Source organism: Passer domesticus, chromosome 25, assembly GCF_036417665.1.
Source record: "Passer domesticus isolate bPasDom1 chromosome 25, bPasDom1.hap1, whole genome shotgun sequence".
Classification (NCBI taxonomy): domain Eukaryota; kingdom Metazoa; phylum Chordata; class Aves; order Passeriformes; family Passeridae; genus Passer; species Passer domesticus.
The window spans coordinates 6,112,318-6,252,817 of record NC_087498.1 but is presented as its reverse complement, the minus strand read 5'-3'; the positions used below and the strand labels follow the sequence as shown (position 1 = coordinate 6,252,817).

At 52.8% G+C, this 140,500-nt stretch overlaps 3 protein-coding genes across 7 annotated transcripts in view; 2 read left to right on the top strand and 1 right to left on the bottom strand.

The window, feature by feature from the left end:
• The first annotated feature begins 23,586 nt into the window (after window positions 1-23,586).
• On the top strand, window positions 23,587-121,703 carry KCND3 (potassium voltage-gated channel subfamily D member 3). 4 transcript variants are annotated; one of them, XR_010350662.1, is made up of 9 exons: window positions 23,587-23,841; window positions 28,726-29,910; window positions 94,741-94,903; window positions 107,034-107,135; window positions 110,327-110,419; window positions 113,051-113,107; window positions 113,956-114,203; window positions 116,313-116,850; window positions 116,956-121,703. XR_010350662.1 is itself a non-coding variant. In XM_064399226.1 (8 exons), the coding sequence occupies exons 2-8, from the start codon at window positions 28,802-28,804 to the stop codon at window positions 116,500-116,502; spliced, it is 1,962 nt and encodes a 653-aa protein (XP_064255296.1). In that variant the 5' UTR covers window positions 23,587-23,841; window positions 28,726-28,801; the 3' UTR covers window positions 116,503-121,703. The 4 variants fall into 4 exon arrangements, 3 of the variants coding, with proteins under 3 accessions (XP_064255296.1, XP_064255298.1, XP_064255297.1); XM_064399226.1 differs by having other exon boundaries at window positions 116,313-121,703; XM_064399227.1 differs by lacking the exon at window positions 23,587-23,841 and adding an exon at window positions 24,172-25,147 and having other exon boundaries at window positions 116,313-121,703.
• A 1,058-nt stretch (window positions 121,704-122,761) lies between these two features.
• On the bottom strand, window positions 122,762-129,428 carry DDX20 (DEAD-box helicase 20). Of its 2 annotated transcripts, none has more exons than XM_064399224.1 (11): window positions 129,206-129,428; window positions 129,005-129,099; window positions 128,564-128,732; window positions 128,294-128,408; window positions 128,070-128,212; window positions 126,711-126,849; window positions 126,216-126,463; window positions 125,714-125,796; window positions 125,023-125,128; window positions 124,474-124,575; window positions 122,762-124,023 (listed from the first exon to the last, which is right to left on the bottom strand). In XM_064399224.1, the coding sequence occupies exons 1-11, from the start codon at window positions 129,387-129,389 to the stop codon at window positions 122,954-122,956; spliced, it is 2,454 nt and encodes an 817-aa protein (XP_064255294.1). In that variant the 5' UTR covers window positions 129,390-129,428; the 3' UTR covers window positions 122,762-122,953. The 2 variants fall into 2 exon arrangements, with proteins under 2 accessions (XP_064255294.1, XP_064255295.1); XM_064399225.1 differs by having other exon boundaries at window positions 126,405-126,463; window positions 129,206-129,427.
• A 6,338-nt stretch (window positions 129,429-135,766) lies between these two features.
• Window positions 135,767-140,500, top strand: part of INKA2 (inka box actin regulator 2) — an 11,625-nt gene continuing 6,891 nt past the window's right edge. Inside the window, exon 1 of the mRNA XM_064399043.1 lies at window positions 135,767-136,549. Within this exon, the coding sequence (XP_064255113.1) occupies window positions 136,514-136,549 (36 nt within the window). The 5' untranslated portion in view covers window positions 135,767-136,513. The remainder of the gene's footprint in view (window positions 136,550-140,500) is intronic.

Here is a 140,500-nt window from a genome sequence, read left to right as displayed (position 1 = left end):
TATTCTCCCTGCTGCAGGGGGATGTGGACCCAAAAGCAAGCACTCTGCTCAGTGTTTTCCCAAACTTTATGCATAACCATCAGAGCAGACACCGAGGGCCACAAATAATTCCGGTGCTCCCAAAGAAAATCAATGTCCTTATCAACAGCAAATGGTAGCTGCAGTTATGAATATTTAACATGGAGTGTTGCCATGAGTTTAGAAATGCCTTGTATGCCCCCAGCACAGCCCTGTAATAAATGCCATGGTCTTGTGGGATACTTTTTAATAAAAAGAAATCAGAAGCATTAGAGCTAAGCCATTAAGTGCTGGAGGTAGCCCTGAATGCCAAATGCAATCTGTGCAACCCATCACTATCCCAGCCCTGGGTCTGGGCCCTCCCCCACGGATTTCAAATTTATTCTTTTTCTATGATAAACCATAAAATGTTCTTTGTGCTGCTGAATAAACAGCAAGTGCAGGTCACTTGAGCACGACACCAGCACTTCAGTGAACAGAATAATAAATCAAGGCCAGGGCTCCCAGACAAGTGCAGGAACCAAACCAGTCCAGCAGCAGCACACCCAGCCTCTCCCTCCCCAGGCTCAGGGAACACTTTCCAGCTCATCCCAATGCATTACAAAACAGGACAAATTCTGGCCTTATTTCCCAAAAATCTTTTCAAATCCTTTCAAAGTTTATAAAGTTATTAACAAAATGAATATTTGAAAATGACGGTATTCTGTAGCTACATCCATTACAGTTAAATAACAAGCCAAAAATGGATTTTTTTTCTCAGAACATTAAGTCCTGAAGTCTTCCTGAGGAGCTGCAGTGCCAAAGTGTTGGCATTTGGGGGGAACCCGGGGTCTGCTCTGCTGCAGGGGGGGATCCTGTCCATGCTGGGGTGAAAATACCTGAATTAATTATTTTTATATTTTTCACACAAGATCCCAGATGTTTTAAGTACAATTTTTTGGATTAATACTCAAACTTTTAATGGAGATCACCCAAAGCCATTTGCTGGGTGGGAAGGGATGGGAATTAGGGAAGTTGAATAAATACTTGATCCTAGAGTTTCACTTAAGTAAATGACTTGTGTGCATAAATAACATGGGAGCTGTCAATAAAATCATCCGAAATTCTGTCAGATAGAAGAGTAATTATGGCTTCTGCTTGTCACTAATAAAGTGAAACGTTCTCTGAGCTCACACAAAAACAAACACCTCCTGATTTCATTGACGATTGATGCTCATGTGCCAAATTGCCAGCCCAAACTTAATTGCTCTTTTTTATCTGCCTGAGATGATAAGAAGCAGGCACAGAAGTGCTTCTGGTGACCTTGGATTTGCATAGGCCTTCAGTGGCAGGAAATGTACAGCTCTTATTTCTGACTCAGTGACTTCCCTGGGAGCTGCAGGACCCCAGGTCCCTTCCAGGTTTCCATCCTGCTCTGCAGAGCTCAGCTTGAGGCTCACGTTTAATGGGATCCATCTGAACCCCCACCGTCCAAGGGAACGATTTTCCCCTCTGTGTGACAACCCAGACCCAACTGTTGCACTTCTTTAAAGCCAACCTGGCTCCCTTTCCTTCCCCATTTGTGTTTTGCATCAATATCTTTGCAGGACTGAAAAATATCACCCAGCTCCTTCCCATCTCCATGGCAACCCCCTGCTCGGGCTCCAATTGACAAATACTTCCCAAGCCTGTGGCTGGGGGCTGGCTGTTGCAGGAATTAGACACCATCACTCAAAAGAAGCCTGTAGTGTGCAGCAGTTCCCTGCGTGCACAGCCCAGCCTGCTTTCAGCCCTGGCACACCTGAGCACCCTTCCCTCACCCTGGTTTTCCAGCCAGGAGCTGCAGGCACACTTCAGTCCTTTCTGTGCCCAGGCTGTGGCTTGGCAGGATCAGATCTGGATCTCAGGACATCCCCCGTGGGGAGTGCATGGCCACGTTTTCCCAGCAAATGATCCTCAAAGTTCAAAATTTCTACCTTGTTAATTGGATTTTTCTGGCTTCAACTTAAATCTATTAGGTCTTTTTGTGCCTTTGTCGGAAGAAAAAAGCCTTCCAGGACCTGGAGCTCCCTCCCTGTGAAGGCACTTATCCATAGAAATTAAGTTACAAGCTTCTATTTGATAAGATAAACAGACTGAGCTCCTTAAGTCTATCACTGTAAAATATTCTCTGTAGCCCTTAATCATTCTTTATTAATCTTTTCAGCTCAGTGACATGGCAGCAGAAAGGTAAAATAAATAAATAAATCCCGACACAGGCAGGAAGCGAGAATGGAGATACAGACACATGATCTCCCAGGATTTCACAAGGGGTGTTAGAACTGTGCTACAGCTGCACTAGAAATCGATCCAGAGACCTTCCCGAGGTGCAGCCCTGCTGCCCTGGGTGGGGAGAGGCTGCTGAGATAAATGCACGTGGGCATTTTTGTAAGCCAGGCTACGTGCAGAAGCAGATGTGCATACGTGCCTTATTAAATTCCTGTAAAACTTCTGCCAATTATATTGACGCTAATTGCTTTGCACCAATGAATATCATAAATTATTGTGATGTAGGTAATGGCTTCAGATCACTCTTTGTTAAGGGCGTATCAGCTGGAGAGCACGCAGAATAAAAACTTTTTTCTTCTTGGACCCTGATCATGTGTGTGTGTGTGTGTGTGTGTGTGTGTGTGTCACATCCCACCTAACAGTGACAAGGACATTCCCAGGGCTGGGCAGGGGCTGCTCTGTGCCCAGGGACATGCCCAGGGCTGTGCCCAGAGATGTGCCCAGGCTGCTCTGTGCCCTGCAGGGTGCCAGGGACACAGAGCTGTCCCTGCCCCTGTCCTGGCAGGAGCCCTGTCCCCCCTGCCACAGCCCAGAATTCAGGCTCCCTCCTGCTCTTTGGGCAGACGCAGGATGGGAAACGTGGCCAGAGTAATTCCCATCTCCTAAGGATCCTTGCCCCTGATTTTTGACAGCCAGCCCCAGCTAATGCTTGAAATTCTCATTTCATTTTTAAGAGCTGCTTCACTTACACATGACAGTGACAGTGACAGTGCCATTTGTCATGTGGCTGACCCTTTCCCTTGATTCATTTATAATTTAATTGTCAGTTCAGTTTGATCAAATATGCCTGAATTGAAACCGTTTGCATTAAAAATAACACATCCTTCTCCTTTCATTCCCTGCATTGTGGCAGGTATTGCTTGAAAATTCAATTGGTGCCAGCCAAAAGCTGCTGTTTAATTAATAAGAAAATGGCTAATAAGGGAAGAAAGCATGGTCTGGATGAAAATCCCTGATGAAAAATGGATCTTGATAAGGACCATGAAACTCAGACATTCCCATTTTCACTCCTGCTGCAGAGACCTTCACGGGATGGTGGCAGGGGCACAGCCATGGGTGGGATTCCCATTGCCAGCCTCAAGGGATGCACACATTTATAACACAGATCTATGAGTGAGGAACAGGACTTTTCCCTCACTAATATATTGCAATTAATTCTCAGAAGAATCCTTGCTTAGGAACTTTATTAAATCCCATTAAGACTAATGAATTGTTGTTGTTTCCTAATTATATAGTTGTTTCTAGTTTAATGAACTGTATATTAATTGGCTTATAGAACAGATATTTTACTTTCAGGATGGAAATACGTTAAATAAGAGATATATATTCTTGCTAATGGATCAGTTGTCAGTTACAATCTCTTTTAATGAATCTGTTGGAAAACCCTGTCCTTTTGAATACAGATTTTGCTTGTTTTGTTAGCTAAAGAGGCAACAAAAGGCTCAAAATTAATTGTGTTCCTATGTTTTATGTATAGCTGGTATTTTTCCTCCTAATAATTCAATTTCTCATTGCAAAACAAGATCTCCAGGCCTCTGCAAGCAGCTGAGTGCTTCTGACAGGAGTGATGCCACGAAGGAAAAGCAGAACAGTGCAGGTGGGAGCCCCATGAGAGGTCTGATCTTCACAGGATAAACCAGGGCTGCTTTCCCAGCTGAAACCCCTTGGAAGGAAACTCCTGAGCTGCCAGGCCTGCCAAGATCTCCTAAGCTTGTCCTGAGGATGTTTTGCAGGGTGAAACAGATACACTCCTAAAATAGGAGCTGCTTGAAAAGTAGGAACTGCTGCTGCTTAGAAAAAGCCACCATCCTGAATGCTAATGCACATAATCTTCAGCTGACTGCAGCCACACCACAGATTAATTTCAGTGCAGAGATTATGTTAATACACAAAAAAGAAGTCGTGATGTTGAGTTAGATCAAAGATTTTTCATTTTAGTCCGTGCCTTTGGCAGCAGGCAGCAGTGCCTGTTTCAAAGGAAAGTCAGAGGCCTCTCGGAAGCTCTGAGCAGAACAGTAATTATTACAGGGAGAGGCATGAAGCTGAGGGCAGGCTGCTGCTTGATCTTGATCTGACATTAGTTTCTAAATGATGGGTGTTTGATGAGGAATGGCAAACTCAGAGAAGTGCTGAGGAGTGCCAGCCCCTGGTGCTCCCAGGAGAGGCTCTGTGCCCCGAGGGGTCCCAAGGCGCTGCCAGGCCATGTGCTTCCCTGCCTTTGGAAAAATCCTCTCCGTCCCCTCAGGCTGCACGCACAGACACCCAGCACAGACACCCAGCACCCCAGAGTGAGAACTGAGAACTTGAATCTGCCACAGGGGAAGCCCTGAGCGGCTCCCAGCCCCAGGAGAATGCCATGAACAGAGCCAGGATGGAACTGCATCATCACACCACATCCAGGGCTGTGCCAGCTCCAGCAGAGAATGCCATGAACAGAGCCAGGATGGAGCTGCTGTAGTACCCCCCATCCAGGGCTGTGCCCAGCTCCATCCCCAGGAGGAGAATGCCATGAACAGAGCCAGGATGGAGCTGTTTTAGTGCCCCCCAGCCAGGGCTGTGCCCAGCTCCATCCCCAGGAGGAGAATGCCATGAACAGAGCCAGGATGGAGCTGCATCATCACACCTGAGCCAGAGCTGTGCCAGCTCTAGCAGAGAAGGAGAATGCCATGAACAGAGAGATGCGGCTGCTTTAGTGCCCCCATCCAGGGCTGTGCCCAGCTCCATCCCCAGGAGGAGAATGCCATGAACAGAGAGATGAGGCTGTTTTAGTGCCCCCACCCAGGGCTGTGCCAGCCCAGCAGAGCAGCAGGTCCAGCAGGGCTGCAGCAGCAGCTCTGCCCTCCTGTCACCAGGAAAGCTCTGAGTGACCCAGCAGCAGGAGCAGAGGCCTCTTCCCCCGGGCAGTGCTGGGAGCTCCTGGACTCAGGGATTTAAAGAGTTCCCCTCTGTGGTTTCCAGCCAAGCTGCAGCCAGGCACGGGGTCACAGGCAGGCTCCCGGCAGGTCTGAGGAGCCCTGCAGGCTGTGCAGCAGGGCTGGCATGTGCCACCCAGCTGGCACCTCGCTGTGACCCGCTGGCACTCGGGGGGCACCATGAAGAGCACATTGCTGAGAGCTTTGGAGCAGTGCAGAGCTGGAGGTGGCATGATTCATCATCCCTGGCTGGAAAGGCTGCAGAGTGCAGCGAGAGCACAAACACCATTCCAGCAGCAGCGAAACTCCGTGCCTCTGCACATTGCAGGGCACTCATGGCCATCTCCATCTATTTTATTTAATCTTTTAAGTGCACAAATGTGAAATGCTTCTGTAAGTACTGAGAGGATAAATGAGGTTAAAACATTCATGGGCAGTGGAATCAAGTGAGGCTTACGTTGGTGTTTTGTACATTCAGCCCTCTGTCATTTCTGCTGGAACCATCACTGAGCAATCAGATTTCAACATTTCAGACCTTGGTGGCAGAGCTCCTGTGCAAAACGCCTCTGCTTTTAGGGAAATCCAGCTCTTTGTTACAAAAGAGCTGCACAAAAAGACAAAATGGAATAAACACCCCTCACTTCAGGATAATTGCACTGGAATTAGGAGGAAACTGCAGGTTTTTTGAGGAGAGACTGATTTCAGCAGAGCAGATCAGCTGTGGCCTGCTGTGCCAGGATGAAGGCAGCACAGCTCAGCTCTCTGAGGAGAGGGGATGTGCAAGCAGGGCAGCTGAAAGGCAGCAGAGGCAGGGCAGCAGCAGCCCAGGCTCCAGCTCCTCTTCCTCAGCCTCAGCCGCTGCTGCTGCCAGGCCTCCACAAGGTTTTAAGCTCAGATACTTTAATTCCTTTCATTTGCCATCTTAATGTAAATGTACAGTATGAAAACTGGGAATAATTTAACACTGGGAAAGGAAAAGATGAAACAAAAGCCTGGGAAATCTTGGCAGTCTTTTTGAAAGCAAAGGAAATGTCACAACTCTCTTTTAGCAGCATCTTTGTTTTTGCAGGCAAATTACAAGTCCGGGTTCAGAAGTGTTTTTGTTCTGCCATTCTGCTGTGACAGTGTCTGCTGGCAGCCTCTAATTCATTCAGGAAAATCCACAACAGCAGTGAAGAGGAGGAAATGACAACAGCTCTGAGCAGCTCCACTTCCCTCCCTGCCAGGCAGCAGCAGGCACTGGCTTTCAGTGCTGGGAGGTTTCAGGGCTCCTTAAGCCCTTCTTGACTCTCCCCAGGCTCCTGTCTGTGCTCTGGGTTTTTCACTGCAGGTGATCCAGGGCTGCATCACCCAAAGTGCCTGCTCCACCTCGCTGCTCCTTCATCTGACCAGCTCCTGTGCCTTCTCAGACCAGGCACAAAAGGCAAATAAGATGCACAATAATTAACACAGGAGATCTGGGCTGCTCCTCCAGGCCAAGATTAATTCAGTGCATTTTCAGAGCCCTCGGGGATATAGATTCAGGGAGTCTGATCTATGGTTATTATTCTTTTAAAGGAAAATAGATTTACCTAATTTACAATCAGTTCTGATGGTGGGAGGAGGAATTTAATTCTTTTTTTCTTTTGATAAATATACTGCAACTTTCCTATAATCCCTATTAATCTGATCTCCCAGGGAAAATTTTGCTGATCCATCATCTTGTGGCAGTCTTAATTCCCTCAGTGCCTCCAGGCAGCAGAAATGGATTTGCTCAGACTAAGCCCCGGTGTCTCTGCAGCCCCGAGTGGAGCTCGGGGGAGCTCAGCCCTGCTCCGAGGGAGGGGAGGGCTGTGGGGATGACTGCAGCGATTCCCGGAGCATTCCTGCAGTCCTGGGGGCAAATCCCCATCCCTGGCTCGGGGCAGACAGACAGACAGACAGACAGACAGCAGCCCCCACCGCCGCCCCCTCAGCAGACAGAACATCTGCTGGAGAATCAACGCTCGGCTGATCGTGTGTGATTGAGGCTGCCAGAGGGCTATTTCTGGCTTTGCCTTGAAAAGATGTGATGAATGGAGGGTTTGTGCCCGGCGTTTGGAGCTGCTCTGTGCCCGGGATGATGCTGTGTGCCCAGGATGGGAGCTGCCCTGTGCCCGGGCTGTTTCTCTGTGTCCGGGGTTGTGCCCAGGAGCTGATCTGTGCCCAGGGTGCTGCTCTGTGCTCAGGATGATGCTCTGTGCCCAGGATGATGCTCTGTGCCCAGGGCTGTGCCCTGGGTGCTGCTCTGTGCCCAGGATGGGAGATGCTCTGTGCCCAGGCTGTTTCTCTGTGCCCAGGGCTGTGCCCTGGGTGCTACTCTGTGCCCTGGGTGCTGCTCTGTGCCCGGGATGGGAGCTGGTCTGTGCCCAGGGTGCTCCTCTGTGCCCAGGCTGTTTCTCTGTGCCCAGGCTGTTTCTCTGTGCCCGGGGCTGTGCCCGGGCTGTTTCTCTGTGCCCAGGCTGTTTCTCTGTGCCCAGGCTGTTTCTCTGTGCCCAGGGCTGTGCCCAGGCTGTTTCTCTGTGCCCAGGGCTGTGCCCAGGCTGTTTCTCTGTGCCCAGGCTGTTTCTCTGTGCCCAGGGCTGTGCCCTGGGTGCTGCTCTGTGCCCAGGATGGGAGATGCTCTGTGCCCAGGCTGTTTCTCTGTGCCCGGGCTGTTTCTCTGTGCCCAGGGCTGTGCCCAGGCTGTTTCTCTGTGCCCAGGGCTGTGCCCAGGCTGTTTCTCTGTGCCCAGGCTGTTTCTCTGTGCCCAGGCTGTTTTCTCTGTGCCCAGGGCTGTGCCCAGGCTGTTTCTCTGTGCCCAGGCTGTTTTCTCTGTGCCCAGGCTGTTTCTCTGTGCCCAGGCTGTTTCTCTGTGCCCGGGGCTGTGCCCAGGGTGCTGGCAGCTGCAGGAGCAGCAGGGCAGGGGCTCCTGGGGCTGGAGGAGCCCGCAGGGCACAGGCAGGGCCGGGGGCAGCGTGGGCTCCCCACGCCGCCAGGGCAGAGGGAGCTGCTCCAGGGAAGGGAGAGCCACGTGCAATCAGCAGAAAAGCTGTTTTTCACACTTACTGCCCTTGAATTGGCAGGGGGAGACATCATGTTTTATATTAACTTCATAATAATTACAGTTATTACTGAATTCATGTATACCAAGGAGGTTGCAGCTCCCTAGGAAAGCTCATAATATTATTAAGAGAGATGCCAGTCCATTGGCAGTGTCGTGTAACGAGCTAATTCCAACATCTTGATATGAGACAGCACACCTCCAAAAATGCATGGATTTGTGCCTGGTCTCTGGGATCAATGGCAGTGACACATCTGACACGCACAGAGTCGTCCTTTGGACAAAAATGCTTTATCCAGCACAAGTAGCACGGCCCAAGAACAGCAATAAGTGCTGCCTTTAAAATTTAAAGCTGGGAAAATAAATCTAAAGATTTTTAATATAGGGCAATGCTGTGAGAAATGAAGGAATTGCAGCTCACTGTGGAAAACCAATGGAAAGGAAGATTTTGTCTGCAACAGAAATTAAGGAATTTATTCACCCAGCCTCTTCCCATCCTTTCCACACGATTAATTGCAGAGATTTAATTTCTCTGGGCATGTGTTCACATCGGCAAACAAACTTTTCCATCAGATTAGAAGAGGTGACCCATCTCCAGAGCAGCTGTTGTTGTTGCTTAAAGTTCTGCAGAGTGGCTAAAGGAATCAGAAAAGGTCAACTTTGCACCAGAGCGCCGTGGGGGACAGCAGCTGCTGGCAGCATCCAGGGAAATCCCAGCACAAGGAAAACTGTTTGTGCTGGGGTGTCAGAGACTGGGGCAGCTCCACCCCATCCCATCCCATCCCATCCCATCCCATCCCATCCCATCCCATCCCATCCCATCCCATCCCATCCCATCCCATCCCATCCCATCCCATCCCATCCATCCCATCCCATTGATCCCATCCCAGATAATGGAGCAGGGTTTCACTCTCGTGTGTGGTCTCAAAGTGACACAAACTCAGCCTGAGCATTTGATTTTTGCTGTAAATCTAATTCTTGAAGCCTGCCATCAAAGGAACTGTTGCACATGAAACCCGACCAATGTCAGGAGAAGATCAGCCAGCAGCTGGATTCCAGGACTGTTGCAATTTCCTCCATAATGTCAGGCCATAGCAGCACACACATCTTTCACAAAAATTAAATTGCTATTAAACTTTCTGCCCATCTTTGTAAATTAACCTCTCTTTCATCTCAGCTTTTGATTTAGCAGGAAATAATTTTTGGAGCACTTTCCAGACTCCTTCCATTAGGCGTTTGGGCTGTGGTCAGTAAGGCTGAGTTAATTACCTGCCTAACCAGATCATGCTGCTGTGCAAACCTGGCCCTGGCTGCGCTGCAGAGCTGCATGCATTTCTCCTCACGTGCAGCCAAGCCCAGGCTGGGACCAGCACTGCAGCTCCAGCCCCAACCAGCAGCCCACAGCCCTGGGTAGCCATGATATTTTATAAAAAATCCTTTGCTGGGGTTTTTCCCTCCTGAGGAGCTGAGGAGCCTCAGGAAAGAAATGCAAACAATAACTGTGTGCTGCTGTGAATGCAACAGGTGCAGCTGGGATTGGGGCAGGTTGTTGTTTCTAATTAATGGCCAATCACAGATGCAGCTGCATCGGACTCTGAGAGTCACAAGATTTTGTTATTCATTCTATTCTTGCTCTTTCCAGCCTTCTGATGAACCTTTCTCTCTATTCTTTTAGTATAGTTTTAATGTATCATTTTAATATAATATAATCACAATATAATAAACCAGCCTGCTGAACATGGAGTCAAGATTCTCCTCTCCCCACCCATCCCAGGAGCCCCCACAAAGCCTGGACCACCCCCAGCCTGCACAGCCAGGGTGGAAGCAGCACCCAGGGCCCCTGGATGATTTCAAGCCGAGTTTTCAGGGCAGGTCCTGGCCCACAGGAGCAGCCGTGCCCAAGGCAGGGGAGCCCTCGCTCACCCAGCACCAACAAAGCCCTAATTGAGAGATCAGCTGGGAACCTGCCTCGCTTGGAGAGCTGGCAGAGGCACCTGTAGGGGCTGGAAGAGGAGTTCTGCCTCATTACGAAAGAAATTGCAGCTAAATGAAAAGCAGCACGCAAAGAGAGCTCCAGAGCCAATGCTGCCGAGCAGGCAGGGCCAGCACACGCCGTGCTGGGACAGGGCTCACCCCCGTTACTCAGAACTCGAGGACTGCGCTCGTTTCCCCACAGGCTTCAGCGGTTTTTATGGTGATCTGTAAATTCCAGGGCAGAGAATTAGCTGTCCAGCCCTTAAGAATTGCATCTCTCTGATAGATTAGAACCTAAAAAAAAATCACATGTATAGCAATGCAGGAGCACATTTTTCTGCTAGTACTTGCAAAAGTCAGGTTACCCTTCAAACCTTTTCCTCCCCTTCTGTTTGGCTGTTTTTTAAATTTTAATGGCCTAAACTGCAAAATATTTAATAAATCTGGGAAAGGCTGCGTTAGCACATCCAGCTTTATCTTGTTTAGCTGAAAAATGTGCAATTTATAATTACTTACATAATTACTCATGTATCACTCGGAGGCTGGACTTGGAGGCGATTTCCAGCATTAATGCCTCTGTGATTCTATTATTCCATCAGAAAATTTGATCCCATCTACTCTGTGTGTGATTCAGGTTTTTCTAATCATTGTTTATTATTAATTTCGGGTGGTAAAGCACCTCCCCCAGCTGTGTGCACCCAGCAGCCCTGGCCAGCCTGGATTCCTCTGGGGTTGGAGCCCTGGGTGCTGGGCAGGAGCAGGAAGGCTCTTCCCTCCTGCCGCAGTCTTTCGTAAGCCTGAGGGAATAGAGCCAACCCCGTGCCACTTTCTGGGCTGCGAGACGAAATCGGGAGAATCAAAGACATCCTGGAAGCAGACAGCAGTGGTGGGGTGGTGTTGTGACACGGGGCCAGGCGTGGCTGGTGGGAGGCAGTGGTGAAGGGGCGTGGAGGAGCTTTGTCCACCAGCTGTGAGCTCCTGCCTGCAGCCCCCAGACCCGGGGTGGAGTCCAGGGACAAATCCTCGGCTCTCTGGGTTATCTGCACACTTCTCCTTTCTTTCTTTGGGGTTACACAACCCTTTTTATTCCTTTCCCCCCTTTGAGGGCTGTTGGCTCTGCGTCCTGGCAGTGCCAAGGCCTGTGCCAGCCAGGGCAGGGGCACTGCTGGGTTTGGAGGAGCTGCAGGAGCTGGGATCAGCTCAGCCAGCATCCGTGGGACCCCTGCTGCTGCCAGGGACAGAGGTGACAGCGGGACCCCCGGTGCTGCGGGCACAGGGACACCCCTCGGGGGCTGGGGTCCCCAGCCCCTCCTGCCCTGTGCCCCCTGCCCTGTCCCCTGTCCCTTCCCAGAGCTGCACCCCCAGGGCCCCCCAGGACCCCACAGGACACCCCAGAACCCCACAGGATCCCCCAGGACCCCTGGAACACCCCAGGACCCTGCAGATGCAGCAGCCCCAGTGCTCCCCAGTGCCCCCAGCCCGGCTGCCCTGGGCACAGACCCCCCAAACTGGTGCTCAGACCCCAAAACTGCTGTATGGACCCCCAAACTGGTGCACAGACCCCCAGACTGGTCCATAGACCCCCCCAGACTGGTCCATAGCCCCCCCAAACTGGTGCACAACCCCCCCCCAGACTGGTCCATAGACCCCCCCAGACTGGTGCACAGACCCCCAGACTGGTCCATAGCCCCCCCAAACTGGTGCACAGACCCCCAGACTGGTGAACAGACCCCCGAATCGTCCACAGCCCCCCGAGTGGTGCCTGAGGAGCTTTCCTGGCCCATCTCCCCGGGATGTGCTGCTGCTGCTGCTGGCAGCCTCTCCAGCCCTCTGCAGAACAACACCTCAATGCAAGATTAATGAGCAGAGGGGGACGATTAAAAACAAAGGCAGGAGATGCTGCGGAGCGGGCAGGAGCCCCGGCAGCTGCACCAGGATCTATACTGGTTAATAATGCACATTAAACTCCTACAGACCGCTTCAAAAGCTGGCTCTGCTGTGCCCAGCGCCGACGGAAATCTATTGCCAGTGCGGGATCATCCTTCAGCACGTCTTGAAGATGGTTTTTGTTCTTCCCACACGTCTCCCTGTAGCCCAGCGCTCTCAGCAAAGGCAGTTTGGTGCCACAGCACCCCAAGACCCCAAAATTCACCTGGGGAGAGGGGGAACGAGCCCAGGCCAGCCCAGAGCAGGGAGCCCAGGGGTGATGGAGCCCTCCTGGGCTGAGCCAAACAGCAGGGAAAGGCTGGAATGGACCCACAGAGTGCTGTGCTCTCTGTCCCAGCTGAAGCCACCTAATATTTGTTCATAATTTATGCATTTTGTTGATTTTTAGCCTTAGCAAAGTACTGGTTTGTTTTTCGGGGTTTAGTATTAGTTTCAAAGTAAATCTTGTTAATATTTAAAATGAAAAGCTATTTCAGACCTTAAAATGTAGATGTTGCATTTAATAAACATCAATAGTAAATGTTTTGATTTCCTGAGAGATGTTTTATGTACTGAAACCCTTTGACAAATGCGGCAGGAATTCACAAGCATCGCAACCGATTCAAACCTGCACTTTTTTCACCAAATAAAACATTCAGCTGCAATGTTTTTTCCCAACTCTAATGTTTGTCCTGTGCCTGGGGGTGAATTTCGCTCAGTGTGAATAACAATGCGGCACAGACAAGATCAATAAATCTCATATTTCATTTGCTCCCCCGCCGGGGCTGTGGCATCACCTCGGGCACTCCCGCAGTGCCCGGGACGGGGAGCGCTGCCTCGGGAACCCGGGACTGTGCGGGGCCCGGGGCAGGGAGGGGCTGGGGGATCGCGGGGGTGGGACAGGGCTGGGGACATCACAGGGGTGGGACAGGGCTGGGGACAACACAGGGATGGGGACAGGGCTGGGGGATCAGGGGGATGGGGACAGGGCCGGGGACATCACAGGGAAGGGGACAGGGCTGGGGGATCGCGGGGATGGGGACAGGGCCGGGGACATCACAGGGAAGGGGACAGGGCTGGGGGATCACAGGGATGGGGACAGGGCTGGGGACATCACGGGGATGGGGACAGGGCTGGGGGATCAGGGGGATGGGGACAGGGCTGGGGACATCACGGGGATGGGGACAGGGCTGGGGGATCAGGGGGATGGGGACAGGGCTGGGGGATCAGGGGGATGGGGACAGGGCTGGGGACATCACGGGGATGGGGACAGGGCTGGGGGATCAGGGGGATGGGGACAGGGCTGGGGACAACACAGGGATGGGGACAGGGCTGGGGGATCAGGGGGATGGGGACAGGGCTGGGGACATCACGGGGATGGGGACAGGGCTGGGGACAACACAGGGATGGGGACAGGGCTGGGGGATCAGGGGGATGGGGACAGGGCTGGGGACATCACAGGGATGGGGACAGGGCTGGGGGATCGCGGGGATGGGGACAGGGCTGGGGGATCACAGGGATGGGGACAGGGCTGGGGGATCAGGGGGATGGGGACAGGGCTGGGGGATCAGGGGGGTGGCGACAGAGAGGGGCTGGGGACATCACAGGGAATGGGGACAGGGCTGGGACAATCCCTGGAGCTCTGCCCCCCTCAGCTCCCTGTGCTGGCAGGGCACCAACCCAGCACTGCCCTGCCCTCCCACTGAGCCTGGCAGGGTGGCACAGTGTGCCCTGCTTGTCCTTTAACCCCAGGGTGGCACAGTGTGCCCTGCTTGTCCTTTAACCCCAGGGTGGCACAGTGTGCCCTGCTTGTCCTTCATCCCAGGGTGGCACAGTGTGCCCTGCTTGTCCTTTAACCCCAGGGTGGCACAGTGTGCCCTGCTTGTCCTTTAACCCCAGGGTGGCACAGTGTGCCCTGCTTGTCCTTCATCCCAGGGTGGCACAGTGTGCCCTGCTTGTCCTTTAACCCCAGGGTGGCACAGTGTGCCCTGCTTGTCCTTTAACCCAGGGACAGCCCAGGCAGCTCCCCAGGGATGGGACTGGGCTGGGGACAGGACTGAGCTGGGGACAGCTGCCCCCACCAGGGACAGGACACTGGGCTGGGGACAGGACAGCTGGCCAGGGCCAGGTGCCCCGTGCCCTGTGCTGGGGCTGGCAGTGGCACCAGGGCACTGCAGATCCTCCTGCCCCAACGGAACCACTGAGGCTGGAAAAGATCTCCAGGATCCTCCTCCTCGCTCTGGCCAGCCCCCTGCCCGCTGAGGCCCAGCAGGAAGTGTCACCAACCCCTTTTTGAGCACCCTGCTCCCTGCCAGCCTTGCACTTCACCGCTCTGCTGCCTCGCTGCTCCCTGCCCTCGTGCCCACGCCAAGCCCAGCACTGCTTTGTCTCCCCGTGAGCTGCACAGGGATTTCATCAGTCGCTGGATCTGGCGTGTCTCATTTGGAGAACACTTCAGAGCAGACAGATGTGGAGGGGGGGCTGCCCAGAGGTGGCAGCAATAACAACACCAGGGTCACAAAGTGATTTCTGAGCCTGCCCGTGCTGCCTGAGCCCAGCAGGGCTGGTGGCACCAGGGGACCCTTCCCAGCCCTGTGACTGTGCAGTGGGAGCAGGAACGGAATCAGAAAGGCTGGGAAAGACCACAAGAACCCCACCACGCCCAATAAATCATCAGCACCGGCCTGAGGAAAAGGGAGATGCCAAACACCAATTTTTGCTCCACCACAGAAAGGTTTTAGATGATGCAATGCTGTTAGAGAGCTCTGAGGAACTCGCATTACATTGGCCACGATACAAAAGTGTTTGGGTGATGAGCTCCTGAAAGGAGAGATTAATCCTCTGGAGTGAGATAATTGTGGGTTCACTTTGGTACGTGCTCTTTCTGCAGCTGATGACTAATTATCAGCGTCTAATAAGGGAGCATTATCTCTAAATCATGCAGAGGGTAAATGCTTTTACGTGATGCTGAAGACTGCCCACATGCAAAGGCTGCACACTTCTTTTATTGCCATGTTTATCTGTTTTTATCCATGTGGAGTAGAAAATACTCTGCTTTAAAAATACACTGTGGCTTCTTTGATTTCCTAAATAGATTTATAATTATCTCCAAATTGAACACACTCAGCTTCTGCCCAAGTAATTGCCAGGCACTGTCCTTCCCAGGAAGTGCAGCCCTTGGCAGATTCTCACTGGGCTCTTTGCATGCAGGAAATGAGGGGGAGGGAGATAAATCAGGGCAGGTTGTGTGCAGCTCTGGCTGAGGGCACACACACTGTCAGGCACTCACAGCACTGGCTCAGGGGTTTTTTCCCCAGAGCTGACTCCAGGAAATTTAGGGCTGCGCTGGAAGGACTGGGGACAAACTGCAGCTCCCAGGCACTGAGGATCCTCCTGCCCTGGCTTCTCCCTCCCACATCACTGAGAGCACCTCAAGGTCCTGATCCCACAGAAAGTCTTTCCTGAGGTGTTGCTGTGCCAAGAATAATTAACAAAACCTCTTGCACTTCGCTGAATACCCTTTTCATACTTCTAACAATGTCCTTGTTCAGGCATAAGTTACCTCCTAAAAACCCTTTTTCAAAAAGACACTGAATGTTAGTGCAGACACACCAAGAAGTGGAGGAAGAAAAGGTTCATCTCATCTCCCTGCTTTTCTGAACTTCTCCAAATTATTTTTTTTTTGTGTGTGTCATCTAAGGTTCAATCCTCCAGTGCAAATGGCTCAGCCAGCTATTTCCATGTCAGGTTTAGGAATAATTTGTGTAATTTTTGTAACTTGGGAGAACGTTGTTAGCTTGGCCTCAAAAGGAATTGAGCAAGATAACTACAAGGTAGAACAAAATAACATAAGCAGGCTTTAATTCTGCAGAACCCAGGGAAATAAAGCTCCTCTGTTTAAACTGCACTCAGCGCTGTTAAATTAAACACACTGCCAAAGGAAAGGTTTTCTGAGAACAAATAAGAGAGGAATCACGTCTGAACAAATGGGCTTGGGCTCGGGGCTGCTGCAGAGCCCCAGAGCTCCAGTGACACCGGCAGCAGTGACATTTCTGGAGCCAGCAGCCAGCAGCAGAGATGGCAACAGCCAATTTGTGGCTTGCTGGAGTTTACACTTGTTTACTGCCATGGAAGTAGACCAGACACTGATCTAAGAAATTGGGAGGGAAATTGTTTGAGCCAAGTGTGTCCTTGTCAAGAAAATCATTTGACTCTGGTCTTTGTGCCTCAGACTGCAGCAATAACCTGTTGTGGGCAGGCTGGCACTGCTGGGGGGGAAATGGGAGCGTGGAGGAGTCAGCAGCTCCTGCAGCACAGCCCCACTTCAGCGCTAATTTAAAGCTCGCTCTGGACATCTAAGTGCCTTTTATCACAGAATATTTTAAAAGGAACAACATTTTCTGACATAAATGTCTCTGCTAATGACAAAGACCAGAAGTAGCTTGTGGCCAAAGAATAAATGTTTTTCTAAAGCTTAGCAACAGCTCATGCTCTGAATGTCATCATCCTCCTGGGAAGCCTGTTGCTGTATTCTCAGGATTAGGTGAAATTATCCCGAGTCCTGTTTGCAGCTTTTTGTGGCTGTGCATCTTATCCTTCTGCCTGAAGGTCAGATGAGAATTCTCCACCCCTACTTTCGTTCCTGAAGAGAAGCAATGAGTAGAAGTCAGGAAGTGGTAATCATAATTACTTATTATTAATAGCAGGTTTTGTTACTGTGGCACTTGTGAAAGCTCCTGGAATTTAGGTTGGTGCAGAGAAAAAAGCTCATTTAGCTGCCCTGCCAGGGCTGTCAGCAGCACTGACCCGTCCTGAGCCAAATTCCCTTCCCTGTGCTCTGGGGCTGCCCTGCAGGAGCTGCTGGTGCCGTGCCTGGGCTCCATGGCAGGGTCACAGCAGGGATTTTTTCTGGCTGCCCTCTGCAGTGGCTCTGGTGCTGCACCAGGAGCCAGCCTGGCATGCTCTGTGCTCCCGGAGAAAGTGCTGGAAGTGTGATCCCAGTGCCTCGAGCAGCTCGGAGAACAGATACATACCCTGCTTTAGACAACACTCCAGCACTAATTAGAACCTGAGTCCTGCTCAGTGCCTGGTTTCATTTGGTTGTTCGGGATTGCAAATGTTTGTTTTCCCTGCCAGCAGAATTTGCTGTTCAGAGCTGCTCTCCTGCAGGGTCCCTCAGGGGGAGCCAGGGGAAATGTCTCGAGGCCGTGCGAGGCTCTGGCCTCCCGTGCTCTGTGAGCCACCAGCAATGTTTGGCATGAACGTTTGGCATGGGTCTGCTTGCTCTGGATTAATTAATAACCATAAAAAATCATGCCCCCTCTCTTCCCCTCGGTGGGGTGGCCGTGCCAAGGCAGGGCTGTGGCTGGTTCCACCCTGCTGCCCCAGGAGCCCTGGCACGGAGCTCCATCTGGGTGACCTCCATCTGGGTCTAAAATCCACATTTTAGCAGGGCTGGGATCCCCCAGAGGCAGCCCCTGGCCTCAGCCCAGAGCAGCACTTGGTGCCTGTTGCTGTGGGTGCATCAGCAGCCCCTGGGCTGAGGACCCCTGGGTGCTGCAAGGAGCCAGCCCGGGCAGGGCTCAGTGCCCAGCTCAGCCCTGTGCCCGGCCAGTGCCCCAGCCTGTGCCCAAGGCAGCTCCAGGAGGGGCTCCAGGAAACCAGCAAGCACAGCCAGCAGATCTCCCCCTGCCTTGGCCTGCGTGTTTGAGAGCTTTAGATGATTTATCTGCTCAGAGAAGGATTATTTTTGAGCCTCCCTTTGCCAAAAAAGGTAAGCCTTATCAAGTGGAAATCAGAATCTATTCTTCGGATCAGCAGCCTGGATCACGGCTCAGGTGGAAAGCAGGTCACATAAAATCAGACCTCTCATGAATATTGATCTTGCTTTTCATCAAGCTTTACACCTGAGGGTGTGATCCTGAGCCCACGGAGTGCCTGCACAGAGTGCTGCCTGTTTCCAGCCCTGCTGCAGCCAGGGACGAGGTACAGCCTCATTTGGATCCCTAACATATGGACAATTGATAATAAATGAATCCCTTTCTTGCTGCTGCTGCCTGCAATAGCAATAAAGGAGTTGTCAGCTCCAAATTCCTAATTACCTGTGTCATCCCTGCAGCATGATTTAACCCTGTTCCTCAGCTTCCTCATGCAGATGAAGGTCGTATCCCAGGCAATGAGCCTTTGCAACAAATAAACTGTGGGGAAAGGTTCTTACACACGTTGAAAACTGAGGAAAAGAGGGATTTTATCTGCCTCCCTTTCTGCCATCAATAGAAATAAAGAGCTTCAGCTTCTCTCGCTCTGAGAAACTGAACAATGTCTGCAAACTCCGAGATCTCCAAACAAGAAGTGGTATGAATTGAGCCATTTCACCAAGAGCAAAGCCATCATTTGGAACTCCATTCAGACGCTATTACATGGACTTATTGCTGGCCATTTCAGCCTGTGCTGTGCTCCTGTTCAGGCTGGTGGCATTGTCCTGCTCTGTCCCCCCAGACTGGGCTGGGCTCTGCACGCTCTCCCTCGCTCACAGGGTAGGAAATGCATAAATAAATCTGAGCACTCAGCCACAGCAGTAAAGGCTATCTCATCTAACTGAAAAAAGGAGTGCTGTAACTCTCTCCTGGGTGAGCAATAGCAGGTTTCATTACAGAGGATTTCCTGGTCAGGAACATGAGCACAGTGATTTGGAAAAATCCCATTTTTTTGATTTGCCAGCTTCTCCCCTCATGCAAACGCAGAGTTACCAATCATTCTGGCCCTGAATCTGCTGGGGGCAAAGCCAGCTGTATTTACCAGGACGTGCCAGACTGTCTTGATTAGCCTGCAATGAAGGTAGCATCACTCAGCACCAGGAAATCTTGCATTTTGGGTGATGGGACACATTCTCCTAACGAGCCTGACAGTTGTGTCTCTTACATGAAGAGCAAGAGCACCTCCTGCTCACATAGATGTTTGCATAAATATCGCTTTTGAGCTCCTGGAGAGGCTCAGATGAGAGATTTTCCATTCATGAAGAGCTTCCTTTAGCTCTGGACTAGCCAAAAATACTAACTGAATTTGCTTTCAAGCTATCAGCCACTGGTGCTGCTGTGAGCAAGTTTAAATTAATGCATTAACAAAAGCTCCCTTTCTCTCTCAGAGGTCTGTACTGAGGATTAAGATCTGAATTCCAGGTTAGCCCTTAATGACACACAGATGCACCTTCCCTCTAGCTGGGAGACTACATCCTGCTAGAGCAAGGCAGAAATAATGATCTTACTGGATTCAATATTTAAAAAAAATCAGATTAAGCTTGAATTCTAGTTATAGAATTGTCTGCAGGTGAAGTTATTTTTAATCTGTTCCAAGATAAAGGAATAAATTTATGTCTGCCTGTTAGAATTCTCATATAGAGAGGAGTTTGGTATGATAAATTGGTTTGGGGCTAAATTCACCTCTTGGGGTATTTTCCTCAGCAATGAGTGGGGCCCATCCACTCCTGACCACCAGGAAATATTGGGAAAAACCTGTGTCTGGAGGTCCAGGCTCACCTGGTGGATGAACATGGACAATCTCTCTCCCAAATTTCTTCTCCCGTCCCCGCAGTGTAATGATAATAAAAAGGAGTGATGATGGTACAGGGCTCATTCCCCAGACAATAGCTAGGCAGGCTGTATATTGCTTTATGGCTGTTGACTTGATTTAAAATGCACTCTTAAAAAGGAAAGAACAACTCCTTAAATTTGCAGTGAATGTATAGTTCCCCAGACCTGATTTACTGGTTATGAGCCACCAAAAAACTGCAATTCCAATTTACTGTGTTGTTGGCTGTGGCAGCAAAACCCTCGGCACCACTGGAGCTCTGGTGATGACTCCAAAGCTGGAATTCCACATTGATCATTTATTTGGGGTTGGTTGGGGTTTGCTGCTCTTTAATTGGGCTCTGCCCTTCAGCAGAGGGTGACTGCTTTGATGGTGCCGGGTTAACCCAGGCTGTGAGATCAAAGCACAGCCCCTGCCTTGTGCTCTGCTCTCTTCGGGGCTTTTTAGCCTGGGCTGGCTCATAATTACAAGAATTCCCAAGTGGCTGGAAGCAGCTCTTGCAAAAGGAACTCTCTGCAGAGCAGCTGGATGGAGAGCAGTGTGTAAATCTGCCCGGGCTGCCAGACACCAAAAAACTCCTCAGGAAGGGGGCCCTGGGAGGGACAGAGGACAGGGGACAATCAATCCCAGCCCTGAGCTGGTGCCTCTCCTGCCCTCCAGGGCTCTGTCCCCCTCCTGTGTACCCTGTCCTGAGTCAGGAGCAGCTGAGCAGAACACGCTGCAGCTGCTGCTGGACCCCGGCCACGGCTCCTTCCTCCCTCCTTTTGGGAACAGGGGCAGAGTGCAGCTGCCTGAGAGGCTTTATCTGGGCTGGGAAACCTCCAGAGCCACAGGGGGAAACCACCGAGCCTGCTGTAAACCAGAGCTGGCCCCAAAGCCGAGCCCAGGGGCAGGGCAAGGCTGCAGAGCCCGGCTGGGATGGAAGCAGCACCTTGGGGGGGGGACAGCTCTGGGATGGGCTGTGGGATCCAGCAGCTTGGGGTGAGGGACAGCTCTAGGAACCCCACAGGGACACAAAGAGCACCCCTGGGCATCCTGCACCACTCCCCAGGGACCCCAAACATCCCCCCCACCCTTCAGGCTCCCTGTCTGGATCCTCCATCAGAAGGGGCTGCACAAGAAGTCACCCTTCCCTTCCAGGGCTTTTGGAGCCAACAAGGTCCCCTTGAAAACCCCTGAGGGATGCTGAGAGAATTTGGGATTTAATTGTTCACACACCTCTATGAAATATTCCCGGTATTGGTCTTGCCAGAAACCCAAAGCAGAACCTTGTTATGAAAGACCATTTCTTAAGGACACTTTCACAATTCAATATTCTGGTTTTCCTTATAAGAAAGCCAAGAAAATTTTGATCCAAATCCAACTTTTGGCAGTTTTTTCTGTCTCAAAGGAAATTCAGATTTGCCCTAGTGGAGCCCATTTCCACCCCTAAAGCAGAGCCTGCATTCTCTGCACAGGACACACACGAGGAAGAGCCTTGAGCTCCTGATTTTGCCAGACCCGTGGCACAAATTTAATGTTAAGGTTACATATTTAATGTTAAGGTTACAAAGACCTTCTCCTAATCACATTAATGACCTTTCTTTAATCTGTGCAGGTGTTTTCAGCAGGCTGGAGCCAAAGCAAGGGAGCTGTTGGCACAATCTTCAGGACATAACCAGATTACAAAGCTCGGTGTTGTGGCAAGCTGGAATTTGAGGCTGTGTCCCTGCAACTGTCACTGCAGAACTTCTGCAGCACAGCCACGCAGTGAAAGGGAATTTAGATGCAGAATTTATGCAGAATAGCACCCAGTGTAGAGAACAAACACAATAAATAAAATCAAATGCACTGCAGAGGCATAGGATGTAAACACAGAAGAAAATGTAAGGGGAAAAATGAAATGAACTATATTTAATATGGATATTTAACCATGATAGCTCATTCCATAATTTCTCTGGTGTTTTGACACCAGCAGGTTCTACTTCTCAGTAGTAGAATGAGAAAAAAAGTTCAAAAAGTTTTAATAGAAGCTCTAAGTGGGGCGGTAGAACCTAAGGAGTTTTTCCTAGAAAAGAGAGAGAAGGGAAACAGCAGAATGAGAGAGCAAAAAGAAAAGAGGGAAAGAAGAGAGAGTTAAAGAGAGAAGAGAGTGAAAGAAACAGAGAAAATATATCGATGAAAAAAATCAAGACAGAAGAAGGAATATTTTCACTCCAGACTATCTGCAGCAGGCTTGCTTTTGACTTTCATATTCTATTTAAAAATACAAAATTGGGAGCATTGAAAAAGAGTTCCCAAATTAGCTTTTTAATAGAGATGGGAAGTTAAAAGGGGCCGAGTCATGGGGGAAAAGCGATTCAGAATCACAGCCAGGGCAGCACCAGCAGAGAGTGAGGCCAGAGCACGCCCCAGAGAGAGAGGAGTCAGGAAGTTTTATGAAGTGGTGACACTGTAAATCACAGAAAAATCTCTTATACCAGCAAAAGCCAAATGACATTTCTGGTTCTGCTTTCTTCTCAGCATCTGCAGAGGGAAAGAGCAAGTGGAGATATAGGGAGGGTTTAAAAGTGGAAAGCAGCTCTGGAGACATCTAATAAAGATGGATTCAGGATGCTTTGATATATTCAAATTCTTACAGCCACTGAAAGTTTCTCACAGAAGTTTTAGGATTCACTTTGCACACAACTCTTAATATCCAAAACCTAAAGATTATGATACACTGCATGTGCCTGAACTTGTTAGCTGCTCTGCCACATTAATGCAGATTACAAATGTTATCAGGGGAGGCTGGGCTTGGGGAGGGTTACCCAGGATCTATCACTCAGAAATTAGTGTTATTTTTTAATAATTACATTGAATTATCAGAAATGAGACCCTGGATTGGACGGATCAGGTTGGGGTTCAGTTGTATCTTGGGGAAATGCCACCACTGCAAGTGTGGTTAAGCTGCTCAGGGAAGTGAGGAGTCAGCAGCCCTGGAAGGGCTCACACAGGAGTGGACGTGGCACTTTGTGGTATGGTTCAGGATTCAGTCACAGGCTGGACTCATGATCTCGGAGGTCTTTTCCAAGCTCAGTAATTCCATGATCAGGGTCCTGGTTTCAGAGCTTCTAGAGCCAGACCATTGATTTGTTGAAATGTTGAGGATTTGGAGGTCTTTCCCTGTTTTTATTTGGCTTTTTTCTTTAAGAAGGTCTTGGGTTTAGAGCTCTGGGTAGAAAGGCACCTGGAAAACGTCCCCTGGTCATTGCTGGCTGCACCAAACCCTGTTTCCCTGATTTCAAGGCACCAGAGGCTCATCAGACCCCCCAGCACACATGCCTGGCTCACAGCGATGCATGGAGGCGCAGCTCCTGCCCCTGACAACGCAACCCCTGCAGCCCCCGGACCCTCCTTGGAGACCCCGGAACACACACAGGGCTGGGGGAGCGGCTGCGGGACCCCCGGGAGGGAGAGGGACCCCCGGGAGAGTGCAGGACCCCCGGGAAGGAGCGGATGCGGGACCCCCGAGAGGGACCCCCGGGGACGGAGAGGGCAATGGGCACGGAGAGAGGGTGCGGGACCCCCGGGCAGAGGGCAGCGCACGGTGGGGGTGGCCGGTGGTCACAGCATCCCCGCAGTGGGTCCCGCACCCTCTCCCCGTGCCCGGTGCCCGCTCCCTCCCGGGGTCCCGCAGCCGCTCCCCGCTCCCGGCGCTCGCTCTCCCGCGGGCAGCCGCGCCCGGCGCCGCTCGCTCCGGGTGACACCTGCCGGCGGCAGCGCGGGCGGGCGGCGGGCGGGGACCGAGCGCGGGGAGCCCCCGCCGCCCCCCGCCCCTCCGCGGGGCTGTGCCCGGCCCCGCCGATCGCCGCTCTGCGCCGCGCGGGGCCGGCCGCTGCCACCGCTGCCACCGCTCCCCATCGCAGCCACCGCTCCCCATCGCAGCCACCGCTCCCCATCGCTCCGCCGCTCCCCGCCGCTCTCCGCCGCCGCCCCGCGCCCGCGCACTCCGCGCAGCCCCGCGCTCCGCTCCCGGCAGCCGCATGGCCGCGGAGGCACCGGGCGGGCGGCCGCGGCCGGGAGCGCCCTGCGGAGGTGAGGGGGTCTGCCGGGAGGGACGGAGGGCGGCGGGAAGGGAGGGAGCGGCCCCGGGGTGCGGGGACACCGGCCCGGGGTGCGGGGACACCGGCCCGGGGTGCGGGGACACCGGGGTTCACCTGCGAGCGGGGAGGAGGCAGCCCCGGGGTGCGGGGACACCGGCTCGGGATGCGGGTTCACACCGGGCTTCACCGGCCGCTCCCACCCCGAGCCCCGCTCCCCTCCCGCCCCTCGCCGCTGCCGATGCCAGCCCGGCACGGCCCCGCACGGCCCCGCACGGCCCCGCACGGCCCGGTAAGCGCGCTGCCGAGCCGCCGAGGAGGCGATGCCGAGGCGGCCGAGCCCCGCTCGCTGCCGTCCCTGCCGCTGTGACTTTATGGAAGTCATCAACTGTGGCTGCGGCGCGGCAGTCACCGCCCGGAGCTGCCCGGCGGAGCAGGGCAGGGCTGGCCCGCTCTGATTTGGGCTTGTGGTCATTTGCTTGATGGAGGTTCGACAGCAGATGGAGAAATGAGCGAGGCTGCCGGGTCTCGGAGCGTGCCGAGCCCAACTTCTGAGCGGGGATGGATGAAAGGGATGCTGAGGCGGTGTGCAGACACGAGCGGTGAGAGCTGCCAAGGAGCAGAGCCAGAACAGCAGGACGAGCGGAAAGAGAAAGGTGCTGGGAAGGAAGAAGGGAGAAGAAGATAGGGAAAGATGGGTTTAAATGCAAATGATTTCTTTTTCTTCCCGAACGCAGCCTCCCGCCCGGGCCGAGGCGGTGGGTGTGGGTTCCGGCTGCTGGAGGAATAGCTGCTTTTCTTGTCCAGAAGGAATCGCTCCTGCCCTGTCCCCGCCTGACCGGGAGCCAGGAGGGACACGGGGAGCTCCGCGACAGAGCCCTGGAGTTCAGCCCTGCTTTCCCCCCTGCTCTCTCTCGGCACATTAGCGTGCAGGGTAGCTCTGGTATTTAACGGCTCCGTTTGCCCGGGGAGCTCGCACCGCCCTTGCCCAGCCCGCGGGGTGCGAGCGGGGCCGTGCCCGGCTGGGCTGGGCAGCCGGGGCAGAGCAGGGCGCTGCAAGGGGAGGGGGCAGCTCCGGAGACAGGCAGGGAGAGCCTCCGTGTCGGCAGCGATGAGGGAGAAGCTGTTTAGTCATCTCTCTATATATACTTTCCCGATGATGATCGCATTCACTGATTGCTCCTGACTGCGTGGAGAGAGGGAGGCGAGAGGCAGGCGGCAGAGCTCGCTCCCATCCCGAGAGCCCGCTCCCCTTCCCTCCCGTTCCCCCATCCAGCCCACTTCTGGGCTTTCCCTTCCAGGTAAGCGAGCCGGCAGGATGGGGCTCTCGGGGCTCGCTGGGAGGGAGGGAGGGGAGAACTTCGCATGCATTTCTCCTAAGCCTGTTGCTTTTGCTCCTAAATCTCCCCGACAGACCGAGGGAGTGAGTGTTTTGCAGAAAGTTTCATTTTCTGGTGTTGCTGCGGAGGGGAAGGAATGTGTGGCTGACAGAAGACGCCGAGTTGGGCTGACATATTTTGCTTTAAAGCAAAGGTCTCTTTGCTGCCTGAGCCTGACCCAACAAGGACAGGAGAGGGAAGGGATGATCTCCAGGCTCTTCGCTCCCTTTAGCAGTGTCTCACCAAGAAACTTGCAGTATGTTTATGGGTCCTTTTTCAGAGCAGCCCTGTCTGCTTCTGGAAAGGGAAGCACGGAGGTTTTGGGTTTGCCTCTGCTCTCTTGAGGTGATGGAGAGACATTGATCAGTGTGGCATTGCCGTGGGAGCTGCGGTGGTAAGAAAGCATCCTTTCTTTCCGGACCCTTTGGGTGAACAGTCATGACTGCTCCGTGCCAAGCTCTCCTGAGCTGTCCTGGCCCGGGCTGGGTCAGGATTTGGCTGTCAGGGTTTTTTTGGGGTGAGACCCCCGTGCCCCTGGAGCGGCTGCAGTGGAGCCAGTGCTGCTCGGGAGGGACCCGGAGGGATCAGGAGGGCTGGGAGGGGACAGGGGCTCCTGCTCAGCCTTCTCTCCGATTTGACTGTTTCATCATCCCCATAGTTATCTGAAGAAAACAGACTCTTTTCTCTACAGATACTTTTTTTAAATCAGGAGGCAAATGATTCTATTTTGTGTACCAGGTCTTCTAAATGTCATCAGCAGGGTGCCGGTCTGCTGTGAACCAGTTCCTTTTAGATTGCATGCAGAAATTATGGTAATTAAAATTAGAAATATGGATATAGCTAAATATATGCTTGTTAGAATTAGAGTGTGTCTGTTTTCTATGAGAGCTCCAGACACTGTCAACAGTACATTAGATTTTGAGTCCAGCCAATTGCTTTCCAGCCTAAACAGACTGCTTAGCAGTTACCAAAATCCAAGCAGGCAGAAAAGGGGGATTCTTTCTACATTCTGGAATTCTACATTCTGGATAAACTTGTTACTTCATCTTTTTTTGACCCAGCTGAGGTTGTGCAGGTCAGAATTACAAATCCAGTCCCCGCTCCCTCTCCCAATTTCCTTCCACTTCCTTCAGGGAGTGGTAGAGTTCCAAGGACTCATGGACAAGAAAAAGCAAAACCCCTGCAACACTTCTCACTCTGGTCCTTTGGATGATTTACAGCTGAAAAAGACTCCTCTTCTTGTATTTTGAGGATCAAATGGGGCAGATTCCGTGTAACTCTGAGAATGAAGCTGGGTGCACTCTGTTGTTCTAACCAGCTGCATCTCTTGGACACAGAGAAACGGGAACTAAACTTCCACAGAAGAATTCCCCTTTCTTTCTCTTTTGCTTTAATCTCCTGTCCCTTTCATAGCTGAGGTATTTATAACTTCCCCACATATACTGTCAGCATGAAAGGACCCATTTTGTCTTTTAAAAATTGATTTAAAAATGTGTAAGTCACTTATGAGTTACCAGTGCTTTATTGGAACAATTATATGTGAAGTATTTATAGTGCCTCAGCAGCTAATGTAGGTAACCTGGAATCTACAACAAAGTTATGAAAGTACAGAAGAGATTTCTAATGTGGTTCCCCTGAGAAATCAGGGGAGATGAGGATCCAGTGTGCTCAAACTGGTCAGGTCACCAGTCAGTCCTGGCAGAAGGACGCTGGTGATGCTGCTAAGTGAAATTAAAACCCAGGGAAGACAGATTGCCAGCAGGGAAAGCAGGAACAAGATGACTTTTCTTGGTTTCTCGATTATTTGCTTGTATATATTTGGTGATTAATGGATGAAATAATTCTTATTTTTGCTGCCTCCTGTTCTGAAGTGTTTCATGAGAGTTAAAAGATCCATCCGAGGTGGCAGAAGGGTGCAGCCCGAGCCCCTGGAGATGCCCTTTCAGCTGGGGGCTTTCCAAAGTCGTGCAGGGAAGGTTCCCAGTGCTGAGCTGTGCCTCAGCCCCGTCCCCAGGGCGGCCAGGCCGGCGCGATTCGCGCACTAAATTCCTCTCTGGGGGGAGAGAAAAGCGCTGGTGCTTTGTAACACTGAGCGACTCTTGAGAGAGAAATGCTGCGAGATGTTTGCTCCAGTGCTGTGCAGATGAGCACGGTGCCTCCTCGGGATAAGCATCACTGTGGGTTATTATGTGCTCCGTAATTACCAGAGCTCTTCAGCAGCAGCAAGATGCTCGCACGAGGGATTTCAATTGTCCTTTAGACAGTAAAATTGCATAGGAAGATGCTCCACATTAAGGTGATGAATGTTAATTTGCCCTGAAGAGGAAGAGCATTTCTGTGAGCACTTCAGGCATTTTCACCACAGACTCATTCCATCATTTTTTATTCAGTATTTTGATGGCCCATTGGAATCAATAATGCTGCAGCCTTACTGGCTGGAATGGCAGCTTTCATGTAAGTTAAAAACTTTAGAGTAAAACTGCCCGCAAAGATACAATTAGGCTCTGAGGGCCTGAGTCAGTGGAATCAATGGAATTTCCATTGATAAATTGACTTTTGATAGGGCTCCTAATGCATCTGATCTGATAATGGCACCTTTCTTCAGCTAATTTCATGGTAGAATTAGAAAGCACTAGGGAAGTGAAAGTAAAAGCAAGTTAAAACAAAAGTTAAAAACTGTAAGAACTCTGACCAAAGATCAAAAAGATAAAACAAATGCATGGCTAGATCAGAACACAAAAATTACTTAAATTTCTTTGGGGCCTTCCTTCATTCCGATGTTCTTGGTATTTGGTAGCTTAAGCCATCAGCCTTCACCCCTGGGATTGAAGTTTACTGGTGCTCAGGTATTCTGAGCAGTGTTTCCCCAAAAATCAGAATTTTCCTCTGGTCCAGTGGAGGGCTGCAGTACTTGCCAGGAGTAAAGCCCAGCTCTGAAAGAAAGAGAGCAGCAGAAAACTGCTGCTGAGGCCAGGCCATGCATTAAAGATGGACGAGAACTGCTGAAAACCAGAGAAAAATTTCCATTTCTTTCAACTAAAGATGTCCTTGGTGCAAGATTCAGAACATCCTGAACTTGTTTAGGACTGGAAATGCAGTTTTAAGCCCAGTCGTGGGCTTTGGTGGTGTATGATTCCACTGCAGGATGATTTCACTGGAGTTCCCAGCTCTTTCTTGACAGCTGTAGTTAAACTGATGAGCACAGGAGGCTTACACCTGGGGAATTATGGATTAGTCTTGTTTGTGAGGAAGCAAATATAAATTACTGTGTTTATGCTACTTTTAAAATGCTTTTAATGAGGAATCATTTGCTATTCAAAATTTCGATCTATAATAATGCCATAACCCCGCTGAGCTGATTGTCACGTGCCTTGTTCAACACCACTCTGCACCAGTGGCTGCAAACTCTCGTGTCTGTGCTGATCCTGGGCTCTTCCACCCAACGGGGCACGACGCCCCGCGTGACTGTGTGCTGTGTTCTCTTCTCTTCTGCCTTCTAGATGGAACTGCTCTGACTGCCAGCAGGTCCCAGCAGCACCCCCAGCCCCACCTCCAGTAACACGGCCCGGCCTCGCCATGGCAGCAGGAGTGGCAGCGTGGTTGCCCTTCGCCAGGGCGGCTGCCATAGGATGGATGCCAGTGGCCAACTGCCCCATGCCACTGGCTCCCACGGAGAAAAACAAGAGGCAGGATGAGCTGATCATCCTCAATGTGAGTGGCAGGCGCTTCCAGACCTGGAGGACTACACTGGAGAGGTACCCGGACACTCTCCTGGGCAGCACGGAGAAGGAGTTCTTCTTCAACGAAGACACCAAGGAGTACTTCTTTGACCGGGACCCCGAGGTCTTCAGGTGCATCCTCAATTTTTATAGGACTGGCAAGCTGCACTACCCCAGGTACGAGTGCATCTCTGCCTACGACGAAGAGCTCGCCTTCTACGGGATCCTCCCCGAGATCATCGGGGACTGCTGCTACGAAGAGTACAAGGACAGGAAGCGGGAGAACGCGGAGCGGCTGATGGACGACAACGACTCGGAGAACAACCAGGAGGGCTCCATGCCCTCGCTGAGCTTCCGGCAGACCATGTGGCGAGCCTTCGAGAACCCCCACACCAGCACCTTAGCCTTAGTCTTTTACTACGTCACCGGGTTCTTCATCGCCGTCTCTGTGATCACCAACGTGGTGGAGACCGTGCCCTGCGGCACCGTGCCGGGGAGCAAGGAGCTGCCCTGCGGGGAGCGCTACGCCGTGGCCTTCTTCTGCCTGGACACGGCGTGCGTGATGATCTTCACCGTCGAGTACCTGCTGAGGCTCTTCGCGGCGCCGAGCCGCTACCGCTTCATCCGCAGCGTGATGAGCATCATCGACGTGGTGGCCATCATGCCCTACTACATCGGCCTGGTGATGACCAACAACGAGGACGTCAGCGGGGCCTTCGTCACGCTAAGGGTTTTCAGGGTTTTCAGGATTTTCAAGTTCTCCCGCCATTCCCAAGGCCTGAGAATCTTGGGCTACACTTTGAAGAGCTGTGCCTCCGAGCTTGGCTTTCTCCTCTTTTCCCTCACTATGGCAATCATCATCTTTGCAACTGTGATGTTTTATGCGGAGAAAGGGTCCTCGGCGAGCAAATTCACCAGTATTCCTGCTTCCTTTTGGTACACTATTGTAACCATGACAACACTGGGGTGAGTATTACTTTTCCTTTTCCTGAGCAGCAGGCAAGCGTGTACTGGGAGCTTGACTTCAGCTCCTCCTCAGCATTTTCCTGGGTGCATGTTCGAGAAGGGGCTGGAAGTGTTCGGGGCTTGATTATTCTTTGCCTTACAACTTGTGCAATTTGCGTGCGGTTGTATAAACCAGAAAAAGCACTTACACCCACCTGACAAATGCTCGGCACCACGGTAAAGGAGTGCAGGAGGAGCAGAGTGGTGGAGTAGCAGGTTCTGATTCATTCCTGCAGGAGGGAGAAGCTGACCCGAGTGCAAGGGGCTGGAGGGGGAGCTCTGCTCGCTCGACACTGGCTCCAGCCATGCGTCTCACACAAAGCTGCTGATGTGTCTGCTTGCAATGTCAGTCCTTGTTTCTCCCCTTGACTTGCCAGCAACTACAGATTTGCTGAATCCAAGTGGATGTTGTGGGTCACTGTACTGGAACGCTCAGTGATGGCCAGGATGTGATCTGGTTTTCACTCAGTTGAGCAGGACAGGAGCTTCTTGTCTGTGTTTAGCTGTGAGCTTGAGAACCGAGCGTGCTGTGGCGGCTGCAGAGGAATTTCAAACATTGCCATGGACAGGTACAAAGATAATGAAATCAAAGCAAGGGGAATGTAGCCTGGAGGGCTCTTTCCCCCCTTATATTTCATTTCTGTCTCACAGATGTTGCCACTGAGATTATAGATTTGCGTTTCTGCTGCTCTGAACTAAAACCCCTGGGAGCAGAACGGCCAAACCCTCACCCTGGCAAGGTTGTGTGGAGGAAAGTGGGCATTGCAGGCTGCTGCTTCAGGCACACACAGAACCAGGATCGAGGGCAATCTCCTCATCCCACAGGTCACAGCAGTAGAGGAAATCTAGAGTTACTTTGCAAGGAGTTTTCCCACTGGAGAATTCACACAGTTTAATACTCAGATGTAGACAATTCTCCTCCTTGTAATGCAGGGACCACTTTTTCTCTAAACTGCTTTTGATTTTAAACACTTCTCTGTGCCTATTATACATGAACAGGCTCACAGTAGCACTTTTAAATTATTAAAATCATAATTCAGCTGTCAGAAAGGCGCCGAATCTGGGCATATGACAACTGAAAGTCTGAATTCCTTCATTAAGTGCAAGTGTAGAACCTGTTTGTCATAGTCACCTAAAGATCTCTTATTCTTCCTTTTTAATAGCTAAGTAAGTTTGCAGGTTTATGGCAAAAGCTGTTCCTTCCCCTGGGAAAGGTAAAATGTAGAAATCAAAGCTGGGCTTTGCAGCCCGGCCCTGCCCCAGGCTGCAGCTCAGCTTCCCATGTTCTGACTGGTCCGTACTGGTCAGGTCCCCCCTCCACGGGATCTGATCAGCTTCAGGGGGACACCTGCCTTGGCTGGCTCCTCACGTGTCTCTGACAAGGGGACAGGTGTGGAAATGCAGCTCCATTTCCAGATTCCCCTTAACAGTGCTCACACTGCACCCGTTCACACTCTGCTGCTACATCCTTGTGACAGGAGCCGGGGGCTCAGGGCTGGCCTGCGTGGGCTGGGAACGGCCCCAGGACGTGCAGAACGTTCTGGAGAGCAGCTGGGGCTCTGCTCCTGCCAGGGCTCTGCTCGGTTTGGGTCCCTTTCCTCCCTTTCTGAACACAGGGACAAGCCCAGGCACCTCAGGGTGCTCTCAATTTGTTGTAATCACAGAAATCACAGAGGAACCAGTGCCGGAAATGAGCTGACATGGACTGAAGAAATTAGGCATTTAAACATGGCTTTGTAAGGGTTCACTGGCAAGGGACCTATAAAATGCTGTCAAAGTCTTAAAACTGAGGCTTCTGGTGGTACAGATTTGGGACTTTCAGGTTGTTCCACCTTCCTGACTCCCCCTGTGTGGGGTGGGTTTAACCCTCCTGGGGGAGCTCACCATCCAGGGCTTACCCTCCTGCCCTTCATCTCCCAGAAATCCTCCCAGTTCTGACAAACTGGCACTTTCAGGCAATATTTCAGATCCATCTCTCTTCAGAAGTCTTTTCAATCTGTTTGGAAGGATCTTGTTGCTAATGAGAGTCCTGGCAATTCCTCCTGCAGAGGATGCAGCCAAGGTCCCCAGCGTGCTCCCAATCCATCAGCCTTGCCCTCCTCAGTGCTGGCCACTGCGCTGCTTGCATTTCAGCAGCACTCAGAGCTTTTATCGAGATCTTAAGTATTTCCTGCCTTTTGCCCTTAATAATTCAGCCAGTATTTAAAACAAGAAACTATGAAGCACGACAGTTTTTAACTCAAAATCATAGATATATAGTTTGTTTTCACCACCAATACATTCAAGCCCAGATAAGTGCAGCTTTCCCTGGGGCTGGAATCCCACCATTGCTTTGGCAGAGTGCCTTAGAGGAGCGATCTGGAAGGTGCAGGATAACTTTCTCCCTGTTACCAAGATCCATTTGTGTAAAACCAAAGTTTACTTACTGCAAACAAACAGAGCCAACAGCAGGAGACCATTAACCCTCCACTGCACTGTGCATCAGCTGCTCTCCCAGATTCCCAAGCACCTTTGGGACACAATCACATTTCCAGACTGACCATAAATAAAATGCAATAGAAATGCATTTCTTATTGAAGGTGAAGCCCAGCAGCAATAAATAACCTCTGGTTTTGGTGGGGTTACCATGCAAGTCAGCTTAGAGACATTCAGGATGATTGCAGCTCCTTAGGCAGTTAACAGCCCAGGGAGACAGGTACAGCAGCTTTTCTGGAGTGGGAAACAAAGCAAAGGAATTCAATTATACTGACCCTGCATCTCTGATCCCTCTGCTGTGCTCATCAGCCCTGGCTTAACAGAGGCTGTTTTTAATTCAACACAATTTAAATTTTGCTCAGGAGGCTTTGTAATGAAAGCATTATTCTTGGGTGCATCTTAAATCAATCTGAATTACTGAAACAACTATTCAAAATTAATTCAAACTCAGCTCTCCAATTCATGCAGAAACATTTTTCTCAAGAGGCCAACAGCTCCCATCTCCTCCCTCGTCGCTCTCCCAGCCCCAGTGCTCTGAGCTCTGCAGACCCTTGCTGTGTCCTGCACGAGGTTCTGACCCTGGCCCAGCTCAGAATGCAAATGCTGCCAGGAGCAGCAGTGCCAGCCCACCCCAGCACCCCGTCCCTGTCCTGCCTTTTAGATAATTCAACATGCAGTGGGTTTACACCTCTACAGAAATGTGTTAATTCGAGTGAATTTGGTTCCCTTGGTGCGTTGGATTTCATGGAATCACAGAACAGTTGGGGTGGGAAGGGACCTCAAACCCAGCTCATTCCAGCCCCCTGCCAGGGCAGGGGCACTCCCCAGCAGCCCAGGCTGCTCCCAGCCCCAGCCAATATTCACTTTTATTCACTTTTAGGGAGCAGTATGGATGGGGAAGCCCCAGGTTCTGCTGCTTCCCCTCATGTGCAGCACAAACACAAAACCTCCGTCCCCCCACTAAACCCCCCGCCAGCTTTGCCCAGAAAAAGTGTTTTTCTACGCTTTTTACAGCTGTTTTCATTTAATCTGACAGCAGCAGTATGTTTCAGGCTCCTAGGCAGTGTCTATGACCTGCAGCAGAGGCATCAAATTGTAGCTGTGAAAACCTGAGTGCCACAAAAACCTTCCTGCAGCCCCGAGGGCACGGAGCAGCTCCCGGGGCTGGCTGGGCAAGGCAGCCAGGCTGGGAGGGAGCGGAGGCTGGGATGGGGGGGGATGGAAGGGACCTCAAAACCCTTCCAGTGCCATGGCAGGGACACCTTCCACTGTCCCAGGTGCTCCCAGCCCTGTCCAGCCTGGCCTTGGCACTGCCAGGGATCCAGGGGCAGCCCCAGCTGCTCTGGGCACCCTGTGCCCACCCTTCCAGGGAACAATTCCTGCCCAATATCCCATCCAACCCTGCCCTCTGGCATTTCCCCTTGCCCTGTCAGTCCATGCCCATGTAAATTGCCCTACATTTAAATTTCAGCTGGTTTAAATGAGCTCTCTTGGAGCCCCTTTAGGCACTGGCAGGTGCTATAAGGAGGGAATATTCTGGAGGGAATTGCCACCGAGACCTTTGGGCCATTTTTGCCAAGAAAGCAGCAGCGCCACAGCGGGAGGAGCAGAGGAGCAGAGGCTGGTGCTGGCTTTGGTTTGGTTTGGTTTGGTTTGGTTTGGTTTGTCCTGAGGGATCCACTGGGCAGCTTTCTCTTGCCCAGAAAGGCTGAGCTCCCACAGCCTCGGGGAGCTCTCTGTGGAAGCTGTCTGGCTGCCTGTCACCCTCACAATTTGCACCACCATAATGGCTTTGAGAGCACTCTCCCCCTTTCAGGGCAGCTGCTCTGGTCAATGGGTTTGAAAGACACAGCTCAGTGCACTTGGACAACACAGCCCGTCTGGAATTCATTTCAGGAACCAGGTTAACACGGGAGAGCCGATAAAACAGCCCTGCGTATGTCAACAGCCTGATTGAGCAGGAGCTGCAGCTTCGGAGAGGGTTTGTTAGCTGGATGTGTAGAGGCAGGGGTTGGGTAGGCTCTGGTTTGGTTTGCCTTGGCTCAGCTCTGCCTCTGCCAGTGTGGATCAGAGCGAACGGGCGCCTGAGCAACCATGCTGAAAGAAACCAGGCTCTGTCCTGCTCATAACCCCCTTATTTCTTGGGTTTTCTGTCTGTACCGGTGTTCAGAGGTGGCTGGGGTGGGACAGAGCGTGAGCAGGGCCGTGGCACGCGGGGCCGCGGTGCCAGGGCGCCGGCACTGGGCTGAGCCGCGAGCACGCGGCAGCGCTGGCTGCTCGCGGCCAGACCTTCATCGTAACCTTCATTCACCCTCCTCCGCGCACACCAGGCGCAGTGTGCACAGCAAGGGAGATAATAAATCATCTCTGGAGCGCTGCCATTCCCGGCTCCTCGGGAAGGATCGCTGTTTGGGCCAGGAGTCGCGTTGTGCGTGTCAGGACTTTGGGAGCTGCCGTTACACTGAATGGGGAAAAGCTTCCCGGTAGAAACACCACTTTGCATATTTAACATCACCCGTGGGAGGACGGGTGAGATGTGGGGTGGCTCCTTTGGGAAGGAAGGTGCTGGAATTTCGCCGCTCTCACCATTTCCCACACAGCCAACAATGCCTTATGTCCGCGGGCCAAAGAGCTGCTTGAATTTAACACAGAAAGTCCAATCAAAGCATGAGCTGATGGAGCCACACAAAGAGGCCATTTCCTTGAGCTTTCATTCTCTTCACTGCAGCTTCATCTTATACAAAACTGTATCTGTTTTCTTCTCCTAATGGATTTACAGATATTGTGTGCGAAATGTCTTTGTATCAGAAACTACAGATGGAACCTTTTCCCTTCACTATCTTGATATAAATCTCAAGCAAGCATCTCATTTTTGAGCTATTTGTATTCACCAGAACCCCAGAAGTATTAAAATACCTTTATTCATTCTTAGAGCAAGTGGAATTCACTGGATTTTTTTTTCCTCTCTCAAAAAAAAATTATCCATCCTTACGCTTTTTGTGGCTTTGGATATTTGTAACAGTTGCACGTATGTGCAAACGCACCATTTTTAATGTGCAAGACAAAATAACTTGCCTTTAGGGTAACTCATTGTGTGAGAAGTGAATTATTTTGAATAAGGCTAAGAAATGGTGCTGACTAAAATGGTAACGTGACTGCTAAATTTACCAGTGGAAGCCTTGGCAGGGATGCATCTATAGCAACTGATGTACAGATTTTTTTTTTTCTGATCTCCTCTTTTTTTCCCCCCACTTTTCTTTCTAACCTGCCTCACAGTAAGTGCCTGAGAAATACAGATTAAAGATAACATTGCATTTTCATTGGAGATGAAGGGAAGTGATTGGCGTGCTGACTGGATCTGGGCTATTTTTAGTCTCATAAAACGATAATTTCATAACAGAGCTGACCCAGTAAAAGTAATCAGTTTACAGACATCAGCTGGAAAGAAGGGACAGAGTAGCCACTGCCAGTCGGAGAGCGGGGAGAGAGGGAGAGAAGGCAAAGGCCCTGAAACAAATTAGCCAGAACTAATTAGGTTCCTCAGCTGATTACAGCCCATGGGAGAGGAGCTCAGAGTCTTGGCAGCCCCTCTGCAGGAGCTTGGTGCTGCCAACAGCCATCTTCATCCTCACAGGGACATCTGGGCACCTCATCCTCACCCACCCTGCTCCCTTGGCACGGGACTGGCACGGGCCCCCAGCCTGAGACAAACCTGGGTTTAATGTCAGGGAAATAACAGGAGACGTTTCTGCTGCAGTTTCTTAAGGGATCTGTGCTTTCAAGGATGCAGTGACTGGACAAGGGGGAACGGCTTCAAAATGCAAGCGAGCAGGTTTGGACTGGACATTGGGAAGGAATTGTTCCTTGTGAGGGTGGGGAGGCCCTGGCAGCCTTGGCTGCCCCTGGAAGTGTCCCAGGCCGTGGAAGGTGTCCCTACTCATGGCAGAGGATTAAATCAAGGTGATCTTTAAAGTCTTTTCCACCCCAAAGCAATCTGTCATTCTGGGGATGGGGACAGCTGTGACCAAACCCAGCCGACTTCCAGGCACTGCAATAGAAACATGTCATTAAGGGAAAAAAAATACAAAAAAGTGTAAGAAAAGGGAGAAACTTTTCCTGAGCAGGAGCCAGCGTGGTTCCCTGGCAGCCCCCAGGGACATCCCTCCCTGAGCAGAGCTGCCCTGCAGGAGCAGAAGGAAAGAGCTGTGATCTGGTCATTTACCAGCTGCCCCCACTCTCGCTGCTTCTCCACCGAGCACGGAATTTTCTTCTGCCAAACCCCACCATCTCCATCCTGAATTTGTTAATATTCTCTCCAGCAAAGGCAGACTGGTGGATGTTTTTCCTGCTTTTCCTGAAGCCAGCGTTCAGCCGAGCTCTGCCTTCTCCTGGACACACAAGGCCCGCAGAAATGGCTGTGTCTATTTGACTATTTACCACTGCTACATTAGAACACACTCAAGGGCTGTAATTCACCTCCTAAACTTACAACTAAGTGTGGAAGAGTTATTTTAAAATCAATATCTAACAGAATGCCATTGTTCCAACATTTAAACCTGCTGGGAAATTACTGGGAGGCATGTGGCAAGTCAAATCACCGCCTGCCAGAGGAGGAAGCAATTCATTACCCCTTCCAAAGGTGCAAGAATTCCCTGCCTTTTCAGCCTGCCTCGGAAATGATGCTGGGCAGGCTTGGAGCCCTTCCTGGGTAAGCTCAGAACCGTTCCTGGGCAAGCTCAGAGCTGTTCCTAGGCAGGCTCAGAGCTGTTCCTAGGCAGGCTCAGGCTCAGAGCCATTCCTAGGCAGGCTCAGAGCCGTGCCCAGCTCCCTCCTGCCCCGCTCGAGTGCTGGGCAGCATCCTTGGGCAGCATTGCTGGGCAGAATTGCTGGGCAGCATCCTTGGGCAGCACTGCCCGGGATCTGCTGCTCTCCTCTCGGGCTGCCATCTGCAGCAGAATTCAAACACAGATCAGCCTCAGCTTTTTGCCTTCAGGACGCTGTGAAGTCTGGCTGATGTGCATGCCCAGAAAGCCCTTGGGAAGGGCTGTTTGGAGCCCTTGCCATGAGGCTGCAGCCCCTGGAACTGAGCTGGAACAGGGCCCTGAGGTCTCTGTGCTGTGGAGCCGCCTCAGAAAAAGGTCAAACAATTCAAGTTGTAAGTCCTGAACACACGGCGGGAGGCAGCTGCTGCTGCTGCTGAATGTGCCCCACCTTGGGGTTTGCTGGAGGCTCCCTGGCAGTGACACCCTGGCACCCCACAGCTCAGCCCTGGGCACTGAGCAGCTCCTGGCAGCCAAATCCCCCAGCCCCATCAGCCCTGGGCCACCCTGAGCAGCTCCTGGCAGCCAAATCCCATCCCCAGCCCTGGGACAAGCCCTGAGCTTTGAGTTTGGGCCCCCATCCTTCCCGTGCTCCTGGCTGTGTGCTCAGGGCCCTGTGACTCCCTTTGCCATCCACAAGTCACAAAGTGCTGTTGTTTTTCTCATCCTGTAGATGCAGGGCTCCACATCAGATGTGAAAACAGCATATGATAAAACCTTGAGTCATTTTCAGCCTTTAATATGCAAATGTGCAGCCTTGATAACAAGATTGCACCCCACCACCAGGCAGCCCCTTTTCCCCCTTGTTTACACCAAGGAAAAAGCTTCTTACTATTATTTGATTTTGCTTATTTTCTCATGGAATTCCAGAATGGTTTGGGTTGGAAAAATCTCATCAGTTCCCACTCCCTGCCATGGCAGGGACACCTCCCACTATCCCAGGTTTCTCAGGGCCCCATCCAACCTGGCCTTGGACAGCTCCAGGAGTGGGGCCACAATCCTCAATGCCATGTCTGTGTGCCCCACATCCACTTTTGGGGTGTGTTTTGGAGACAACACGTGCACGTTTTCCTCTGTATTTGTATGATCTGGAGCACAAGGCAGCCATCCTCCTCAAATATTAATTACAGCCACTGTGGTAGGAACAAAAATAGCACTTTATTTTTCAATGGGAAAGGATTGTGCAAGGCAGCCCTTCTCACAACCTGGGCAGAAATAAGCTGTCTTCAAAGGGAAAGCTGAAGTGAGAGGAAGCTGCTCTGAGCTGCCTTCTCCTGAGTCCACCGGCTGCGGGGCCTCAGCTGGGATCAGGAATGCTGAGTGGAAGCAAAGCCAGCCCTGTGTCCCTGCTGCAGAGTGGCTCCCAGTGCAGAGCACTGATCCCCCGTGGGTGAAATGCCCTGGCAGGGGCACTCCAGGGCACGCAGAGTGCTCCCAGTGCTGCTGGGCATTCCGGGAGCCCTGCCAGGGTGTGCAGGGGCTCCTGCTCCTCTGCTCCTCTGCTCCAGCTCCTGCTGGCCCGGCAGCGCAGGCAGAAACTGATCCTTCCCTGCCACTGAGCTCAAAACTCATTCTCAATCACAATCCTGTTTTAGTGGGGCTTTTTTGATGTTTACATCATTTCTTGGGCTTTGTCATCAATATTAATGTGAGAAAAGCTCCGCTTGCTTCTTTCTGCTTGCCTCTTGTGAGGGAAGATGGAACAGGCTCTGACAGCTCCGTTACTCCACTGCAGCAGAGCCTTTTTCTAGTAATCAGTGTCTGAAATGAGTAGAAACAGCTCCTAAATTTACCACGTTGAGCACGAATCAATGAAGCATTATTGCCAACACACATTCTTCACTGTCACACATCTCAGTTGTGCTGCTGCTTCGGGAAGATTTAAAACCCTGTCTCCCCCCCAGCTTCGCACCTGCGGTACCCTTTCTACCAGCCTCACTCTCTTATCCCTGCATAATCCACCAGAATACGAAATCCCCGGCTTGTGCCGTGGCTGTGTGAGCTCCAGACCTCCCCCCAGGAGCACAGGATTGTGTGCAGATGGGCAAGCACGGGCAGCTCGCAGGAGGCAATCACAACTTCTACGTGGTGCCTCTCTCGCTTTCCTGCCCACTTACATCTGCCCAGCCTTCTGTTCAGCAAGGCTGGAGCATCCACCGCGGCACAGGATGAGCCCCACTGAGTCACACACCCTGCTGCAGCTCCTGAAACCAGCTGGCAAGGCATCCCAGCCTTGGCACGCCCCAGACAGAAGATTTCAGCCCCCTTAGATATTTTTCTGCTAGAGAGGAATAGTGGGGCAGATTAAATAATGGGAACAGTCATTCAGCAAAGCAGCTGTTGAATGAAAACATGGGAAATGGATGAAATTTGGTCAAAGGCATCCCTCTAGCTAAGGGTCAGCACGAGCAGTAAGCTGGGCTGAAGGGATACCAGATTTTGGGCTGCAGAGGGCTGAGCAGGATGAATTCCACCACTAATGAGCTTAGTGAATAAGCTCATTACCTAATGAGCTCTATTGAACAAGCTTGAATTCCTGCCTGGGGAAAGCCCTGCCGTAGATCCAGCGTAGGTAAACAGCTCCATCAGTTTGCACACACGGGCTCCCGAGGCTCAGCAGCAGCCCAGGGTGATGGCAGAGCCTTTCCCGAAGGTGTGGATGTCAGGAAGGATCAGCAGACAGCAGAGGCTCTTTGCCAGTCCTGTCCTTTCTGCACAATTTGGGATCCAGACGAGGATGCACCGACACGACTCGTTTCCTCTCACACCTCCTGGTAACTTTCCTTCCCCATTTACATCAGACCCTTCCCCTAAGGCACTGCAGAGCAGGACCAGGAAACTCCAAAAACGCTCCTGAAATGGTTCATCCCTGTGAATCTCCATCTGAAACCCCGGCCTTGCCTTGGTGCCTGGGCAGATCTGGCAGAGCAGATGCCAATTCCGAGGCTTTGGAAGAGGCCCAAAGGAAATCTCCCATCCACAGTGCCTCGTGGGCAGTTTGTTTCCCAGAAAGGCAGAAGTGCCTGTAAGGAACGGCCCTCACCCCACCCCTGGTGCAGCTTTCACTTCTGCTGGCTTGGAAGTGGAAAGGGAAAATGAGATTTCAGAAAAGGAGAAGAGATCTACAGATGAAATCTTCATTTTGACTTGACATAGATAGCAACATTTACATTTTTTTTATCATTTCTTCTTAGATTTTCAGCACATACTGAAACATTGTCTAAAGTACTAATTTTCTATAGCTGTGCCACTCCAGAACCCTGGCACTGTCCATCATCTGTCTGTTTCCATCTGAGCAGGGCTGAAAAACATTGGAGGAAGAAAAGGGAAGGAAAACACATGAACTTTCCAGTAACATAGAATGGCTAGTTTGGTGGGAGATAAAGATTTTGTGTAGGAACTCGGTGTTCAGGCTTTAAAAACATAAATCTTTAAAGCTCTGCACGCATGCCCTGAAGTGCACAGCCCAGGGAAAACAAATGCAGGCAGCTCGTTGTACGTGTCAGGATATATTCACATGATTGCAGCAGGAAAGTCTGGCACCAAATGTACTGTCAACTGAAAATGAATTTCAGCAGCTTTTGCGGTTCACTTTTTGTCAGAAACAAAGGCTGTGGCTGGAGCTGCTGGTGTGCCGTGCCCAGGAATGGGCACAAACCCTGCAGCCAGGAGGGGCTGTGGCTGTGTGTCCTTCCAGGGGGGTCTGGCACCTTGGACCCCTTGGATGCCAGCTGGGGGCTCAGTCCTGGTGCTGCCCGGGGATCCCGAGGTGCAGGGAGCCACTGCAGGCACAGCGAGGGCTGCTGCCTCAGAACTGCCCTGCACAGGGCCGGGGGGGCCTTGGGGACACCCCGATCTCACGGGACAGCCCCGAGTCCCTCCTGGGACAGGTCCTCTCAGAGCCCCAGCCCTTCGCTCCTGCCTGCCCATCCCCAGCTCCCGGGTCTGCTGCACTGCTGCTCAGGCACGTAAGAAAACTGCTGGGCAGAGCTCCTGTGCCATTAATAACTGCTTCCCTGGCAGTACCAAAACAGAGTGGGCAGCCAGCATATCCAGCACTACAGCTCTCGAGTGCACAGCAAATTAAATCACCACAAACTGAGAGAAAGGGCATTTACCCGAGCAGCCCTGGGTGTGAGTGCTCCGTCTGCGAGGTGAAATGCTCAGGATGGAAACAGCTGGTGACTGAAAGCAGTCAGAGAAGGATCTCGGGGAATCACAGAGCATCCTGAGCTGGAAGGGACCAGGAGGAGCAGGGTCCAACTGGTGGCCCTGCACCATGGCAGGAGGGCTGGAATGGGAGGAGCTGCTGAGATCCTTCCAACCCAGAGCGTTCCATGGTTGTGGGAATTCCCAGCTCTCTGGAAGTGCTCAGGCACCCAGGCACAGCCAGCTGTCCCTCTCACCCCAAGCCCAGAGTGCTGCAGGGACCATCCTGCTGCCAGGCAGGTGCTGCCCCCAGCCCAGCTCAGAGTGGCCCCAGAGGGAAGGGACGTGGTGACCCTGTGAGCAGGACAGGAACCAGCCCAGGGCTTCCTCCCAGACCTGTGTGCAGTCTCAGTAAAATCCCCAAGAGCTCCATCTCCCCTCACAGACAGAAGAGAGAATGGTGAGGAAAACCCCAGGGTGTTTCAGAGGGCAGAAGGAAGGAGTGAGAGACGTTCCACAGGTGTGAGCTCTGCAGGAACACCATTCAGCAAACGCAAACTGGAGCCGTTCTCTCCCAGACTGATTTATTATTTAATGCTAAATACTATAAATAACAAATCTGCAGAATCACCCAGCCAGGGAAGGGAGGGGTGCATGGGAGAGCCCCACGGGGCTCAGAGCTGTGCCAGGAGGGTGGCAGGTGGCAGTGTGGCACGGGGGGTCTGTCCCACACCTGGGTGTGTGCTCCTTGTTTCTGTCACTGCTGCCCCTCCCCAGACCCTCAGCATTGCTGGGCTGACAGATTGTGGTCTGACAGATTGTGGTCTGATGGATTACGGTCTGACACATTATGGTCTGATAGATTGTGGGCTGATAGATTATGGGCTGATGGATTATGGTCTGACAGATTATGGTTTGACACATTATGGTCTGATAGATTATGGTCTGACAGATTATAGTCTGATAGATTATGGTCTGATAGATTATGGGTTGACAGATTATGGTTTGACACATTATGGTTTGACAGATTATGGTCTGACAGATTATACTCTGACAGATTACGGGCTCGGTTCTGGCCAGCAGGAGGGCACTCACTGTGCACAGGCTGTGCTTGGGCTGCAGGCAGGCTCTGCCTGGCCCAGGCACTCGGGCACCCTTCAGGATTTCACCCTTCCCACACAGGGTGGAAACTGCTAAATAACAGCAAACCCAGCTCCTTTAAGTTACAATATAATGGAAGGCTTGGGCTTTTACTATATAATCCGTTTTAGAGTACTCTTAGATATGTTTCTCTACGGTAAAATTGGATTTTTAGTGAAAATATAGCCCAAATGCTCAGCACAACAAATTGTAATCACAGCAGTCAGTTTCCTGTGTAAGATGCAATGCATCCTCTAGACCTTTTTTTTCTACTTATCTTTTAAATGCAATTTTCTGTCCCACTCTGTTGAAGACCAGGTTAAATCAATGAAGTGAGAATAGTGTTGTAATATTATATCCTATGGCAAAAGACTAACACTGCCTCTAGTCAGGAACTGTAAAGCAGACGCCCAAACCAGGTTTTATGGAACTCTGCAGGTCTGTGAGTGTTTTTCTCTCTGATTGTCAGGGGAACCAGGCACTGAACCCCTCTGACACCACCCCCAAATTCCAGTTGTCCACAGGAAAAAAAAACCCTTTATCAAAGCAGCCACATCTACAGGTAGAGAATAATGACTTTGAGGCTTTTTCATTGCGTGTGCTTCCATTTCAGAAGAGTTTCTTGGTTCTCTGAAACAGCCTGACCTCCCAGCTGCTGTCCCCACACAGGTGAGGTGCTGCAGCCCAGGGAGCAGGGAGGCCCTGGGGCTCAGGACTGGCAGCAGCTGTGAACACCAGCACAGGGAATGCATCCACAGCCCTACCTGGCGGTAAATCACATCGAGGGGGTATGAAAAGGCTTCTTGAGGATTATGTGAGAGATGTGAAAAGCAATCACACCGCCAGATATGGTAACGCATAACCATAAAATAAAGCACTGGAAGCCTGAATGATTTGGCATTGAAGCACAGGGATTTTTAAATTCTACCATTCAGATGTGGTAGAAAATTATTTCCCTCTTGCAAACAACCCTCAAGTACTGAGTGACAGGGAAAAAACACAGACCTGAGGAAAGACACAGCAGAGGGACAGGTCTCCTCTGCCCAGCCCATCTTTTCCAAATTCTTTTCCTTTCTTGGTATTCAAACTTGTACATAATTCAGGAGGAGCTCAGTCTGTGCTGCTAGAGAGGGGAAGCAACAGGACCTGTGTACATTTTATTCATCATTTGCGTCTGAAAAGCATCACCTGTGGGAACTTCACAACAAGATCATCATCAGTGCTTAGGACACAGACAGAAGCTGCTCCTGAAGTGCTGACACGCTCCAGGTTCGATGTGAGATGGTCAGGAAGCCCTCAAGGGGAATTCAGCCCCCTTGGAGGCTCCCTGCCTGGCTGGGCTGCTGTGCATGGATCCTGCCCTGGGCAGGCAGGGAGCACGTCAGACCCAGGGAGCAGAGGAAGTGAAGCCTGATTTCCAGAGGCCTGGCTGACGAAGAGGTTGCATTGAGCTGTCAGTGAAAGGCCTTTTCCCCCTCCCCACGTGCCCCCGTGCTGGCAGATCGCTCCAGCAGCGTGGCAGGAGGGCTCTGACCGAAGGGATGCTGGCTTTTTGCCCGCTGTGAGTCACAGGCTTTGTCAGAGTGATCTGTTTGAAAAGCAGGCCCTGCTCAGGGCCGTCTTTCAGGCAGACACAAGAGCTCTCGAGGCATCACTGCGGGGCTGCTCCCGGCTGTGTGTGGGACCGGGGCTGCCCTGGGCTGGTGGCCACAGCCAGGGACCCCCAGGGCCCCCCCTGCACATTGCCATTGCAGGGACACGGGACACAGTCAGAGCTTAAGGACAAATCGCTCCTTTCCTTCCCCAGGTGCTGTCACCACACGGGGAGCATCTCTGCTCGCTCCTCACCCGTCCCTAGCTCAGGAACAGGAGCTGCCAGCAGGAGCAGGGCACAGCTCAAAACCACTGTCCCACCCCGGTGCTCGTGCCAGTGCCAGCTCAGGGCCTTCATTCCTAAGGCTAAAAGACTCTTTTTGGGGAGTTAGGGAGGGAAAGAGCTGCTACAGAAAGAGATCTTCCAAGGGCTGGCCATTCCTGCTGCCTCTCCTGCTGCTGCTTTTCATGACAAGCATCCTCCCAAAGTGGCATTTCGTTCCTCCAGGCCCCTCTGTGGTTTTGTGGTGCTGTTTGGGACTGGTTTGGGGTGTGGGGCCCTGAGAAGGGAGCTGCCCCAGGAGCTGCCGGGGCTGTGTCCTGTCACAGGTGACCATGGGGACATGAGGTGACTCCTGAGACTGATGTTCTGCAGCTCACTATTGACACACGGGATGGGTAAATGAGATTTGCTTTGGCATCTCATTCCCTTCTCAATCCATCTTCTCTAGTGCTTTTCTCCCCTCCAGCCTGCACATGGAAAGGTCAATCAGTTTAATTACAGGTGTGGGACACGTCAGCACCATTTGCAGCCCAGAGTGAGCTCGTGCAGCTGGAGCTGCTGCACGCTCCCACTCACTTTTGCACTAAATACAAGAGCAACAGGTTCCTTTGCAGCCAAGAAACCTCTCCACGTATCACTGGACTGATAACAAAAGGAATAAATAACTCCAGAGAAGTGAATTTTAGTGACATTTCTGTACCAAGCCTGTCAGAGTACACTCCAACCATTTATTCAAGTTCTGCCTTCCTAGATAAACACTGACATCTCTATTTTGCAGGTGTAAAATCCAAGTCAGAGAAAGACTGAAATTCCACACAGCCCACACAATAAAGAGTTCCTGCTGCTGCTTTGGGGCAGCAGCACATCTCCCAGTGGAGCAGGGGACCTGTGCTGTCCCTCAGGCCAGCAGCTCTGCTCAAAGCAGCCCCTGCCTCCAGAACCGCCTTGATGTCCCCGAAGGTGACCAGAGCAGGTCACCTCCTGCAGACAGGCGAGGGGTGGCACTGAGAGCTTCTGATGTGTGTTCAGAGGCTCAGTCTGGCACCTCTCCAGCTGTAATTTTCTTGCTGATCTCTGGAACCTCTGCAGGTTCTGCTGCCCAGCTGGGTCGTTCCGACGCCGCTCCTTTCAGTTCTGCTCTCCCACACTCAGAGCCCTTTGAAGAGCAGAGGCACAAATCCATTCAGGAGATTTTTATTGGGGTCCACTGAGACTGCTGGGCTGTTTCTATCCCTTTAGAGAAACCCACAAAATTCGACAGGGTCCAAACAAACACGAATACACAAACAGGAGCTGCCTCAGCCTTGTGAAAGGATTCTGTAGCGTTCCAGGAACTCGCACTGCAGTATAAACTTCACTTTGAAATAAAGGACACTGTGATTTTTAATTGCCTCCTAACCTTTCATTAATTGGGCTTTATGCAGTGAGCAACATCACAATAAAAGGTGTGCAACCTGTGCAGAATGCAAATGGGCCACAATGAGGGGAGGGCCCCTGAGCGTGCCAAGCCCCAGCCACAGCTCGTGGTCTCACCCACCTCAGCAGAGGCTTCCTAATTATCCAGTGGCCTTTGTTTCACTGGAATTTCTTTCAGAACAAGCAACATCTGAGGAGCACTCCTGACACACCACACATTTTGGCATTTGCTCGTCGGAGAGGCACAGAGCAGCTCTACAAAGTGATGGCGTTCAGCAGCTCTGAAAAGTCACATTTGAAATTTATTTCCATAATAATGAGCCTAGTGAACAATTTTGTCAGGAAGACTTATTTGCATACCTCACATTTATGTTTTCACGTAGTTTCTGAACTTCCCATAAACAAGGGGCTCAGTGGTGGTGAAAGGCACAATGCCCAGGGCAGGGATTTGTGGATGGCTCCTGATCCTGCAGCAGCTCAGCCTGGCCTGGCCCGGCCTGGGTCACCTGCCAGAGCTCCAGGAGCACTGGGACAGCGCTCCCAGGGATGCCAGTGGGACTGCTGGGGTCTGTGCAGGGACAGGGCTGGGGCTTGGGTGGTCCTTGAGGCTCCCTTCAGCTCAGGGCAGTCTGTGACTGGCTCCATGAACCCCTGATGTGGGAACAGAGTTCCCCTTCCTCCACCAGCACCTCATCCTGCCCTTCCCGTGCCCTGGAGGAGCTGCTGGAGCCCCTCAGGATGGGGATATCCTTGGGACTGGGACCCCCTCAGGATGGGGATATCCTTGGGACTGGGATCCCTTTGGGACAGGGATTCCCTCAGGACTGGGATCCCTTTGGGACTGGGATCCCTTTGGGACTGGGATCCCCTTGGCACCAGGACCCCAGCCCAGCCCAGCCCAGGGTCTGGGGGCAGCCAGAGCCTGCCAGCCCAGCAAGCCCTGCAGAGGGGAGAGCAGCCAGCCCCGAGCAGAGCAGGCTCAGCTGGCCAGGCGCAGGGCTGGGGGTCCCAGAGCCCCCAGGTGAGGCTGCCTCCAAGGGCCCCAGGAGCAGCCAGCAGCACCTGAGCCCTCTCCCTCCCCTCCCCTCCCTGCAGGGCCTGCCTGGAAACATTTCCCAGCAGAAACCTGGTGTCTCTGGGGGCTCACAGTGCCATTTGTTCTAATTCTTGTTGACATTTCATTTCACACGCTATTAAATGACCCCCGTCAGAAGGATGAAACAGAAATTTGCTTTAGAAGAGAGAAAAAGCCATGTGTGCTGTAGGACAAAACAAGCTCCTGATTTATTTTCCCGGTGAAGTTAACACATCTGGTGCAGAGCAGCCAGCCAGCCTCACCCAGGGCTGCTGCTTGGCCATAATTCTGGATTTGGGGACTGTGGCAGCAAAGTCTCCAATGTCACAGCACACGTTCCTGTGGTTATTGGCATTTCAACGCCGTCAAGCTGTTCCTACCCAAACAAATGTCTGTGTTTGTTTGTGGGCAGAGCTGAAAAGCTCTCGGTGAACAGCTGGGGAGGTACCTGCAATTCCACAGGGCTGGGTAGCAGTGTAGGGAACTGCTCTGAGCCGTTTTGTGTGAGCTTTTCAGCAGTGACAGATCCTGTCCATGGTGGACAGCTCTCCTGGCACCCTCTGTGCCTTTCTTTGGGTGCTGCCAAATGGCCTCAGGAGGGGGAGCAGGCACTGAAGGGGGAGCAGAGCACTGGAGGTGCTGTGAATGTTTTCCTGGGTGAGGAGGAGAGCTGCTCCTGGCAGCCTGGGGACACGTGGGCACGATGGCTCCGGGAGCTGCACACTCAGGACAGCCCTGGGCTGATGTGAGCAGAGCTGGGCACACAGGGAGAGAGAAGGGCTCCTGTAAAACACACCTGGCCATGGCTTTCCATGGGCTCTGGCTCCCAGCGTGCTGCATTCACCTTTTGTGGTGATTGGAGCTCAGCAAAGTCATTAATGCTGACACTTCCCTCACTATATCGCATTCCAAACTAGACTTTTTTACTTGTTTAAGGAAAATAACCCCTTTTTCCCCTCCAAACAGGCTTTCCTAGGGGAAATGCAATACTGAAACCTCGTGAAGGAGTCCATTTGTTTATGGCCAATCCACAATTTGATGAGTGCTGGAAAAATCCAATTTCTGGGGATAAACAAAGAGCGTTACTGGCAGAAACCCCACAGGGGATGGGATGCACTGAAGCAGCTGCCAGGGGATGGGGCTGCCAGGGGATGGCCCTCAGCACCAGCCTGGGTGGGGCTGTCCCCACCCACGCTGAGCGAGGGACAAAGGGACACAGGCCAAGCTGGGCTCTCACTCCTCCAGCTGCCAAAAAAACCCAAAACTCACCTTGGGAAAAATTCTTCTGAAAAATGGAAGAATCTTGAGGCTGATGTGAACTTGGACTTTCTCAGCTTCTAAACTAGGATTATGTCATATAATATCCTTAAAGATATTCCCCAAGGCCAGTCACTGTGAATAATATCTAATTGAATAATATCTAAGTGAATAATATCTAATCACCCATTTCTTCCCATATAATATACTACTGCCTTCTAAATTTGCCAATCTAATTAGCCCTTTCCCCTAACACTCAGTCTGATTAAATCTGTATTAAAACTTTCTGTGCAGCACAAGAGGAGACACACCTGAGCATTTTCTAAATTTAGCAGAAAAAAATATTTAATGGGTTATTTATGGATGCTGGAGCTGCTGCAGAAATGAATTCTGATTTGATTTCTTCAGCCTCCTTATTTTTTCCTCAACTCCCTCAAACTGTGTGTCAAGCAGATTAGAAAAAAAAGAATGGAGAAACCTACCTGGGACCATCTATCAAGGATCCTTCAGAACTAAATTATCAATGAGCACTTGATGCAAAAAGAGGAGGAAAAAACTGGGTTTCTTTATACTTTAGCTTCATAATTCTCTGAGCTGTGTCAGACCAGAGACATTTGGACTCATCTCACAGTTTCCATGGGTTTTAAAAGGGGCAGCTCAAGAGCTGGCAGCAATTCTGAGGATTTTCACTACTTGCACACCACTTAGGTCGGAGTTTTAGGAAGATCTGTGGTATTTGTGGTGGTCAGAGGGCTGTGAGTGTGCTGTGCAGCAAGGACCTGGCCCCGGGGATGCTGCAGCCCCCCAAAGCTCAGGAGGTGAGCTCAGGGACCACGGGGGCTGCACCAGGAAGGTGCCACAACCCCCCTGGCCAAAGGACAGAGCAGAGCCACTCTGCAAACCCAGCCGAGCTCAGGGCTGACCTCCAGACAAATGAAGTTGTCAGGACTAATTAAAATGCTCTTTTTCTTTCTCTTCTCCCTGCTGGTCAATAAGATAAACACAGGCCAGAGCAGCACAAAGAGCCCTGTGCACTCTGCACTCCCAAAGATGCTTTACAAGCAAGCACAAAAGCTGAGCTGATGGTTTTTACTGCTGGGTAAACGTGCCTCCTTCTGGTGTGACTTCTGGCATGGAAGAAAGGCAATGTGCTGCTGCTTAAACATCCCAGAATGGGCACAGGACTCAACGCAGGGCCTCATGAAAAGATTCCTGACAGGAAATCTGCAATCCTGACAGGAAAACTGCAATCCTGACAGGAAATCTGCAATCCTGACATGCCCCAAACCCCTCTGGGCAGGTGGGAGAGCTGCAGTTTTGGAGTGAAACGAGGGATGCTGGAAGCTGTGGCTGCTCTGCTCATGGGAACAGGGTGCCAGCTCTGTCCCAGGGATGCTCCTGGGTGGGTTTAACCCTGCTGCCCCCTCCCCAGCTGTGGGACAGCCCTGCTGAGCTCTGGCCCAGCTCTGCCCCAGGCTGGCCAGGGGAAGCTGCTCGGAGCAATATCGAGTCCTGCCCCAGGAAATCCAAGAGCTCCTGTAGGAGCCACTTATGAGAGAGGCTGCACTAGCAGTGAGGTGTGGGACCCTGTGAAATGTGGCTGTGCTTTGCAGCTCCTGCCCAGGCTGAAGCTCTCTTAGCTCAGGGTAACCTCCCAGTCTGCTCCTACGTTTGCTTTGCAAAGAAAAGGAGAACATTAAAAAAATAATGAAAAAGGACCTTTTCCCCCTTTACTTAAGTATCACCTGAAGGTTTAAATGTAGTAATTAAAATTCCCTCTATGCTTCTGCATGAATTTTTAAATATAGTCATTAAAAATAAAATAAACCCTTAGCATGATCTGCCTTACATAACTTCCTCCACAATTTAAAAATAACTTGTACAACTTTCTAGTACTCAGTGTGCATCACAGCAATTAGAGAGAGGCAGGTAACAGCCAGCTCCAGCCCTCAGCAGGGCTGCCTTCAGCAGGAGAGCAGGATCCGGGGGGATGGGGGATCCCAGGGGGATGGGGGAGGTTTGGGGACAGACCCAGCCCAGCCCCAGGGGCACACGGAGCTGGGCTGCTCCTGGTTCCACGCTGGTCCCGGGCTCTGGGGGCCCCAGGGCAGGTGAGGATGCAGCTGCAGCTGCACATCTGGAGCGGGGGATCCCCTCCCTGCCCCTGCACTGCCTGGAGCCCCAGAGCTCGTGCCACTCTGGTCCAGCACAGGGTGAAGTCAGGGGAAAGCTGAATAAAAGCCCCAAGAGTGTAACTACAAAAGGGAACTCTCTCTGGTTGTGCGGGAATCACTCAGCACACAAAAGCTCTCTGTAAAACCTCCCTGCCTCGCCCATCCCGCTCCAAATCCTTGCTCTGAGCAGGGCTGGACACACTCTGAGGGCTCCCCTGTCCCAGATAAAGTTCCTGAGAAATCCTCAGGAGCAGCAGAAAGCTGGGAGCCACTGGAGTTGCAGAGGGGAAAGGAATGGCCGTGTGAGAATGATGAATGCGTTGGAAAATAAGGAGAGCAAGGATATAGATCAGCACAGGTCCATAAATCATGGCTCACATGATGAATTTGTTGTGCCAGCTCTGCCTGTTGAACTGTTAAAGCAATGCTAAAATATGATTGAGGCACATGTGAGAAACTCTAGGCCAGTCTGCCAGGCCTTCTTCCCTGTAAGTTATTACAGCTGTACTCACCTAAGTTTACATTAAATTAGGATCCAGCCAGTTTTAGGCACAGAGAGAATTATTACTGAGCATACATCAGGCACAGCACCAGCAGGGACTCGGGCACGCAGTTATTCTCTGTTTCCCAGTGCATTCCATCCCTAATTTATCACCACCACGAGCTTTCATCCCCCAAACACAGCCCTGCCCTGGGGTGCAGGAGAAGCCCAGAGGAATTCCTGTGGTGCTGAAGGGAGCAGCAGGAGCAGGGAGCAGCCCAGAGGGCACGGGGCAGGGCACAGGGCAGAGAGGGACCCTGGCATCCCCAGGGCACAGGGCAGGGCACAGGGCAGGGGGGTACCCTGGCATCCCCAGGGCACAGGGCAGGGCACAGGGCAGGGGGGTACCCTGGCATCCCCAGGGCTGGCACAGCCCCCTGGGCATCCCCCAGCCCTGTCCCTGCTGGAGGGGACCTGGGGATGCTCTGAGGGCTCTTCCTGGGCTCCCCAGCCCGCTGCTGTCCCCAGGCTGCTGCTGTCCCCAGCCCAGTTTGCTGTCCCCAGCCCAGTTTGCTGTCCCCAGACCAGTTTGCTGTCCCCAGGCCAGTTCACTGTCCCCAGCCCAGTCTGCTGTCCCCAGCCCAGTCTGCTGTCCCCAGACCAGTTTGCTGTCCCCAGCCCAGTTCACTGTCCCCAGCCCAGTTCACTGTCCCCAGACCAGTTTGCTGTCCCCAGGCCAGTTCACTGTCCCCAGCCCAGTCTGCTGTCCCCAGCCCAGTCTGCTGTCCCCAGGCCAGTCTGCTGTGTCACTGCAGGGCTATTTATAGGCCAGGCCTGCCCAGGGATCTGGGGATGCTGCCTGGTGCTCGCCCATGAATAAAACATGGCTGTTTTCCTGGCTGCAGGAGCCAAGAGCTGCCTTGGGTTGGATGTTTCCCTCTGAGGGGCTCAGCTGCTGAGGCATCACTGCTGCTCCAGACGCAGAGTTGGAGACTTGGGCTGAGAGAAAAGCTCACAGCAAACACACACGTTTGTCAGGCAGCACCAGGCCTGGCAGGCACTGCGTTCTTGTGGATTTAAATCAGGGATTCGGGAGGAATTCCTGGCTGGCAGGGTGGCAGGCCTGGCACACAGCAGCTGTGGCTGGGGCTGGATCCCAGGGCTGGGGAGGGTGACCCTGCCTGGGAATGGGATGAGCTGAGCTTCAGGGTGCCCCAAACCAGTCTGGGATCGTGTAGAGCTAAGGGAATTAAACCAATAATGCTTCAAGGGCCTCCCAGAGCAGCCCCGCGGGCAGGCAGGAGACCCAGCAGCCTGGCACCACGTCTCTGTGTGCTGAGCAGCACAAACAGCAGTGCTGGCACCTGCAGAGCTCAGCGCCGGGCCCTCTGTCCCCACTGCAAGCCAAGGCCAGGTGAATCCCTGCAGTGACAGCGAGCTGTGGAATGCAGAGGGAAGGTCACTGGGGTGGCTCTGCCCCTCCATCCAGCTCCGAAGTAGGTCAGGGAATATAGGACTTGGCATCGCTCTCGGAGTAATCATAGCTGGAATTAAATTTAGATTTCAATAATGAGGGTGCTTGAAAAAGTCAAAACTCCAGGCCTGTTTCTGTGGCCCCCCTTCCCTCCCCAGGAGCCCCCCGTGGCCCTGGAGTCCCCTCTGAGGAGCAGGAACACACAGATAGTGCCAGCTCACCCAGGAGACTTCTCAACTTTGTGCCAGAGTTTTTGTCAGCTCCCCTGGACAAATTGTCCCGTGGTTATGTAGAACACTTTCATGGCCACTTTCGCTGTCAAATTTCAGATTATTTATAGCAAACATAGCCTTAGGAGTGCCTCTGCAAGATGAACAAACAGCAGCAGCCTCTGCTGCTGCAGCTTGGGCAGGGACAGAGCTGCCCAGCTCTGCCCAGAGTGACTCAACAACCCAGAGAAGGCTCAGCTCCTCCTGGTGTTTAAATCTTCATTACCTGGAATATTTCCTTCTCAGGTTCAGAAAGGCTTGGGTTTAATGTACGTTTGCCATGGCTCACAAAACTGCTTGGTTTCAGTTGGATTCGCAAGGAAAAAGTAATAAAACAGTGCAAGAAGTTCATTTCCCAGAGTTTCAACCCATCCTGCATCAGAAAAGCTGAGAGCAGAAAGCCCGACCTAATGAGATTAGCCAGGTTACTATTTCAGAGCTAACTGCTCTTGGGAAGAACAGAAAGAAAAGCCCATTACTGACTGATAAATAAAATAAAACTCATTTTTCCGATGTATTCTGTAAATCAAAACACTCAAAGAACCTCTAAGGCTATATTAAAGCTGAGAAAAACGTAACATGAAATCAATGTTAAAGGCCATCTCAACATCCTTTTATCTAACCCAAATTGTAAACACACTGCTCCATTCCCAAAGCACAAAATCCATTTACACTTTGCATACTTGAAAAGAAGTCTAATGCATTTTGAAAACCACAGACTTAACTGCATGTTTCTCCCATTTAATACAACGCAGCTTAATAAGATTTGCAGGAGGCACAAAAGGCAAATTGAGCCCTAGAGTTGAACACACAATCCCAGGTTGCCTGCAGAGAGGCAAACCTGGTGATGGGGAAAATGCAACACCAGAAGGGATCAAAGCAGGACAAAGGATGAGCAGAAAAGGGAGGGAAAGTCAGGAAACAGATTCAGCCCCCGACTTCTTGCAGTGCTCTCTGAACACTTGGCAATGATTTGTGGCAACGACAGAGTCAGATCCAAACCCAGCTCCCAGAGGATTTTGTTTCTTGTGGATAACTGCATTCCAGAGGCAGACAGGTCAGTTCAGCTTTGGGAAACACAGCCAGGCAGAGTCTGGGGAGAGGCTTTGGCTGCCCAGGTCAGTGCTGCTCTCCCCATCCATCCATCCATCCATCCATCCATCCATCCATCCATCCATCATCCATCCATCCATCCATCATCCATCCATCCATCCATCCATCCATCCATCCATCCATCATCCATCCATCCATCCATCCATCCATCATCCATCCATCCATCCATCCATCATCCATCCATCCATCCATCCATCCATCCATCATCCATCCATCCATCCATCCATCCATCCCTCCATCATCCATCCATCCATCCATCCATCATCCATCCATCCATCCATCCATCATCCATCCATCCATCCATCATCCATCCATCCATCATCCATCCATCATCCATCCATCCATCCATCCATCATCCATCCATCCATCCATCCATCCATCCATCCATCCATCCATCCATCATCCATCCATCCATCATCCATCCATCATCCATCATCCATCCATCCATCCATCATCCATCCATCATCCATCCATCCATCCATCATCCATCCATCCATCATCCATCATCCATCCATCCATCCATCCATCATCCATCATCCATCCATCCATCCATCCATCCATCCATCCATCCATCCATCCATCATCCATCCATCCATCCATCCATCCATCCATCCATCCATCATCCATCCATCCATCATCCATCCATCCATCCATCATCCATCCATCCATCCATCCATCCATCCATCCATCCATCCATCATCCATCCATCATCCATCCATCCATCCATCCATCCATCCATCCATCCATCCATCCTCCATCCATCCATCCATCATCCATCCATCCACCATCCATCCATCCATCATCCATCCATCCATCATCCATCCATCCATCATCCATCCATCCATCCATCATCCATCCATCATCCATCCATCCATCATCCATCCATCCATCCATCATCCATCCATCCATCCATCCTCGGGGAGATTTCCACTTCTCCCTCCTGCTCTGGCCACTGACAGCAGCTCAGCCCTTCTACCCAAGTGCTGCAGGCTGAAATTTCAGAATATGATAAGAGAAAAACCAGCCAGGCATGAGCTTAGAAGGGCAGCTCTGAAACCTCCAAGGCTTGCGGCCCTTTGAAGTCACCCCTGGAAGTGGCCAAGCACCATCCATGGACACATCCCCCACAGTTATCCTGTGCCCTTTGATCTCTTCACTGGCCTCTGCATGTCCTGCAGGGCTGCAGAAGCACTGAACAGTGAGTTTCTCATCTTGAAATCCTCCTTGAGCTCTGCCCTGCTCCTGTTCACACCCCACAGCCTCCGTGCAGCCCCTGATGCTGAAGCACAAGCCCAGGTAACATTTTCCCTCTGCTCACAATGAGAGAGGCAGATATTAAGCTGGGTTTAAAGTGGTGTGTACACAGCAGAAAGATGAGAGCTTATCCACAAGTGGTCTGAGGCATGGCACAAACTCAAATGACTCAACACAACAGATGCTCTTTATACCTGTCTGACTCTCTGCACAACGAGTGCTTTGATCCAAAGCTTTTATGGCAAAGCTCGAGCCAAAGCTCCCTGGGAAAACAGAGTCCTGAGCACTCTGGAATCACAGCCTGGACCAGGCTGTCAGCTGGAGGAGCTGCTTTGGGGTCGGGAATGTAAAGTGTGCATATCAAAATTAAAAATGCCCCTCCTGGGCAGCCACTGTGATACCTGGTGTCAATTGTCCCCCCAAAAACCCCTCCTAGCCCTGGGCTGGGAGCAGAGAACCCTCTGGGGAATGGCTGCACATGGCTCTGGACATCCTGTGGTGCCAAGAGAACGCACGAGGAATGAGCCCTGCCCTGGCTGCCAGAGCATCAGTGCCCGAGGACAGGGGAAGGGGTTGAGCAGGCTGGGAGCAGATTTCCATGGCAAAACCAGACAGTGACTTTGGAGGAGGCAGGAAATCAGCAGGGATAACATTTGTCCTTTCCCCTCACTGCAGCGTGCCCACTGCCTGCCTCTGACACGCAGTTCTGCACGGTGCAAATGAGCCACAGCCCCCCGGGTCCCTGCTGAGGACAGAAGCCGGGGGGCTCTGCCCTCTGGCTCTCCAGTCTCTGGAGCATTTCCTTCTCTCCCCATCTCCATCCCTACCCAGCAGGTGTTCCCATGGCAACGCCTGTAAAGCCATCCTTCCCTCTGACATGGCAGGGATGGTGAATGGCTGCAAAGAGCCGGCTGGGGAAAACCTGGAATTCGGCTAAAATAGGAACGGCAATGACGGGAGGTGAAGGTGGAAAAGTGCCCGGGGGCTCCAAAGCCCTGCCGGGCTCCGGTGCAGCCAAGGGCAGTTTGCAGTTTCTCCCTCCTCTGTGAGAGGGAGGCAGGAGCTTTGTTCCCTCCTCGGATGAGGTGCAGCCCTGGCAGTTCTGTCCCTCCATTCTGAGCAGCAATGCTCCTCATTCCACTTTATCACATGGAAATGATTCTGAGGGACCCAGAGAGCAAGGAATGAGCACAGAGCCCCAGATTCCCCCGAAGGAATGGCTGCACTTGAAAGCTTATAGCTCTTCCAGTAAATCAGTGTAATTTGTGCTCTGATGTCCTGCACGGCTTTACAAGTGACAAATCAATCATTACCCAAACACCCTTTGATAATCAGTGTGGTTCCATTAATTATGATAAATGCTTTCAGCAGCTCCAGTATGTGGATGCAATGTGTAATTGCTTGGGAATTGTATTACCCTACTTTTCTGCTCACGTCCTCAAGTGCAAAGTCCCTGAGCAAGTGCCACACTCCAGCAGCTGAAGGCAGAATTTACACAATCCACCCTTCCAAGTGTTTAATTGGAGCAAACGCACAGTCCATTACTATTACTGTTATTAAATATTAAGTAATATTCCTTGAAAAAGACCCATTACAGCTTTACAAATCACAGAGAGGCAGGAGGAGTGGCTGAGGCTCCCGAGCCTGGGGATTAATTGCAGCAGCTGTTGCACAGCAACGAGCAGGACCTCACCTCATGAGTAACACTGCATCCAGCTGGAGCTGCAGGGAAATTCGGCCTGGCAGACGGCAATTACCCAGTCCAGAGCTGCCTGGGCTGCAGGGCTGCTGTGAGCTTGGAAAGTGCCTCTGGAAGGCAGGGGATGAGGAGCTGTGACTCCCATGGGTCACAAAACACCAGAGGGGAAGGGCTGAGAGCCTTGGAATGCGAGTGACAAATTCAACCAACAGATCCATGGAATCCTCCCCACAAATTCAACCAACAGATCCATGGAATCCTCCCCACAAATTCAACCAGCACATCCATGGAATCCTCCCCACAAAGTCAACCAACAGATCCCTGAAGGCTCCCCACAGGGTGGGGGTTCAGGGTCACAGCACCTCCCTGGGAGCTGAGCTCAGCTGCCTCTCCTGAAAGAACCAACGCTGCCCTCAAAGCCTCAAAGCTCTTGTCAAAGAAAGGCAACACGGATTTAGAAAAGGTTATAATTTTGCAATTCTCATTGAAACGGCCCTGCTGGCAGGTTTTCCACTTGCTCGGGGTCTCTTTCCTGGAGCACTTCCCATTTGTCACTGGCAGTGACAGGATGCTGAACTGATTTTCGGAGCTCTGCTCGCCAGGGTGCCTGTGTTTACATTCCCCCCGTCCCCACCATCACAAGGAGTCAGATCTTGGATTTACAAGCTTTAAGGGAGTTTTCCCGGGGATTTTGGTAAAGCAGAACAGCATCATTAATTGTCTGGGAAACCAAAAGCACATGTTTGAGAGCTTGTACAGCATCTGTGCTATTCCTGCAGGAGCTGCTGCAGGGGAAAGGATCTGAAGGTCAGCTTTAAGCTGGAAAGGTCTTGTTTGTTGGAAGAGAAAAAAAAGTGGGCGTGGAATAAATATTTGGAGAGGCTAAAGCAGCAGCGAGGCAGGGAGGGAGCAGTGCTGGGGAGGGCAGCAGGCAGCGCCAGCTGCTCCTCACCTGGCACAGACAGGAGCAGGGACGATGGAGCAGCCTCACAAGAGCCTGGGGACTTCAGCATCGGGGAAACCAAAGCAAAAAGAGGTGCAGGGAGGGGAGGAATTGGGGTACAGAGCACCCCAGGCTCCAGAAGGAAAGTCCTGCTGAGCCCAGTCCGGATGGAGCAGCAGAACTGCCCGGGGCACCCTGATGCCCTGGCAGAAGCACAGCCAGGATCACCCAAAGAGCAATCTTCAAAGCATGAAGATGAGCAACAGCTCTGCTTAAATGACTGCTTAGAGAGGACTTTCCCCCAGAATTCAAATTTCAAGGACCGGTTTTCATTAAAATAACGAGGGCTGTTTAAATTCTGAGTCTGCTTTGTGCTTCAAGGGATGCATTTTGCAGGGGAAAGGATCCTTCTTGTTTGATGCACATGAAAGGGTTTTGCAGGGCACACAGAAACACTCATATTTGTGTTTCCAGAGCAAAACAAACCACTTCAGAATGAAGGAGCCCGAGGAGGCTCCTGAGGCACCTCCATCCCTTCTGCTGCCTTTCAGCACCTCACCTTCAGGCTCTGACCAGAGCCTGCTCTTGCCTCCTTCACCCAAATTCTCCCGAGGAATTTGTGCTCTCAGGTCCCCAGTGACCCCCCAGTCCCTCTCCTGCCTCAGGGATGCCCCTCAGCACAGCTCCAAGAGCCACATCACTTTCTTAGCAAAGGGGGTTTAACCCTGTATTTTCATCAATTTTCCCTAAACCTCTTGGCATTAAAAGATCTGAAAATAAACGCCCTTTTATATTTGGTGTGGTTTTGGAGTCTAATTTAGAAATGGTTTGAGAAGAGCTTTTTTTTCCTTTTTAGCCTTTATATCAGTCATTTTATCTGATATATGATAAGCTCAGATGAGTTTAAACTGATTCATCCTATTTTGTAATGTTTAAATGTACTTTGCTGAAGCTCCATCATAATGTCACACACTTTTAAAATGAATAATTCATCCTGCCCACCTTTTCTGAAATGCCAAAAGGATACTGTGCCTTTCCAGAGAGAAGCAAATACCTTCACTGGAGAGTACACAAGGAAACAAAATAATTTAGGAGCAAATAGCAGGGCCAGCTGCGGATCTCAGTCCTGTGGGGTGACAGCTGAGAGCCCAGGGAGGGAGGGTTGCCCTGGTGGCTCTGGGCAGCCTCAGGGACACGAGAAGGCTCTGAGGAGCTGGCACAGCCCGGGCTGGGCAGGGCTGGCACTGCTGTGCCCCACGCTGGCTGGCAGGGCTGTCGCCCCTGAATTCAGCTGGGATTGTGTCCCTCACTCACGGCCAGGCACTGGGAGCCCAGCAGGGACCAGGGCGAGCTCTGCAGTCAATGTTGGCACTTTGTGCTGTTTGCCAAGAGGAGAAAAGCCAGGAGGGGTGGAAGGGACCTGGAGAGCAGCAAAGGCAGGGGCAGAGCTGAGGGCAGAGATTGCTGCTGGGCTGGGCTGGGGCTACCTGCCGGGGAGCAGCTCCAGGGACACCCCCAGCCCTGGCAGGGCCTGGAGGGGCTCCAGGAGAGCTGCAGGGGGAGGGACAAGGCAGGGGGGGACAGACAGGGCAGTGGCCCCTGCCTTGGGCACAGCCACTCGTCTGCCCAGCAGGAACCCAGGAGGCTTTCCTGAAAATGTCTAATAAATGATTTTCCCCAGGGTAGCACTGAGGGAAAGGCGAGAGGAGGGAGCAGGGGCAGGACTGCCTGGCCCCAGGTGCCCCAGGAGCAGATTCCAGCCCCACAGGACCCTCCCCAGCACCACCAACACCGAGAGTGCAGCGCCTAAATCCTCATTTGTGTCTCATACATATCTCATGGGAGGGTGTTCTCACTGAATCCTGGGGAAGGCAGGAGATGAGCTCTGCACTGCAGATACCAAAGGACCCTTTGCTGAGCCCCCCAGAGCCCCCCAGAGCAGGGCAGAGCAGCCAGGAGGGACAGCCCGTGTCCCACAGCTGCCTCTGCTGGCAGCTCCCCAAACACCTGATGAGTCTGGGAGGAATCCAACTCAAAGCAAACTCAAGCCCCCATGAAACCCTGCCGTCATCTTCCACCCAGAGCCCCGTGCTGCTCATCAAACATTGAACATTCACAGCCCGTGAATATCTGTACAAATGACCTCAGTGCCATTCCTCAAGCCTCCCCTGGAGCCTGGCAGCTCGCCGCTGCTTGCAGAGGGGCACCAGATGAGGCTGGAGCCCTGTGCCACGTCTGCCCCTTGCCCAGCCTGCCTTCAGTCCCAGCTCAGGGTTTGGTGGGGCAGAGCTGCGAGGGACGGTGCTGGCAGAGCCCCTGCCCATCCCCTGCCCATCCCCTGCCCATCCCCTGCCCATCCCCAGCTCCTTCCCAAGCACTTTGGGCAGGGAAAGGGAACAGAGGCAGATCCTGAGCCCCTGCCCATCCCCTGCCCACCCCCTGCCCATCCCCAGGCAGTTCATGCAGGGAAGGAGACAAAGATGCAGATCCTGCTCCCCCCGGGGCTGTGCTGGCTCTGGCACCAGCAGGGACCCCTCCCACGGTGCCAGGCTGCCCCAAGCCCCCCAGCTGGCATTGGGCACTGCCAGGGCTGGGGGCCACAGCCCCCTGGGCACGGCCAGCCCTTCCCAGCAGTGTAAGGGATGGGAGGAGGATTTCTGTGAGGGATGGGAGGAGGATTTCTGTGAGAGATGGGACCAGGATTTCTGTGGGAGATGGGACCAGGATTTCCGTGCACCCAGGGAGCTCCTCAGTGCTCTGCACCCTGCTGTTCCAGGGGCAGCTCTGCTCCAGCCCTGCTCCCAGTGACAAATGAGCTGTCTCATCCCTCGGAGGGCCCAGGCACCCTTGGGAGGGAAATTAAATCTCCTGCAGGCCGCTGGGAACAGAGCCCTGCTGCACAGCACCCTGCCCTGCCCATGCCTGTCTGGCCCACCCAGGAGGGAAGCACTGGGGACACGAGTGCTGCCCAGCAGTCCAATCTAACAGGGACCAGAGGGTGCAGGTTTGAGCATTTGGCTGAGCCTGGGAGGAGAGACAGCAGCGAAGTTTGGGTGCCAGTGAAAGCTCAAGGTCCAGCCACAGCAAATCCATTCCTGGGGAATGAGACTTATTTCATGTAACTGAATTACCCGTGCCTGGCTTCAGGTCCATTGGAGGGAATTGTGTGTGATATTTATCTGTGTCTGTGTCCATCTGACTGCAGGATGCCCCTCCAACCCTGGCTGATCCGTGGGGAGCTGTCCCTGTCCCCTGAGCCCGTCAGCACGGGGTTCACAGCTGGGGCTGGCAGAAATGGGTTCATTTGGGGTGTCTGGCCAAGCCTGGGCACCCCGAGCCAGGAGCAGGGCAGAGTGCACCTGCACACAGACAGAAGGTGGCCACGGGGGATCAGGAATTCATTAACAGCTTTTAGGGCCAGAAGGGAAATGGTGGGGGCTGGCAGCAGGAGCCAACACCCGCGTGCTGCAGGTCTGTCCCAGCACAATGAGCTCATGGCTCCTGTGCTGGCTTGGGAGATCAGTCATGCTTTTATTGAGCTCAGCCCCCTTCTGCCATCATTAATTCCGGGTGACTCAGGTGCCTCCTATCCATGCAGGGTTTCTAGGGATCTTTTCCATGGTTTCCAAGAGATGTTTTCTGCTCCAGAAGGCCAGGGGGCAGGAGGAGAGGGTTTAGGGGTGGCAGGGCCCCTCTGAGCAGAAAATGGGGCCCAGGCTCTGAGCTCTGAGCCCAGCAAAGCTGCCCTGGCTGGGCAGAGCTTACAGGAAAACTCCAGTGCTTTCCTGGCTGCTGGCTGCACGCTGAGGGCCGGCACGGATCCAGCCCAGCACTTCCCCGTGGCACTCCAGTCACTTTTGTTACATTTTGTCATAATTCTGTCACTTTATGAGGGATATCAGGCTTTATCTCTCGCTGGCTGTCTGCAAAACGAAGCCAAATAAAACTCCTTAATGAGGTCTCAGTGCAGAAATCTTCCCACAGTGCCACGTTTGGGCCCCTTTGGCCTCCCATGCCCATGAAAAATGTCCCTGCCCCCAGCTCAGGGCTGTGCCCTGGTAACACTGAATTTTACACTGCATTCTTATTCCCTGGAACACGACTTAGAGCTGAGCCAAGACAAGGGCAAAAGGTCTGAAAAAATCCAGTTACAGCTTCTTTGTAAGCGATGATTCCATTTAAGAACCACAAAGTCTATTCAGGAGAGAAGAAAAGAGCCCCTCCATGGGCACACGCCTCCCGAGGGGGGCACAGCTTTCCTCACCACCTCTGTGGGCTCAGTCTAAAGCTCATCTGTTGCTAAGGGTTTCAAATTCAATTTCTGGGGTACAGATAGGCAGGAAAGGAGCCCCAGTGCCAAGGCAGGGCTGAGTGGGAGCCCAGGCTCTGCAGCTCAGAGACCAGGGCATCCCTGGGCCTCAGTGCAGGCTGTGACTCACCCAGCTGCTGCTGGGGTAAGTTAATAAAGGGGAGAGGGCAAACATCCTGTGTTGCTCCTGATTCCCACCACGGACTGAGATGCAGCCTCGTTAAGCGAGCCTCTGTCCCTGCAGGACAGTCCTTCAGCGTGAAACACAGAATGGGCCGGGCTGGGAGGGACCCCAGCCCCACCCAGGGCAGCCCAGGCCCTGCACAGCACCCCAGAATCCCAGCTGGGCATCCCTGGGGCTGCTGCTGCAGCTCTGGCACCCTCCTGGGGCTGTGCCCGTTCCCTGGGGAGCCTGGGCAGTGCCAGCCCCTCCGGGGGAAGAACCTTGCAGAAACATCCAAGTGACCCTGGCCCAGAGACCGGAGCTGCCCCTCTGCTTGCCCAGGGCCATGAATTCCTGCTTTTACACCACAGCCAGGGGCACCGTGCAGTGCCAGCCCAGGAGCTGCCCTGCTGTGGCAGGAATGGCACAGCTGGGCTGGGCAGGGTCGGATGTACCCCTCAGCCCTGCAGCCGCCTCCTCCCTCCCTGCCCAGGCTGTGGAGCTGAGCTGATTCTTGCTGAATCACTCCAAGGCCTTCTCCTGCTTGGGAGTGATCCTGCGCCCAGCTGCTGTGCTGCCATGGGCACAGGGCACTGCCCACGGGCACAGAGCACTGCCCAGGGGCACAGAGCACTGCCCAGGGGCACAGAGCACAGCCCAGGGGCACAGGGCACTGCCCGTGGACACAGAGCACTGTCTGTGGGCACAGAGCACTGCCCAGGGGCACAGAGCACAGCCCGTGGGCACAGAGCACTGTCTGTGGGCACAGAGCACTGCCCAGGAGCACAGAGCACTGTCCATGGGCACAGAGCACTGCCCGTGGGCACAGGGCACTGCCCAGGGGCACAGAGCACTGCCCAGGGGCACAGGGCACTGCCCGTGGGCACAGAGCACTGCCTGCGGGCACAGGGCACTGCCTGTGGGCACAGAGCACTGCCCACGGGCACAGAGCACTGCTCGTGGGCACAGAGCACTGTCCATGGGCACAGAGCACTGCCCAGGGGCACAGGGCACTGCCTGTGGGCACAGAGCACTGCCCACGGGCACAGAGCACTGCCCAGGGGCACAGAGCACTGCTCGTGGGCACAGAGCACTGCCCGTGGGCACAGAGCACTGCCTGTGGGCACAGGGCACTGCCCGTGGGCACAGAGCACTGCCCAGGGGCACAGAGCACTGTCCATGGGCACAGAGCACTGCCCGTGGGCACAGAGCACTGTCCATGGGCACAGAGCACTGCCCAGGGGCACAGAGCACTGCCCAGGGGCACAGGGCACTGTCCATGGGCACAGAGCACTGCCCGTGGGCACAGAGCACTGTCCATGGGCACAGAGCACTGCCCAGGGGCACAGAGCACTGCCTGTGGGCACAGAGCACTGCCCATGGGCACAGAGCACTGCCCAGGGGCACAGAGCACTGCCCAGGGGCACAGAGCACTGCCCGTGGGCACAGAGCACTGCCCAGGGGCACAGGGCACTGTCCACGGGCACAGAGCACTGCCCGTGGGCACAGGGCACTGTCCGTGGGCACAGAGCACTGCCCGTGGGCACAGAGCACTGCCCATGGGCACAGAGCACTGCCCGTGGGCACAGAGCACTGTCTGTGGGCACAGAGCACAGCCCGTGGGCACAGAGCTATGTCCGTGGGCACAGAGCACTGCCCAGGGGCACAGGGCACTGCCCATGGGCACAGAGCACTGCCCGTGGGCACAGAGCACTGTCTGTGGGCACAGAGCACTGTCTGTGGGCACAGAGCACTGCCCAGCCCAACCAGAGCTCCAGCCCTGCCCTGGCACCTGCTGGGGACAGCTCTGAGCCCCCTGAGTGCCCACACACCTGTGGCACACACGCTGGGCTGCAAGGCACCCCAAAGCCCCTCCGGTGCCCCCCTGGGCTGGCAGGGAAGCTGTGCCAGGCTGCTGCAGCCCTGCCCAGCCTGGCCGGGCACTGCAGGGATGGGCAGTCCCCAGTCTCTGCCAGCACTGCCAAAACCCACCCCAAGCAGCCCCTGGGAGCCCCTGCAGAGTGCTGCAGCCCAGGAGAACACCTCAGCTGCCAAAGCTTTATCTCGGGGTGTCCAGGGCTTCAGCTGCTGCCCCCACTGCCAAGGGCGTGCTGGCACGGGGCTGGGACCTGCCAGTGACAGGGGGAAATGGGGAGAGGAGGAAAAAAGGCCTCACGGCAGCCAGAGCAAGAGAGGAGAGGAGGTTTCTGTGCCCACAGCTAATGAATAATCATCCCGAACTCCCTGTGCCCTAATCCCCTGCTGAGTCACCGGTCCCTGCTGGAGCCCGGGCTGGGTGACTCCTCTCTCCCAGCCTGCCAGGGAATTTTGCCAGATGGCACCGAGATTTGATTAGTTGACTGTTTCCTATTTGTTTTAATTAGTAGTTTATTAGCCATATGTTGAATTGCACATTTCAGCCGCCCGGCAGTGCTGCTGGAAGTCAGGATGGGTCTGGGGGGGCTTTCTGCAGCCAGTGGGTGTGCTGTGGGTGCGAGGGCGCTGGTGGCAGGGCAGGACCGTCCCCTTGTGTCCCCCTTGTGTCCCCCTTGTCCCTCCCCCCCGATCCCATCTCTCCTCTGCTTCACCCCAGTGCTTTGCCCACCTCTGCCAGTGCCACTTGTCCCCCAGCTCTGCAGGCCCTGCTGGCAGCAGGGACCCCGCAGGGACCCCCGGACGAGCCCCCTGCCCAGGGCGCTGCGCTGCTGCTCGGTCTGAGAGGCAAATTAAGGGAGCCTGGGAGCTCAGTGCTAATCACCCTGCGGGGCTCGCACCTCTCTGCTCCTGCGCTCCCATCAATCAGCCGAATAAAAGTTAATGGGAAATAGATAAAGCAGGTCATAAACAGCAACAGCACAGATTCATTTTAAACCTCACTACAACATCCACAAGGACCTGAGAGCAATTTTCGCCCAGCACAGGCTTTGATTGCAGATTCTGGCACCAAGGGCTGCTGCTGTGAGTTCCAGCAGCACACGGCTCCTTCTAGGAACAGCTCCTGAGCAAACCCCAAACCCATCCTGCTTCCAGGGGAGCCACTGCAAAGGTGCTCGCAGCAGGTGGCTGAAAACACCTCAGGAAACATCCCAGAGGCACCAGATTGCACAGAAACATCTTTACATTGGGGTTTCTTGACTGCCGTGCAGTTGGAAATGCAGATTCGCGGGCGTTGGGCTGATCTTGTGCCCTTTCTCTCCCATCAGTTCGGGGTCTGAAGGGCAGTGACTCCCCTCTCTGCAGAACGTGTTTCATGTCACCTCACTGCCATCCCGTCCTGCACCTGCCCCACGTGGGGCTCACATCAATTTTTACATCCTGATGAGTGGCACATGCTCCAAACCCATTTCAGCTGCAGGTTTCCACAGCTCCAGGCACAGCAGGTGGGGATGGGAACAGCCCCGAGCCCCTGTGCCCACAGGCCTGGCAGGGCAGCAGGGGAGCCTGCAGCAGCCCTGCAGCAGCCCTGCAGCAGCCCTGCAGCAGCCGTGCAGCAGCCGTGCAGCAGCTGTGCAGCAGGTTCCTGCCCCCAGCCAGCCTCAGAGCCAGAACAGAGCTCAGCAGAGGTGAGAAATCCCTCCAGCCCCCAGCCCTGCCCCTGGTGGGTGCCGTGTGCCCAGGGCAGCCCAGCACAGCAGCTGGGGGGAAATGGGGATTTGGGGGCCCACAGGCACGGAGCCCAGCTCAGCACAGGGCAGCACTCGCTCCCGGCAGGGATGGGAGCTCCGTGTGTGCCCAGAATGTCACTGCTCGTTGGGAAACACTGACAAATGTGACAGAACGTGGAGCTGAGCCTGGCCGCCTGCTGGAGCCGAGCTGGTGAAAGCACAAAGATGCTCCCTGGCCTCCGTGCAGGCACACCAAGCATTTAAAGTGACTTTCTGAGCACACACGGGCTCTGAACTTGCAGCTGGTGGCTGCAGGGGCAGGTTCTGGGGAGCAAGGAGGGAATGCAGCCGTGCCAGCAGCCCCAGCTGGGTGCGAGCCCCTGGGAGCCACCCTGCAGCTGGGCAGGAGACAAATGGGGCTGGGTTGGAGCATCAGATAAGGAAAGATGTTCCCTTTATTAAAAAGTAGCAGTACATTCTTTACATTTAGCATAAAACCTGCTGTAATTACCTAGCAGTTGGAAAGCAATTTGCAACAGGCTTTATTGTTCAGCATCTGAACCGAATTCTCAGGGAAACATCCACCAGGGAATAGAGGAAAATGAGATGTGCCACAGTAACTACAACACTCAAACGCTCGCACAATGGAAATTTCAGGGAGCCTTAAACGAGCTCCAGTGCAATTCCACTTCTGTGTTTCTGTTTTTGTTTTGTTACTTAAAGGGCTCTGGGTTGGACTCCAGCTTTTCCTGCCCCGTGTACACACACCCACCAGGACTGCTATAATCCTCACGGAACAGTGGGGCTGTACTACAAAAGAAATAGAATTGCCAAAAGAAAAACCAAGGCTTTGAAGCCGCAGAACAAGAAACGTTCTGTCAGAACCACCCCAGGGCTTCACCACTGATCCAGCCCGCACCTCTTTGGGTTAAATTCCCACCTCTTTGGGTCAAATCCCCACATTAAAGGGAAAAGGTAACGACCGATGGCCTGCAAATTCACCAGAGCATCCCACAGCAGTGCTCAGCCAGGGAGAGGGCTGGGGCTCCCACGGGGCTTTGGGATGAAGGGAGGTGCATTTCACTCCTGCTCAGCCTGGAATAAATCCGGCCTCACAAGTGAGACAGTCAGGAGAGCTGTGATGGAAATAAATCACTTCAAGTTTGTAGCAGTTTTTAAAAAAGGCAGAAAAGGTTCCAGTTCTGCATCTCCCCAGGGCAGGAGCCCACAGGAGCTCTGCCCAGCTCTGCTCATGCACTCACAGCCCAGGGCTCCCCAAGAAACCTCCCCGGGCAGCTCCCCCAGCACAGGGAGCCAGCAATTCATCCGTGCTGGCTATTCCTTCTTTCCTTTCTCCCTGATTAAATAACACTGCTCCTGATTTCATTGCAGACCATCAAACGAGACAGGAAGGTGTCTTTGCAAGGAAATACTCTGTTCTGTTCCAGCAGAAACAAACCCACCCCACGAGCCAGAGTGCTCACACCAGGACAGTTAACTAATCCCTGGGCAGGGTTTAACCAATCCCTGGGCAGTTTAACCAGTCCTTGGGCAGAGTTTAGCCAGTTCCTGCCATGCAGAGTTCCAGAGCTCTGCCTTGCTGCCTCTCCCTGAGCCCCAGGCAGGTTTTTATTCCCTGCAATGCCCAGGGTTGGACCTGCACACCCTGAGCTCCCCAGGCTGGGTTTTTCACCCCTGGGCTGCCCAGGCTGGGTGTGCTGCTGGGTGTGCTGCCCAGGCTGGGGGTGCTGCTGGGTGTGCTGCCCAGGCTGGGGGTGCTGCTGGGTGTGCTGCCCAGGCTCAGGCAGGGCTGGCCGGTGCTGGCAGACCCTGCAGTTTGCTGGGATGGAGGTGCAGTTTGATGGAGGTGCTCCCACACCCGGGGGTGAGGGAATGGCTGTGTCCCCTCCCTTCAGAGCAAAGCACGCTCCAGCAGGGAAATCGAGGCACAATCACCCCTCGTGCAAGGGGAAAAGGAAAATTAAAGTGGTGCTGAAAGCTCCGGGGGTGGAGGGAGGCAGAGCAGACGTGATGGCGAGAGGGATGAGGCTCTGTGACCACGGGCTGGTACAAAAGCCAGGAATAATAAAGAGCAAGGAGAATCAGACAGACATTTACAAAAATCCTAGACTTTATTCAATGAATTATTTAAAATCTCTTTCTGCTCTGGCACAGGAGCCACTCGCTCTCCGGAAGGAGCAGCCCCATCACCTCAGAGCTCTGATGGAGTCACAAACACGGCCCCACACAGAATTCAGGGGAGTCTGGGATCACTGGGGTCCCACGGCAGCTCTGCCCCCCAAGATCATCCTGCCTGCCTGCTGTGCTTCCCTGAGCTCTGATGGAAAGGAAACACATCCCCAGAGAGCTCCCCTCACCTGGAGCTCAGGCAGGGCCCGGGGGCTGAGGGGGCACGGCACCTGCACCAAGGGAAAGGGCATTTCAGGGGTGAGGCAACCCCCAGCCCCGCTCTCCTGGGCCTGGGCTGGGACTGGCCCCCACCTCCTGAGGCCATGGAGGTGTTGATTCATCCTCTGTCCATCCCCTCTGTGCCTCCTCCCTGCAAACCCCCTTGATCCCAGAGCTGGTGGGAGAGGGGTCTGAAATGCTGCTCTGCTTTGCCTTGCCCAGCACAGTGCCCAGGGGTGCCCAGGGGTGCCCAGGAGTGCCCAGGGGTGCCCAGGAGTGCCCAGGAGTGCCCAGGGGTGCCCAGGGGTGCCCAGGAGTGCCCAGGGGTGCCCAGGAGTGCCCAGGGGTACCCAGGGGTGCCCAGGAGTGCCCAGGAGTGCCCAGGGGTGCCCAGGGGTACCCAGGGGTGCCCAGGAGTGCCCAGAAGTGCCCAGGGGTACCCAGGGGTGCCCAGGAGTACCCAGGAGTGCCCAGGAGTGCCCAGGGGTGCCCAGGGGTGCCCAGGGGTACCCAGGGGTGCCCAGGAGTGCCCAGGGGTGCCCAGGAGTGCCCAGGAGTGCCCAGGGGTGCCCAGGGGTACCCAGGAGTACCCAGGGGTGCCCAGGCGTGCCCAGGGGTGCCCAGGGGTGCCCAGGGGTGCCCAGGAGTGCCCAGGGGTGCCCAGGGGTGCCCAGGGGTGCCCAGGAGTGCCCAGGGGTGCCCAGGGGTGCCCAGAGGAGTGAGGGGCTGAGTGAGGGCACAGCCTGAGCACAGCTCTCCCACTCTGCTCAGTGCCAGCAGCTCAGGGCTCTGGGAAGAAGGGAGAAGCTCCGAGCATGAGATTACTACATTTTGTACATCACACCCTGGGAGCAGCTAAAAATAGACTCTGACGGTTGCTAAGTGCGTTTCAAATGCTTTCCTTGGAGTAAAATGGGATTTATTTGAAAGAGCAGAAGGTGGGGTTTGCAACATCACATCTTGGGATGAGCTGAGCAGGAAATCTCCAGCTGTGGGAAGGGAAGGGAAGGGATGGAGCTCTGGCATTCCTTTTCCCTGGGCTGAGAGGGCAGGAGGGGCTGGCAGAGCATCCAGGGCTGCTGGGCACCCCCTGAAGAACACCTGGAAACCCCTGGAAACTGCTGGCACTCCTCAGCCTCCCTTCACACAGAACCCCAGAGCTCCTGCAGCCACTGCAGGCACACGGGGGCTGCAGGAGCTCACCCAGGGCAGGGGAGGAAGCACAGAGCCCCAGAGAGCCCCAAAGAGCCCCAGGGAGCCCCAAGAGGCACCAGGGAGCCCCAAAGAGCCCCAGGGAGCCCCAAAGAGCCCCAGGGAACCCCAGGGAGCTCCAAGAGGCACCAGGGAGCCCCAAAGAGCCCCAGGGAGCCCCAAAGAGCTCCAGGGAGCCCCAAGAGGCACCAGGGAGCACCAAAGAGCCCCAAGGAGCCCCAGGGCTGATGGGGAGCCCCCAGCCAGGCTGCCCCTGCAGCTGGCACAGCCTGGGCAGGTGAAGCCTCCCTGCCTTTCCTCAGGGCCTGGAACACTGAACTCTTTCAGAGCGCTGCCACTCGCGTTAGAGCACTGAGGTTATCATTTCCTAATTAAGAAAATGAGCTGTTTTTATAAAGATTAACAGCTGTAGTTGAGAGACGTGTGATGTCAGAACCATTTTGGAGACACGCTCCAGGTATGAAGAGAGCCATTTCCTGCGCAGGACTGAGCACTCGCTAACAAACCTGCTTGGAGGGAAATGGCCTCGAGAAAATCGGAGTTCAGCCCTGCACACAGCAGCACACGCTGCTGCAAAGGCTTGGGGGCTGCTAAAGCTGCTGGGGAAAAGGCACAGGCAGGGAGGGAGAGAGAGCTGGGGAAGGACAAGGACCAGGGGCTCGAGCACCCCAGCACACTCTGCAGCATCAGACTTCTCTGAGACCCCACAGGTCCTAACAACGAGAATCACAATCCAAGGGGGATTCAAGTGCGGGGAAAAGTAAAATAATGGTTCAGAGGAAGCAGGTGTTACATCAACAGCTCCTTGTGCATTGGCGTGAGAGCACACGTGCTGAAGGAGGAAGGGGAAGATTAGAAACCTCATTTATTTTCCCAAATAACTTTTCCATTACAAACTCACTGTGTCCTTATCAAGACAATTTGAAAAAAAAAAAAAAAGAAAAAAAATAAAGAAAAATAAGCCCATTATCATTAGATAATGTGCCTTTTTTTTTGTGCCAGCTGTGGCCATCACAGCTGGGCTGCAGAGGGCAGGGGGCTGGCAGGAGCTTGTCCTGTGCCAGCCGGGACAGAACTTCCCCTCTCAGCTCTGCAGCCCCACCGGGGCCTCGGTGCAGCCCCTGCCACATCCAAAACACTGCGGGAAAAGAGAGGGGAATCTACTGAATGCACACAATAAACCTTCCACTGTCAGATCAGATTGATAAAGGAAGAGAGGCAATTAAAGCCAAGTGCATGTTTCACAAACAAAATCAGCCAGGTTCCGAATTTGCTCTGAAATGACAAAACCCAGGAAATTACAAACTCGAGGGTGACAATTGGTCCCAAGCACAGCGGCCTCACGTCGTTAATGACCCACTTTGCCAGCAGCTTCCTTCACTTTAACACACTTTCCTCTTTTGCTGCGGAATTGGGACGTTCTGTGGAGCAGCAGATCAGTCTCCCCAGGAGGAAGGGCAGAGCTGAGGGGAGAGCAGGGATGTTTCTGGGACAGGTCCTGTCCAGAGGCACCAGGAACACCCCACTGCCAGCAGCTAGCCTGAGAAATTGCTGCTGCTATTTATTTTTTTCTTTAAAGAGGAAAGCGCTGTTCCTTGTCATTCCTGACAGAACTCCCCATTTGCTATGCAAGTCAGCAAATGATGAAATAGCAGAATATTCACCAGTGTCAAACAGAGGGTTTCAGCAATAAGCTCCAGTGCAGTGTGAAATATTGTAACAATTATTCCTTGTGGTCAGGATGTTAATCTTCCTTTTTCAAACCAGATCTGAGGTTATCCAGTAGGATCTTGCCAGATCCTCTCAAAAATTTCCTATTTTGGGAGTCCCTGTGTTCACTGTGATCCAAAATCTGTGACATCATTTAGCTCAGAGCCTCTCATTTCCACTCTGTGCAGCTTTCTGACTAAACAAAATCTAAATGTGTGGGTGTCTAAAGATGCCTAAGCAATATGCATACATATATTTATGTGTGTATTTGTGTCTGTAGGAATCCATACAAGCTTACATCCAGAATCATGCAGCAGTTTGGGTTGGAAGGGACCTTAAAGCTCATCTCATTCCACCCCCTGCCACAGCAGAAACACCTTCTGAATAGACAATGAATGCAAATTTTGTTTTAAAATGCCATGGAAGACATCCCCAGTTGCAGTTCCTTAAACTGCAGACACTTGGGGACAGTGACACGACTCCTGCCTAAGCCCAAAGCAGTAAGAAAAATAAAAACATTTCAAACGTGTCCAGAAATAAATACAGATGAAGCGTATTTTTACTGCTAATACCTCATGCATCTGGATTAAGAGTCTGGATAATGTGATGAATTATTAACATGCTAATGTAAATGTAATCAAATCTCCCGACTCCAGTGTACAGAGATCACCACAGGGAAATAAATAATGAAATGTTTCATCTTCTCTGCCCTAAGTACCCGTTCTGCTGGTGGGGTGTGGGTCAGGGGTTGGACAGGAAACTCCTTCTGCCACAGCTCGAGCTGGGATGTGGAGAAACAGAGAGAGAAACCAGCTCGGTATCCAAGCCTGCAAACACTGCCCAGTCCTGCAGAGACACAGAGTGGACAGGGGTGTCCCCAGAGCCTGGAGCTGCCCTGCTGCCCCATCCCATGGATCCCATCCCATCCCATCCCATGGATCCCATCCCATCCCATGGATCCCATCCCATCCCATGGATCCCATCCCATTGATCCCATCCCATCCCATCCCATCCCATCCCATCCCATCCCATCCCATCCCATCCCATATTGCTTTCTGGAGCCCCTGATGACCCGTTTCAGTGCAGCTCAGCAGTTTTGGCACAGAGGGAGCACTGAAGAGCCCAGCAGAACTCGTTACTCATTTGATCCCTTTCGTTCCATGAGCAGCGTGGAGCAGATCGTGATCCCAGCCATGCTGCCTGGCTGCAGGCTCAGTGAGACAGGACTCACACACAGACAGAAATGCAGTGTTGGCAGCATCCCCTGCAGTGTTTGCAGCATCCCCTGCAGTGTTTCCAGCACCCCTGCATGTTTCCAGCACCCCCAGTAACCCCAGCCCTGCCTGCAGCTCAGTGAGAACAGCACTCACATTCTCCTCAGGCCGCCTCCCTCCTCGGAAGGACAGAGATTTGGTACACCTCGCTGGGGAGGTGCAGCAGAGCTTTAAATAACCTCTTACAAACTTTCCTTCCAAAGAAAATTACCAGTCAGTTAATGCCAAGAAGTCCCAGGCTAAGACTGGTAAAATAGGACTGCCTTCTGCACTTGTGTGAAAGGAATTAAGGAGTCGTGAAAGTTTTTGGCAGCCAGGAGGAGAGGGAATTCTCGCTCCTGCTTCTACCCAAACTGCTCCCAAAGCAGAGCTGTGCTGGGTCCTGGGACAAGACAAGCGTGGCTTGCTCAGGGTCACATCCTCGTGCAATAGGAAGAATTCAGCACGGGAGCTTCAGGCTCCACCTGAGTTCCTGTGGGAGCTGAATTTTCCTGCTGGGTTACAGCAAGGCTGGAGGACGTCAGGGTTCAAATCAGGTACCCACAGCTGCTAACACATTTCACCTCTCTTTGGCCAGTTAATTTAAAACAGGATTAATATTTCCAGCATGATTAGAATTTTATGAAGCTTAATTAATTGAAGGTCATAAAACACAATGAGACCAGCATATGACAGAGCTCAGACAAATCCAGACTCTTGGTGTGGAAGTCCTGCTGTGTTTGAGAGGCACAAGCAGCTCTGCAGGGCTGCAGTGGGGTGGGGGCTCAGCCAGGAGCTGAGAACCCCAAAAATAACCCAGAGGGGAGGAGAGGAAACCACAGAACCAAAGTGAGGATTCCCAGTGGGAACAAAAGAGGGAGCAGTCTGATTCCTGAGGAGTCACCCGTGTGGATGTGGCCCCTGGGGACAGGGTTTAGGGGTGAGCAGGCACTGCTGGGAAATGCCTGGATTTCATGGTTTTTAGGGCTTTTCCAAGCCTGATGAGGCCAGGATGCTGTGAGTGTGTGGGCACGAGGAGCTGTGCACAGCCCAGCCCAAGCCTGCACACACTTCACTCCCTCCAAAGGAACTCACTGTTCTCCAGGACCTTTCATTACTAAAAAATGCAGCAAATCCCCTTCAATATTCCAAATTAGGGTGGGCAGAAGGGGCTGTTTGGGATTGAAGGAGGATAAAGAGAATAAAATGCAAATCTCCCTGCAGTTTATCCTTATGACTAATACCTATCACAACAGATTCGTTTGGGAACACGCCTGTGACGTTCAACCTGCCAATCCTCCCCACCTCTCCAGCTCTGCTGGGGATGTGCCTGTGCAGCTTCCCCAGCTCGGCCCAGCAGTGCCTCAGGAGGTGCTGCAGCTCTCCTGCTGTGGGTCCTGCTGCTGGGAGTCACAATCATGGAATTGTTCAGGCTGGAAAAGACCTTTGGGGTCACCCAGTCCCACCATCACCCAGCACGGTCACCACTGATCCCTGTCCTCAAGTGCCACATCCACACCTTGCCTGAACACTTCGGGATGGTGACCCCCCACTGCCCAGAGCAGACTGCTCCAGAGCCTGACAACCCCTTCTGGGAGGAAATTCTCCTTAAAGTCCAGTCTAAACTTGCCCTGGTGCACCTTGAGCCCCGAGGTCCTGCTCTGGCTCAGCCCATCTCCTGTTCAAAGGAGCTCCTTGGTTGGGAAAGGCTCCAAACCTCTTAACAGACCACTTGTGCCTCAGTGAAATTATTAGGAAGGATAAGAGTGCAATTTATAACTATAAAACCAGCCTGCATTTGAATAAAGCCCGGCCAAATCCATGGAGGTCTGGATTCCCTTCCCCAGGCCAGGTAGCCGTGCGCATTTGGGCATCTGCCTCCCTACCAGCCCCTAAAAAAAGCTTCAATCCTGTGAATCTCTCTAAGTACATTAGACAGAGAATGAAAACCGCACTGAGATTAGATTTCCATCTCCCCACATCCACGCACACGGCAGCTGGGATTAGTAAATGAACAGACCACTGAAGGAGGGAGGAGGATTAGCAGGGGAAAATAAAAAATAAAAACGGTCGGTGATCAGTGGCAGCTCTTTGGAAAGAGACTTAGGACAAATGGCACGGGCAGCTTCCATGGATTGCCTTGGGGACTGAGAGCTGCAGAGAATGAAATGGAAGAACAATCTTCCCCTAATCTGGGGGGGCAGGCCAGGCCATCATCCCTGGCAGGGGAGTCCTCTGCAGCAGCTCCATCAGCCCAGGGCCCCGGGCTCAGAACCCAATTCCAGCTCCAGCTATTAGTGCACAAGTTTTAATCTCCGTTCTCATGCAAACAATTGGAGGGGATGATGGAGAGACAAATAAAGAAACAAGTGAATAAGGTCAGGCTGAGGCACAGGAGCAGCAGACGCCTGTGCACGGCAGGGTGGGAGAGGAGCAGGACAGGCTCAGCCCTGCTCGGAGCAGCTGCAAAGCAGCCCAGGTTTGACATTCCAGACCAGCAGCACAGGGGCAGCGAGTGCTGCCACACTGGGCTCAGATGCAGGATGGGGAAATGAAAAGGAGCTGTTCTTCATTCATGGCCAGCCAAAGGAGGCTGAGCCACGAAGCCAAAGCTGCAGCTGGAGATTCCCAGCTCACCTCACCCCGAGCAGGGATTAAAATCCCTGTTCAGTCTCCCATCTCCCAAAGCTGTGCTTGGGAGAGAGGAGCTCCTGCAGCAATCTGAATTCTGTTGGAAGGAGATCCATCTTCCCCCACTCCCCAAACAGCCACTAAAGGCCCCTTTTGGAGCAGCCCCCCTAAACTGCCACAGCACTGATGGAACAGGAACTGCTTGGTTTGCTCAACTCAAGGAAGGTGCTTCCAGACTGTCAGTTGGTACCTTGCTCATATTAAATCATTTCCCTGCACCAAAAGGAAATTAAAGATTATTTTATGCTATTAGCTTTTAGTCCATTTACAACTTTCCGCATTAATATTAAGATATACAATCTCATTTTTGTTCAGGCTGTAAAAACTACATGAATACAAGATATTTGAAAATTATTTCAGAACTGTGCCCTCGGAACAGCTCCCTCAGAAGGTGAACTATGAGGTCTTGGCCTCCCATTCGAGCCCAGTCGAAAACACATTTGCTGCTTGTTAGCAGATTAACAGATGAGACAGAGGGGAGTTAAACACAGCCAAGGTGAGAAAACTAATTATAGGCTGCTGCATCAGGCTGGCAATAAGAACAGGCAGTGTTAGTGTCCGTGCTGAGGGGTGGTATCCATCTCTCCTGCAGGAGAGCAAGGCAGAGCTGGCCTGGCTTTATCTGCAGGAGCTCACCTGAGCCTGGCTCTGCCTGCGCTGAGCAGAGCTCACACTCACATCCACCACTGCCCTCAAAGTCCCCTTTTGGAGGCAAAGTGTGCAGCACGAGCCGCTGGAAACGTGAGTCCAAATAACAAATAACCATACCAGTTCGTACCCAGCATGGAGCTGCCCACTCTCCACGCCATATGAGGCACAAAACCATTTCATGTGAGGCCCCGAGCCCTTGGGTGGTTAGGAGCAGGAGGAAGGAGCTCTGCCCGTGGCTGCTGCACAGCCAGGAGCAGCCTGGCAGCATCCTGGGGCACTGGGAGAAATCATCTGGGGGAAAAAAACATCAGGTTCAGCTGCCCTGAGCTGCTCCTGTTTGTCTCCTGATGGATTCTGCTTGTGCTGTGCCCGAGGCAGCTGCTGGGCTCAGTCTGGGTGAAACCCAGGTGCCCTCAGAGTCAGAGTCAGGGGCTCTGTCCCATCCAGAGGCAGCTTCCCTCACCTGTGCTGCCCCTTGTCCCTCTCGGGCATCCCTGGGCACCCAGACAGCCCCTGCACAAACAGCAGCCAGTGATGGAACATTACAGGCCCCTTGCTGTTATTTACCTCGTTATTCACTGACTGGGACGGGTTTGGTTGTGAGCACAGGAGGAATGGCAGTGTCTGTGTCAGCTGGTAACCGTGCTCAGAAATTCCCCATCCCTTCCAAACCTGCACAAAGAGCTGCACAGGGTGGAGATCGTTCCCTCTGGGGCTGCCTCGCTTTCCCTGAGCCCCCCCTCTGACACAAAGCTCTCCTGTAGGAGCTGTGCTCCAGAGGAGATCAGAAATAGAAGAACATAGGGTATTTCTCTTTCTTTTGAGCACCCCAGCCCCAGCAGCATTTCAGGGATGGGAAAACCTGGGATTTCAGGGATTCTGCCACGGAGCTGCAGCAGTTTGGCAGCAGCAGTTCCACCACTCAGGTCGGCACTTGTGCATTTTTGGAGTTCAGGGCTGATTCTTTATGCATGCACAGGAGCTAATTGCATCCAGGGGAGCTGTGTGCCTGTTGGTCTGGAGGTGTATTGCCATATGCTTGGTGTACACTCAATTAACACAGTGCAGCTGCCCTGCTTCCCTCTGCATTACAGATCAGATTCCTGTTGCAGACCCAGGCAGGAGTCCCACCGTTCGTGTTATTGAAATGATTGCCCCAAGATTGAGGTGGTTGGAAATACTCAGTCAAGCAGCCCAGCCTTGCTTTGCAGAAGGGAAATTATCCAGCCAGGGAGCCAGAGGGAGTGGGATGGGGACTTGAGGGGCTGCCACGTGCAGGGCTCAGCCTGCAGGCAGAGGTTAGAGCAGAGCCTGCTGAGCTTTTCTTCCAGGGGCTGCTTCTCCTGCTCTGGAGTTTATTGAAGTGTGACTTGCTGGTGTATTCATATTCACCATCAGATTCAGGGCTTTTTTTAGCTCCCTGCAATCTTTTTCTCTAGGCATTGGAAATTTAATTTTAAAATTGGATTTGTGTAATGCGTGCCTTGGTCTGGAGTATCTGTTTCTGAAGCACCTGTGCTCAAAGCTCATCTGCCTGTGAAAATCATTGCAGGTGTAGGAGCTGAGTAAAGGTGCAAACTGCACACATGGATTGCAGTCAGCCTGCACTGCCAGGATCTCTTTTGCTGCTGTACAAAAGCAGCTTGCAGAAAAACACCAGAAATACACCGAGGTACAAGGACAGAGGGGATGCAAACACAAATACACAAATTAGCTGTGACCTAATGGCAGCGTTTAGATCCAGGACCTAATCACAATCTCTCAGGAGACAAGTACAGCACCCAGAGGTGTGGGTGTGATAAGGGGAGGACATTTAGCATCTTCTGTGCATGCTCTTGCCCTGTCCAGCCCTGCTGAGGAAGCAATCTGATTAATTAAAGCCCAAATCTGGGCAACGCGTGGCTGGGAAATAATCAGATTTACTTTTCCCATCCATTCATAAAAGCACCAGAGAAGTGTGCAGGGCTGGCTCAGACCTGCAGGAAGGAGGGAGCAGGTTTGCAGGGCTGGGAGCCCCATGAAGCCAGGGCTGCTGGCACAGGGGGAACTGGTGGGGAACTGGTGAGGAACTGGTGGGGAACTGGTGAGGAACTGGTGAGGAAATGGTGAGGAACTGGTGAGGAACTGGTGTGGAACTGGTGTGGAACTGGTGTGGAACTGGTGAGGAACTGGTGGGGAACTGGTGAGGAACTGGTGAGGAAATGGTGAGGAACTGGTGTGGAACTGGTGAGGAACTGGTGAGGAGCTGGTGTGGAACTGGGGGCTGGCTGCTGCCACAGCCCTCCTGTGCTCCTCAGCACAGCCATTTCAAACTTTCCATCTGAAGAACTTGGCTGCTTCTGTCTGGATTGGAATTACAATAGCTTTGCTGTCATAAGGAGGGCAGAGAAGGGAAATGTGCTCAAAGAGCTCATGGCTTTTTCTTCTTAGGGATTTTTTGCCTGGTTTAAGGGGCTCTCGTTGGAAAACAGCAGTGAGCACAGCAGCAGCATTATCCAGCATTAAATGGAAACACCAGGAGAGGATGCAAGAGAAGGAACAGGGCAGATTTTGTTTGAAAAGTTAAATGCAGTTGCATTGATCCATCCAGCAGCCACAGCTCAGAGGCTGCTTTGTGCATTTGAGCTTTACAAAAATCTCCAAATCCCCAGGAGCAGGCTTAAGGGATTGATCCATGTGTCAAATCCCCAGGCTGAAGCAACACCCTGAGAGGCCTCAGTTATCCTAAAGAGCACAGGAGGTGGTTGCTGTCACCCCAGAGGGCAAAAGCAGATTTTGAAGGAATAATAATAATTTAAATGTGTTCTCTTGTTTTGCATCCCCCCTGCTCCGTGCAGTGACATCAGGCACTGCAGCATCAGGAGCAGCACGGGTTTGGGCACAGCAGGGAGTGCTGCTCTCTGGACCAGTGCTGTGGACGAGGATGGCTGGGGTGGATTTTTTGGGTTTTGTCTTTGCTTTCACGTAATTCAATGCAGATCAGGAGCAGAGCCTGGTGTGCCAAGGAACTCGAGTAATTTAAAGTGCAAACTGAACCCTCTCCTTTGGTGCAGGTCTCTGCTCCCAGGGGTCCCACAGCCAAGCAAACAGAGCAGACTGGCTTACACTTGTCATTAACTTGCCATTTTAATGAACTTTTCAGCCTTTAACCATCCTGCTGCTTGTACTTGTGCATTGACAGAAGCAGAATCACATCTCACAGCAGCAAACAGAGATTTGCAAATGAACCTAATCCTTTCAGAGCTCTCAGCACATGGACACACATTTTCTTGCTGGCCAGTGGTTTGGTTTTATACCTGAATTCTCAGGCAACTCAGAATCCTGGCAGGAAATTTCATGCTGCACAAAGCTGCTTATCAGCATCAAAAGAACTGAATTAAGATGGTTGGGAGAGGACAAAAAAAGATTTTTCAAGTAATGCTCATGTTCCACTCAAGGAGCATGGGAGGCGGGTTTGCTTTTCAGCTTCAGGAGAAACTTCCCCCTTTCCTGGCCCCTTTGAAGTGCACCCGGGGCTCCAAGGCTGGGTGGGAATCACTGGGCTGTTCGTACACACAGAAGTGCCAGGGAAAGTTGCTAGCAGGAACCAGCAGCTCCGGCAGGATCCTCAGCAGAGCAGCATTAATAAACATTAAAGAGCTTGGCATCTCTCTAATGAGGAGTGGAGGAGCCTGGCAGAGGAGGTCAGTGCCCAGATGGGGTTGAAGGGCAGTGTAAGCTGGAGAGAATAAATTCAACGTAAAGGTCAGCTATATGGATTAAATGATCTGAGCAGTCAATTCCACAGCCATCTTCTGCAATTAATATTTAATTAAAAATAGAAACACTATAAAGTTTAGCTTTTAACCGGCAAAATTATTTCATGTCCCATAAAACCTTTAGCTACAAGAGTGTGCATCCTCTGTGCCCTGCTGAGCTGGCTGCTGTGGCCGGGAGTGCCTGGCAAAGGGCATCCCAAGGGCAGCAGCTCTGCACCTGTGAAACACTTGGAGCCTGCTCCCCGTGACCAGAGACAGCGTTTAACAGCTGAAGGGCTCTCTCCTTTTCATCCAGTTCAGAACTGGATGCAATTTCTAATCAAATCTTCATCCAAACACGCAGTGAGTTAAAGGACTGGGTTAAGCAGCCAGAGGGGAAGGGATGGAGAAGAGGCCCTGGGGGTGGTTCCAGGGCTGATCTCCAGGCCCTCCCAGGAGCTGCACACCAGCCCAGCAGCAGCAGCAGCCCCCAGGGAGCCAGGGGTACCTTTCCCTTTGCTCATCTCCCTGGACCTGTCCTGAAAGTGCCTCCAGCACTTGTTTAGTGGCATTTGAAATGTTCTGTCTCCTCTGACTTTGCTGCCCAGAACTAGGCCAGGAAGTCACCAGAGGAATATTTGTTCTTTGGCACTCGAGTCCTTTGTGACCTACTTCTGAGTGTTTAACCTACAGCACCAGCAAGGAGCTGGAAAAGGAGGTTCAGGCTCATCGTGTGAATTCTCACCTGTGGAGAACACACCAAAAAGTCACTTTGTTTCTACAAGGTCATTTCACTGGGCTGAGGTTGGAGAAATTTAGGTCTGGTTCCCAACCCTGTCACCCATTTCCTGCCTGGTTTTCCAAAGGTTCACACTCTCCAAGCTTAAGGGCCCTGGAAGCGGAGATAACACTGACTTGTTTTCATATGAGCTGGAGATATTTTCTACAGTGCTACAAAAATAAGAAGTAATCCAGTTCAAAGAGTTGTTTTTGCTTCCCTCAAAGCCAACCATAAAATTCCCTCTACTTCAGTAGTGCAGGATCAATGGGTTTTTCTCTAAATGTTTGATAGAGCTTCCTCCCTTTATTCTTGGGACTTGGGGTCCTCCTGTTTATTTTCCCTTATGACAGGAGATTTGCTGTGGTTTCCAAGGCTATAGAGGGGTCTGGTGGCCTGGAGCTCTGTGCCTCCCCCCTGCTTTGGAGCAGCATTCCTGGGAGCCCTGACCTCCCCCAGGCAGAATTTCTGGTCACCCCCAGCTCAGCTCAGGGAACCTTCCCAGAGGAGCCTTTGGCACTCCAGTGGTTATTCCCTGGCCTTGGAAAGCTGCTGTGAAACCTCCCTGAACCTGCAGCAGCAGCCTGGGTAATCCTCGGGAAGGAGGGAGAATCTTCCACTCACAGGAGCATCCATCCATCCATCCATGGATTCCATCCATCCATCCATCCATGGATTCCATCCATCATCCATCCATCCATCCATCCATCCATGGATTCCATCTATCATCCATCCATCCATCCATCATCCATCCATCCATCCATCCATCCATGGATTCCATCCATCCATCCCTCCATGGATTCCATCCATCATCCATCCATCCATCCATCCATCCATGGATTCCATCCATCCATCCATCCATGGATTCCATCCATCATCCATCCATCCATCCATCCATCCATGGATTCCATCCATCATCCATCCATCCATCCATCCATCCATCCATCATCCATCCTCCATCCATCCATCATCCATCCATCCATCCATCATCCATCCATCATCCATCCATCCATCCATCCATCCATCCATCCATCCATCCATCATCCATCCATCCATCCATCCATCCATCCATCCATCCATCCATCATCCATCCTCCATCCATCCATCATCCATCCATCCATCCATCCATCCATCCATCCATCCATCCATCCATCCATCATCCATCCATCTTCAATCCATCCATCCATCATCCATCCATCCATCATCCATCCATCATCCATCCATCCATCCATCCATCCATCCATCCATCATCCATCCATCCATCCATCCATCCATCATCCATCCATCCATCCATCCATCCATCCATCCATCCATCATCCATCCATCCATCCATCCATCCATCAGCTGATTCTGATGAGGCAGCCCAATTAATCTCTTCACTTCTTTCCCAAGCCCTGCTGTACATATCATTAAATCATCAGCCATCTATAGAGATATTATACAGACACACAGGGATGTGAAATAGCCCCTGGCTCCAATGGCTCTTCTCACCTGGAGAGAGAAGACAAGAGGTGAAACTGCTGAAAATCTCAGAAAACAACACAATGCCCATCACTCCTCCTGTGACCCGGGGATGACTCCCATGAAATCACATGCATGTAAAAAACCCTTTTGAACTCTCTCGTATTTTTGTTACTAATTCTGGTTTGCAAACAGCTGCCTGGTGTTACTGCTGAAATATGTCAGAGCTGTTAAATGCTTGTATAAATAATAAATGGGAGGGCTTGTACCAGGACTAAGGTCTCTCTGCATCAAGACATAGACAGCGTTATGTTTTATTAATGGCTACTGGAAAACCACAGTGAAGTAGGGAAATGGCTGCTGTGCCAGGATTTTAAAGCCCTGGGCTCACAACCAGCCCAGCCCAGAGGGTTCTCTGCATGATCTTCACACCCTGAGGTGGGGAAGGGGCAGCCCCTCCCCGGGGAGCAGCACCACGGTGGTGCCAACGCCTCTGCTGGGCTTTGCCACCTTCCCCAACTCAACATTCTGATTCTGCAGAACTGAGCAAGGCTTCTGCCTCTAAAATACCAACTTTCCATCTTATCTCTGGGACAGCTGTAAGAATCAGCCTTGATTTCCATCCGTGGGTAATTGTGCTACAATTATGGAAAACAACGCTGTGTCATGGAAGTGCTTACGGTGGTTATTTCAGCAGAAATAGCCTCGTGCCGTTCTAAAAAAGCTTTTTCCAGCCCCTTTACGTACAATAGGCAGTGACAGACGGAGCCAGATTTACATAAAACCACACAAGCAGCGAGTTTTTTTCAAGGCAGTCAGGGACTCTGAAATAGCTCCAAACCAGCACCATGGGCAGCGCCCACCGGGACAGGGCAGGGCTCTGCCCCTCTGCCCCTCCCAGGTGGCTCCTGAGCCAGGACCTGCCCAGATGGGCCTGGAGAGCAGGCAGGGTCCATAAAACAACATTTACAGCAAGGTCTGAGCACCCATCCCTGCCCAGATGGGTCTGGAGAGCAGTCAGGTTCCTTAAAACAACATCTACAGATTGGTCCACCTGGTCCAGAACACACCAGGACTTGGGGACAAGTTTCTTTCTTTCTTTTTTTTTCTTTTTTTTTTTTTTTTTTTTGGTAACTTCAGAACTCAAAGATTCCCTCCCACACAACAAATCTGCAGCAGAGCAGGTGGAGGAAGGAGCAGGTTTTGCAGCTGAGGTGGTCCTGCCACCCTGGGCTGGTCCTGCCACCCTGCCCTGCACACTCTGCATCCCCACAGCCACAGGCACAGCACTGCACTGGGGCACTCTGGGGCTCCCAGGCTGGCACCCCCAGCCCTGAGCACCCCCTGAGCACAAACAGGACTCCAGCAGCACCAGGGCCAAGCCCTGAGCCCTGCTGCAGATCCTCTCTGTAAATCTGAGCACCTCCTGTGGCTGTGAAACAGTGCCTGCAGACAGCTCGTGAATATAAATTTGAATATAAATGAAGCTTGCCCAGCTGAAGGCCAGCCCTCGCTTACCCACAGAGCTGGTTATGTGTGAAAAATCACTGCAAGCCAGACCAGCCACTGGCTCGGCCAGAGGACCTTACAGGGTCTCCATCAGATCAGCAGTGAACTAACCCCTCATGAATATTAATGAGCTCCCCAAACAGCTCCCTCTGCCCTGGGGCAAACGGGAGAAGTGAAGCATCAAAGCAGCCTCCAGGGAATGAATTTTTTTGACATTTTACTTTGATTAAAAAATTATATTTGTTAAGCCACACCTAATGTTGAAGTCCCTGGAGGGTTTGGGGCTCTGTCCCTGCAGGGTTTGGGGGCTCTGTCCCTGCAGGGTTTGGGGGACTCTGTCCCTGCAGGGTTTGGGGCTCTGTCCCTGCAGGATTTGGGGGCTCTGTCCCTGCAGGGTTTGGGGGCTCTGTCCCTGCAGGATTTGGGGGCTCTGTCCCTGCAGGGTTTGGGGGCTCTGTTCCTGCAGGGTTTGGGGGCTCTGTCCCTGCAGGATTTGGGGCTCTGTTCCTGCAGGGTTTGGGGGCTCTGTCCCTGCAGGGTTTGGGGCTCTGTTCTTGCAGGGATTGGGGCTCTGTCCCTGCAGGATTTGGGGGCTCTGTTCCTGCAGGGTTTGGGGCTCTGTCCCTGCAGGGTTTGGGGCTCTGTCCCTGCAGGATTTGGGGGCTCTGTTCTGCAGCCCCTGCAGGTTTTGGGGGCTCTGTTCCTGCAGGATTTGGGGCTCTGTCCCTGCAGGATTTGGGGGCTCTGTTCCTGCAGGATTTGGGGGCTCTGTTCCTGCAGGGTTTGGGGGCTCTGTCCCTGCAGGATTTGGGGGCTCTGTTCCTGCAGGGTTTGGGGGCTCTGTTCCTGCAGGATTTGGGGCTCTGTCCCTGCAGGGTTTGGGGCTCTGTCCCTGCAGGATTTGGGGGCTCTGTTCCTGCAGGGTTTGGGGCTCTGTCCCTGCAGGGTTTGGGGCTCTGTCCCTGCAGGATTTGGGGGCTCTGTTCTGCAGCCCCTGCAGGTTTTGGGGGCTCTGTCCCTGCAGGTTTTGGGGGCTCTGTTCCTGCAGGGTTTGGGGGCTCTGTTCCTGCAGGGTTTGGGGGCTCTGTTCCTGCAGGATTTGGGGCTCTGTTCCTGCAGGGTTTGGGGGCTCTGTTCCTGCAGGATTTGGGGCTCTGTCCCTGCAGGTTTTGGGGGCTCTGTCCCTGCAGGGTTTGGGGCTCTGTCCCTGCAGGGTTTGGGGGCTCTGTTCCAGCTCCCCCTGCCAGGGCTGCAGGACAGATCCCCTGCACACTCCTCTTTATCTCTTTTTGCATCCCAGCCAAACAGGTGGCTGGGGAGGAATGAGGGGATATTAAATTAAGCTCAGGTGAACCTTCTGGGGAAATTCAAGGGAGCTTAATTGCAGAGTATTTGCTTTTACCTATTTCTCCCTTTTTATTTGGGAAATGCTTATGAGCAAACTCCGTGTTTAATGAGGAGGAAAGCACTGATGAAAAGATACATTTTCTTTTAACATCTTTAATCTGAATTCCTGCTGGTGCTGCACATTTTCCCAACAGAATGCTTACAGGTGATGAGGTTGTCCTGCAATTTTTTACTGATTACATCCCAGACTAAATCAGATGCAGGAGATAGATGTATAGCTGTGTATGGATAAAACCTTCCAGATAAACACAAAATGTTTATCTCAGCAAGCAGAGCCTCAGTCCCTGTGGTTTGAGGGGCCACATGCTGTGTGTCATGTGCAGTGTACACAGATTTATTGCAGCAAGAGGAGAGGGGCCTTGCTGCCAGGGGCACTGACCACCCGGCAGCCTCGCTGTGCTCTGGCTCTCTCGGGGTGCAGGGGTGTCAGCTCAGCAGGGCTGGGGTGGAGCGGGGCTCTGCCTGACCCAGCTCAGGGAAATAAACCCCAAATCAGCCCCTCTGTGACTGAGTAAAGCAGAGAAATAACCCCCAAACCAGCCCTCAGTGACCAGGGTAAAAGAGAGAAATAAACCCCAAATCAGCCCCTCAGTGACCAGGGTAAAAGAGAGAAATAAACCCCAAATCAGCCCCTCACTGACCAGGGTAAAAGAGAGAAATAAACCCCAAATCAGCCCCTCAGTGACCAGGGTAAAAGAGAGAAATAACCCCCAAACCAGCCCTCAGTGACCAGGGTAAAAGAGAGAAATAACCCCCAAACCAGCCCTCAGTGACCAGGGTAAAAGAGAGAAATAACCCCCAAACCAGCCCTCACTGACCAGGGTAAAAGAGAGAAATAAACCCCAAATCAGCCCCTCACTGACCAGGGTAAAAGAGAGAAATAAACCCCAAATCAGCCCCTCACTGACCAGAGTAAAAGAGAGAAATAAACCCCAAATCAGCCCCTCAGTGACCAGGGTAAAAGAGAGAAATAACCCCCAAACCAGCCCTCAGTGACCAGGGTAAAAGAGAGAAATAACCCCCAAACCAGCCCTCAGTGACCAGGGTAAAGCAGAGAAATAACCCCCAAACCAGCCCTCAGTGACCAGGGTAAAGCAGAGAAATAACCCCCAAACCAGCCCTCAGTGACCAGGGTAAAAGAGAGAAATAACCCCCAAACCAGCCCTCAGTGACCAGGGTAAAAGAGAGAAATAAACCCCAAACCAGCCACTCACTGACCAGGGTAAAAGAGAGAAATAACCCCCAAACCAGCCCTCAGTGACCAGGGTAAAAGAGAGAAATAAACCCCAAACCAGCCACTCACTGACCAGGGTAAAAGAGAGAAATAACCCCCAAACCAGCCCTCAGTGACCAGGGTAAAAGAGAGAAATAAACCCCAAACCAGCCACTCACTGACCAGGGTAAAAGAGAGAAATAACCCCCAAACCAGCCCTCAGTGACCAGGGTAAAAGAGAGAAATAAACCCCAAACCAGCCCTCAGTGACCAGGGTAAAAGAGAGAAATAAACCCCAAACCAGCCACTCACTGACCAGGGTAAAACCACCTGGCAGCCTCGCTGTGCTCTGGCTCTCTCGGGGTGCAGGGCTGTCAGCTCAGCAGGCAGCGGGGCTCTGCCTGAGCCAGCTCAGAGGTGAAGCTGTGCTCTGAGCAGGGAATTGCTGTCACCTTGAGAGTGGCACCGGGGAGGAACAGCCCCTCCTGTGCCTGAGTGTCCTGGCCAGGAGCTGCCAAAAAATTCTGGGGCTGAGGCTTTTCATCTGCAGGCTTCTGCTTTGAACAGGAGCGAGCTGGAATCCTGGTGCAGGGTAAAAGTCACTGACAGGAACTGGCTGTGTGAGAAACACCTCTCAGGACTCTGTGAGAGCCACGAGCAGCCAGGTAACCCCTGCAGCTGATATCAGCACTGGTAAATATAGACACTTCTTATATAAGAAGGGACAGTCAGGTCACTGAATTTCTTAGGAAGATGTTCTCATTGATTTCCAATAGGAAATTCTGATCTTAAGCGTTGTATAAAATGGCATTTTGATATTATTAATGCCATGTTCTGGATAATATGAAGGCTTAATCTAAGTGTAAATAATGACTGTGGAAAGAGTGGCTGGACCCTGTCAGTGCAAAGAGCAGAGTCCCTTAGACAAAGAGCAGGGGCAGACTCTGGGGACAGGGCAGGGAAGGATTGCTGCTCACCTGCAGCTGAGACTGGAGGAGCAAGGAGCTGCCCAAGGTCACGTAAAGAGCCTGAGCCCATGCCCGTGCCTCTCCTTTTGCCATGCAGGGGACACCTCCAGCTGCTGTGCCAATGAATCTCCAGGCACAGGGAGAGAGGAGGGAATGGGAGCTGCCCTGGGGATAAATCCCTGCCAGGAATGACAGATGAAGGACAAACACGGAAAGTTTATCAACGGAATAAATATGAAAATAAAAGGATTTGGGAGCCCTGTCATGATCTCAGTGCTTACATCAGGCACAGGCTGTGCATATCTTCATGTTACAGTTATGGTAGGAAAACAAACTGGATTACCAGGGCTTAGTGCTTAAGCAGTCTGTTCCACCAGCAAGGCAAGGAACTTTGGCTGTTCTGCTGTCACAGATCAGATTTAGACAGGAGGGAGAAAAGACAAGGATCAGACTGTTTTCTGTTCAAAGCACACCGATTATACTCAATAAATGAAATAAAAATCACAGAACATCCCCAGCTCACACTCAGAAATGCAGCAGGGATTTGTCCCTCCATCCCCAGCCTGCACCCGGGTTCCTGCAGAGCTGAGGGGCTCCTGCAGCCCTCCCAGCCTGCAAGGTGCCTTTCACTGCTAATGCAGGCCTGGCCCGAGGGAATTCTCCTTTCCTTTTCCCTGCTACCATCTGTGACAAATGGCCCCTTTTTGGGATCACCTTGCGAGGGACAGGAGTAAATTTCAGGGAATATGAAGACCTTGCATTGCATTTTGCATCCAGGAAAGGGAAGCTTGAAGCAGCTCTGTGCCAAACCAAGGGGAATTTCCCCCACCCTGGCGTGCAGTGAGCTCCCAGTATCACTGTCTGGAGAAACCCTGGTGGAGGGGCCTGGCCAGGGACAGAGGGACAAAGACTCAAAACCCTCAGAAAGGCTGCAAAAACCTGGCAAAAGATCCAGGCATTACGTGGCTTTTCTCTGCATAACAATCTCATTTCTTGTCTCTCTGTTATTTATTTTGTATTCAGCTTCCAGTGCATCCTCTGTCCCATGCAGACAAGCCTGGGATGTAGAATATTCTGTTACAAATACTCCATCACAACTCACTCCCTGTTCTTCCAGTCACTCCTTCCACTTCTTTGAAACTGATCCCAAGTTCAACTTTTCCACAGTCTAAAGCTTTCAAAAAGCCAATTCTTAAAAAGCTAATTAGTTCCCCATAGGCTTTTTTTTTTTTTTGACTCAGTAAATATTTCTGAGATTGCTTTTTGTATAATCAGTGTTAGCAGCTCATTAAAATGCACAGTATGTGGATCACTTGGAATGTGACATGGCTCAGCATGGACACTCAAGCTGCTTAAAAAGACAGAAAAGAAAAAGATGAGGATAAAATGAAAGCAAAAACCCAGCATTTCCTTTAAGCTGACACCACAGTTAAGGATTTAAGACAGGGCAGGGAGCCTTCAGCCCTGCTATTAGGAGAAAAGTCTAATTGCTCAATGCACTGCCTGCCCTCTCCAGCCTGCATGCTCTCCAAAAAGATTCCTTTTACAGAGAGCTAAGATGCAAAAAGAAAAGGATTCTGTGAGCAGGTAATTGTGTAAGGTTTTCACTCCAAGTAATAGGAGGATTCTTCTTGAATTAATAATGAATGAAGTAATTTAAAAGGCCTTTGGTGTGTGCAGCCAGAAATAAATAATGCCTTAATCTGGGACATTTTATTTGCCATTAAAACAAACACTTTTTAAAAAGTGGGCACTGCTGAGCAGCACTCAGTTGCTCTCATGCCAGACGCCTGGATCAGATGGACAGTGACACTCAGGACTTGTTCCTCATATTTCAGGCATGTTCTTGGTGCTTGGTGGCTGTGGAAAGCAGGGAGCTGAAAGCCTCACTTTGGGTCACAAGGAGAGATTCCAGCTGAAGGAATGCCAGGATGGTGGGGTGGGAAGGGCCCTGCAGCCTGCCCTGACTGGGGAAAACAGAGAAATAGACCCCAAATCTGCCCCTCGGTGACTGGGAAAAACAAATAAATAAACCCCAAATCAGCCCCTCAATCACCTGGGTTAAACAGAGAAATAAACCCCAAATCTGCCCCTCGGTGACTGGGAAAAACAGAGAAATAAACCCCAAACCAGCCCTCACTGACTGAAGTAAAACAGAGAAATAAACCCCAAATCAGCCCCCACTGACCAGTGTAAAACATAAATAAAGCCCTTGCAGGGAGCAGGGTCCCTCCCCACTGCCATCCCTTCTGCTGAGGTCTCTCATGACATTCCTCCCCCTGCTCTGTTTAATGAATGGTAATAGGGAACTCTTGATTAGGAGCCTTTCATCATTTTAGGACTAGGGGCTTTAGCTTTCTGACCTACTTTCCTTGCCAATGAAATTCCATTTTTAGCTCCAACTCAAGGTCTGAATGTTACCCAAATTCAGACCATCTGCTTTAACTGCCTACGGGCTCAGAAGCTGATCCAAGCCAGGAGGAATAAATGGAACCAGTGTGTTAATACATGAAGTATTCTCCACTCTTTGCATATTAAATAGCCTACTTCATTTATTCCTGAGTCCTCACAAGCATTCCTGTTTCCTTGGGCAGGAGCTGCTGTTGGAAGGAATATTCCTGCCACCAGTTGCTCTCAGGTCACCTTTTCTGTCCAGCTGGAGCACTGACAGTCCAGAGCTGGCTCCAGGTTCAGCTTGTCCCTTGATTTGGCTCTGCTAGGGTTGGTACAGGCTCCCCTGGGAAATCCACCAGGGGATAAATAACCTTCCTCTCCTCCTTGTGCTCCCCAGTGCAGCAGCAACAGAACTTGCTTCTCCTCAGAGGAGAAGTTTGAATTCATCTCTGTCCTTTCATCACACAAAACTCAGTAAGAAATATGAATTTATAAACCAGAACAATATCAAACAGGCAGCTTTACCTGGAAAATCCCTACTAAGCAACTGCTGACCACAGCTTTGCTAAAAATCCAAGTGAACCCAAGTGCTGAAGATAACTGCTGCTGCTAGAGCTGATAGCATCTCCAGCCCTCATCCCTCACAGCCTGGCTGAGAGCTGGAATTGCAGCAGAATTTCCAGAGCATCCATGAAAACATCACCAAATGAATAATGCCAGGGAAAAAGAAAACAGTAGTGTGAAAGCATGCCAGATCTCACAGCTGAATACCCAGCTGGGGAAGTGCCCAGCTCCAAACAAGGCAGAAAAGAAGTATATTTAATGTAAAAGAATCCTAGCATGAAATAGGCTCTGTGCTTCCCCGGCCACGGCTGATTTACTGTGCAAGGCTGTCGTTTGACAGCCTGTTTGCTGATTCTCTTGCTTCAAAGCCATCGTGGCTCTGTTTACAGCTCAGCCTTGCAGGAGGCACCGGGGGCCCCAAGGTCCCACCCAAACCTGTCTGTGCTTCTGGGATTTGTAAAACACGGCTGGACACCCCTGGGGACATTCGAGGTGCAGAGGACGGGGCTCTGAGCAGCCTGAGGCGGTGGAAATGGGGAATACATGGGTTGAAAAGGTCCCTTCCAGCCCAGAGCTGGGTGGCAGAGCAGCACAGGTGAGCTCTGGGGCTCCTTCAGGGTGGGTGAGCAGTGCTGAACTGAACCCCAAAGCGAAGTGCAGGCACCAGGCACCCAGCCCTGGCCAGCTGCTCGTTCCCTGCTCCTTCACCACGAGAGGAATGGGCAGGGCTTGCTCCTGTGTGCCTTGCATCACTGGCAGGGACACAGCCATTGTCTCACTGGGGGCTCAAGGCGGCATTAGCAAGATTGCAGCTGTGGAATGGAGGGACAGAGCTGTCACTGCAATGTTCACAGCACGGCAGTGCCACTGAAACCCTGGAGCTGAATTCTGGCCGTTTTCCTCTCCTTTGTGTGAACCACAACATTGCAGAGTGAATTACTTGGAGCACAAAGACACGATCTGGCACCTGGACAGCGACATGCTAATGCCATGCTTTATTCAGCTCTTCCATGCAAAAGGCTTTCAAAATCACGGCCCATTGTACAGTACATAATGATTTTATTCTGACTCTATTGTCCCAAAGCAGACGCTTCCAGGCTGGAGCAAAATCTTCTTTCGCCTTTCCTGTGCTGGGCAAAAGGTTGGAGAGATAAAGCAGCTCCCTGAGAGCTGGGAGGAGAAATCCTGAACCAGGGCAGAGCCTTGTGTCTGCCCCAGCTGCAGGAGCTGTTCCAGCTTCCCTGGGTGTGATTTACACCTGGGCAGCAATGCCCCCTGACCCCCTAAACACCAACAGGGAACAGCCTGACGGTGGGATGGGGATCCACCGTCCCCTGTGCTGGCCCTGGGGGCTCCCCCAGACCACCAGGGACCCTCTGGGGGCTGCTCCGAGGGGCTGAACCCCCCCAGGCAGCCAGGAGGGCTGCTGAGCAGGAAGGTGCTGTGCCCCCAGTGCTCCTGGGGCACCCCGGAGCTGCTGGCATCCCAGGGCAGGGCTGGGAGCGCTCACCCCAGGAGAGAAGGCTGCAGGGAGAGCTCGGAGCCCTCCCCTGCCAAAGAAGCCCAGGGCTCCCTGCTGAGGGCAGTCACAGCTTTTCACCTGTCCCAGGGTGAAAGGCTGGGACACACAAAGGCTGCTGGGGAGGAGAATCCTGTTCCAGGGTCAGCCCAGAGCCGTCCCCATGTCCAAAGATCCTCCAGCTGCTTTCCTGCAGCTGCCTTTGGCAGGGGGAGGATGCTGCAGGGAGAGGCAGCATCAGCAGAGCTGCCAGGGCTATTTTTAGAGGCAGCCTCTGATGAGCTCCTCAGCACCTTATTTATGGCTGTCTCCAGCTGGGGACCTGAGCAGGGCCCAGACACCTCGGTGGCTGAAAGCAGGAGCAGTGACCTCTGCTTGGTGACACTTCTCTGCTGGCAGGCAGGAAAACAACAGCGCATTATGTTGTCAAGACTAATGGCTGCTAATTAGGGGGAGTGACATACGACCCCTTCTCTAGCCAAAGAACACAGAAGTCACACGGGAAATTTAAAAAAAAATAATAAAGTTGAAGTTCTGCATGCAGTGTTTTCCTATCTAAACTGAGACCACTTAAAAGTCACTTCCTGATTTTTTCCCCCTCTTTAGGGTTTTTTTTGCCTGTTTAGGGATTGGGTTGAAGTTTGTGTTGTGTGTACAGTGAATCAGTCCCGGGGTTCAGAGTGTTTCCTCGGTAGGGAATGGAACTGAGGGACAGCAGGAAAGGGGGACAGACCAAAGCTGTGCATGGGGTGCTCCTGTGGGGGGCTCTGGAGCTCCTGGCAGCGTGCAGGGAGCACTGCAGGGCTGTGGCAGCTCCCCCTGACACTGGCACACCTTCCACGGGGGAGCATCTCACCTGGCACAGCCAGGATTGTTCCAGGCTGGAGGGACCTGGAAGCCCATCTCATCATTCCACCTTCCACCAGGTGAACCTTGCATTGGATTCAGCAGCTGGAAATGGGCTCAGTGTGTTGTGATCCCAGTGGGTTCCTGGCAGAACCATCAGGGAAGGAGGGAATGGGTTAGGCTTAGGGTTAGGGTTAGCTTTTTAGATGACAAGTTGCCTTTTGCTGAATAAATTAATGGGAAAGTTGAGTTCTCTCATTCCAGTCTGGGGAAAAGAAGCTTTGGGTTTGAAATGCCTCATTAGTAGTAACTGGAGTGCAAGAGCTGGGTTTATCTGGCACTGTACCTGGTATAAATATGCCAGGGGGCCATTAGTGCCTTGTGGTAGCATCAGGACAGAAATAGTCTGTCCAGCAATTAATATTGCAGGAGCTGAGGATGTCAATAGAGCAGCAGAGCAACTGCAGCTCGTTCCAGGCCCTGGCAAAGTCAAGGGGGCTCTCAGCAGTGCCAGGGATGCACATCGAGCCCTGGCTGGCTCAGCTCTGACAAAGAGCCGAGACATTCCCAAACCTCAGGGCTGGCATTTCCACCTCACAGCTCAGCCCAGCGAGGCCACAGGAGCTGTCCCCAAGACGTTCCCGTGTCCCAGGGGAGGGATCAGGGAATCCCCCACGGTCGCTGCAGCCCAGTGCCACCAGGGGCTGTCCCCGAGCCACCAGCCCTGCACAGCTCCTAGGGCTCCTCCTCTCACAGGGGCTTTGCAAAGGAAGTTCTCATCCCCCCACCAAACCCGTCCTGCTCCAAGGGTTTGATCTTCCCTGGTGGTGTTTTAGAGCACTTCTCTCAAGTCCCCAGTAATGAGGTAACTCTCAGTCTGCATGTGAGAACAAAACTCCCTGAGACAGACTGAGCCAGACACTTATTATTATACTCTCTGCAAATGCACAGAAGGGCTTTTTCTGCCTGCTCCAGGTCACTGAGATCATGTTTGAGGCATATGATTAATTTTCAGCCTTATTGTGTTAAGGGCCAGCAGGAGAAGAGTGAGATTTTTTTTTAGAGCAGTGTTAAATGAGGTAGAAGAACTTGTCACTTAGCAAGAGCTTTGAAATGATCTTTGCATAAAGCAGCAGCTAAAAAGTTAATAGACATGAAGAGCCATCTATTGATTTGAGGTATTCTGAGGGGTTTGGTGTGGGTGAAGGCAGGAGAAGGTTCTGCTCGGGATGAACCAGCCTTGGCTAATGGTGCCTGAAGCATTTAGCATGCAAGGAGTCCTGCTCTCACTCAGTCCCTCACACCAACAGGTTCTTGAATGGGGACAGGAGGTTCAGCTGAGAAAAAAGGTGTTTTGAAATGTTTGTTTGTCCTCTTGGGTGTAAATTATTCTTAGCTCAACTCTATTCCCCTCGAAGCCCTTTGTTGGTCACAGACTGACATCAAATGTAGAAATAAAGCCTCAATTGAGATAAATAATTTCTCTTTTCAACATTTGCTGCACCAAGCACCAGAACATCTCAAAGATAACCACAGAAGTCCCTAATACCATCTGATAGCAACCAGGGGCCTGTCTAGATTTCAATTTTTGGATTTTCTCCAGAGCAGAGGGGCTCCAGCCCTCAGAGCATCCCCACAGCCTCCTCTGCACTCGCTCCAGCAGCTCCACAGGCTCTTTATGCAACACAAATTACAGCAGAAGATTGTTGGGTCCAACCCAGTGCAGAGCTTTGTATGAATATTTTTAGCTGGTCTCATATCCCTGAGAATTCACCTTTTACTGAATGCAGACTTTGAACAACCCCCAAATTTCTGACTGTGCAGATGGCAGGGAAACTGCTGGGGTTTGAAATGGAAGTGTAAATCAGTCCTCATTTGCACCTGGATACCGGGGAATGAAAATATATGAAGCTGCTCCCCAGCAGACGCAGAGCTGGGAGTTTGCTGGAGCTCATCTGCATGGAGAGAGCAGAGCAGTGAGGACGGGAACTTCAACAGCCACAGCTGCTGAGCAGCTCTGCTCTGCCACAGGGGTGCCTTCTGTGCTGAGCTGGGTGCCAGGCAGGCCAGGGCGGCCGTGCCCAGCCCAGGGTGGCTGTACTAGGGGCAGGGTGGCCATGGCCAGCCCAGGATGGCCGTGCCCAGCCCAGGGTGGCTGTACTAGGGGCAGGGTGGCCATGGCCAGCCCAGGATGGCCGTGCCCAGCCCAGGGTGGCAGCAGGATGAGCAGGGTGGCCGTGCCCAGCCCAGGGTGGCCATACCAGGAACAGGGTGGCCATACCAGGGGCAGAGTGGCAGCAGCAGGGACAGGGTGGCTATGCCCAATCCAAGGTGGCCATACCAGGGGCAGGATGGCCATGGCCAGCCCAGGGTGGCAACAGAAGGAGCAGGGTGGCCATGCCCAGTCCAGGGTGGCCATACCAGGGGCAGGATGGCTGTGCCCAGCCCAGGGTGGCCATGCCCAGCCCAGTGTGGCCATACCGGGGCAGGGTGGCTGTGCCCAGCCCAGGATGGCAGCAGGATGAGCAGGGTGGCCATGCCCAGCCCAGGGTGGCCATACCAGGGGCAGGGTGGCTGTGCCCAGCCCAGGGTGGCCATGCCCAGCCCAGTGTGGCCATACCAGGGGCAGGGTGGCCATGCCCAGCCCAGGGTGGCCGTACCAGTGGAGCTGACCCTGGCACGGGGCTCGGAGCACCGGTGCCACCCCGGGGAGCTGGGCAGGCCCTGCCGAGGCCCGGGGTCTCAAGGAGGGGCCTCCTCTGTGCTTGTGCCTGCAGCTACGGGGACATGGTGCCCAAGACCATCGCGGGGAAGATCTTTGGCTCCATCTGCTCGCTGAGCGGGGTGCTGGTCATCGCCCTGCCCGTGCCCGTCATCGTCTCCAACTTCAGCCGCATCTACCACCAGAACCAGCGCGCCGACAAGCGCCGGGCCCAGAAGGTGAGAGAGGGAGGGAGGGAGTGTCCGTGGGTGAGAAATGAGTGACAGAGTGAGTGTGAGTGAGTGAGGAGTGAGTGTGAGTGAGTGTGAGTGAGTGTGAGTGAGTGTGAGTGAGCCCTGCCCGTCCCCTCCTGGGCCAAGGGCCGCCATGGGCGCCTCCCACCCTCACGGCCTGTGCAGGCCCCGCTCAGAGTATCCCCTCAAACCAGCCCCAAACCAGTCCCACACCCAGGCCAAATCCTGCCAACGCCCCCAGGGCCCTGGGGAAGGGACAGACAAAGCCCCCAGCCCCAAATCCAGCACAAACACACAGAGGAAGAGCCCAAATTCACACCCTGCGACAGACGCGGATGGACACCCGCTGCCCCAGAACGAGGGAGGGAGGCACTGCCAGTGCCCCCCGAACAAAACACACACCCCAAAACAGAGCTAAACATGCCACAGTGATTCCTGCTTGGCTTTTCTCCAGGACTTGTGGTCTGAAAAACCGTTGTTGTCAAATTCCTGCTGCAGAACCCCCCACATGTGTTTTGGTGTTCCAATGGCATCCAACTCTGAACCATTTCACACCAGGTTAACGTGGAAACCTCACATGCAACTGGATGGATTCTTGTACAAAATTCTCCTGTTATATGTCTTATAATTACACCCAGATAATAACTTACCTGGCCACATTTCTAGCACAAGCAAAATAAACTCGTATGATCCCACAAAATTTGAACACTGGCTGACCCAAAGTCCAGCCAGGATAATTTCCACATCCTGCCTTGGAAATAGAATGTGCCCCCATCGAAATGCACCTCAGCCCTCACTCCTGCACACACTGCACCGGGGTATTTTCGGCAGCAGGAGCAGCAGGGCTGTTATTACTCACCTTTCCCACATACTTGTCTGAAGCAAATAGATGGCTGTGTGCACAAAAACCCTGAAATCATCCCCAGGAGCTGTTTATCCTCCTGGCTGCTTCGCTCCTTGTTGTCTCTCTGTAGTTTCAAATACACCCATCCAGCAACATGCACTTATCAGCACACATACCCCTCCAAGGAACACTGGGAACACACAAATGGAAATGTGAAGGGATTACTGAATAGTCCAGATTCTGAACAGTTTTTGCCAGTGGAAGCTCACTGAGTCACTAAGAGAGTATAACAGATTTACTGTATCTCTATTTCAATCTGCTAAATTACACCACAGCCAGAATCAGGTTTTTACAACAACTGCAAACCAAAGGCCTGAGGTTCTTTTTCTCCCCGTGGAATGCTGTCTGCCAGAAATGCAAGACTCAGGGGACCTGATGGAGAACAGTAGTAGAAAAATGTGTTATTTCTGCTCCAGGCAAGCATCTGGGCCGTGCCTACTTCTTGCATCTCGGGGAGCTGACAGCAGAGAGCTCAGATACAAGACCTACAAAACCACAACATTTGCCAGTCAAAACACAAAAGGGGAGTAGCAGAGAGACAGAATGGTGCAGGAATCAGCTGCAGACTCAGCACAGCTCTGCTGGCTTGTACCAACCCCTGCCTGAGCTCTGACACGGCTCACGTGAGGCAGGGGAGCAGGTTTGCAGGGAGAGCTCTTGGTTTGATCACACACAACACGGCAGGGATAAAAGAAGGGTGAAGGTAAGAAGGCAAAGCCCACTCTGTGCCCTGCTCTGCTCTGCAGCAGCTGCCAGTGGGATCCAGAGTGGCTCAGTGCAGCCTTTCAGTGAAGTTCAGTGCTGGCACAGAGAGCTGTAAAGTGAGGCTGCAGCCAGCACGAGGATTTGGGATTTCCCTTTTCCAGGATCCCTTTTCCAGGTGAGGTGTCAAAGGGAAGGACAGGGATGCTCGGGGAGGTTTATGGGGACAATGCCCAACAGCCATTTCAGAAGTGAAGCCTGTGAAAGAAAGCTCTTGTTCTGCTGCAGCAGCACCTGCACAGAGACAGAAACTTCCAGAGCCCAGCCCAGGCACAGCCCTGGCTCCCAGCCTGAGCTGGCTGCAGGTCTGTGCTCCTGGACAGGCAGCCCCTCTCTCCAGCAGCAAACCAAGGTTCCTTCCTCTAATTCTGCTTTTCCTTTGGCCTGTGATCCACTTGGCAACAGGGAAAAGTCCCCCCACCTTTGATGCCAATGTGATTGATTGCAGCTTCTATAAAGGTTTGCTGTATTGACACACACAGTGTATAATTTCCCCCATTTGAATTTCTAATTCCCTTGATATTGGTGGAATTTCTCAGTTAAGAAACTTTTCTCAAGTCAGAAGTGTGAGTAATTTTCACATGATCAGCACTGCATGAATACTAAAAAGCAGGAAAGAGAGACAAGCACGTTAGTGACAGTCCCTCTGGAGCTGGCCAGGATGTGCAGGGGGACACTGAGGGTCTGCTTTGGTACCACACTTGTCCCAGCATCATCCCACACTGGACTGAATCCCATCTCCAGAAACAGTTAAAACTCTGCCCCCATCTTCTTAGAGTTACAAAGACATTTGCATGGCTTTTTCAGGAAGGTTGGAAAAATCTCTTTGCTCTCTCAGTCCCTGAATAGGAAGAACCCACCAGCAAAGCTCCTTATAGCAGAATTTAGGAGCACACCAGGAATTTAGTGAATTCTTGTTCTCTCTGAATGGAAGAGCAGTTTCCTGGGCATGCATCAGGATAAATGCTTTGAAAGTTCTGTTTGAGAATCATAACTTTCATTATGTACAGGTGGATTTCAAGACAAGGCTGTATTAATTTTTTGTATGAGCTCAGACTGAGATTTCCCAGTGGCAATAACAAAGGCAGAAGTGCTGTAGGAGCTGCCTGGATTGGCATTCCCAGGTTGGAGGGCGTGAGAGAAGCTGGGCTTGCTGAGGGGCTGCACTCCAAAATCCAGGACACAGCCCAGCCCCTCTGCTCGGCTGTGCTCAGTCCTGACTTTGCCTCTGCACTGCTGAGGGGGCTCTGGTCTAGCAGGAAGAGGATTTAAGTAAAGTGAATAAATTCCCAGGAGGTGGCTGTTACTCATCAGCATCTATTCTTCAACTAACTGAGGAGAAATGTTCCTTAAAAAGAAAAAAAACCCCAGTAAAACACAAAACCCAACTACCAGTGATCTAATCGCTGTACAGATAAATTATTCTTTGCCAAACCTGTGCTGTGAGACAATTAATTACCAGGAGATCTGGCAAATCTTAATTCATTGTGCTGTGGCATCGAATTCTGTCCTCTGGCATGCAGCAAGGAGCAGGTCAGTGTGAATGGGAGATGAATTGATCATTTGTGACAAGGTTCATTCTGGTAAAACTGTTGTGGTTTTTTTCCTTCCCCAACGACTTTTTTCCCCCCCTTTTTTGACTGATGTGCTAAGAATAGACCCTCCTGACTTTGAAACGATGCCGTTCTTCAGTGAATGTCACAGCCTTGGATTTGAAAGAGAATGTGACACTTAAAAGGCTTGACAATAGAATGACTTTGTAATTCAGATGATGCTGGAGGAGCCCCTCTCTGTGCTCAGCTTGCAGCACGGAGGAGAAGGAGACAGGAGCTGGTGCTGGGTGGAGGACAACACCTCCCACTTGCCCACCCCGGCAAGAAAAGGCAGAGGCAGCTGCTGACAGCTCCTGAAATGCTGCTCCTTTAGCAGCAGTGGGGAGGGAGAGCAGCTCAAGGTTTGGGAGCTGCAGAAGGGGTGAGCACAGTCCCCAGGCACAGCTCATTGTCCCCAGGACAAGGACAGGACAGGCAGGGCTGAGGGGCTGGGGGTGGCACGGGGGGGACAGCAGAGCCCCGAGGGGGAAAATTCAGCAGGGAATTTGTTCTGGGTCTCAGCCTGGGGGAAAGCCAAGGTTCAAAGGGCAGCCTCTCCCAGAATGGGGTACCACAACAGAGGGAAAAATGGGAATGCTCAGATGCTGTGGGAAAAAAGAAAAGCCCAGCCCTGCTTGAAGTGCATTTATCATGTAATAGTTAGATTTGCTAAATGAGCCGAGCTGCTGGATGAGCTGATCATCCCAGGGGACTGGCATGGCCTCAGTGCTGCCTTCCACAGGGGCTGCACTGGAGCTGCCAGCAAATCCAGCCCTGGTAATCACAGGGCTTGGTTTCGAGCTGCAGTAAATGTGCTTTTGACGCCTGCAGCCTCCGAGGGTGTTCAATTCATTCCATTTATTATCTGCTGCCCTTTGGCTCCCTGAGAACAAGCAAAGTACTGCAAACATTGAGGCAGACTTCTCATTCCATCCTGCAGGCTTCCAGGAGAGAGCCAAACACAGATTTAGGCAAGGACTACCAGGACAGAATAATTCTGTAGAGCTGCTCCCACATAAAACTCCAATAGCGAGCTGAGAGCTGCGTGCCAGGCTGTGGGAGAGCAGAGGGGATACACGGGGAGAGGCAGGACAGGGGACACCTTGTCTGGGGCAGGGATGGAGGCAGCAAGGGCAGAGCAGTCCCTGCAGCAGGGAGGGTGATGGGCACGAGGAGCCGGGAGAGGGAGGGGATGAGGGAGGGAGGGTCTGCCGTGGGGATGGAGGGAGGGAGAGATGGAGAGATGGAGGGATGGTGGGAGGGTCTGCCATGGGGATGGAGGGATGGAGGTTCTCCCATGGGGATGGAAGGAAATTCTCCCATGGGAATGGAGGGAGGTTCTCCCATGGGGATTTAGTGATGGAGGGAAGTTCTCCCATTGGGATGGAGGTTCTCCCATGGGGATGGAGGGAGGTTCTTCCATGGGGATTTAGGGATGGAGGGATGGAGAGAGGCTCTCCCATGGGGATGGAAGGAAGTTCTCCCATGGGGATGAAGGGAAGGAGGTTCTCCCAATGGGATGGAGGGAGGTTCTCCCATGGGGATGGAGGAAAGTTCTCCCATTGGGATGGAAAGATGGAGGTTCTCCCATGGGGATTTAGGGATGGAGGGAAGTTCTCCCATGGGAATGGAGGTTCTCCCAGTGGGATGGAGGGAGGCGCTCCCATCTCCTCAGGCGATGGTGGCATGCAGGCAGCCAAGGAAGAGGTAACTATGGAGATGCTTCCAAGGGGCTCCAGCCAAAAGGAAGGAAGAGCAGGGACACAAATGTCTGATTGCTCCTCAGGAGGATGTAGAAACAGCCTGTTCCAGACCCTTGGAAGCTGCAGCAGAGCTGGGAGAGGGAGCGGTGCTGGGAGAGGCTGGATGCTGGGTTTGTGTCATCCCTGTACCCATGAGGAGGACAGCCCACACGCCCGTCACACACCAGGCCATTGTGATCATTGATTTGCCACAGAGCAGGGGAGTCAGCTCTGAAGTGCTCTGTTTCTCAGCTGACACCCTAGATTTTGGAGGTGGGTTACTGAACTTCAGAGCGTGGAAAAGAGGGGCCAGGAAGAGTGAGTGGAGCTGCAGGGAGAGCTCAGCTCAGAACATGACTCAGTGCCAGCAGGGGATGGGGTTGGGAACTTAGGGGGGAGAGAAACAATAAGGTTAAAACAGGAGCTGGCTGACATTTAAAGAACATGTTTTTTTCAACCAGAACGAATCTGTGTGGAATATGTTTTTGTTGATGTTGATATTTAATAGTCTTTGACAGGGGAAAAAAAGCTTTTTTATTATTTTTTTAGAAGATATTTCATTTTTGCTGGGCTAGGCACCTCTTTCTCTGTTTGTCACATCCCTTAATAGAGTTCAGGGGAAAGAAAACCCAACTAACAAATTAGCCAACCAGGAAACCTGCCTCTTTTCTCTCATATCATCGAGGAAAGCAAAATAACATCTTCCATCAGTTCAGCTATTCCAAATTCCCCGAGTCCCAGATTGTATAAGACAAGGAGCTGTCTGCTCTGGAAGGAAGGGCTGAAATCAGCGAGCTCAGGTTTATGGCTTCAGCTCCAAAGCAAGCCCTTACATCCAAATATTAAAGGCTGCTGCCAACAGTGGCCCGACGCCCAGCTGGAACGCCTTCCACACCGACCCAGAAGCTGCTCCACGTTTATTCCCAGTTTCACATCGTGCTCAGCGACAGCCAGAGCACAGCCTGCAGCGTAGAGGGCCTGAGTGACAGCCCCAGGGCCCTGCTGGGGCACCTGAGCCCCTGTCCCTGTCCCTGGTGTGTGCCATCTGTGTCACAGAGCAGCAGGAAGGGCAGCCCTGGCACGGCTGGGCTGTCCTGAGAGGAGCTCTGGCATGGCTGGGCTGTCCTGAGAGGAGCCCTGGGCAGCCCTGGCACGGCTGGGCTGTCCTGAGAGGAGATCTGGGCAGCCCTGGCTCCAGCGAGGAGCACTTTGCTCAGTGAGGGTGCAGTGTCACACACGGAGAAGGGGATGGAGCTGGGGTCACCCCGGTGCTGCCTGCAGGGACCTGATCCAAAGGGTGACCTCCCTGAGCCATCCCTGCCCCCTGAGCTGCCAGGGCTCCCCAGCATTAATTAATTAGTGCTCATCCATCAGGGATGTCAGCCATTAGTGCCCATCCATCAGGGCCAGCGCCTGGCATGTGACACAGATCCCACTCTGAATTCCTGCAGCCCCTGAATGCTCCACAGCTGTTAATTGGGGGTGTGAGCTGTGTGAAAGGTGTTATAAAAGTGAGCTCTGAAAACACAGATAAGGAAGGACAGACAGATAAATCACGGGCAGACAGCTGCTCATCACGCTTGGCTTGCAGTGAAACTCTGAGCCTTGTTTTGGACTAAAGCAGAGCAGCAGCACCCTACCCATGATGCAGAAAAACATCAGGGACTTTTCTTGTGTTTCTTTTTAAGTAATAAGTTTCTAGGCGAGTACTGACACCTGATTTACACCCATAACAATTCCAGTTATTCCAGATTATTCCCTCTACAACTGGCCCCTCTTTAACTGCATCCTTGGAGCAATTCTGACCCACGCTCTAAAAACCTGCTCCAGCATTCATACTATAAAAAAGTGCACGTAGGAATTTCTTTTGTTGCTATTTCAAGGAGGGAGAGAGCAGGGGAGAGAGGTGGTTTTGTCACTCAGCTGGGCTGCTGCTGGGGGAACCTCAGCAGAGAGGAAGCTTTGAGTTCCAGCCAAGCTGCAGCAACTGTGCAAAGCACAATCCAGCCAGGGAAAGCTGCCCATGAAGTCAGTCCTTACACGATCAAGGTCTGGCTGTGAGCCTGGCTGGGTGGATGGACACACACACACACAACACAGGCTGGAAATCAGAAGGAACTTTCTAAACAGGAGGACGAATTTCTGAAACAAACATCCCGTAGGAGTGAGAGCTTCACTAAAGCTGAGGCAGAGCTTGTTAAGCTCGAGGTGGGAATGAACAAAAAGGAGTTTCCCAGAGGAGGGGAGCAGGCCCGGTGCTCCAGGGCTGCCTGACCACCCTGCCAGTTTTGCAGTGTGACCCTTGAAAGGTGCCTGTGTAATCAGCCAGGATATCTGTGGCTGGTGCAGGCCCAGACCCATTAAACTCCATATTCTGTGCATTGTTCTATAAATAGCCTGAACATGATGTTCCTCAGCGTTGGAAAAGATTAAACGATAAAGTTCATTGGAAATGATGTTCTGTTGCTTTAATGGTGCCAAGGGTAAGGTAGCATTAAAAGGAGAGGCACAGAGGAGGAGAGGGGAATCTTTCATCTCTGGAAAGTAATGAAGAGGCCCAAAATAAGATCAAGGTCTGACTGCAAGTGGTTCTATCAAATTATATAGGAATATAATGAGTTCTACACTGCCTGATTTCCATATGCAGCTCTATAACATCTCCCCCAAAGCAAAAGTGACAGAATATTTGAACTTGGCTCTAAAGCCATTTAATGTCAAGATTTGAGAGGAAGTAAAATCCAAAAGTGCATACTTTGTTTCTTAGAGAAAATAAAAGAGGTGAAAAGGAGAAGCAAAAGTTCCTCTTAGATCCTATAGCAGTGCTGTGCTCTGTTTAACTCTGCAGTCTGCTTGTCACCTTTCCCATCTTCCAGAATCAACCAGGTCTTTTCCATGTAGGATTTAAATCCAAACCCCAAACAAGCAACAGATGCAGACAAAGGCAGGAAAATCATATCTATATATATATAATAAATAATATTTCATATTTCACCTTGAGAATAAAAACCAGATCCAAACCACTCCACTGGTGACTGGAGAGCAGCTTCATTTCAGCCTTAAACAACACTCAAACTATTAATTATTGAGGAATTAGCATGTAAAACATGGTTAATTATCTCGAGTAGCTGCACTTTCTGCCAGGAAACCTCGTGGTGTGGTTTTGGGAGTAAAGGGAGATGGACATGGACAGGGACAGAGCACAGCTGACGTGAGGAGGGACTGTGGCCTCGCAGGGACAGCTCAGAGGGAGCTGGGTACTGTAAAAAGGGTAAGGGTAAGGTAAAAACCCCCTGGGCACGGGGTGGAGGTGGCTCTGCACAGCCAGGCCAGGTGAGCTGTGATCTGAGCGCAGATTCCCTGAGAGGGATAATGCTGGAACAGCTCCAGAGGGGCTGCAGGGTTCCTGACACGCAGGTGCTGCACTCCCTGCTTGCCCAGGGACACCAGCTCTGCAAAGCTGAAGCTGTCTGGCAAATATGGAATCGTGTCATAGGTTGTAGCTTAATAGTTTTCTATCCCCCATAAATCAAGAGTGAGTGTTATCTCCATAAGAACTGGATGAAAAGCATTAATAAATAATAATTAGCTGTTTCCTGAGCCTGCCATCTGGTAAGCATTTCTCCCAGCCAGCAGCTCCTGCTCCCTGCACTTCTCCAAAAAGCAACAGGATGAACTCAGGCTCTCCTCCCTCCTCTGCCAGTCCCTCTGGGAAGTGCAGACCCCCAGGATGCTGCACCCTCCCCACCTGTGCAGGTCCTCGCTGCCCTCCTGCTTATTCCAGTTTCTGAAAAACCAGCAAAACCAGAAGTTCCTGAGCCCTGCCTTCCACCCTGCTCTGAGGAACACGTGGGCTCCAAGATAACCAAATTAATCATTCTAACCTGTAAGTGGCTGTCATTAGTATTATTATTTTCATCATATAAATTATCTTCCAGATTAGGTCATATGCATTTTGAGATCCTGTGGTTTCCTAGCAACTCCTCTCCCCATCTCCATGCAGACACAGTGTGCCGTTTGCTTTTCCTTTTTTAGCCTCCTGTGCAGGGGTTATTTCAGTAACAGTGATCTCAGGCCCGGCCCTGGTGACCTTTAGTCTGTCACTTTTGGGGGAGAAGATGCAGAAGACAGCCATCCCCCCCAAATGATGTTTGCAGCAGAGGCCACAGAACCACGGCCCCACCTGCCATCCCCTGTGCCCAGGCCAGGAGCGCTGAGCTCTGCAGGACAGGGACAACAAAAACCTGCCCACGTGTGCTAAAAACCGGCAGAATTTGGAAGATCTTGAACCCTTCTTTACTGTCAGGCTTGATCAAAGCACCAGAGACACAGCGCAGGTACCCAAGGACCAGGCAGAGCTTGTGCCACCTGGCAGAGACTCTTCCAGAGAATTCACATTTGCACACAGGCACTCACAGAAAAACCTGAGCTTTGTTTTAAACTTGCTTCTAGTCCAATGGAGGAAACTGTCTGGAGGGCCAAACCAATTTTAGGCACCAATTTTAATTAACTTCTCTAGCTGAGTTAATCAAGATATCTACCAAATTTAATCACGATGGGGACCCGGAGTTGGGCGCTGTGACGATCCCAGCCAATCCTTTGTGTCAGAGAGCAGGATTAACTTCTGTCCTGCCCCACTGACATTTTTTAAAATAACAACGTCTGTTCTAAACGACAAAAGCTGTGGGGCTTAATTATTTAGATAGCAAGTGGCCCTGTTTCAAAAGGAAAAGGGAGCAGACCTCAGAACCGTCTCCACTCCACATGGAGTACAGCTATTAATATTTGATCCCCTGCTAGCCTGGAGGCAAAGGGAATAATGTTCATTACAACAGCCTGAGACTGAATCCACTTTAACAACTGACTGCACTGGAGATGAGGATGAACCTGCCCTGCTACAGGTGAGGTAAGCTGGGCACTGATAATTCCTCCAGCAAAGGAGCTGACATTTTATCAGAGAGAAATGGGAACCTTCAGTGGTGACCATCAGAGCATCCCTGGAAAAACCACCAGTGCACCCCAAATCCCCTCCTGATCAGAGGGGAGAGATCCCTGTGAAATGTAAGGAACAGACACAAAAAGGCACGTACTCGTGTTCAGAATAAAGCCTTGAATGGAAAGGCAATTATCAGGAGCAGAGGGACAATGCCGTGCTCCTGCAAAAGGAAATATTGCTCGGTGTTGTCCCAGCTCCCTCCCACAGCCCCATCCCACAGCAGCAGTCCCCATGGGTTTTGCTCCAGCTTACAGCCTAAGGCCAGTCCTTTCCAGGGCCTGGAGCATCACAGCAGCTTGGGGAAGGGTTCAGGAAAAGTGGAGATCCAGTTTCATGTCTCGCTGTGCTCTCAGCCCGTGCCCTGCCCCTGTCCCTGCCCTGGCCCAGCACTGAGATCTCCTCTCACACTGATCAGGAGGCTCAGCATTAAAATGGGACAAGGAGATCTAGGTGAGGTATGGAAAATAAAGCCAATTTCAGACGTCCCCGTTCTGGGGGGTCAGAAGAAGACCTATTTTTCAGACTGGTCATAGTCTGTGTCACCCAATTAAAGCTGCAAGCTTTACCCTGTGCGTGTCTTTGCCTGAGAAATTGTCTGCTCGGACACAAGATCTCGAGGTTAGACAAACACCTCAAATATTTCCAGCCCTGAGGGCCAGAGTGGCTCACACTTGGCCAGGGATGGAGCTCCTGCAATGGCCCCACTCCTGGACCCACTGCAGATATCTGCCTCCTGCCTTTCCTCTTCCTACAGCGTTTACCCATTAGCACCTCTAATTAGAAGGGAAAATCACGAGCTCCATGTTATTTAAGGGATTATGCAGCATTTTAAACTACAGCACAATGTAATTATTTTTTAATAGCTGCAGCTATTTAATGTATTTACTTTTAATGGCATTTGAGTCATAAATTAACAGTAGAAAAGGAAAAAGGCAAATCACTCGACAGAGAAGCAGGCAGCAGTTGAAAAGAAAAACGAAAATGCTAAAAGGGATTATCAAAAAGGAAGAGGTAGGGTCTTAGTTTTTCTTGTTGGTTATTCTGGGCTGCTTTTATCACCTGCCTTGTCCCCCTGGAGAGGTGTATTTTTGGACAGTTATTTTTTCAGGTGCCACAGCTGATGAGGCAGCAGTGCCACTGCAGGGCCACCGAGGGCCCCGTCCCTGTGCTGCTGCAGCCCGAGCAGAGCAGGGACAAGGACAGAGCGGGCACAGAGAGGGGTTTGAAGGGCCCAGGGTGTGGGGGGACGGTGAGAGATGGAGGCACCTCACCTGCAGAGCACCCATGGCCCTGCGACCCAGCACGGCCAGGACGAGTCTCCAGTCTCTGCATCCAGCCAAAAATGAACTTTGGGAAGCACGAAGGGGCCTGCAGCACCCTGTTCTGGTTCCCCCATCCTGAACCCCATTGTTTCCATCCTTAACTCCATTGTTTCCATCCCTGACCCCATTGTTTCCATCCTTAACCCCATTGTTTCCCATCCTTAACCCCATTGTTTCCATACCTGACCCCGCTGTCCCCACACTGACCCTGTGTCCCTGTCCCATGTCACTAACCCGTGTCCTGTCCCGTGTCCCTAACCCGTGTCCTGTCCCGTGTCCTGTCCCGTGTCCTGTCCCGTGTCCTGTCCCGTGTCCCTAACCCGTGTCCCTAACCCGTGTCCTGTCCCGTGTCCTGTCCCGTGTTCCTGTCCCATGTCCCTAACCCGTGTCCTGTCCCGTGTGACTAACCCGTGTCCTGTCCCGTGTCACTAACCCGTGTCCCTGTCCCGTGTCCCTGTCCCATGTCACTAACCCGTGTCCTGTCCCGTGTCCCTAACCCATGTCCTGTCCCGTGTCCCTGTCCCATGTCACTAACCCGTGTCCTGTCCCGTGTCCCTAACCCGTGTCCTGTCCCGTGTCCTGTCCGGTGTCCCTAACCCATGTCCTGTCCCGTGTCCCTGTCCCATGTCACTAACCCGTGTCCTGTCCCGTGTCCCTAACCCGTGTCCTGTCCCGTGTCCTGTCCGGTGTCACTAACCCGTGTCCCTGTCCCATGTCCTGTCCCGTGTCCTGTCCCGTGTCCCTGTCCCGTGTCCTGTCCCGTGTCCCTAACCCGTGTCCTGTCCCCGGTGTCTCCGCAGAAGGCGCGCCTGGCGCGGATCCGCGTGGCCAAGACGGGCAGCTCCAACGCCTACCTGCACAGCAAGCGCAACGGGCTGCTCAACGAGGCCCTGGAGCTCCCGGTGAGTGCCCTGGCCCTGGCCCTGTCCCTGTCCCTGTCCCTGTCCCTGCCCCTGATCCTGATCCTGCCCCTGATCCTGATCCTGTCCCTGTTCCTGTTCCTGATCCTGATCCTGCCCCTGATCCTGCCCCTGCCCCTGCCAGCCCCTCCCCGGCTGCCAGCTCCCCCTTGTCCCCAGCTGGCACTCGGGGTCACACGTGGAGTCACACTTGAGGTCCCACTTGAGGTCACACGTGGGCTCACACTCAGGGTCCCACGTGGGTTCCCACATGAGGCACAGGCACAGCTGGACCCCAGCTGCTGCAGGGCAGGGAAGGTTTCCTGAGCTGCTCCTGGGCTGGGACAGGAGCTGGCCCTGCAGCCCCCAGGGTGGGACAGGAGCCCTGCAGCCCCAGGGTGGGACAGGAGCCCTGCAGCCCCCAGGGTGGGACAGGGAAGGTTTCCTGAACTCCTCCCTGGGCTGGGACAGGAGCTGGCCCTGCAGCCAGGAGAGGATCTCAGCTCCCTCTGCTCCTGGCTGGGATGGAGCTGCTGGAGCTGGGCTGGTTTACAGAGCCCGCACTATAAATATAAAATATATGTATAAATATCCACTGCCCTCCATTTATTCCTTAGGAATAGTATGTACTATCTGGTCGTCTCCAGCAGGACAGGGAGATGTTCCCCAGCTCCTCTGTCAGGCTGCCTGGTGCTGGGTTTATTTTTAAAGGCCTCCAGAGGCCTCTGGCTGCTCAGGAGGAGGAAAGTTTTAAGTGCTCAGATTGCTCAGCAGAAGCAGCAGACACGAGAGGAGGTTATTACATTAAGCCTGATCAACACCAGAGCAGGTATTAGCACATTTCATGGATTTCATTTCAAATAAATCAGCCTTTCATGCACGTGGGGAGCAGAGAGAGAGCGGTGAAGAATGACTGAGCCCCAGAGCCACCTAGAACTCGTTTGTGCAGCCTCACTCAGGTCCTCATCCTCAGTTCCACTCTCCCTGGGACACATCCTGCTTTTGTGCCCAGGGAGGGCCACAGAGAGCAGAACGAGTTCTCTGAGGGGGCTGGGGGCTCCAGGGGTCTCCAGCAGAGGGAAGGAAGGGAAGGATTGATGCCAGGACAGCAGCAGGAAGGAGATCAGCCTCCAGCAACAGTGCAGGCTCGTGCTGCACCAACGTGTGGATTTGTGGCATTTGCCATCTCGACACGAAGCACTCAGACTGTTTTCTTCTCATTTAGGTTTTTTTTTAGTGGGCTTTATGTCAAAAGTGCTCAAGGGATGGTGAGATCCTTCCCATGGCAGCAGCCTACATATCCTCTTAGCACTAATCTCCTTGTACAGCTGAAATTCCCTTTTAGCTGCAGTGCCAGGAGGTGAATATCCCAGGAACAGAAGGCTGGGAGCTCTGGTGCCTTTTCACAAGCCCCAGATCAGCCCTGGGCAGGGCCAGGCCAGCCCTGAACCAGTTCACCAGGGCCCAGTGATGGAGCACTAAAATCGAGGTGAAGTGGAAGAATTTTGGATTTCAGAAGTGGCACCAGAGCGTGCTGCAGCCTCCCTCAGCAACCAGCAGCTCCCTGAACGTCTTCCAGGAGCAAACTGAATGGGGACTGGCACCAAGCCTTGCCAAACTGGCACCCCTGCTGCAAGAGCACAGCTCTGTTCCCCCAGCAGCTCCTCACTGCAGCCCAGCCTTCTGCTGAGCACCCAGATTTTGTTTGCTGCAGCAATTCAGGAGCCCCTGCTGCAGGGTCTGCAGGACCCCTTCCCCTGCTCCCAAAATGCCAATCCTGGGGGGCTGGCCCTGGCCATAGTGCCCACTGCCCACCTGGGGTGGCTCGGGGGCTGCTGCTGCACGAGGATGAGGAGGGGTGCCAGTGCCTGAGCCTTCAGCTCCCTGCTGGCCACTGCCACCCCCAGCCCTGGCAGGGCTGGGGACAGGCTGGGCTGTGCTGCCAACCCTTCCCAAGTGCCCTGGCTCTCCTGGGGAAGCTCTGTCCTGGCTCTCAGACCCCATTTTTTGATTTCCTCTCAGGCAAATCCTCATCAAAAGATGCTGCCTGCAATATGTGCTCTTCCTCTCTCTTCTCCCAGTGCTTTGTGCAGCATCATCTCTGCTTTGGGGCTCCCAGGGGCCTGCATGGGAAACATTCCAGCCTCCAGGGGAGCCAGTCATCCCAGCAGGAGCCAGCAGGGCCTGCTGCCTGTGCTACCTCATCAGGAGGGCTCTTAATAAGAAGAATGGAACTGATTTTTTTTTTTTTTGGCCACTTCTATAAATATGTCTGGGAATGTTCATCTTCCAAAACAGCAGCAACAAAACATCCATCCCCTGCCTGAGATGCATTCCCACAGGAATCCGTTCATTCTGTGCTCAGGAAGTCCCTCAGTGCCCCCTTCAGCTCTGGGGCCAGACCCAGAGCTGCTCCTGCCCTGCAGGATGCCAGCCTGGGGGCACCCGAGCAGGGCAGCAGTGGGACAGGGGGTGTGCAATGTGGTTCTGCCCCACGGCTGAGCTGGATCCCCCCAGAGCAACGAGCGCTGTCCTGGCACCGTGTTCTGCCCCATTTCCCCTCCTGAGCAGCAATCCAGGCCATGCACATCCATTTTTTCAGATTTTCATTACAGCCCCCCCTTGCTTCTGGAGGCATCTCACAGCACCTGGCTGTGCTTTAACCCACTGTGGGTGACAGAGCTCACCCTCAGAGGCACAGCACAGGCCAGGAGTGCTGCAGTCAGAACTCCAGCAGCAGCAGGAAAAATCCTGGAACCCTGAATATTGGCTGTGCCACCCCTGTGAGCGCTCCAGAGCCGTGCCAGGGCCAGCAGCACAGCCCTGCTCTGCCCCGGCTCAGCCTCCAGGCCAGGGCTGTCTGCTGCCATTCCAAGCTTGGCAGCCTCTGCATTTTGGGAGGGTTCAGGTTCTTTTTGCTGCCTGCCCTGGTGAATCAGCTGCCCCTCCTGCATTGCTCCCTTGCTGTGGAGTGCCCAGCAGCACGCAGGCTGTGCATCAAATCTGAGCCCACCCGGCTGGACCAGAGAAATCACAAAGAAAAAAGCTGAGGAGACCTCCTGAGAGCCAGGAGCAGAACCCAGGGCTGGCAGCACTGAAATCCCTGTCCCTACCCCGCGGCAGCTCTGCTGTGCTGCTGGTCTGGGTGCCCTGCTCTGACACCTGTCTGGGGTTTGTTCTCTCTGTGCTCTCAGGGATCCACCGAGGAGGAGCAGCACATGACTAAAGGCACCTCCTTAATCGAGAGCCAACACCACCATCTGCTGCACTGCCTGGAAAAAACAACCGTAAGTACCAGGAGAGGAGAGGAGAGGAGAGGAGAGGAGAGGAGAGGAGAGGAGAGGAGAGGAGAGGAGAGGAGAGGAGAGGAGAGGAGAGGAGAGGAGAGGAGAGGAGAGGAGAGGAGAGGAGAGGAGAGGAGAGGAGAGGAGAGGAGAGGAGAGGAGAGGAGAGGAGAGGAGAGGAGAGGAGAGGAGAGGAGAGGAGAGGAGAGGAGAGGAGAGGAGAGGAGAGGAGAGGAGAGGAGAGGAGAGGAGAGGAGAGGAGAGGAGAGTGCCCACCCTGGGGGACCCTGGCACACCCTGGCACCCCTCCTGGGCTCCCCAGAACAGCCTGCAGGGGGTTCTGCTTCACTGTCTGTGAAATGATGGCAGCAATTCCCGTGCAGAGGGGCAGAAATGGGATTTCCTGCTGCCCCCAGGCCCCAGCCCCTGTGAGCACACACAGATTTCAGCCAGGGCTGAGGGACATCTCACAATAAGAAGTTTTCGTTTTTTCAGTGCTCCTGAAGGACCCAAAGTGCATTTCCCTTCCCATCACAGGGTGAGCAGCACTAAGGGACAGCTCTGGTCCTTGGGGGGAAGATGCTGCTGGGGGCTCCCGGCCACAGCCTGGCACCAGTGCCAGGGAAAGAACCTTCAGCCCTGGGGTGGCTCAGGGAGGGTGAGCTCTGCCCAGGGGTTTAAAGGTGGCACTCATCTTTTCCCATCTCTGCTTGCAAGGGCAGGTGATTTATCTCAAAACCAGTTTGTGCAGCATGACTGCTCTGTGTGCATCCTGCAAGGTGTTGGGAGCCACAGTTTTATTTTGCATCAGTGACTGATTGTGTGTGCAGAAGTCTTTGGGAACATTTCAGATATTTATTTGATACATATGTTTTGCTTCCAGGTTTGTATAAAAGGTTCTGCAGTAAAGGAACACATTATCTGTACCATGATTCATTCTAGGGAGACTGGAGAGAGGTTAACACTTGAAATATTCATGCCTTTTTCTATCTGCATCCATCATCAAGTGTACTTTTGATTTCTGACTTGCAAGGGTTTCTTTTGGATAAATCACCTTCACCTCCATAGTTTGGCTTGTGCTGGAAAAGCACCACTTAGGCCTCAGAGCTACCCTGGAAGAAGCTGAGTAATTAATGTAATTAATGACAGCTCCTGAGCCCAAGGAGCTCTCAGGGCCCCCGTGCCAGGGGCAGGGAGCTGATTCTTCCTGTACCAATGGCCACTGGATTGTCCTACACAACTCATCCTGTATTTCAGTGTTACATTACCGCAGATATTTCACAACCTGACTCTTCAGTTTGAGCCTTTCTGCCTCGGCCCCTCGGAGCTGTGAGCCTCATTTCCCAGCCCTGCCTGCAGGGCCTGCCCTTCTGGAAAGGCTCTGGGAATTCTGACCCTGCAGGGCCAGCTGGGCACCTCTGGGGCTGCACGGGCCAAGGCGTGCCCTAATTAGTGGTGAGGTGCCCTAATTAGTGAGCGTGGAGCCCTGGCTGTGTCAGCCCAGCACACTGACAGGCTGGCCAAACTCACAAACCTGCTCAGACAATGAGTGGCAGGGCTGAAAATGTTCCAGATGTTCCTCTTATATGAGGAACTTATATTATATTCCTCTTATATTATGTTCCTCTTATATTATATTCCTCTTATATTATGTTCCTCAATAACAGAGATACTTGAATTTTGATTAAAACTCAGAGGGACAATCTGCACAAAGGGGTTTTCCCTCATGTTTTTCAGCCAGTTATTGCCATGGTGTAGCATCAGATCAGGTTTGGATTCTGCTCTGGAATTATCAGGCCAGAAGGTTCAATGGGTTTGTGTGGAGATCCTGTACTTCATCAAATCTATTAAAACACTGTGCCACAGAAAATTCAAATTGCAGTAAAAGCATCTTTAAACACTGAAGAGTCATTTTGTGAGCAGGTTGCAGGAATGGAATGAGGAATGTATTGCAAGCTTGTTTCAATGGGCAATTCACCCTTCCTGCAAGCAGGCAGAGGATTCCCAAAGTGCATTATTCACTGGCCTGGTCTCTGGGCTGTCACTGGCACACACTTCCAGCTGAGTGGCTGTGAATGCCACGGATCTGCTGTGTCAGATGACAAAGTGACCCTGCAGCACTTGTAGCTGCCACCACAGAGATTACTTTGTCACATTCCCACAGCAGATGGAGTTGGCTTAAACAAAAGGAGGTTTTTTTCCCTCCCATTCCAACTCCCAGGCTGAGTCTGGACATTCACAAGCTGTGTTTTCTCCAAGTGCTGAGTGCCTTGAGCCCAGTCCTTCAACCCAAACCCTTCTCCTGTGTTGTCACAGAGTTTGACCAAACCCCACAGCCCACTGGTGCCACAACAGCAAAACAATCCCAGTCTGTGGATCCTCGAAACCTTGTTTGCCCTTGGCTCCCGAAGGATCAAACCAGTAAAGCTGTTCTGGATTTGCTCTGTTTCTATGACCAGAGCGCTCAAAAGCTGAATTGTCAGAAGGGTTCTGGTTGAGGGGGCTGAGAGAAGGATCTGTTGCCCATTCGAACTGGAATGCTGAGGCGAGAGATGCAGTGCTGGGACTAAACTGTGGATGCTGGACTGGACAATGAATTGTGTTTCTATCTTCTGTTGGCATGTTGTCCCGTAGGGATTGTCCTATCTTGTGGATGATCCCCTGTTATCTGTACGAACTTCCACCATCAAGGTATTTCCTTTTCAATTCGCTGTTTTCTCTGTGCTCCCTGTGACACGTCTGGGCAGTGTTTGCTTTCTCCTCCTCCTGGTCCTGTCCTGGGCAGTTTGTGCACGTGGCTCCCTTTGGCTTTCCGGTGCTCTTGTTCCCTGTGGGAGTTGTTTCTTGTTCCAATGGGGTCTGGTGGCTGCTTTCAGCATGGTTGCTTTTGTTTCCCATCTCCTCTGACACCGACAGGGACTGGATGAGCTCTGTTCACTCCACCTGGGTGTTCTTAGCCACACATGAGAGTTCTTTCTTTCAGGATTTCTTGTTCCTTACCACAAAAGCTCTTTACAGATTCAGCTTTCTGAATTTCCTTCCCCCTGAACACTTGCCCCTCTTCACTGCTGTTTATTCCCCCAGCTCATGCACTGCAGGGACGCTTTGAACCCAAGAACCAATGCAAGCATTGTTCCATGGCCAGGTGGTCACCCAAATAAAATACAATCCTGCCCCCAGGCATACAGAAAAGGAGCATGAGCTCCTTTGGGGTTTCATAACCGTGTGGCACTCCAGACTTTTTGAGGCCGTTCTGGAATGCAGCCAAGGGATGAACAGAAATTCAAGCTCAGAGCGGCCGTGTCAGGCTGTGCGAGCAGCAGCAGCGACGGCCTCCCCTTCCCTGGCTGCAGCAGCTCCTCTCATTCCCTGGCTGCAGAGGGCACAGCCCTGTCCCTCAGGAGTGACGGGGCAGCCCTTTGTGGGGCAGAGAGCAGGGGCTGCCACCCCCAGGCTGGCCGTGTCCCCGCAGTGCCGGTGACAGTGCCAGCGCCAGTGCCAGCGCCAGCGCCAGTGACAGCTCTGCTTCTCCCTGCCAGAACCACGAGTTCATCGACGAGCAGCTGTTCGAGCAGAACTGCATGGAGAGCTCCGTGCAGAACTACCCCTCGTCGCGGAGCCCCTCGCTGTCCAGCCAGGCCGGGCTGGGCTCGTCGTGCTGCTCGCGGCGCCCCAGGAAGAGCGCGCACCTGCCCAACTGCAGCGTGCCCGCCACGCGCCTGCGCAGCATGCAGGAGCTCAGCACCATCCACATCCAGTGCAGCGAGCAGCCCTCCCTCACCACCAGGTACGGGGCCCACGGGGCTGCCAGGGGGCAGGGCTGTGCCCACTGTGGGGCTGGCAGGGCTGCCAGGGTGGCAGAGTTGTGCCCAGCTGTGCCCAGCTGTGGGATTGGCAGGGTGGCAGGGCTGTGCCCAGCTGTGGGGCTGGTGGGGCTGGCAGGGCTGGCAGGGCTGTGCTCAGTGTGGGGTTGGCAGGGCTGCCAGGGTGGCAGAGCTGTGCCCAGCTGTGCCAAGCTGTGGGGTTGGCAGGGCTGTGACCAGCTGTGCCCAGCTGTGCCCTGTGTGGGGCTGGCAGGGCTGTGCTCAGTGTGGGGTGGGCAGGGTGGCAGGGCTGTTCTCCTGCTGTGCCCAGTGTGGGGCTGGCAGGGTGGCAGAGCTGTGCCCAGCTGTGCCTAGCTGTGGGGCTGGCAGGGCTGTGCCCAGCTGGCAGGGCTAGCAGGGCTGGCAGGGTGGCAGGGCTGTTCTCTAGCTGTGCCCTGTGTGGGGCTGGCAGGGCTGTTCTCCAGCTGTGCCCAGCTGTGCCCAGCTCTGCCAGCTGTGCCCAGCTGCAGGGCCATTCTCCAGCCAGGGCAGGGGCTGGTGGCAGCACCTTCGTCTCCCCCAGCGATGACCCGAGCTCCGGGCTGCCCTGGCAAGGAGCAGGTCAAAGGCAGAGCCCAGGGCAGGTGGAGATCAGGAAAAGGTGCAATGGGCACGCTGGCAAACCAAGGGGCCAGCAGTGTCTGCCAGCCCTGGGAGGGCTGAGGGGCTCCCCTGGGACACGCCACTGGTTTTCATCCTCCAAAAGCCTAAACTGCCACTCTGAGCATCACTGGGAAGCAAATAAGAGGAATTTCACCGTGGTGTCTTAGTAGCTGTGACCTAACAAGCCATAAAGGACACAGGTGAAGTGTCCCTTAATAGAAAATGTTTAAAATTTCATTTTATACATAAATTGCTGAAAAAGAATCAGTTATTCACCATATAATTCCTGCAAATATTAAATTACTTTCTAAATCCCCCTCAGCCCATTAAGTTTTTGTGCACCAGGGCTGGTTTTGAATGTCCCATTCCTCTTCTCCCCACTCCTATCAAAGGGATGTAGAAACTGAAACAAAGCTGCCTTCAGGGCAGCAAGTGATTACTTGGTGCCAGAAGGGCATTTCAGAGCATGAATTATGAATGAATAAGCACAAAACAAGTCTCCAGCTATTTCAGTTTCAATATGACAACATTTCAAACCAGCACCTGAAGCAGTAATTCAGGGGAATGTCAGCTGTTCTGGGTGCTAAATCAGGGGCCGGTGATATTTTAAATGTCAACACTTATTTCACTTCCTTACCAAACTGGGCAAGGATGGAGAGAGGGAGGAAAAAAGCTTTTCAGTTCTTTTTGTGTGGAATGCAGCCAGCTGGGTGTACTGGTGACCCTGGCAGGAGCACCCAGGCCCTGGGGCTGCCCCGCCCGAGGCATCGGGGTGGGATCAGCTCCTGGAGGTTTGGGCGATCAGGAACCACCCCCGGGGGAGGAAACAGCAGCAGCAGCTTCCCTGGGAGCTTTACATGCTGAAAGGACAGCCTCGTGTGGAAAATGAACACGTTGGGCTGCTAATAGCAGACTCCTGTAGCTGTGCAGATGCACAGAAATCAACCTATCATTTTCCCCCTGTAATTAATTATAGCGTGCAATTGATGCAGATCTAATAAGAATGCTCCCAGCTGTCACATCCTGGGAACTACTGCAGAGAGAAATAAAATAGAAAAGATCAAGGGACGGTGAATATGAAAGAGGTATTTGAAATGCAAGAAAGACAACATCTTTCTCAGAAAGAACTACCTGTGCTCTGAAAGGATGCACGACACAGGCCAGCGTATTTAGACGTCCTTTTAAATAAACCAGAATTATGCAAGAAGGGAATGGAAACAGAGCAATTTGCCCGGTGGAAAGCTGTCTCCTAACCAGGGGAGCATTACCAGAGCTCGGTGTCGCCTGTGCAGACACAAACGGGGGGGGCGTTCAAACGGAGTCTTGAAATATTGCAGCTGAATAAAGCCCTGATTAGGAGCCACAGCCATCCCCATCCCTTCCACCGCCTCACTGTGAGAAACCAGCCGAGCACCAAATCTGTTTTGCAGTCGCTCCAGCCTCAACATGAAGGCGGACGACGGGCTGCGGCCGAACTGCAAGGCGGCGCAGATCACCACGGCCATCATCAGCATCCCCACGCCGCCGGCGCTGACCCCCGAGGCCGAGAGCCGGCCCGGCCCGGGCAGCCCCGGCCCCGCCACGAACGTTCCCAACATCGTCAAGGTCTCCGCCTTGTGAGCCGAGCCGAGCCGAGCCGGGCCGGGCCGGGCCGGGCCGGGCCGGGCTGGGGCTGCGCGTCCCGTCCCGCAGCGGGCACGGGCAGGGCTGGCACGGCACGGCACGGCACGGCTGGCACGGCACGGCACGGCTGGCACGGCACGGCACGGCTGGCACGGCACGGCAGGGCTGGCACGGCACGGGCAGAAGCGCTGCAGGCGGATCCAGCTGTGCCCCCGAGCGCCCGCACAGCTGGAGCGAGGAGGCGGCGCGGCGGAGAGAGGCGGCGGAATATAACACTGTGTATCGCAGCACCTTTTTAGAGGTTTTTAATGGATAATATTTATTCACGAGGAAATGACTGAAAAGGTGAAAAACAATAGATTTTGTGAATTTTTTTTTTCCCCCCTCTTCATGGAGCAGAACCTTTAAACCGACCAAAATTTCACTTTTTTTTTTTTTTTTCTTTTATAGGAAAAGATTTAGACTAAAGAAGCCACCCGTGAGAGCAGCCCCGCAGGGCTGTGTGCGTGAGTGTGAGTGCAGAGCCGCAGAGGGCACGGCCCTGCAGCAGCAGGAGCCCAGCTGTGCCAGCCCCTGCACGCACACCCACACACACTCCTCCCTCCCTGGATGCCACCCCCGATTTAGACTATTTTGTACCCGCCTTTCCAGTCAATACAGTGCAATTGCAAACAGTGTGTTTGTCTGCTAATTATTGTCTGTGGAAACATATTTGTGGAGAAAAACAAAAACAACAACAACAAAAAAAAGAAGACAGGCTTTAGTAGAGTTTTAGTCCCACCTGGGTATCTGCTTTCTATTTTTGTTATCACTTACTTGTAAGAGTGTGACTAGACTACAGTTCTGTATTTTTAAAAAGGAAAAAAAACGGTAGGATTCTTTTTTAATACTGTGCACACAATGGCAAAGAAGGAAAGCACTGAACTGAACTGCACCAAGCGCTGCTGAGTCTGGCAGAGGTTCCTGGTAATGTATGCCCATGCTTTTTACTCTTGGTTCCTGTAGAGAAATTCCTTTGCTAGCACTGGACGTGTAACCCGTTGTAAATAGTAGCCAAATAATGTCTGGATTTATACTTGATGATAACTAACCCCAGAGCCAAATGCCTGGCATGGCCAGAGAGGTGTTTGGCTTTCTCCCGGCCTTAGGGCTCCCTTGTCCCTCCCTGGCTCCTGGGCTGCTTTGATTTGGGGATAGACAAGGTCAGCAGTTTCAGTTCTCCAGGCGCAGCGCAGGATCTGCCTGAGAAGGGGAGCAGGACTGCAGTTTGGAAACCTTTGCTGCCGTGTGCTTCAGACAGCATTTTCTACTCACAGCTCTCCACTTTGCTTGGGAAGAGTCTGCCCATGGGCTAACAGCTAACCAAAAACTGAGAACACTGTGTGGCACTCCAGGTGCCTCGTCCCGGGCTGAGCCCTGCTCGGTGCTGGCACCTCCTCTGGCACTTCCCTCCTCAAAGGGAATTCATGCCTGAAACACAGCTGGTCCCCTGGCAAGAGCAGCTCTCTCCTGCCTCTGTGCCCTCCTGGAGCCCCTTTCCCAGGGGATCCATGCAGGGCAGAGAGGAGCATCCCCTGCCCTGTCCCAGCCTGGCTGCTGCTCCCCGGTGCACAAACCTCCCAGCAGGGCTCTGCTCTGAGCAGGGATTTTACCAACTTCAGAGCTGAGGGAACGGCTCAAAGGAGTGTTTGAGGCTGCTTCAGCAAAGGGATGATGTCTTTTTTAACATCTGCCATCGCCTCTCCCGATGTAATATTTATCTGCGCATATACACACACATATAGCTAATTACAGACACACACGTGTATAGATAATTAATGCTGATGACACATAGGAGCTGCACCCTGCTTTGGCAGCCCTCCTGCTGTGTGAGTGGTGGCTGCTGCATTGACTCAATACCCCCCTTAGAACCCTGCCACATCCCAGGAGCCCCAGGGCTATGGCTGAGCCTCCAGCAGCTGCACCAGCTTCCAGCCAGTTGTTCCAGGGCTGCAATATGTTACCCAAAACTATGTTTAGTCCTGTTTTGAAAGATTTAAATGCTCTGCCTTTTGCTGCTTCCTGTAGGAGGTTATACTGCAGTTAATCTTACCATTACTGAGGTTTTTTCCGATGTTTTAATTTAGTTTTTGCTTTGTTTTCATTAACTGCTATCATCTGAGTGCCCCTGCCCTTCTGGATCAGAGGCCTTGCTCTCCACCACTTGCCACCTTTGCAACCTCCTCTCCCCTGGCACAGAGTGAGGGTGAAATGCCCCGTGCTGACAGGGGATGGGAAGAAAATGACAGAGTCAGGGATTGCCCGTGGATTCTTGGTGCTGCCTTTCTTACTCCTGATCCAGCGTGGAGTGCTGCACTTCACAGCTCTGTCTGTAAATATCGTGGCAGCCCTCGCCCTGCTGGGCTTTCAATCACTGTCAAACTTTTTGGAAAAGGGAGTACAACACTCAGTTTTAAGAGGTTAAACAGGAGGAAAGGCAGTTCCAGAGTTTCTGGCTGCTGCCTGGGCTCCGGTTGCCACGGCCTCTGTTTGCTTCCACAGAACAGGAATTGTCATCCTGAGCCACGGCTGTGCCTCTGCCACGAGCGGGGCTGGTGCTGCCCACGCTGTCAGCACAGGCTCTCAGGGGTAAAAACACTGATTTAAGGAAGCCTGAGCCTAGAGGAACAGGGCTAAAAGTGTTTTAATGGAGGCATTATGTCTCTTTATCATCTGGAGTCGCCCAAGTAAAGCGTCCAAAAGCACCTGGAACTGCTCTGTGAGAACCAGGGGAGCACTGTGCGCCTCTGGGGGCTGCAGGGACGGGGATCCAAACCTGGAAAGGACAGAGATCCACCTCTGGACAGGGATCCATCCTGCAGGGACAGGGATCCACCCCTGGACAGGGATCCATCCTGCAGGGACAGGGATCCATCCCTGGACAGGGATCCATCCTGCAGGGACAGGAATCCATCCCTGGAAGGACAGGGATCCACCCCCGCAGGACAGGAATCCATCCCTGGACAGGGATCCATCCTGCAGGGACAGGAATCCATCCCTGGACAGGGATCCATCCCTGGACAGGGATCCATCCCTGCAGGAGCAGCAGGGCACCCCTAGTTTGGAAATGGGGCAGCAGAGCAAGGAGCTGCCCCACAGCCCCTGGATACTGACCCAGGGGCAGAGGGGCCTCCCCAGACTGGAATCCTCAAACAGCCCCAAGAACAGCCCAAGAACATCCCCAAAACAGCCCAAAACCAGCCCTGGGACTCCTGAGCAGAGCCCCACCTGGAGCACGTGGCTCGTCCCCAGTGCCCCCAGTGCCCCCAGTGCCCCCCTGCCTCACCAGCACCCAGCCCTCCTGGCACACCCACCCTGACCCACAAACCAGCCCCTGGCACTGCCCCCTCCTCCCATTCCTTGAGATTTTATTTATAGTTCTAGAGAAGCTCCTTTAAAAGAAGCAAAAATGGGTTCTTTGTACAAAAAGCAAGTGGAAGGGCGTTATTTTTTCAGATTTTCCTGAAGCAATATAAAAATATCAAAGGAGCAACTCCTCTTTCTGAGCATTTTATTTCCTTTCCAAAGCTTTTTCTGAAGGAAAGGTATTTTCACAGATTTTCAGCCTATGCTATCAATAGATTTCCTGTCCTCTCACCTGGCACTGAGCTGCTAACAGGATTCACGCCCAGCTGGCAGCAAATGATGAAAAATACTGTCACACACTGGCTTTGACTTCCACTGACTCTTTCTAAAAGCCACCTTTTCCTTTCAGTTTCCTTAAAAAGACAACCTAAGTAACACACATGGCTTCAGTGTGGAACACAGCTCATGGATAATTCCAAATACATCTTCCTTTAATTGGCCAGAAAGACCAGATTAAATCAATGCCACTTGTTTAACCTAAACCTGTTGCTAATACACTTGTACTGTAACCCAGCATTGTCATTCCCGTCTAGACAGCTTAAGGTGTGTGCATGAAAATCAGATTAATACCAGCAAAAGAAAGCAAATTTCCTTCAAGAGTTTGCTTTTTTAAGTAAAGAGGTGGCAAACATGTTGCATCTTACATGTATTGTAAAGAAAATCCAAGAAATTAAAAATCACATTTCATTTATGTGTTGCCACATCCCTTGGACTTTGTAATATTTCAGTCAGTTGGACTGAGGCAGAGTTGAAGTCAGCACTTGTGGAGAGCTGGTGAACATCCACAGCTTTGAACTGCAAGCTCAATTCTGCTTTTAAAGTCAGGAGAAACACCTTTTCCTCATCACCCACCATCCAGTCTATCTCAGTATTTTGTTTCACAACTCTTGTTTTTCTCCAGCTCTTGGAGCCAACTGCAGTAGATCCATGGGTTCAGAGCCCGAGCTTTCAGGCTTTGCATTTGCCAAAAACGCTGTCCAAGTGATTTCCTCTCTCAGACTGTGACAGCCAAGGGAAGGCAGGGAACGTCAGGAGCTGAGCTGCAGCAGCCTGGGCTCTGCTCCTCAATTCCTGAGCCATCACCAAGTGACCTCGAAGTCCTTTCACCTCTCTGGCCATCCTGCAGAGCAAGGAGCAGCTCCTGGTGCAGCGAGTGCAGCTCAGCTCCCAGAGCCCAGAAGGCCCCAGGGAATTCTGGAGCCGGAGCTGCTGCTGAGCTCAGGGGCAGAGCCTGGGCCAGAAACCCTCAGAACGAGAGAGCAGGTGGCAGAGAGCCTGTGCACGTCCCTCCTGTCCCAGTCGGGTCTGTCCCTGTGTGTGTGTGTGTCCCTGCCCTCCTGGGCTGGAGCAGGGCTGCTCCCGAGCCCAGGCCAGCGCTGCTCCCACCTCAGCCCCCACGGCAGCTCCCAGGGGCTCCTCGGACCAACCAAGTCTCCAAAAAGGGTGGGATGGTCTATTTTTGATAAACCAGTACGGCATTCCAATGCAACGGTGTTTTCTTTAGGAGTTCTATGTCGTAAGAAGCTCTCAACCTGATTCTTTTCTATTTTCCTACTTTAAATGGGCTTTGCTTTACAAATGGCAGAGGTCAGACACGAAATGTACTGGACACAACTGCAGGTAGCTTCACTCGAGAACAACTTTCTAGAAGAACCAAGTTTCCTGTTGTCTTCTTTTGGAATTGTAGTGCATCTGTTGAAACTTGTATATCATTTACAGTATTGAGTCTTGTGCCACTGCTGTACCTGATGTATCCAACCCGGATTAAACAGAGTATGTGCCACAAATACCAACAGCATGCTGGAATTTCTTCTACAAACCTCCTGGGAGGCTCTTTTGGAGAACTTTGGGTGCTGACCTAGGCCACTGCAGTTGCATGTAAATGCTAATTAACTCTTCCCTAAGCAATCATTAATGGAATCAGTGAGATGCCACAGCACTGCAATGATGCAGATCCCGCAGGGCATCTCTTCCAGGGTCCCCTCTGTGAATGTGAATTCATCCTGGAAACACAATCATGCTGTCCTGGCCTTTTCCAACCAGGCAGAGAAAGGGGAGCCCCTCCCTGGAGTCATTGGTGACACAGAGGGAGTGAGGCAGGAACAAAGCACAGAAAGAAAAACTTGCAAAACTAGTGCAGGGGCCAGCACCCCGAGCCAGCCAGCACTCCCATCTTTTCCTGCCCCAGGACAGCTCTGTACAAGCCAACAGGAAATATCAATTAGTTTTAGCACTAATAGGTAATTCCATTTCTAATTAAACATTCCTCTAAGTGTGGGAAGTCTGATACTGTTGCACCCAGAGGGACAGACCAATTATGATTGCTGCACATTTTCTACATAATTAAATCCTCCACCACACAGCCTGCTGCACACCTCGCTATAGAAATGTTATTTATACAGTGTTAATTAACTGGATTTGAATTAGCAATACAGGCGTTGAGATGCTCATTTCACTCTGCCACTTCACTGGGATATAAGTGGGTATATGTTTACCAAGAGAATTACCAAGGGAAAATGGGATGATCACCCCTGTGAACAGACATGGAGCCCCACAGGGAAGGCAAGGAGGCAAGAGGGTGGCAGCCCTGGCACAGCTGTGCTGCCCCTGGACCCCTGGCAGTGCCAGGGCCAGGCTGGGCAGGGCTGGGAGCACCTGGGACAGGGGAGGTGTCCCTGCCATGAACAAGGTGAACTTTAAGGTCCCTTCCCACCCAAACCACTCTGGGATCCCATGAAACACAACTGGGATTGTTCTGTATTTTCTCCTTGCTGACATTTATTAGGTGGGAATGGCTGCCTGTTATCATCCCTTTTTTTACTTTGCATTGTAAAGATTCCAACTGAGCATCCAGCTTTCTTTTCCTTTTATTAACAAACTGTAACACCCTCAGTGGACCCGTGTAAAGCATTCCCCAGACACAGCTGCCTCTACAGACACCATTTTTCTCCATCTGAACAACACCCATCTCTTGTCAGCGTCCTTTGGAGCAGCCCTGCTGTCCCAGGCCTGCCCAGCCCTGCTCCCAGCCAGCATCAGGACATCAATCCTCATCCCTGAGCAGCTCCTGGAGATAGACTGAGTGCATGTGGTGGGCAGTGCTGCAGCTGAGGTGCCAGTAACTCCTGCTGAACTCAGCCACTGCTGAGTAGTAGCTCTGCCAGGCCTCGCAGTAACACCTCCAGCAGTGCCCAGAGCTGCAGCCCTCGTGGGCAGCACCACCCCAGGAGCTGCAGCTGCCCTCCTCCTCAGCTCTGCTCCTGGCAGGACTGCAGAACTGCTGCTTGTGGCTTTTCTTGTGCTTAGCATTTTGTTTCGGGACTTTCTTCCTCGCTTCCTTTTGCCTCGGGCTGTGGGGTGGCTCCCGAGGAGCCTCAGGTGTGGCACAGAACCCTGCTGGGGGCACAGGGCTTGGCTCCTGTGTGTCTGAAAAGGCCTCAGAGCACGAGTGACTGGCCCTGCTGTGGAAGGAACCCCTGGAGCTCTCCGAGCCATCGCTGTCAGCCCCGCCTGCTGCTGCCTCTGGGTGATGTTCCATCTCCTCCCACTCCACATCCCCATTTCTGGGCAGCTCACGCTGCTCTCCTGGGCCTGAGTAACTCCTTAAAATCTCCACCTCTCTCTCTGACCCCTCTTTAATGAAATATTCATAATCTTCAACAAAATCTGAGAAGCTCCAGGGACTGGTGAGTTGGGTTTTGAAAGAAGACAAGCACGGAATTTTGGGAAGGTTTTTTTTTGAGGCCTCCTCCTCTGGAGCCTGAGTGTTGTGTCCATCCATCCTGGAGATGGGTTTGACTTGGTTCCTCTGTTCTTTGAGAGAGCTGGAAGTTTGGGGGGTTCTATTTTTCTGTACATTTGAAGGATTTGTGCACTTTTTAATCTGTTTTTGCTTCGGAGTCTTTTTTGGCCTTTCTACAGAAGAATTATCCCTTGGAAGATTAGAGGGAGGCTGAGGAATGTCTGGAAAGCCATTCTGGACAGGCTGCAGCACTGGCTGCTCTGGTTGAGGACTCACAGTGCCAGAGTTCACCACAGGAGCCGTGGGTATTGCAGGTTTAACTTCCACCTGCCCTTCCTCAAAGTGCTCCATCATTCCAGGGGGGATTGGCTCTGCACAGAGGAGAAACAAGCAGCACTGAGTCAAAGGTTTGGCTCTGCACAGAGGAGAAACAAGCAGCACTGAGTCAAAGGTTTGGCTCTGCACAGAGGAGAAACAAGCAGCACTGAGTCAAAGGTTTGGCTCTGCACAGAGGAGAAACAAGCAGCCTCTCAACCAAAGGCATCCCTCCCTCTGGGGCCCACACCAGAAGCCAAGAGAAGCTCCCCAAAACTGCATGTCAGACATCAAGGGAGGGCACAAATCAACCCCTTCAACTCCCAGAGGAGTTTAAAGAGCCACATTTCCTTCACAGGGGCACCAAAGGCTGCTCAAGACAAACACCACTCCACTTGTCAGAGCTGGGTGTGAGGAACGTGGGCTACAAGCAACAGCCCCAGCAGAGAGGGACACAGCCCTGGGCCTGTCTGCAGCTCTGACTGACAGCAAAGCTCCAAGCCCACCTGGCAGAGGAAGGAGCTGCAGGTTGCACTTGTGAGCAATTTTCATCATGGTGTTCTCCTCCTCCCCACGGCAGCAGTAGGTCACAGCCAGCCCCAGGGTGCCTGTGGGACAGAGCACAGTTAATGCAGGCCCAGCAGAGCCCAGCCCAGCGCAGCCCAGCCCAGCCCAGCAGAGCCCAGCCCAGCAGAGCAGAGCCCAGCCCAGCCCAGCCCAGCCCAGCCCAGCCCAGCAGAGCCCAGACCATCCCAGCACAGCACAGCCCAGCCCAGCCCAGCCCAGCCCAGCAGAGCCCAGCCCAGCCGAGCCCAGCCCAGGCCAGCCCAGCAGACTGAGCCCAGCCCAGCCCAGCCCAGCAGAGCCCAGCCCAGCAGAGCCCAGCCCAGCCCAGCCCATCCCAGCCCAGCCCATCCCAGCCCAGCCCATCCCAGCCCAGCCCAGCCCAGCCCAGCCCATCCCAGCCCAGCCCATCCCAGCCCAGCCCAGCCCAGCCCAGCCCAGCCCAGCCCAGCCCAGCCCAGCCCAGCCCAGCCCAGCCCGGCAGGTCCCACCGAAGCGCCCCGCGCGGCCGATGCGGTGCATGTAGGTCTCCCAGTCCAGGGGCACGTCCAGGTTGATGACCAGGTTCACCTTCTCAGCATCAATTCCACGAGATGTCTGCAGGGAGGAGGAGGAGGAGGAGGAAAGGGCAGTGAGGGCTGAGCAACTGCACAGAGCTTGAAATAAACACAGAACCCAGGGAGGCTGGGGGGAGCACAGTGGGGTCACCCAACATGTCAGGGTCACCCCAGCACGTCTGGCACTCACAGCACACTGCCCACAGCTTTTAGCTGCACAGCAACAGATGAATTAACAATTTCTGAGCCAGACCACAGAATGGGTGGGGTTGGATGGGCCCTGGAAGCATCACCTCACTGCAGCCCCTGCCATGGGCAGGCACGTGAGGAATGGGGGTGATCTCTACACCCCAGAGGAATGGGGGTGATCTCTACACCCCAGGGGAGTGGGGGTGATCTCTACACCCCAGGGGAATGGGGGTGATCTCTACACCCCACTCTGAAAATGAATCACAGTCCCTGGTGCTCTGTCAGCACGTTTGAGTTCTCTCCAATTCCAAGAAAATCTGACCCTCTGAAGTGACTTTACGTGCAGTACTCCTGCATGCTGTTAAAATTTGCAGAGCAGTTAATAAATTTGAAATAGGATCTGTAAAAAGCTTGTTTGAAAGCAGTAACAGCTCACCAAGTCTGTGGAAATCAGAACTCTGCAGTGGAATTGCTTTAATTTAGCCATGGCATCAAGGCGCTGGCTCTGATTCATGTTGCCTAGGAAGACAAAAGTTAGAAGCAGGTTACATCCTTCATCTTTATGCCCCTCACCTTCTAGAAAACATATCAAAAAAGATACTGCTTTGTATCATCAGAAATAAGTCAGAAACCTCCTCAAACATCACCCCAAATGAATAAAGAAGGAACAAACAGAACTGGAAAACTCAGGTCACTCATTACAAAAATAATTCTTTTCCTTGTAGACTGAGCCTTAGAAACCTATGAAGAGTCAAATGCTATTCTCAGCCATTGAACCAGAGCCCCTGCAAGGCACGATTTAAGATGTATTTTCCTATTTTAGGTGACATTTATGCACAGTTTCAGTGGAATCAGGAAACTGTGAATGGCTTTACCTGCAATGCACTGGGCAGGGAAGCCTCTGGATGTCAATATTTCAAAATTGTGAATGAATTTACCTGCAATGCACTGGGCAGGGAAGCCTCTGGATGTCAGGATTTCAAAATTGTGAATGAATTTACCTGCAATGCACTGGGCAGGGAAGCCTCTGGATGTCAATATTTCAAAATTGTGAATGAATTTACCTGCAATGCACTGGGCAGGGAAGCCTCTGGATGTCAGGATTTCAAAATTGTGAATGAATTTACCTGCAATGCACTCGGCAGGGAAGCCTCTGGATGTCAGGATTTCAGCCAGATGTTGAGCCCTGAGGGAACACACACACTGAGGACAGGAAACAAACCCCAGGCCTGGCAACACCAGCCAGCTCTCAGGTTGTTCTCCACAGCCAAGGACTGCTCTGTGACATTTTCAGTGTTTCACAGGGCATTCCCCAGGCTGAAGTTTGCAGAGTGCTGAGAGCTCAGAGGCCCCACGGATGCAGCCCTGGCTGGAGATCACAAGCTCTGCTCCCAAACCTGCTTTGCCCAGGTGTTTTACCCCACGTGGGTTACCTGCTGTGCAGATTGGAGAACACCAAGGCCTGGTTGAAAGGAATCTTGCTGAACAGCTCCTGCATGTGCTGGGTTTTCTCCTCAAAGGTTTTATGTGGGAGGGGATGGGAATTCACAATTTTGTAGTACTGCTTCAGCCCTGAGCAGGAAAGCAAAACAAGAGATTGGGGGTTGCCACAAAAACGTGCACAGAGCTCTGTAAACTGAAGGGAAACTGCACACAGGCACACAGGAGAGCCTCCAGGAGGAGCTTTTCTTAAAAGGCTGACATTTTTCAAATGGATAGAAAAAGCAGAGAGCTCCACGTGTCACTGGAATTTTAAAAACACAGAATCACAGACTGGTTTGGGCTGGAAAGGCCTTCAAGGACCTTCCCATTCCACTTCAGGATTCACTACATCAACACTGGGAAGTGACATTCACAAACTGAGTAACTCAGGGGTGAAATTATGAGAAACCATGCATCCTACAGGCATGATCATGAAAAACCATGCATCCTACAGGCATGATCATGAAAAACCATGCATCCTACAGGCATGATCATGAAAAACCATGCATCCTACAGGCATGATCATGAAAAACCATGCATCCTACAGGCATGATCATGAAAAACCATGCATCCTACAGGCATGATCATGAAAAACCATGCATCCTACAGGCATGATCATGAAAAACCATGCATTCTACAGGCATGATCATGAAAAACCATGCATTCTACAGGCATGATCATGAAAAATCATGCATCCTACAGGCATGATCATGAAAAACCATGCATCCTACAGGCATGATCATGAAAAACCATGCATTCTACAGGCATGATCATGAAAAATCATGCATCCTACAGGCATGATCATGAAAAATCATGCATCCTACAGGCATGATCATGAAAACCCATGCATCCTACAGGCATGATCATGAAAAACCATGCATTCTACAGGCATGATCATGAAAAATCATGCATTCTACAGGCATGATCATGAAAAATCATGCATCCTACAGGCATGATCATGAAAAATCATGCATTCTACAGGCATGATCATGAAAAATCATGCATTCTACAGGCATGATCATGAAAAATCATGCATTCTACAGGCGTGATCATGAAAAACCATGCATTCTACAGGCATGATCATGAAAAATCATGCAATCTACAGGTGTGATCATGAAAAACCATGCATTCTACAGGCATGATCATGAAAAAATCATGCATTCTACAGGTGTGATCATGAAAAATCATGCATTCTACAGGCGTGATCATGAAAAACCATGCATTCTACAGGCATGATCATGAAAAACCATGCATCCTGCAGGCATGACTGTGAAAAAGCATGCATCCTGCAGACAGGAGCGTGTGCTCACCGAGGAGGCCGGGGTCCGTGGGGTTCAGCCTCACGAAGGTGGGCTCCCTCATGTACCTGGTGAGAGCAGCAGCCAGGGACTCGGGGTAGGTGGCCGACACTGCCAGCATCTGCTTGTTGACAGGCAGGGAGGAGTAGATCCAGCTGAGGGACACAAGCAGGGCAGTTACTCACACAAAGGCACTGATGCAATCCCCGGGGCAGCGCAGGAGGGCTCTGCCTTACTTGACCTGCTCCTGGAAGCTGCCCTCCTCCAGCAGCTTGTCAGCCTCGTCCAGCACCAGGAGCCTGACGCTGGCCGTGCTCAGGTACTGCAGCTCGATCAGCTGCTTGATCCGCCCTGCAGGGCAGCAAGGGGAGAGCAGCGCTGAGGGCGGGACCGCACACACCTAACAGCGAGCTCTGAAAGCATTCCTGAACTCCTGAGGCAGCACGCACAGCCAGCCCAGGGTTACTGAGCCCAGCAGACACAAGGCACAGCCAGGCTGTCCCCACCTGGGGAGCCCACGGCGATGTGGCACTTCCTCAGCCTGCTCCTGTCCTGGCTCAGCGGCGTCCCCCCGATGAACACGTGGCACTGCAAGCCTTCCATTTTCGTGCCGATGGTGGTGATCACGGCGTGGATCTGCACGGCGATCTCCCTGGTGGGAGCCAGGATCAGGATCTGTGCGGGGAGGGGATGAACGGGAGGATGGGAGCCGCGGGATGGCGCTGAGAGCCCGGCGATGTGAACCGCGGAGCCCCAGGGCCGGATCCCCCAAAATCAGCGGGAGAGGGGAGGGGAGCATCCCCTCCTCTCCCTCTCCTCCTCCCTCTCCGTCTCCTCTCCCTCTCTCCTCCGCTCCCTCTCCTCTCCCCTCCCTCTGTCCTCTCCTCTCCTCTCCTCTTCCTCTCCTCTCCCTCTCCCTCTCCCTCTCCCTCTCCCTCTCCCCTCACCTGCGTGGCGGGGCTGTCCAGCAGCACCGCGTCCAGGGCGATGGTGGCGAACACGCAGGTCTTGCCGGTGCCAGACTTGGCCTGCACGATGAGATCTGCAAAGAGCGGCGCGGGGGTCAGGGCGGCCCCGGGACAGCCCCGGGACAGCTCCGGGACAGCCCCGGCCCCGCGCCCGGCCCCGCGCCCGGCCCGCCCGCTCACCCAGCCCGCAGCGCCCCAGCGGGATGGCCTTCAGCTGCACCGGAGACGGCCGGTGGAAGCCGGCGGCCTCCAGCCCCGCCAGCACCGGCGGCGAGAGCAGGAGCGAGCCGAAGTCGGCGGGGCCGCCGGGCAGCAGCACGTCCCGGGTGCGCACCCGGCCCGGGGCCGCCATGGCCGCCGCCATCTTGGCGGGCCGGGCGGGAACTCTCGCGAGAGGTGCCGGGCGAGCGCCGCCAGGGGGCGCCGCGCGGGGAAGATGGCGGCGGCGCCGCCTCAGGGCGGGCACGGAGCGGGCACAGAGCGGGCACGGCTCGGACCGGCCCGGCCCGGCACCACCGCGAACAGCCCGAAATCGCTGCTGAGTGCAGCTCCCGGCCCCGCACTGACACCCCAAACCCCGCCCTGTGCCCGGGAGCGCTGTCCGAACGCTCCCTGAGCTCCTGGGCCGTGCCCATCCCTGAGGAGAGCACACAGCTCGCACAACACGCGATTTATGAGCCTACAAAATTCCTACAAAAAAATTAACAGCACGGTATTCACTCAGCAAAGGGCACATGCGTTAATCTGTATGTGCGTTAATTACTACCCTCTGTAGGCCACTTATTTGCAGTGGTGGGTGGCTTTATGAATATCAGCTTTTATGGCAGCGCTTCGGAGGCGCTGGACGTGCAGCCTGCATTCATTGCAAGGCGATTTGGAAAACCTCCACAGTGGCTTCTGCTGTACCAGACACACACTGTGGCATTATTCGTACAGTGCCGGGCAGCCAAAATGAATTTTAATGGCTCTGGTGTGTCACGGGCTCGGTCACGCCTTTGAAATCCCTCATGTCTATATTCCTGAAGGGGCAGAGCAGTCTGTCAGATTCCATTCAGTTGTGTTCATTGTGATGATATTTTCCTGAGCACCAAACTCTTCCCCCTGCAGGACAAAGAGCAGTTCCAGTTTGGAACTCCACCAAGGGGGAGCACACCAGGTGGCCACGCAGGTAACAGGATCTACAGGCATGCCGCCGCTCCAATTATTTTTTAATTTTTAAGTGGATATTCTCCTTGGTCCTCAAGGGGAAAGAGTCTCCAACATGAGATAATTGTCTCTGGATAAATCTGGGAAAGGAGACGGACAAAGACACCTGGACATAACAAACATTTGATTAAACAGAGCCTTTCATAACCCCTTTAAATTGATGTGATTTGAGCAGACAAGAAAGAGCAGTGAGGAGGGACTGTTCCCAGGGGGAAGGGCAGCGAGGAGGCGACAGAACAGCCCCCGAGAGCCACTGCAGGAGCTGCTCCCTCTCTGTGTCTCTCACTTATTCCCTTTCTCCCAAGGTTTCACGCAGGCTGCAGTACAGCCAAGGTGATCTGGAGACAGACATTATTCTCTGTGCTTTTATGGGACATTCAGACACTGCACCGCCAGTCACAAAGGTGCTGCTGTTTGTATTTCATTTCCTCCAGCCGTTCAGTGCAGACAGACTCCAAACTCCCTGTTTGACACCCCTGGCAGGTTTGCTGTCCCTGTCCCGCTGCTCTGGCCTGGCTGTGTCACACTTCAGCTCCTGCAGCTCCCGTGAAGGGTTTGTAACCCTCATCCCCACAGTAAATCCTACCTGCTCCTGCTCCTGGCTTTGCTGAGAGCCCTGTGTGAGGGCTGGGCTGTGCTGGATCACAGTGCAAACAGGAATCTTCTCCCTCCAGCCTTGCTCCACCTCAGTGACTCTGAGTTCCAGTTCCCGTTGCTGACCTTCGCTTGCCAGCCCTGCCCAGGGGCATCTGCAGCTCTGCCATGGCACGGCTCTGCTTCTGAGAGCCCGAGGAGCTATTCCTGCTCAGAGCAGCCTTTGGAAATCTTGACATTGAATCTGAATACTCTGCAGGCGGAATAGGTCCTGGGAAAGGATTTAGGTTGGTAAAAGAAGCAGATGAGACATCCTTCAGAGCTGGAGGATTACTAAAATAACAGGTTATTTTGAAGGGATATAAACTCCCTAGCTTGGGGTCATAAAAATCCTTAAAGTTTTAGGATGCAGAAAAGCCCTGCTAGGGAAAATTCTTCCTCCCACAGACACTGAGAGCATGTTTTATCCCTCCAAGAAAGTGCTCACCACATTTTTGTCCCTGCCAGAAAGTGCACATCACATATTTGATTTTAATTCCATGCAGGACCCATTTTCCCTTGAGTCTGTATATCAGTGTATCAGCTTTAGGCAAGTGATGTTCTAAGACACTTCTGAGTGATGCTGCTGATGCTCCAGGTCGGGTGCTCACTATTTCAGCCTGTTTCAGCCTATTTCAGCCTATTTCAGCCTATTTCAGACTATTTCAGCCTATTTCAGCCTATTTCAGCCTAACACCTGCAATACCAGGACTTAGGACTTGCACTAAATACTTCCCACAAATTTATGCATCTCCTCCTTTTCGTATAAATCTGCTCTTTATTTCCAGCACTTAAATTCTTGTTGTGACTCTTTGAGATACTGAGGTAAAGTGCTCATGGATGGTTTGTGTTGGCTTCCAGAACTGTTGGGTTGTATCTATTTTAAGAATATATTCATTATTGATTTGGACATTGCTACTGCAAACAGGCACCAGCCTTGCCTTATTCCTTTGCCTTCAAAGGATTTGTCTTTCGGATCTGCCAAGACATGGAATTATTCAGAGCAAATCTGGTTTACATAATATTTGCAGAATATTTTGAAAGTGAGATAATCTCATCCTCCTGTCCCAGATGTTTTCCCATTAAGACAGGGAAGTTTCTCTGTTCCCTGCAGCACGTGTGAGTCACTCCTGGGAGTGTGGGATGTATTTGTGCTTGCACTGCCATGGAAACTGTGTTTGTTCTGTGTACAGTAGGGCCCGGGACAGTGAAAGGGCCATTGATCCAGCAGAGACAGTGGCTGTGTATTCACAGCACAGACTGACTCCGAGCACCCTGCACGTCCACTTGGCCTCTGGAGAAGAAAGCTGCATGGCAAGTGAGCAGGAGCAGCAGGATCCCCTGCACTGCTGTGGTCATGACAAAGCTGTGGGCTCTTCCAGCGAGTCTGCTGCTGGAGTTGTCATAGATTAGAGGAGGAGGAGGGTGATGTCTGACATCCATCTCAGGCTCATTTCAGTGCCCCCCTGTGGGATGGATTGGGTTCCTTGTCAGGCACATCCTTCACAAGGATCAGGGAGACCTCCCCAGATTCAGATGGAATCCCAGGCCCACGGGACAGTCAGCACAGGCACATGCATGGGTGCAGCTGCAGGTTAAAGCAAGGAGCCCTAAGGGATCGGGTCAGAGCAGCTGCTGCAGCTCTGCAGAGAGAAATGCCAGTATTTCACTCCTGTTGTTTTCCCCCAAATAAATAAACATCATCCCAGTTTAATCTTAGATACCAAGATTTGCTAAATTATTTTTTGAGCTCGTATGAGCGGGATCTAGGTCACGAAAACGCAGCGAGGCGAGAGGAAATGCAGTGGATGCTCAGCACGAGGCAGTGCTGCACAAGGAGCTGCCCTGCTCCTCATCCTGGCACTCCAGAGCGGGCAGGGCAATGCCAGCAGCTGCAATTGGGCTGGAGCAGCGTTGAAAGTTTTTATTGTGAGGATGGGGCATAGTGAGGCTGGGGCATGTCAGAACTTTATATATAAAGGCCACAAGGGCAGAGACTGTATGCACTGAATTAGACTTAATGGAAGAAACAGGAATATTTTCAGGGCTATTTTATTTCTTTGTGCACAAATATAAAACCAGCCAAAGTTCTGGCATTACATCCTTACCTATCTGGCTGGGTGTTTCTGCCCCAGTGGGTTTAAACAAGGATGGATGCAATTCAGGTCATGCTGCAGCTGAAGTGGGAGGAAATTCTGAAAGGTCTGTCGTCAGTGTGCAAGAAAGTGAAAAGGAAAGAAAATTCAGCGATAACCACGCTTGTTAGTTCAGCAAAGAACAGTCACGTGGGAGCCTGGAGAAAGCAGATCAATGAACTGAAAGGCAACAAATGAGATGAGCCTTCAGCTGTGGAGGGATGGATGTTTCCTCAATCAGGAACGAACGAGGCAGTTCATACAAGTGCAATACTCCACTCTGAAGGAGTATTCTAATTTTTGCCCAAGGATCTCAGTTTTTCTTTTTATCCCAAAATAAACCATGTAGCTTTCTGCTTCAGGGAGTTTTATTCTTGGCTCTGTGTTTTCTCGGAGATCTGATTTTCCAGTGCACTGCACCATCTGCTCATGGTTTACACCACGGCAGAGCGGAAGGAGCGCAGGGCCTGGCGTGAGGTGTCAGTGCTGCTTTGAACCAGTTGTCTACACGCAAGAGAAAAATGCTGCTTAGTAAGGAAATCCTACTGAGAAAATATTTCAGATTTTTCTCTTCGCTTGCAACTTCCCAGGAGTTTGGAGCACATGAATATTCCAGTCTTTTCTTTAGTCTGTGCTCCTGAACTCCTTCATCAGTCTCCTGGGACAGGAGCAGCCCCGGAGGCTGGAAAATGGATCAAAAAGATGTCCTTAGCAGCAGCCAAACAGAGCCTAGAAACTCTTCCTGTTCATCTGCCAGAAGATCACAGAGTTTGGTGTCTGTAAGAGGCACAGGAGCCTGCAGCATCTGCCACTTGCCTTGTACACGTGCAGGCCTCCTGAATCCTTGACACGCGCCGAGGGTAAAACATTGTGTGAGTTCAGTTTGGTCCTTCCAACAGCCATGGGTACCCCTGGCATCTCCACGGTGCTGCCACAGTCAAATGGGACAGCATCAGTGAAATTTGGGAGTGCTGCAGTGACCCAGGGCTGGGCTGGCCCTTCTCACCCCTGCCAGGGACAGCTCAGTGAAATCTGGGAGTGCTGCAGTGACCCAGGGCTGGGCTGGCCCTTCTCACCCCTGCCAGGGACAGCTCAGTGAAATCTGGGAGTGCTGCAGTGACCCAGGGCTGGGCTGGCCCTTCTCACCCCTGCCAGGGACAGCTCAGTGAAATTTGGGAGTGCTGCAGTGACCCAGGGCTGGGCTGGCCCTTCTCACCCCTGCCAGGGACAGCTCAGTGAAATTTGGGAGTGCTGCAGTGACCCAGGGCTGGGCTGGCCCTTCTCACCCCTGCCAGGGACAGCTCAGTGAAATTTGGGAGTGCTGCAGTGACCCAGGGCTGGGCTGGCCCTTCTCACCCCTGCCAGGGCACTGCACGCCCTGGGGGCTCCTGGTCTCTCCCTGCTCGCTCCCTGTGCCCCAGGAGCTGCCCGAGCCAGGCACATTCTGGCTCCCGGGGCCATCCCAGCAGTCAGATCTCTCCCTGGCTCCTCACCCTGCCATATGGGCCCTGGGCATCCACACCCGACCCGGCCCGTGGGGAACAGCCAGCTGGCCAACAAATCCTGCCAGGTTTCAGGGGAAAAATCATAGCTGGGCTGGCTGGACTGACAAGCACCCTCTCGCATCATGGCATGGCCCGTTGGAAGTGATTTACTTTTTGATAAGGTCATTTCTTCAATAAATTAATATCTTTATTGCCCCACATTCTACAGAGCCTCGAAGAGAGATGCTGTTCCCATGCTGAACAGATGGGAAATGGGAGCCCTGAAACGAGCGAGGAGACAGGAAATTTTGACCCATAATAACCCAGACACTGGAAGGATCAATAAACATTAACTCTGGAGTGTTTCCCAAATACATGTGAAAGGGCAGATCGCAAATTTCCCACTTAAACTGGATTTTGACACAAAGGTCAGCTTTCAAAAACACTGAAACTGATTTCTGTAAACAAACTAGCAAACAAACCAAACCCTATTACCTTCTATAAAAAATGTTTTCCTCCAAAAAATAAAGACCTGGAGAGGCAAAAATTTTAGCCAGTCTTTTTGAAATTTATGGGGAAAAAACCAAGTAATTACCTTTTTAATCCCAAATTTGAAAACACAAAGTACTATTTCTCCTCCTATCAAGTTCTTTAGCATTGCAGAGCAACTCAGACTAAAATATCACAGGGGACTCAGCATTTATCATCTAAACAACACATTTTGCAAATAAGATGGGAATAATATTTATTTGTGAGAAACACTCCAAACTTCAAATTCAGCGCAGTTAAGAAGTCTGATGATCCAAAAGTGTTTGTATTTTGTTTTTTCCCTGCTCGCCTGTCCATCTGTTTGGTGTCCTGTGGTGAGAAGCAATGTTAGCAATGTTGATCCGAGATAAAAGAATCCCGGGCTAAGAGGGGCTCATCCGTGGCCCCGACATCCCCAGAGCCCGGAGTTCTCCCGGTGCAGACTGGCAGGGGCTGAGCCAGCGGAACAGAAAGGGAACTGTGGTGACAATAAACCCCCGGGTTTAAGGCAAAGGCCACCCGCGCCTGTGTCCCCGCTGGCCGGGCACAGCACGGCAACCGCGGCCAGGACAGAACGGGGACACCGCAGCCGGGGGGCTTTGCAGTTTCTCCCGATTAAGGCCATGTAGGTTAATCCGCGCCCGCGGAGCCACGTGCGGAGCGCGGAGCGCCGCGAACCAACGCGGCCAAAGCGGCGGGGCCGCCCGGCGGGCGGGCGGAGCGCGGGGCCGGCCCCGAGCAGCGCCGCGGCCGCCGGGCCCGGGCGGGGGGATGCGGCTGCCCCCGCCCCGCCGCCCGCACACGCGGCCCCGCCGCCGCCGCGCTGCCGCCCTGCCCCGCCGGCAGCTGCCGCCCCCGGACAGAGCGGGACAGAGCGGGACACCGGAGAGAGCAGGAGAGCCCCGGACAGAGCAGGACAGAGCGGGACAGAGCGGGACACCGGAGAGAGCAGGAGAGCCCCGGATAGACCCGGGACAGAGCGGGACAGAGCGGGACACCGGAGAGAGCAGGAGAGCCCCGGACAGAGCAGAACAGAGCAGGACAGAGCAGGACACCGGAGAGAGCAGGAGAGCCCCGGATAGACCCCGGACAGAGCGGGACAGAGCGGGACACCGGAGAGAGCAGGACAGCCCCGGACAGACCCCGGACAGAGCGGGACAGAGCAGGACACCGGAGAGAGCAGGACAGCCCCGGACACCGGACAGCCCCGGACAGAGCAGGACACCGGGCAGCACCCGGACAGCCCCCCGGAGCCACTCCCCGAACAGCCCCGGACAGCCCCACGACAGCCCCCGGACTGCCCCCCGGACACCGCACAGCCCCGCACACTGGACAGCCCCCCCAAAACCGCCCCCCGGTCACCGGACAGCCCCCCGGAGCCACCCCCCGGCCAGCCCCGGACACCGGCCAGCCCCCCGCAGCCAGCCCCCGGCCGGCCCGGGCCAGCCCCCGGAGCCGCCCCCTCTCCTCCCGAGCCGCGGCCGCCCCGCGCCCGCCGGGCCATGGAGCAGCACCTGCGGCGCCTGCGGCAGGAGCTGGTAAGGGCCGGGGGTCGGGGACCGGGGGGCGGCTCCGGCAGGGCCCGGCTGTGGGTCGGGGGTCCCGCCGCTGCCATCGCCGTGAGCGGGGCAGGGCCGCCTGTGGGTCGGGGTCCGTCCGTGCGTCGGAGAGAAACCGCGGCGGGGGCTTTAGGGACACAGGTCAGAAATCAGGGAAGCAGGCGCAGAGATGGACGGGAACAACTTTCTGGGAATCAAAAGGCTGCGAAAGGAGCGCGCTGGCACCTCCGGTGCCCTGTGAAAACACTTCTTTAATAGAAAAGGCTTTGTCAGAAAGGAGCGGTGTTTTCGCCCTCCCGCTCGGGGTATCCTCAGTGCCGGGGCTTGCTGGGGCTTGTCCGGCAGCCCGGAGGGATTGCTGCTGCTCTGGGGCTGCCTGCCTGGGCTGGGAGGCGGAACTGATCCTTCCCAAAATAGGGTGCCAGTGGGTCTGGCTCGGAGTCTGCCTCATCCTGATAAATAGATAATGAGAACAAAAGGGGAAGACAAGGCAGAGCAAGAGCGGGTGGGTGAAGTTTCTGAACGCCAGAAGCTCGGGGTCTGGGCTGGAGGGAGGTGACTGCAGCCGGGTCCGTGCTCCCTGGAGCTGTGTGCATGGCAGGAAGCACTCCGTGTGTCACCCCAGCGGGCAGGCAGAGCTCCAGCTGTGCCCGGGGCAGACGGGGCTGGAGAGCCCCGTGCTCCTCCAGATCCCGGTGTCTTGTGAAACACGGGCTGCGGCAGTGGCCTTTTGCTCCCGATAAGTGTGGCAGCAGTGACATTTAACCTGGTGCCGTTCCCAGTGTTTCCCCAGCAAGCACAGGAGGTGAAAGACAAACTAAAACAAAGGGAAATGGGAGGCACTGGTGTGCTGTACCCTGAGTGTGATGAGTGAAATGCAAACTGCCAACCAGGACATGTACAGAATTATCTGACAGCCCTTGAAATTCTGAGCTGGGAGAAGGAATAGCTTCCAGACGAGCAGCCTAAGAATAAGGTTCCTAAATCTGTGTTTTGTCTTCTGACCAAATCAGTTTTGTTATCTGAGCAATATTTTTGTAGAGCAGTCTAAACATTGCACCTCTCAGTCTAAAACATGCCTGCTCTGTAGTGCAAAATCCAACTTCTGAAGAGTCAATATAATCAACACAAAGGGAGATCCCTCACACTCAATGTGAAACCCAGAAAAAAACACTTTGAATGAGAAAATTCTGCCTTTGTTCAGTCCTTGCTATAATGCAGGAATCTGATTTTTTTTTTTTTAATTGTAAGAATGCAACAGTTTTTATTATGTTAGCAAACCATGACTTAGCCTGGCATCAATCTGCGTATGCTTGGCTTGAAACCCTGGGAGGGGGCAGTTGTCACCTTGAGCTGGCCGAGCTGTGACTTGGCTGAGAGCAGCCTGGCTCTCCATACAGCTGGCTCCCCCTCCCACCGCCCGGTTTTTGTTGTTCAGCCTTTGGAACTTCCTTTCACACGGGTGATCCCAGCGCGGCCGAGCGCGGCTCTGCATCCGCAGGGTGCAGCTGGGCTCAGCCTGCTCACCTCCCGCGCCTCCCTGGCTCAGCCTGCAGTGAGAGTGGGAGCAGCAGCGGCTGGAGCAGCCCTCAGGGCTGTCCTGAGTGACGCCAGCTTGTAAAAATCGCTCCTGTGCCGCAGCCTGGAGTGGAAATGGGTGTTTCTGCACGGCCCGAGGGACAGCTGGGCCCATCTGCAGCTTGGGCAGTGGGAGCTGGGCTGTGAGCTGTGCCATGCTCTGCTGGGCACGTCCTGCCCGGCCCTTGGCTGCTGCAGGGCCACGGGCAGCGATGGTGCCAGTGGCTTTGGCCACCTGCAGCCGCTGAGGCAGCGCAGTGGGCACAGGGAGTCCGGCCCGGTGTCCCCCTGCACGTAGCAGCACACAGACCAGGCTGTGCTGTGTCCAGCAGCAGCCCTGGTGTGCAGGGGGGCTCTGCAGGGCTGCCCTCTGTGAGCAGCCGGGCTGCTCAGTGTCACACAGCAGGGTTAGGGACTGTCCCGTTAGCAGAAGTTTGGTTTGTCTCAGTGCAGGCAGCCCCTGGTTTGCTAAAGCACGCTTCTGGCCAGTTTTGAGGAGGGGATTTTCTCACAAAATAGTGGATGTTGGCACAGCTCCCAGTTCCCAAGGAAAGGTTATCTTCCAGTGCAACTCAATCCCCCAGCAGCGTGAGACAGGAGGATTCCAGCTCTGGTTTTCCTTTCCCTTGCTTTGTTTATTGAGAACACATTTAATTGCTGGTGTGCTTGGCTGGGCCCCCGTGTGTCACCTGTGCCCTGAGAGCGCAGCGAGCTGTGCCAGGCGAGCCGGGTCAGGCACGCTCACCCTGCTCTTCCCATTTCCTCTGGGAAAGCTCTGCCAGGGCTCCCGAGGATCAATCTGACCCCTTTCAGTCAGCGAGGAGAGCTCTCCCGCTCCAGCCGCGTGTTTTCCATTGTAAGCTGATCGTTCCTGGCATGTGTGCTGTCCCTTTGATTGGAATTCATTCAGAGCAGCCGGGAGAGCCTCAGCTGACACAGCCATTCATGCCGTGGGACCAGGGCTGCCATCCTCATCCCGGCTGCCACCAGCCCGGGCAGCTCCCTGTGCCAGCCCTCTGCACCTCAGCCCGGGATGCAGGAAGTATTTGAGACCTCGTCCTGCTCCGGGAAGCCCCTGGAGATTTCTGGATGCACGGCGGCTCGTGGGAGCGTGCAGCGCTGGTTTGTAGGTCTGGTGGTGGAATAAGCTGTGCTTCTGCACTCCTGTCTGTCCTTCCAGGGGCAGCTGTGGAACGTGCCCCAGAGCCTGGCAGTGTGCCCTTCCTGCCGTGGTGCCCATCCTCCAAGCCCTCTGCCTGCATTCGGGGTCTGCAGGCGTTGTCCTGAGGCACACAGAGCTGTGCTGCTCCCCGAGTCACAGAGCTATCTCAGCAAAAGCTCAGATTTAGCAGGAGTTTGAGGTTTAGCAGGAGTTGTCCTGCTGAGGGATGGGCAGAGAGGAGTTTCCTTTCTGTGCCTGCCTGCGCTCTCAGACCCCAGGACAGCTCGCCCTGGTGTGCAGCAGCAGCACACAAGGACTGTGGGGTGGGGGCTGGGGCTCATCTGAGGCAGGATAAATCATTTTCTGTCTGGGGACTGCTGAGTCCACGGAGCAGAGGCATCTGGCACGTGGGGTTTGTGTGGCTGTAACAGGCCAGGGGGCACAGCCTCGTCAGCTGTGCTTGGAACCTTACTTGGCTGTGCTTGGACTTTACTTGGCATGTTTTGGTCTTTCAGGTGAAGCCAGGATGTATCTGAGCTTTCTGTTGCTTTCTTCTGGGAGGAAAAGTATTTAAGTCACCAGTCTGACTGGAACTTTTAATGTTCTTCCTGCACATTTGTCATAAATGCATCGAATTACTGAGTTTGATAGAGTCTGACTCTGCTCTTACATTAATTTATGTCCTGGTAGACAATGTTTCCTGCTATGAATATCCTGCAGGAATAGAACATTGGGTCCGAGTGGAAAATCCAGCCAATTATTTTTACTCTTTGTCTCACACTGGGTCCGATTCCGGTAACTGTGTCACGCTCCGAGAGGATCTGCTGTGTTTTCATTCCCGCTCTCTCTGAAGGGGCAGCTCGGGTGGTTTGCAGTGTGTGAGGCAGCCCGGAGGGTCTGGTGCCCCTGCTGCAGCTCAGGAGCCTCAGCTGATGCAGGTCCTGCTTTGGGGCACGGGAGGCAGTGCCAGAAGGTTGGGTGGGTGTCACAGACCTCATTCCTTGCTGCTCTGGGGGAAGGTGCAAAGGAGTGACTTGACAGCAGATGTCCTGTCGTGTGTAACTGGGGAGGGAAGGCACTGCAGGCTGTGTCCTCTGGGTTATTTCCAGGGCAGACACCTAAAGATGAGGATGGGTTTTTCAGACTCCCAGTTTCACGCAATCAGGAATGGTAAAGAGCAGCCTCCCAGG

What these genes read in the sequence shown, in the direction of transcription:
- KCND3 (XM_064399226.1), top strand. Translation starts at nt 28,802, where the DNA reads ATGGCAGCAGGAGTGGCAGCGTGGTTGCCCTTCGCCAGGGCGGCTGCC. An exon ending in ACGAGGCCCTGGAGCTCCCG is followed by an intron (nt 107,136 to 110,326) that starts GTGAGTGCCCTG and finishes CTGTGCTCTCAG; the next exon opens with GGATCCACCGAGGAGGAGCA. An exon ending in TACGAACTTCCACCATCAAG is followed by an intron (nt 113,108 to 113,955) that starts GTATTTCCTTTT and finishes TCTCCCTGCCAG; the next exon opens with AACCACGAGTTCATCGACGA.
- DDX20 (XM_064399224.1), bottom strand. Translation starts at nt 129,389, where the DNA reads ATGGCGGCGGCCATGGCGGCCCCGGGCCGGGTGCGCACCCGGGACGTG. An exon ending in CATCGCCGTGGGCTCCCCAG is followed by an intron (nt 128,409 to 128,563) that starts GTGGGGACAGCC and finishes GCTGCCCTGCAG; the next exon opens with GGCGGATCAAGCAGCTGATC. An exon ending in CCCTGCCCAGTGCATTGCAG is followed by an intron (nt 125,797 to 126,215) that starts GTAAATTCATTC and finishes TTGTCTTCCTAG; the next exon opens with GCAACATGAATCAGAGCCAG.